A 144,179-nucleotide genomic window follows, 5' to 3' on the forward strand; every position below is an offset into this window, starting at 1 on the left:
TTTGTCACCTGCTCCCACGCGCCAACAAATCACTTCTCCCCAGGAAACCAAATGTCACTGGAACCTTTTAAAGTTACTAATTTTGTCACCTGAGGGGAGCTGAAGGTAATGCTAGCTTTCTTTTTCTTCCTCTCCCTATCTGCCTCCCTCACTCTCCCCTTTCTGCTTGTTCATCCTCTGTGTAAGCTGGACGCTGGCGCCATCGTGTGGTCACAAAAGCCCATAGCAGAAGTACTTATGTCTTTATTTAATAAATCCCTGCAGCGTGCAGACGCAGCTGTACAATAGTCATTTTCATTTTCTGACAATTAAACATTTTATTTTAACAGTTAATACAAATTGCAAATAATTATAAAATAAATATTCTCTTTATTTTGTAATGGTAAACTTTCCTCATTATAAACAGTCTTTTAGTGGAATTGTGTGTGTGTATGTGTGTAGGCAAAAAAAAAAAAAAAAAATATTCATTTAAAAATGTGTTTTCATTCAGACAGTGTGTGCATTAGTTTGTGTGTCCCTCCTCTGCCTCCTTGGTAATGGGAAATTCCAGCGAGGTCCTGAACCGAACAGGCACCTGGCGTTCTTCGTTGATTGGCTGCTTTGCCACGGGGGCGTGGATACGCAGCTGTCCGTCATCCATCAGGGAACAGGAAAGGCCGGCCAGATCCAGGTGGGGGGGCAGGTCGATCTTCCGGGCGAATCCAATCTGAGATGAGGCAGAGGAGCTGAAGGAGGCGCAGGACGAGGAGGAGGAGCAGGACTGGCTCTCTTCAGCTCCGGCCTGCTTCATGGCCACCACGGCCAGGCTCCGCCCCTCCAGTTTGACAGTGATGTCACTGGGGGCGTAGCCGCGAGCATCCAGGGTCACCAGGAGGTCGCCGTTGTTTTCCGTGGCTTGTTGGGCTTCTTTTTGCAGCTCTGTGCTGGGAGTCTCTCTTTGCTGCTCCTGACCATCACTCAGCCTGAAAGAGAATCAGGATCAGGATCAGAATCAGGATCAGGATCAGAATCAGGATCAGGATCAGAATCAGAATCAGCTCCATGACTCTATGGGTGTCTAAGGGTGATTTCAAATCTGCGTTGTTTAGTATATTTAGTGGAATCAGACTTCGGTTCATGTCCCCCCTTGGTAAGATTCATTTGGGCATATCTGAGCACAGCTATGGAACTTGTGTTCGGTGGTTCCGGTCCTGTCACAAACAAATTCTGGAGCGGTTTGATGTCGGCTGCGCTTTGCATACAGCGGAAAAGTTATATCAACAGTTGCTAGCAGCTAGCTGGAAAATGTATCGAGGTCTGATCTGGACTAATACCAAAGTACTTCTTGGTATTTGGAAAGATAGGACCTTCTTCTTGGGTTTTATTCTCACTCCCGCCATAGACACGTCTCATCATCCAACATCTAACCATCCAACATCTAATCATCCAACATCTAATGAGCCATGGACAGCTGCATTTTGGTTCACTTGAAGAAACTAAATGTTGGGTAAAACTTCACCGACTCATCCACTGATTCGGACCCGAGCAAACTAGGTTTGAAAGCGCCCTAAAACATAGCCAATTGGGTTCATCCAGTATCGTACATACCTTGCCAGAGTCGAGGAAATGAAGGGCAGCTGCCGCAGTTTGAGCAGGAGGGGTTCATCGTGGAGCTCCCTCAGGAGGCTGTCGGCCAGCTTGCCTCTCTGGTTGAAGAAGTCTTGTTGCAGTGAGGAAAGGGCCTCGTGACGCAGCGGCCACAGCAGCCGCTCCTGGCTGAAGAAAGAGTCATCGCCGAACAGGCTGGTCAAGGCTGCATGCTGGGACATCATGTCAGTGTGAGAAGACAGTTCTTGACAAAAACTTGACTGTTTATCAGGCGACCTGTGAGTGCTGTGTGTCGTAGCCTCTTTGTGTCTCGTTTGCAAGGCTCCGGTGCAAAGAACCGAGTTTCCAGAGTTTCTTCTTCGTGTTAGTGTTCTATCAGGTAGTTTGGGACGTTACACAGGAGACAGGACTCCCTTATATACCCCAGCTGTCCTTATCCGCCCCTCCCTCTGTGCTATTTACACCCCATGAGCTCACTGCAGTTTGTTAGCGTGTGCCAGCGAGGTCAGGAATGCCCTGCAACTCATCAAAAGGCTAAAGACAGCTCATGGTCATATCCTGTTTGGGTTTGCGTGCATGTGGCTGTGTTCACACCACAGTCCTGAATATGACTTTTACTTCTTAACATACAATGTAGGTAAAGATTTCTAAAGTGTGTGCACAGCAAAAAGATGAGCTCATTACCCATTTTCATGTATCAGTATGAGAATGTCTGGGATGATAGTGAAAAGAACTGATGGCGTGTGAAAAGACTACAAATGTATTTTCATTTCAGACTCAGACTTTGTTGTTGGCAGCAAAACCACAAAGTAAAAGCTGGACATAAGGGAGAGAAAAATGTATCTTAACCCCCTGAGGCTATCCACCATAATGGACATCAGCTATTCATTGACCCAATAACATTGTTTTAAATTTGATTTGTGCCTAGTTATTATAACCTTTGCGAAAATCATGAAATCAATCGAGAATCTGTCTCACCAGGCTTCAATCTATGTGATTGTGGCCGGTACAGTGGTTCTTTGAGGAAGTACTGTCAGAAATTAGAGGGAGAAGACACTGTTAGTCACACAATAGTGGCTGCTAAAGAGGTTAGTGTAGATGCTGCTAACATCAGTTATATCAGAACTGGAGAATATTTCTTCATTGAAAAAAGGGTTTTCTTGATAGACGAGATGTTTTCAGTCTTCTCCCAACTGGCTTCGGTAAGAGTTACATTATATGGTTCGTTGATCTGATTCGTTGAAGTTCACCCGCGATAGACATTGATAGACAGATGGTTCATCCAATCACCTGCCGAGTAGGTTATCAACAATAACTTCCCAGATGGTTCTGTGTAACAAACTGGCACAATCGGGTTAAATTAACTAGACTCTAACTGTTTAATGTTTAATGTGATGTTTTACTTACCTGCTTTTTACCAAATGAAAATACATCCCAATGAACATTAGGTTGTGGTGAAATGTTTAACAAAGTCATGACAACCATTTTTATCATGAAACATGTTTTTTCTAAGGTAAATAATTTTCTATCAATATTCAAGTTGTTAAACTTATTTTTGTATTTCATTGTTACAGGTTCCAAGTTAATTTCCTCATATTATACTTTAAGAGTGTAAAGGGTAGTTCTTGAAATGAAGAAAGTATTACTCATATTTGGATGATGAGGAGCAGAGTTAACATTTTCTCCAATTAAATAGATTTTAATTAAATGTCAAATGTAATATAGTACAAACACAAAGGGATTTGTTCAATGAAATCAGGGGAAAACGAGAAAGGCAGATGTAAGGACAAAACTGTTCTTCTCTAATTGTTTAATTTGTTAAAATAATCCAATTTCAGCTACTAGTGTACAGCTAGCACATGTAGGGTTAAAACACCCAGTAATTAATCCATCATAATACTTTCTACACTCTCAATTGTTGAGCCCAGCGTAGATGATATATAATCTTTGATTTCGCCTAATTTCTTCATAAGAAAAATATGGAAGCACATTTCTGCCAGGAAAAAAAATATGAATAAAAAATGTATGTTCTTTTATGTATGATAAAAAAGAATTATATAACCATTATCATTTTTATTTAAATATATAAATACTGTAAGCAAATGTGTTTAAATCAAGTAGCAGTCCCAGAAGGGTGGTCCTTTGTTACAGTTATGGCTCACACACATGCCTTCTCATGTGCCACGTGGTATATGTGCATTGTTTTCTTGAACAGATTTAAACTGACAAGCAAGAATCAGACTCCAGCAGCTGTTCTGAACTGATCATGTAGACCCGCAGTGAGAGCAAAGCCCGTCTTGTCTCAGGTTACAAGGCTTCATCACTGCTTCTTCGAGGGATGAGCTCAGAGCAAGAACATTTCCCAGAATCTGGCTGCACGTGTGTATTCGTGTGTGTGCCAGCATGCTTACATTACAAGGAGCCAGTGTCATATCTATTTGTGGCTGCAAGTGTTGTGCTGTAAACTTCCTCCATGTCATTGGCTCAAACAGTGAACTGGCTCACATGTGATTGGCTGAAAACAGCTGCTTTATTGTAAAGTTTCTCACTTCTGCTTTTTACTGTGTGCAAAAATAGACAAAACCACAGTCTATTATTCAGATTATTGTTTATATTGATGTTAGTATTGAAGAATTGAATGTAATTTAATACAAGCATTTACTACTACTGTTGTCAAGTGAGTTCTGTTTTTGTCACAGAAGTGTTGATTCAGCTGTGGTCTTTTTTTATATTGGATCACGTTAGGTGTTTTTGGTGAGTTGGATACACACATTTGGACTGAAGTTTGACAGATTAAGACATCATCATACTGAAGAAAAGACAGATAGTAAGCTTTGAGTCATCAGGAGGGCTACTGCAAAAATAAGTGTGTCAGTGAACCAGGGGATGCCAGGGACAGAAATAGAAAGGGAGATTCAAGATGGCTGCCAACTCCTAAGCTCTAAATTACTGGGTTATTATTACACCACCCAAACTAAGTGTGGTCATTATTTATGGTTGTATGAGAGCATCTAGATTAAGATCCCCCATGGCCATATCTGGGTTATGTGCATGTGCAAAAAGAATACTACACAAATATATTCTGTAAGAAATTTAATTTAATAAAATATATAGGTTTATTTTCAAAATAAAACACTTAAATGTAACATTTTGCCTCTAAAACAACATTCCAGAATAAATGTAGTTTATTTACACTAGATTTACTTTCCAAACAAAAACATGGATATTCCTCAATATTAATTTATTTTAACACACAAAATTATACAAATACCACCATTACTAATGCACTCCATTTATACATTTGAACCTGAAACCCTTAAAACCATGCTGTTGTGTTTTATTCTCATTGAAAATAAACTGGTCATTACATTAGAGTTTATCCTTTTAAACTGTAAAAGTTAGCCAGTAAGATACATTAATACAAAGAGAATGTTGTGATCAACCACAGTGACAAGGTCTTAATTCAAATACATTGAAATTGGGTTCACAAACCATGCTGGACTTGGATGATTCTCAAAAAAACAATTAAAATACTATTAAAGATACTGTACGACTTTTTCAGGGAAAGAAGGTTTTAGATTGGGGCTGTTTTATATCCACCATAGTTTCTCCCTCAAGCTTTGAAAGGCAGGGTGAAGTGAGTGAGTTGCAATCTTCAACTACGCTGCTGGATGCCACTAGATCCTACACAGTGGACCATTATGTGTACAATAAAAAATATACATGAAGTATTTTTTGCACATTCTGTACATATAGCTTAACCTCTTAAGGAAGCCAGAGGGCACTGATTTAGGCACCTATTGACCGCATACTGTATAATGAAGCTACCACTTCCCACATGGTAGCATCATTATATGCTCAGAAACCAACCAGTACTCCTTCGCTGAGGGTATACAAACTGGCTTCATGTTTCATAAAACATAAAAGTACTAAAACTTGATTATTACAGGGCTAATGAGCTAATGAGCAAATGAGCTCTGTGAGGCTGTGAGTTCAAGGAACTGCTATCCTATCATCTCACTCAAAACCATCAATGTCAACCTCATGCAGTTGACCCTTTTCAGCCAGTGGAGGCTTCACCCTCTGGGCACCATAAATATCTGAACACAATTTCATGGTAATCCAACCAACAGTCGTTGAGATGTTTGAGTTTGGACTAACTGACCAAGCCTCACCTCTAGTCTGGAATGGAATTTATATCAAAGGCCACCTTTACAAGAACTTGTCTAATGTCTCTCTGGCTTGTCCAGGTAATTAAAATATTAAAACCTTTATCTTCAACCATGCATTCAAGAGTTTTGGTAGTTTCTAGTCTGGTCTAGGTATATGCAATACTGATTATTGAATGACTAGCTGATTGTCCTGAGGGAAAAGACCCAGCTACAATTTATTCAGTAACATTTATATACTCCATCCATTTGAATGGCCAGTTGTCACTCTAAGATTTTAACATTTACTTGTGCGAAAGCGTTTGCAGTGGGTCAAAGGTTCAGTGCTTTATCCATGGTTACCAGCACGAGACTAATAACCAGAGGACCCTTCAAAATTTGTATAAATATCCTCATGTTCTCCACAAATCTTCCCCAAATGACTGGGTTACATTTTCATAGTCTTCATCGTCATCAGTTTCTTCATCATCATCATCATCATCATCATCATCATCGGTTTCTTCTTCCTCCTCTTCTTTTTCTTCTTCTCTGTGTTCCTCTACACTGAAACACACCTCGGTGGTCTTTATGAAATTTACATCAGGGCCTGCTTCTTCATAATCATGATCTTCCTCACTCTCTGGCTCCTCATAATCATTACTGTCTTCTTCTTCTACTCTCCCTTCTTCCTCTTTGAGTTTCTTCTTGCTGTCCATGGGATCAACATTCACATAGTCCTCCTCGTCGTCATCGTCCTCGCCACGTTCATAATCGTTCCCGACTCTGACAGATACTGAAACACAAGAATTGGAGACAAATAGAAGTAAATATAAAAGCACTTCATGAAAGTGTGTATTCAAAATGGAAAATTGTGCATCCTGGTGAGCACAGACATTGGGTTTGGACAAGGACTGCAGGCGGCTTAGCTCGTCGTTTTCTCCTGCAGACCAGACAGACTGCCAGAAAGACCAGCAGGAGCAGCAGCAGAATCCCGGCAGCTACTGAGGAGACCAGCAGCCACAAAGGAACTAAAAGAGAAAAACATCCGATCAGTTTATGCTTCTAAACATCTCTGATTATTATGTATGATGAAATGTAATACTACTTTAGAGTGAGTGTGCAGTTTTCACCCCAGTCTCAGACATGAACTTCAAACTAGTCCGGTTTTGGCTGTCTAATAGAAACCCTGAAGTCAGCAAGAACTGATGCACAGTCATCAGTTATCATATTGCTGGACCTGGCAGCCTCTGTGAACTAAATCCACACATCCGTCTGCATGGTAAGGAAAAGTGGCCAAGCTTCAAATTCTTTCTACTGGGGTACTGCAAGGTCCCCTGCTCTATATACACCACCTCCCTTGGTCTGACTATCTGCTCACATGCTTGCTTTTTCTTGTCAGTGCTATGCTGATAATACCCAACTCTATCTGTCCTTCCTGCCAGACAAACTTACTGTCTACTGCCTATCGCATATCTCATCCTGACTCACTTATATCTTAGAATGAATGATGTAATCCCACCTTCACCTCAAAGTCTCAAGACTGAACTCCTGGTGATCCTAGCCAGTTCTTCAATTCAGCACAACTAAATAAGCCTCCAGTTCAGTTCCATTCTCTCTAACGAGAATTCTGGCTGCTGTGATTGAGAATACTGCATCTGTCACTCCGTCATGTTGCTTGTCAAAGTCTTAACTGACTTAGTTACTCAGTAACAAAGGTCATCTCTCAACTTGACTACTGAAGCACCCTGCTGGCAAGGCTACCAGTATGCACAGTAAATCCTCGGCAAATGATCAAAAATCAAATCATCTGCATACATGTATATTTACATTTTAATTTCAAGAGGTTTCTGGAATTAAAATGTAAAATGTAATGAAAACTCTAAACTTGTGTAACAATTGGAAACCTCGTTGAAGAAAACAAATATTCTGAGTAGGGCACAGGAAGTGAGATCATATTCCAAGTGGGCACTTAAGACACATGTGAAGTATTCTAATGCAAGGTGTGAACTGAATTAACCACAAGGAAGTCCAGTTTCTGTTTGTGTTGAATTTTGTCCACTCTCTCTCTCTCTCTCTCTCTCTCTCTCTCTCTCTCTCTCTCTCTCAAAAACATTATGTGATTAGTGTTTACACTTTCACAATTACTGCACCATGTGTCATTCATAAAATATAAAAATGCTTAGCTTAAATCCTACAGTGAACTTACATGTAATGATGATACTAATCAGTGTTGTTTCGGTGGAAGTGAATTTCCTTGAGGACAGTGTGACTTCATACACACAGCTGTAGTTGCCCTGGTGTTCATACTCAGCTACAGGGAAGTTGAAGGAGGCTGAGTTGTTGACTGCTGGCTTGGTGTCGGTGATGTTGGAGCCAGAGAAGATGAGAGAGAACACACCTCCAGGATAGTGGGAGGAAATGGAGCAGGTGATGACAAAGCTGTAATCCCTGGTGACCTCTGCACCTTCAGGACGCCAGACCAACCCTCTGTTAGGAGATGTCAAGTCGATGCTGGGCTGCTGCAGTGGCACTGGGTACAAAAGGAACAGCAGGATTAAGAAAATATAAACCTCCAGGATGTATAAATCTGTAAAGATAAGCTCCAGATTCCTTGCAAACAGACAAGACAAATCACAGTGCAACATTTTGAAAATAAAATTGAGAACTAAAATGTCATTCCAAGGTTGCAGTTTAATTTCTACATTTCTAAACAACTCTTATCCATCTTCACTCTCTAAATTACACATTGTTTTAGTTTTTCAAAGAACAGCTACACCACAACTTTTAAAGATTTTTACTGTTTACTGAATTCATTTTAAACCATCTCATTTTTGAAAAGCTGCTGTTGCAAAAAGGACTCAAAAAATTATATTTGGAGTCCTTTTGTGTTGTTACATTGTAAATTGATATAAAACGGCTATAGATTGTATTGTTTTGTTTTATGATTAATTTTGTTGAAATATTTTCTAGTTTTCTTACCAGTAACAGAGAGTCTGACAGAGTTACTTAGCGGGGACTTAAACTCTCGACCTGAGTGCATTATCTGATACTGACACTGGTACGATCCCTCATTATCAAAGTTGACTTTGAAGATGCTGAAGGTAGCAGAGTTGGTACTTGACGTTTGGGTCTTTCTGAAAGAGCCTGAGGTCTTCTGCAGGATGAATGTTCCACCTAAATGCTGAGTTGAGATTGAACAAGTAATGCCAACATCCTGACCCCAGGTAACCTCACCAGCAGGATTCATGGAGATGCTGGGCTTGGGGAAGCGAACTGAAAAACAGCAGAACAGAGAGTTGCCTTTGAGCTGATCTATACTTATTTTTACTTCTTATTAGTTTGGTTCCTTTTGATTATTGACACAAATTAATTAAACATTGAGTTCAGGAAAATGCTTTTTTTTTTTTTTACTTAACCAGTAACTGAAAGTCTGACGGCGTCACTTAAGGGGGAGCTGAAGTCTCGACCTGAAACCTGTAACTGATACTGACACTGGTATGCTCCCTCATTATCAAAGTTCACTTTGAGGATAATGAAGGTAACAGAGTTGCTACTTGACGTTTTGGTCTTTCTGAATGAGCCTGAGGTCTTCTGCAGGATGAATGTTCCACCTAAATGCTGAACTGAAATTGAACAAGTGATGGCAACATCCTGACCCCAGGTAACCTCACCAGCAGGATTCATGGAGATGCTGGGCTTTTCAAGGCTCACTGAAAGAAATCAAACAATAATCAGTTTGAGACAGTAGTTAGTGTTGCATCTTTGATCTGAGTTAAGACAAACTAAATTTGAATGATAAAATCATATGTGGATGTTCATGACCCTCCATTTGGGACTTTTAATGTATTTCAGCTTGTAGTAGTCAGTGACAATACGATGTGTGTAAAAAGCAGCTGCTCACTGATGATAGCACTGACTTTAGCTCTGTTAGAACTGCTGACTTCCCAAGGTAATATGTCAGAGTCACCTTCATAGTTTACACGGGAGGGTAATTCTGATATACTGTCGATTATCAGTGGAGTATTCCTTTAACAATGCTTCTTGTTGGATGCTATTATTAAATTGAAACATCCTTTTTTGAGATTAAAAATAAACACATTTCCTTTATTGGTCAAATTCCGGGAACTGCTTGGTTTCCCCAACGTCAGCTAAAAATTGCTAAAAATTGTGCAGACTTCATGAATATCATGTCAGTGTAACTTTTTTTAAATTATAGATAATTTATAGATTATAGTTAATGTAAGTAATCAGTAAACATGACTCAACATTGTGTCCTTTGGCCCCACAGACTGTCACTCTGTTATTATGATTCTGATTATTACTAAAACATACTGTACATCAGTAAGTTATTATACATTTTTCTCACCTGAACAGACCACACCAGCGTCCTCATCGTGTCCACAGTTGTGTGTCCCAAATCCTCTGTGCTGACACTGAGTTAGAGACCTTTCACTTCCTGAACAGCCCACATTATCAAGCCAGATTTGTCCAGTTCCTTCACCAAAGTGGGCTGACTGAGGGGCACTCAGAGCCGTACCACAGCCCAACTGTCTGCACACCACATTAGCATCATTTAAGTCCCAGTCATCATCACAGACTGTTCCCCAGGTATCACTGTGATAGACTTCAACTCTTCCAGAGCACCGAGTAGACCCAGATAATCTGATACCTAGGCACAGAAAATAAAAACAGATGATTGCTGGATAGAATACATATGTATATACAGTATTTACTTAGTTCTAATTTGGTCAGACAGAAACTTTTGTAAATTCCACAAAAGTTCAGATTAACTGACATACTTTTCATCCCTCATACAGACAGAGTAAGATACGCTTTTAACGGTAGATTAAACATTTGATAAACACCTTTAAGTACATCACAGTTTAATTCACAATGTAATAAGCAACATTTCACACTTGTTATTCTGCTCTTCAATAAAGCATGCTGCAGGCTGAGGTTGCTCTTTTACAGTGCTGCATCTGAACAGCTCTGACATCTCAAACCACAATGACGAGGTGACAGAGCTGTTAAAATATACAGAAAATGATACATTTACTCAAAATACTTTATCAAATGTCTTCTCACCTGAACAGTCCACCCCAGCGTCCTCACCGTGGTTACAGTTGTTTACCCCAAATCCTCTGTGCTGACACTGAGTTAGAGAGCTTTCACTTCCTGAACAGGCCACATCATCAAGCCAGATTCGTCCGCTTCCTTGACCAAAGTGGGCTGAGTGAGGGGCACTCAGAGCCGGACCACAGCCCAACTCTCTGCACACCACCTTAGCATCATTTAAGTCCCACTCATCATCACAGACTGTTCCCCAGACACCGTTGTAATAGATTTCAACTCTTCCAGAGCACCGAGTAGACCCAGACCCAGTTAATCTGATCCTCACACCTGTCAAGTAAGTAAGCCATAGCATACAATATTTGAATATATATCACAGAATTTAAAGTGAAAACTAAAATTGTATTGAATTGTATGAATGACGAAGCCGAATGGACTGACCTGCAGCAGGTGAAGTTGAGGTCAAGAGGAAAGAGACTATAGGAGAGAAAAAAATGGAACGGCTGATTACATTCAGTAAGCTAAAAAGGGCAGAAATAAAAGTTTATCTTGTTTCTGTTAGAGATACCCCGCCGCAAATAAACTTTCCAGATAAAATTAAAATGTGGAACGTCTGTCTTACCCATGGCCAAATAGCGAAGGTTACTCAGTCGTATGCTTCCCATTGCTGACACAAAGTTTGCTCTGTATCATTTGTCAGTGACAGCACAGATGACAGAAAACTGAACTACTGGGTGCACAGAAGCTCTTCAGACCGCCTGTCCGTTCTTCCTGGAACACTTCCTCTTTCTCTTTCTGCTGTTTTTTTTTTTTTATCTGAAACTACACACTCAGTGTCTCTAAACCGTAGCCAGCAAACCATTTGTAACAGGAACTTTCAACGGCTCTCTCAGTTTTATGTTGTCCAGATACAGTATGTTTCCATTTTTGTAAAAAGGAAAAAAAAACCAGCGTGGCAGGGGCCAGGACAGAGGGGAGGGTGGGCAGAGGTGGGGTGATGGTAGAGCAGGGGGGAGTTGAGTCTCCGACAGCCGGGGAAGAAACGTCCAGAGCCTGCTGGATTTGGCCTGGACACTGCGCAGTCAAATAGCGAAGGTTACTCAGTCGTATGCTTCCCATTGCTGACACAAAGTCTGCTCCGTATCATTTATCAGTGACAGCACAGAAGACAGAAATCACAGAAGCTCGAGTCCTTTCTGGTGTTTTTTTTTTAGCTGACACTACACAGCACTCAGTATCTATAAACCATAAACAGCAACCTTTGTAGGAGAAACTGCTGTGGTTAATAGGGGAGCAGGAAATTAATATTAGTAGGAGCCACCTCATTGCTGAGGGAGAGAGGGCCAAATATATCCCACCCACTGACAGGAGCCCTGATAACCAGATAATCAGTATTATTCACTTCACCTGTCAGTGCTCATAATGTAGTGTGTAATAGTATTTCTGACGACAAACCAAAATCAAGGTGATCCAACAAACTTGCATGATTGCAATCTAGTCATGGGGTTAGTCTTGTATTAGCCATCAAGTGCACATCTGGGATCCCATGGTTCTTGCTTTAAAATGAGTCTGTTGGTAACATTTAAAAGTCTCCTGGAGACTATATTTCCAACCAACTACTGAAACTAATGTTATCTTAATAAGCTATCGAGCTATTCCAGTCAGTTTCTATTGGCAAAAGCAAGTTTTCAAAACCTGTAGCCGAGTATCTGAGCAGCAAATAATGCATGTAAAGCATGTATTGCTAATTAAATAACCACAATTCTCCACAAATTTAAAAACATGAAATAATATAATAGGTCAGATACAGAACGAATTTAGGGATCAATAAGGATTACTTTACAGAGAGGCTGTGCTGTTGTGTGGTTTGCTGCTCACTCACACTGACTCACATACTGTGGAGATGAAGACGGAATTGTAGGTTAGCGTTTCACAGCCCATCCCCCGTTTCTGCTTCTTTTGGTATTTTAACCTTTCTTGGACAGCAACAGTGAAAAAGCAGGCGGTATGACCTGCAGCAAAGGTAACCAGCTGTAACTGAACCACTGACAGTATTGAACCAGCAATGTTGCAGTTACATGGCTTGCACAGTAGCCACATGATTATCAAGGTGCAACATAATTTTGGCCTCTTTATGTGCTCAACAGTATCAGTTCCCCAACTTAACAGAACAAACAGACTTACTTTCACACGGCAGTACTACAGGTTGCTCCAGGTGAAACTGTGGTAAGTAAAAATAAACACAGGAAGCTGTTAGTAGCTTTGAGAATTCCTTTTACATATTCAGCTGATATAAAGCAACATTAGCAATTATATATCTGGCGCTTGAAAAGCTAAATGTTTCCACTTTGTTCACCAGCTAATCGGCAACTATGTCTTTTTGTTAGAAACAAGATTAACTTATCTCTAGATATCAATGGTAGCAGCCAGTTAGCCTTCTATGATAGACTCTCATGCTGTTTAACCTAATGAGCATTTAGAAGAGACAAAAATAGCCCCAAAACGCAACATACAGTACACACTGATGCACATTCTGTACGTACACCGATGTGGTTGTGGTAGATATTAGCTTCCTCTTTCCTGGCACCCTAACCATTTTCTGTCTGTGAATTTGTTTCCTTTTCTCTCTTATTTTCTTGTCTGGGTTGTTGAATTTAGTACGCTCAATATTTCTATAATATAATATAAATAGTATTATAATGATCATTATGTCCACCTGTATGTAATAAACAGAAACATTCACAGCATGTGTAGCATGTTGTGCAAAGTACTTTATAAATAACTAGTTTAGAATGAACAAAAGCTTTTCTTTCCAGGTTTCCAGGGCAACTGTGCTCAGTTTAGAGCCTTTTTATGTGCTCAACAGTATCAGTTCTCGAACTTAACAAGACAAACACACTTTTACACAGCAGTACTTTGGTTGCTTACAGGAACTCCATGTAAAACTGTGGTAGTTTTAAAGAATCTTCTATACTAAGAAAAATAAATGACTAGTTTAGAATAAACAAAAGCCTTTCTTTGCATTAAAATGTGGTTTGAGGAAATTATTTGTCCTGAGAACTGCACATTGTGTTACTGTAATATACGCATTAGTTTGTAATGTTTGATCAGGAACCAGTGTTGGTTTCAGTCATATATTTCTCAGCTGTACAACTAGTGGCACTGAGGCTTTAAAAAAAACTCTGAGATTGGTGTGTGAAATGCCAACAAGCTCCTCCTCATTCCACTTCCACAGTGTGTGTGCTTCTCTCTGTCTATGCTAAATCTCCACAGGAGGGTTATAACGTCACTGCAATAGACGTGCAGAACGTGAAATCATTCTTTTCTATGACACAAGTAAGTCTCAAGTTCTGGCTTTTGAGTTAAGTCCCAAGTCTCTGTTCAGGGTATTTTTAAGGAAGTCTTGCATTTCATGAAGCAAATTCAGGCCGTAGCCTACAGATCATTTTCATAGCTGGAAAGCAGAACTGACACTATACTCTGGTGTTGTGGTTTCACTCGAGACACCAGCTCAGTGCTCTTAGTGATTTAATGTGTTCAAAATGCTTCAGCTTGACATCAAAACTGGCTTCTTTGCATTTTTCTGTCCAGGGACATGTTGGACGGACGTTTCTCCTTTAATAAGACGTTACTGCTCTTCAGGAGGAATTTATTCTTTCAAATGTTCTGTAATGTTGCTGGTCTTATAAAGTTACTTGATGTCCTTTGAAAAACAGCGGTGGCTCCATGCAGCAGTCACTCTTTAGAGACACACAGCCAGTTCCAGGTCTAGCAGAGTTGGGCGTGGGCTGCTGCTGCTCTGGCCTTCAACACAACACACACACCGCTGTGAGAGTGAATAATGATGGTGGAGTGATCTGAGTGCTGAGCTCTGACACTGAGAAGAGTCACAGATTCTCATCTGACCTCTGAGCTTTGGTCTGGCTGCCTAGACGCACAAGTCAGTCTCTAAATGCTTCACTCAATAGAGACTGAGGACTGTCTCCTAGCTGTTGTTGCTAAAGGTGGGCAGTGAAACTTGCTGTGGCAACGGCTGCATTAGCTCCTTCAAACTTCCTATAGTTTTCGTTTTAATCAACTGTTTTTTTTGTGGCTTTTTTGCTGAAACACATATTACTCATGACAAATTGCCAGCTCAAAAATTAAATGTTGAACGCATCATTGTCTCTCCACTGAATACCTCCATGACAATTAAGTGAATTGAGTGCACAATTGTGATGTCGATCTAGAGGGACATAAAATGAAAAAAACACACAGGAATTCTGCTTTGATTGGTCACACTGAGGTCACATTGCAAAAAATCAGACCTATATCTGACCATATCACAACTGATAAGATCAGATTCCATGTGATTTGTGTTGTTGCTGTGTGTTTGCTGTCAGATCTGAGTGGATGTGACTGCATATTTGCATGTGTGGTAATGTGTTCTAATGCCAGGTGTGAACTGATGTTATGCTTAAATCCTACAGTGAACTTACATGTAATGATGACACTAATCAGTGTTGTTTCGGTGGAAGTGAATTTCCTTGAGGACAGTGTGACTTCATACACACAGCTGTAGTTGCCCTGGTGTTCATACTCAGCTACAGGGAAGTTGAAGGAGGCTGAGTTGTTGACTGCTGGCTTGGTGTCGGTGATGTTGGAGCCAGAGAAGATGAGAGAGAAAACACCTCCAGGATAGTGGGAGGAAATGGAGCAGGTGATGACAAAGCTGTAACCCCTGGTGACCTCTGCACCTTCAGAACCCCAGGCCAACCCACTGTTAGGAGATGTCAGGGAGATGCTGAGCCGCTGCAGTGGCACTGGGTACAAAAGGAAACAACAAAATATAAACCTCCTGGATTAACAAATCAGTAAAGATAAGCTCCAGATTCCTTGCAAACACCTATTCAAGCTGCAACTTTTTAACAACTCTTATCCATCTTCACTCTCTAAATGACACATCCTTTTAGTTTTTCAAAGAACAGCTACACCAAAACTTTTATTATATAAAGTTTATTGTTTACTAAATTCATTTAAATGATTTAAATTAATTTATTTTACATTTTTTAACCAAAAGCTGCTGTTGTGTTTTTACACTGTCAATCAATATAACATGATCCAAAACAGATTTTAGTTTAGTTTAGTTTTGTTTTATGACTTTTTGTTGATGTATTTGATATATTTTTCTTTACCATTAACAGATAGTCTGATAGAGTCACTTAAGGGGGAGCTGAAGTCTCGACTTGAAATCTGTGTCTGATACTGACACTGGTATGCTCCCTTGTTATCAAAGTTCACTTTGAGGATACTGAAGGTAGCAGAGTTATTACTTGACGTTTGGGTCTTTCTGAAAGAGCCTGAGGTCTTCTGCAGGATGAATGTTCCACCTAAATGCTGAGTTGAGATTGAACAAGTGATGGCGACATCCTGACCCCAGGTAACCTCACCAGCAGGATTCAAGGAGATGCTGGGCTTGAGGAGGCTCACTGAAAAAATCAAACAATAATCAGTTTGAGACAGTAGTTAGTGTTGCATCTTTGAGCTGAGTGTTATTTATCTTTGTTTTTCCAGAGCTCTGCATGTATTAAAAGTAAAGACAAACTACATAAGATGCGTGTAAAAAGCAGCTGCTCACTGATGATAACACTGACTTTAGCTTTGTTAGAGCTGCTGAAGGTAATATGTCAGAGTCACCTTCATAGCCTTCAGGGGGAGGGTAATTCATTTATCTGACATACTGTTGATTATCGGTGGAGTATTCCTTTAACAATGCTTCTTGTTGGGCAAGATTATTAAATTAAAACATCCTTGTTTAAGATTAAAAATTAACACATTTCCTTCATTTGTCAAATTCTGGGGACTGCTTGGTTTCCCCAACGTCAGCTAAAAATTGTTAAAAATTGTGCAGACTTCATGAATATCATGTCAGTGTAACTTTTTTATTATGGATCATTTATAGATTATAGTTAATGTAAGTAATCAGTATACATGTCTCAACATTGTGTCCTTTGGCCCCACAGACTGTCACTCTGTTATTATGATTCTGATTATTACTAAAACATACTGTACATCAGTAAGTTATTCCAAATTTTTCTCACCTGAACAGTTCACACCAGCGTCCTCACCGTGTCCACAGTTGTGTGTCCCAAATCCTCTGTGCTGACACTCAGTTAGAGACCTTTCACTTCCTGAACAGGCCACATTATCAAGCCAGATTTGTCCACCTTCACCAAACAGAGCCGAATGAGGTGCACTCAGAGCCGGACCACAGCCCAACTCTCTGCACACCACCTTAGCATCATTTAAGTCCCATCTGTCATTACAGACTGTTCCCCAGGTATCGTTGTAATAGATTTCAACTCTTCCAGAGCACAGAGTAGACCCAGATAATCTGATCCGCACACCTGTCAGGTAAGTAAGACATATCATACAATATTTTAACATTTTACACAGAATTTAAAGTGAAAACTTAAAGGATTATATGCATCACGAAGCAGAATGGACTGACCTGCAGCAGGTGAAGTTGAGGTCAAGAGGAAACAGACTATTAGTGATTTAATGTGTTGTAATGTGTTGTAATGTTTCAGCTTGACATCAAAACGGGCATCTTTACATTTTTCTGTCCAGGGACATGTTGGACGGACGTTTCTGCTTTAATAAGACGTTACTGCTCTTCAGGAGGAATTTATTCTTTCAAATGTTCTGTAATATTGCTGGTCTTATAAAGTTACTTGATGTCCTTTGAAAAACAGCGGTGGCTCCATGCAGCAGTCACTCTTTAGAGACACACAGCCAGTTCCAGGTCTAGCAGAGTTGGGCGTGGGCTGCTGCTGCTCTGGCCTTCAACACAACACACACACCGCTGTGAGAGTGAATAATGATGGCGGGGTGATCTGAGTGCTGAGCTCTGACACTGAGAAGAGTCACAGATTCTCATCTGACCTCTGAGCTTTGGTCTGGCTGCCTAGACGCACAAGTCAGTCTCTAAATGCTTCAGTCAATAGAGACTGAGGACTGTCTCCTAGCTGTTGTTGCTAAAGGTGGGCAGTGAAACTTGCTGTGGCAACGGCTGCATTAGCTCCTTCAAACTTCCTATAGTTTTCGTTTTAATCAACTGTTTTTTTGTGGCTTTTTTGCTGAAACACATATTACTCATGACAAATGAATAATATCCAAAATGAAATGTATTATTATTGGCCGTCGAGTGCACCACAGCGAGTGCTGGCACTCTAGGAGGAGAGGAAGACAGCTGGGATAGGAGCTCCAAGGATCCTGGCTAAAATCCAGTCGAGACAAAATGGGAAATCACAGCTTCCCACCTTTGTCCACTATATGCACTCTTACCTCTATTACTGTCCTGGATCCAACAACGAAAAAAAACCCCAACTAAACTGAAGTACCAGGACGGAGCTCACCACACACAGGAGCTGAGACCAGTGCTGGCGAGGGACCCCACAATGGTAACCTGTGGACTCAGAAAGCTTACTCACCTCCCGGCTGTCTCCCAAATCTTGAAAACCAGTTCACCTTACTTTTCTTTAATTCCCATCATTTATCCAATGTGTTTAAGTTAAAAACGGGGACATAGTAGGTTGATAAAAGGTTGGTTTGGATACCTGTGGCTGGTTCTTTGTTGACTGTAAACGGTGTATGGGGTTTGTGGTCTGTTTCACAAGCAGCCATTCCAACTTCCTATAGTTTTTTTTTTTAATCAACTGTTTTTTTGTGGTTTGTTTGCTGAAACACATACAGTATTACTGGAAAAGGAAGTGTGGGCTTTGGGTTAAAAGTGCAGCAGACTTTGAGATGCTCGACCTAAACCAGCACGGCCCACCCCGTCGGGTGCTGTCACAAGGATTAGAGAAGAAAGAAAAAAAACAACGGCATTGTGGAGTGGACTTTAGGACGGTAACATGCAGGTATATACTGTAACGTTGCTTGGGACATCCATGTATTAAAAAGCTCTTTCCATGTTACAAAGCGAGTCGCTGTATGTTTGTTTGTTTCATGAGGAGAAGAATAGGGGTAAAACATTGTTTCAGGTAAGGCAGGTCGTTGAAGAAAGAGGCTCCCTCCTCTCTGTCCTCACACTGGTTCATGCTGCTAAACTCACATCCACATCAGCTCACACACACTGAAGAGGAAGCACATCATTCATCCTTTCCATAATTTCTGCTGTAAAAATATTAGAAACTCCTCCAGTGATTTTCTGCGTCATCTGAAATGCAGTCAGTCAAGGAAGCCAGCCATCAGCAGCTGTAGTTCCACTATCAGTCCACTAGATAGAGTCATGAAACTGCATCCCAGCACACACAAGCTACATTGATGACCATTTACATTCACTGACACAATGATAGAATTTGACTGGCATTAATATTTTAGCAATTTCCACACCCAAGACGGGACAATTTAAAAACCATACAGACTTCACCTGAAAATCACACTCCTGTGACTATACCTATAACTCAGTTACACAGACATGAAACATGTTTAATAAATTCAGCTCAATAATCAGTTAAATAAAAGAGAAACATGGAGCCAGAGTGTGTGACACTATTTTCCTACTCATACTCAGCAAAGCCATACATCTTCTGAAGGTCTCTGGTTGGGAAGTTTCATGAGGCTGTTATTAGTGACTGACTACATTTCTTTTTACATTTTTCAATAGGTAACTGAAAATTGTATTGGAATCAATTTTTAAAGTAACCCTCCAATCTCTGTCTGATCAGTAGATCTGAATGATATACCTAGTTTTTATTTAAAACACTTTAAAACATATAAAGCCTATGTCAAAAAACATTTTGAGATAGAATACAGGAGAATAAAAAAGAAAAATTGAAAAAAGTCTACGCAGACATTCAATTTATACAAGCTGAGGGGGTTTTGCCAAATCCAACAAAGGCAGGACTTCTACAACATATATGGTAAAAAAAACTGTAAGAAAAGCCAGGGTGTTCTGATAGCTCACCTGGTAGAGCTGGCACCCCATGTACCAAGGCTGAGTCCTTGCTGCAGTGGCCATGGTTTGACTCCAGAGTCATAAATCTGTGACTCTTGTGACCTCAACATGGAGGATAAATTTCTTAATAAACAAAAGGAATGTCAGCTGAGGTACAGACACTATAAAGAACTATAAAACATCAAAGAGCTCACAGGATATATATTACTGCATAAACATGGTCATGAAAAGGTTACATTGTATGAAGCACACATTAAAAAAAGGCACTTTATGTAAGGTAATATAATAACTTTCCATTACAATGGTCTGTCACCTGTGTGGACAGTCAAGTGTTCATGTCAAACATAGCAAATGTTCTACCACAAACTCAACTTACAAACTGAGCATGCAAAAGGTTTTCTCTTGTATGAATGAAATTATTTTCAAGTTTCACAGGCCGTAAATAAAAATATTTTGTGTACGTGTCCTGTGTATGTCTGGGAAATGAAAGCTCTCAGTAGAAATGACAGTTGAAACTACTAGAATATTACTAGAACAACTTTTTGTGTAAAGACGTGCACACATCATCTTTTCCCCATTGTCTTTGAAGATTTCACCAATTGCAAAACAGTAACTCTGGATCAAAGTCTGTAGACAAACTGTAAAACACCTATAAAATATGATAAAAAACATGCAGATAGAGAATTATAAAAAAAAATATCTTTACAGGAAATAATCTGTTCAAAATTCATCCAAATCACTCCTTTTACACAAATTCTTGCAGTTACCGAGTTCACTATTTGGGTTCATGATACAGTTTTGAATATAATCTGAAATATTCATAAAATATGTCACCTAAGCAGGGGTCATCACTTTACTTAAAAGGGTTCTTCTTAAGGAAAAAGGTTGGGAACCAGTGTCCTATGGTAACGCACATGATAAATTATGGAAAAGTTACTACGTTAGCTTCCGCTTCTTCTGCTTCTGCTTCTTCTTCTTCTTCTTTGTGTTTATTTGCTGATCACAAAACAACTTTAAAGGTGCATACCACCACAATAAGTATTTTAATCACTTAAAAACACTTCATGTCACGGTATCTTCCTCTGAATCTATTAGTTTTGAAAAATGGCTGTAAAAAGGTTTAATTTGATGACTGTGATGGGAATCTGAAAATAACACTAAACACACGGAACCTTTGTCTTTATGCTCTTTTTTAATAAGTACCTTGCAAGGGATCAGTAATCTTCATTCAGCAAGAGTGCAGACTGAGAGGATGAGAGGCACGGGGTCCCGTTGGTTTATGATCTGATGATAAACAGTTTGTTGTATTACTGATAAGACATTCTTCATTCAAAGCAGTGAGCAGGAAAGCAAAGCAATAAAAAGGAAATACAGTTGAGTGCAACACACAGAAAACACAGTGCCCTTAAAATACAGAATAAAGTCTAACATATCATTTTCCAATTACATTTCCCTCATTACTTGATCATTACTTGATCACTGTAATAACAAAGATCGTTGCATCTACAAACCTGGAAGTAACCTTTTAGGCCAAGTTGGAGTATTTAAGACAAGTGTTTTGTGTTACAAACTTACTTTTGTTTTTCCCTGTGTCTCAGGATCATACCCTTCGCTGTTGGCCAAATTCTTATGGTCGGTCCAAACGATGAATGGGTGTTCTGCTCCCTCTAGCCAGTGTCTCCACTCCTCCAAGGCTAGTTTAACTGCCAACAATTCCCTGTTACCAACATCATAGTCGTGGCACCGTGAAGGGGTTCAAAAGCTGAACTTATAAGTAGCAGAGTGTACTTGTTTTTGACAGTTATGTTATTCAGACCCTGGTAATCAATGCATGGACGAAGGGTTTTGTCTTTCTTGGATACAAAGAAGAACCCGGCACCAACAGGAGAGGAAGAGGGGGATGATACCTGCAGCAACAGAGTTGTTGGTGTACTTTTTCATTGCCTCCCTTTCAGGACGAGACAGGTTGTATAACCGGCTGGTAGTCAATGCAATTCAATGGCGCAGTCATAGGGGCGATGTGGTGGCACACTTCAGGTTTGCCTGCCATCCTGGCATAGTCCCTACCCTGTCCCTCCTTAGGCAACACTTCTGGTGGCCTACCATGGAAACAGACACCAGAGCTTACATCTCTGCCTGTACTGTGTGTGCCCGCGGAAAAGCCTCCCATCAGGCTCCAGCTGGTTTGCTCCGTCCGTTGCCCATACCAGGACGTCCCTGGACCAATATAGCTCTGGACTTTGTCACAGGCCTTTCTTCCTCACAAGGTAACACAGTAATTTTAATTATTGTGGATCGATTCTCCAAAGCTGTCCATTTTGTGGTTGCTAACTCTCCATAGGTCGTGAGACTGCTGACCACCTAGTGCATCATGTGTTCCACCTGCATGGGATCCCTTCAGACACGGTTTCTGACCGTGGCCATCAATTCATCTCTCAAGTTTGGAAATCCTTCTGTTCAGCCCTCGGGGCCTTGTGAGTCTTTCCTCTGGTTTTCATCCCCAGACCAATGGACAAACGGAACGAGCAAATCAGGACCTGGAAGCTGCCCTCTGTTGCATCACTGCTTACAATCCATCTTCATGGAGCACACAACTCGCCTGGGTGGAATATTCCCACAACTCCCTCATCAGCACAGCCACCGGTATGTCCCCATTTCAGTGTTCATTGGGCTATCAGCCCCCTCTTCTCTCTGTTCAGGAGGAGGAGATTGCAGTTCCTTCTGTCCAGGCTCATGTTCGTTGCTGTCAGAAGATCTGGAGAGATGCCCACTCAGCCCTGCTTCGCTCTGGAGACCGCAACCCTCAAATCGCTAACCGTCGCTGGAATCCTGCTCCTGTCAACAAACCAGGTCAGAAGGTTTGGCTTTCCTCTCGAGACATTCCCTTAAAGACAGACTATAGAAAACTCTCTCCTCGTTACATTGGCCCCTTTCAGATTGAAAGAATTATGCTTATTATTAAGAACCCTTCACTGTCAGACTCAAGCTTCCCCAGTCAATGAGAATACATCCCACATTTCATGTATCTCAACAAAAACCTGTGTCAGTCAGTCCTCTGATATAATAATTATTTGCATTACAATTTTAAGGTTAGATTTGTTTTCCTGATCAGGAATGTTGTGATCATAGAACAGTGGAATCCAGTCAGAAACTGCTGCCGTGAACGTATGTACAAGAGGAGAAAACAAACATCACACAAACACCACCTCTCTCAGCCAACAACATATATAGCCATGCGATCTTCCCAGACCATTTGAGTGGGGTCATCTAGTTGCTCACCTAGTGCTGTGAGGGCATCATGTGTGTAATTTACTAAGTCTTGCTAATTGTAATAAATGTAATTTATCCATTCACTATTTTTAATGTCTCAACTTTTGGCCCCCCAATCTGATTTGGAGCTTTATCCTCATTAGGGACACCGCGTGGTATACCAATAGCATCAATGTAAGCTGGGGAGCCTTCAGAAAGAACGTCAAACTTAAGTGATAGTGTCAGTTTCAAAAACACCTGGATATAAAGTGATCTGTTGTATTAGTTTAACGTGGACACATCTAGCCTTCCAGCTCTTAGGCAGAGAGGGAAGAAGAGTTTTATTGCAGCAAAGCCACCAGAAATCTGCAGCCTTCATGTTCGTCACCAAGGTGAACATTTTGCTATCATATCAGAATGTCTACATTGCATGCAGTTTTTGGTTACTTTACCCATAAGAATTTTATCTAATTTTTTAAACTAATTTCAGCTCTTCTTGTTCAAAAAGAGGAGCGCTGACAAACATACTTGCAGGAAACGTCAGCCACCCCAACATCTTTGTCACCTGATCAGGACTCAAAGCAGTCAATAAAAGTTAAGGAGGGAGATAAGTGAAAGTTTTGAGGAGGTGTTATTATACGGGGTGGACGAGTAAAGTCAAATATGGGGAAGAAATGTGAACATAACTTTTATTCGGACAGATAGTTACTTAGTAAAATAGAGATCCCAGATAAATTTGTATGTGTAATAATTCTTTACAGTGTACTGAGGGTCGGCTGCACAGGTCTCTGAAGTGTGTGGAATTGGCATTACCATTAACTCAGGGCAGGCAGACTGAAAAGTAAACAGGAGCGATCAGTGGGTTGTCGTGTGGTGTAATTAGCCTACAATAGCCAGGTGTTATCTTGCCAGGCATTGGGTTCATGAAAGGGATTTTCAAACACAGAACGTCCATTGCGTGTAGGCTGTAGTGTGGTGGTGTCAGCTGAGTGGGGCTCTGTAATGATATTTACGCCTGCGTGTGTCTGCTGCTTGTCTACAATGGCGATTAGTACTACTACAAACACTGCACACTGAACCTCACAGGCCACACGCCAACGTGTGCTACGGCTGTCGTTCAGTTTCCATTGCTGGTTCCCCTGGCAGTAACACAGAGATTCACTCGGCATGCCACTTAGTAGGAGCGTGGCACGCTCTGTCGGGGGAGGGCACTCTTTCACCCCTCACTCTTACTTTTGTCCCAACGCAGCCTGTGGTTCTGGGACACGTTTGCAGTGGCTGCCGTGAATCCAGGTTGCTCTTTCAGCGACCTTAACTGCCGTATGTGTTGTTAACAGCACCTGGAATGAGCCCGTCCACTGCTTGGAGTACCAACTCTTTTCTTCTCAAGTCTTTTATCACCACCCAGTCACCAGGTAGCAGGTCATGGAGAGGTCCTGTAGCTGGAGTTGGTAGTGCTTCTTTCACCTGTTTACGTATGGCAGAGACGACAGAGGAAAGGTTTTTCCAATAGTGAAGCATCTCATCCTCACATGGTCAATGATGGGTAATTGTCTTTTGACAGGTCCAGTGCCTCTATTATATTTCTTCACACTTTGCCAATTTGTCTTTTAGAATGCCATTTTCTCTCAACAGCCCCCCCACTGGCTGGGTGATGAGCACAGTGCTGTTTCATGTCAATGCCAAAGTATTCACCAACTTTTTCAAGAGTTCAAGACTTCAAGAGCAGCACTAACAGCAGCATTAGTATCCTGCTTAGCTGTAGGGAAAACTTCAACCCACTTTGAAAACAACAAACAATTACCGAAACAGTATTTATTTCCCTCACTTCGTGTTAGTTTAATGAAACCCATCTGTAGGTGACAAACTTTGGCACACATGTTTTACCATCAGAGAACCATGAGAGAAAACAACAATGTTTCAAGTTTTCTCAGCGTGATCAGCTCTGTGCTGCAGCTCCTGTAAATCAGCTGTAGAAGTAAAGAGTGCTTCAGAGTTCTCATGCATAAAGAATTAAGAGGTACTCCTGTCATGCTGCGGCCTTAGCAGCTGCATCAGCTCCGGCGTTCCCTTGCGAAACTTGCTCAGGGTCAGGAGTATGAGCTTCACATTTACACACAGCAACCCGTTCTGGGAAGAGAAAAGCATCCAGCAACTGTGACACAATCGTGTGGTATGCAATAGGTTTACCAGATGATGTTAAAGTTTCTTTTTCCAACTAGTGCCAAAATCACACACAATTCAAAACCATATCTACTGTCTGTGTAGATATTCACTGTTTTGTCCTTTGTTAGTTTACATGGTAAACGCGCGTGCGGCTCTGCACATCAGTCTGATATGAGTGTTGACTTGTGATGATAATGACTATAATGTTGATTTAGATTCAAGGCAGCAAGATGAGTTTTGGTTGTGGACTGGACTGGATGTACTTTGTTGTTTGCTATAGTTTCATCTGTGCGTTTATGTGTAAATAGGCTTGGCCTGTTGTGTGTGAATGTTAGAGTGGGATCAGAGGGGTTAATCTGAGCAAGCATGTGTGCGTGTTCATCATGCGTGTACTGTAGATGTGACTATGTGGTGTCGGAATAAAAAAAAGTGCTCCGCAACATTATTTAATACATTAGTAATATTGTCTGTTTCAATGCATATGCCCCCCCACCCCGTGACTTGAAATTATGGCCCCCCCTTGTTCAGATGCGTTCCGCGGTCCATGGCAGTGAGTGTTTCATGTGCAGTTACCACAGAAAATCCAACTTGTTTTTTTCCTGTGTCAGGGTTGCATGATGCTGATTCATCCACGAACAGTTCAAGCTCTGGCTTTTGCAGAGATGTTTCTTGTAACTCTGGTCTAGGGTAGCAAACTTCAGTTATTGTGGCAACACAGCTCTGCAATAAGAACACATTCCTTGAAAATACACAACTTGAATTGCTTTTACTCTTTTTCGGGGGAGAGGGATTTGCCCTCAGGTGTGATCTAATTTCCAAAAAATCTCACTTGCTGTTGTACAAACTGCAATTTTGACAAGCCTTTAGCCTTGTGGCCTTTTTCAGCTAAATGTTTCAATAGTGCAACCCTCTTTTTCACACTGAGCTTGAGTTGGAGCACAAATCATCAACCTATTGCACACTGCACTTCCTGGTGACAGTTTTAGTGAGCTCAAACTTTCTTTTAGCGCATCATTTTAAATGGTAGGTGATTCACAAAAACCTTGAAACAAACGTGCGAATGTGTAGGTTTTGCTATTAAAGAAAAATGCAAACCAAAACTGGCTGTCTGGATGGATGGGACAATAGAAATGCATTTGCTAAATCAACCACTAAAAACCATTGCTTTCAGGCGGCAGCTGAGAAAGAATGGTATATGGGTTAGGAACATTTTTCCTGTATGGCATTATTCACGCTTTGCTAATCCTGCACGAAACACCATTTGTTTGATTGACCTTCCTCCCTAATTTTATCTACTGGGAAGATTGGGAATCGTCACAAGGAACGATTACACCTGCCTCTGATAAAGCATTAGAGACTGGTGTAATGCCTTTAACAGCTTCCTTATTAAGGGGGTATTGTGGTTGGTATGGTCTGAAGTCAGATTCTGGTGTTATCACAATTGGCTGCATCCCTTTAATTAAACCCACATGTCTGCCTTCAGAACAGATCTGAGTGTGTGAACAACAAAGGTGTATTTCTGTCGATAAACCTTCAAAACAGGCTTATACTGAACACAAGGGTCCAATATTGATTTCTCATTTTTCTTTTGGCAAGTGACACTTGTGGATATAATTCAGGAATGTCAAATAGAGAATCAGGAACCACTGACTGAGGAATATCGCAAAAAATCATAAATTCTTCTGGAACAGCACATCTGTGTCTGTCCCGAAACATTCAACTTAACATTTAAGCTTTTCTCTCTGACAACTTTCTCTGAACCGGCGTTTCTCAAACGCATCTTTCCCTTAGTGTATGTGTGCATTGTGCACGTCTTGTGATGTCATGTAGTCTGTGTGAGAAGTGAGTGTGTGTGTGTGTGTACTTTGTCTACATCAGCAGTATTTAATCAGATTCGTTAGGCAACAATTTGACAACAAAAAATGTTTTAATTTTGCCAAACATGATAACGGAGTTTTTCCTGACACCCCTACAGACTTTGATATCTTCCACTCATTTTTCGAGGTGTAGAAAAAAAACAAAGAATGTCAGGCAGTTGTGAATTTGCCGTATGTTTGTGTCAATTAAATTTTTCTATGCTATGGCATCACTAATCAGTGTGTGTGTGTGTGTGTGTGGGTGTGTGTGTGTGTGTGGTGCAATCACCCGTCTGATATGTAGGGTTGTCTCTCTTCCTGCCCCAGTGTGGTCAAAATCAAAAGTGCTGATTACTCCCTCTCCAGTCAGTCAGCCTTATAAGTTGGCCCAATGTCCCTTTTCACCACAGTAGAAACAAACATGTGGATCAGTCACACGTCGACTACCTCTGCCACTTCCGAATCCGCCTCTGCCACAGCCACGTCCGCATCCTCTGTCACGTCCTTGGAACATAGTTAACGTAGCCATATGCAGATCTTTCTCTTTTATTTCTCCTTTCTTCTTCTGGTCCTCTCTGAGAAGTATCATGTCGTGTGCCTCAACGAGACTCAACTTGCCCAAGTGATCTCTCAATGTGCCTGCAGAGGTCTGTAATGCATCCTCTGTAAGGTGCATTATCAGCATGAACCCAGTTTGCATTGTCCAGTCTCACATCCCCCACTAGATATCCCGCTGAGACTTTGGCCCAATTATTACCCATTTTTGGGTAATAAGAGGAACTGGAGATGGAGATGAGGTCAGAGTTATATGGAGGAGGTGAATCATCCATCTGACGGACTTTGATGAGAGCTTTGGGTTTATCATATCGTGTGCTGGGTGGTTGCATCTTCTTGGCAGAGCACAGTCGAGGTCGGAATCCTGCATTTTGATACACTGAGACTGAGAGATGAGATTTTATGTGTCCCTGCCTGTGTTTCTCTGTTCCTTTTTTGTGCTTCCTCCGTCCATTAGCTAAATGTACAATGTACCTACACTAATAGTAGTGACTGATGATGATGAACATGAAGAAGATGACGACGACAACGATGGGGGACAATGAGCAGTGACAATAGTAATGTGTGTCAGTGCACCCTCCAGGTTCAAACTAAACCAAAATCTCTTTCTTATTTCACCTCTAGTATTTTGACATCTTTACTTACCTTTCACCACATGGTCAACCAAAGTGGCTCGGATCTCATCAGAGAGTACGGTCCTTGGCCTTCCTCGTCCTCGTCCTTACGTCCTCCTCCTCTTACTCTCACTCCTCTGGCTCTGGCTCTGTTTCCAATGTTGGCATCCGTTGCTCCAAAACAGAAGAGCTCACCTGTTGCCCTTTTATGCTAAAGCTCTGATTGCTAATTGTAAAACTGTGTGACAGGTGTTTGCCCATGTGATGAGTCAGTGGGCACAGTAGGGCAATTAACTTTAGAATTTTGAATGACAGTGTGTTCCTTGTGAAAACAGATTTTCTTCATGATAATTGTGCCAAATGCAGAGAATTGTGTGTAGTGTTTTGAAAAAAGTGTGTTTTAGAACTGCAATTTGAGTGTAAAGCAGGAATTGTGCTTGTAGTTTAGCAGAATTGGTTCAGGGGATTGGTGCATGAGTTACATGTTGGTCATTGTGTCTCAAGTACCAGTATTTGTGTGTAAACAATTGAGAAAAACTGTAATAATTATAATAAATCATTCGCAGGAGATATTTCCTGTTGATATCCTATCCACAACTAAATCAGAGTAAGATCATGTTTTCTAATGCTATTCAACTTAAATGTATTATAATCAATTATTATCACTCTGTGTTCACACAGCAGGTATCGGCCCATATTTCCACTAAACACACAAACTGTCTTTTGATCCGGACTTTAATCTCATTCCTTTTGTATCTGTGATTAAAGATATATTATGAAATCTTATACTGACTATTGTGCAGGCTACAAGAACAAATAAATGATGTCATAAATGTCTCCTCCAATGAGTGAATAATACACACCCAACATATGTCTCTTGTTAAAAGCTCTTGTCTTTCACTTTCTATGATCCCGTGGCACAACTTCCTTTTCTCCATTTAAAGGTAATGTAACTGACATTTTTCACTTCTTATGTCTTACATGAACATCATTAAGGCAAATACGGATTTGATTAACAGCTACTAAACAATAGGGAGCGGGGGGGGGATTGCCATCGGGGATAGGAAGGGAGGACAAACAAAACTGAAACACAAAACAACACCAAACAATGATAATTAAGCCTATATGTATGATGTAAAGTAACTTGTGGGGTGCTTTTAGGTTAGTTACCTGCTGCATGACCTGCAATAGAGAGGTAGACGCTAACAGTCAGTAAAGCAGTGGTACTTTTTTCAATAAGCTACCCCCTTTTGAAATGCACTGTAGAGCCACCAGTCAGTATTAAACAACAACCTACCACCTGAAAAACACAAATGTCCATCATTGAATTGTGTGTCCAGATGGGGGTCCTGTGGTGGCACTGGCTACCCCCAAAATCAATTGCCACCACATTACCCTTACCTCTTCCACTCATCATAAGAAACTAGATGACCTAATGCATCGTTGATAGCAACCATGTCATGCCAGCATGTCGGGAAGTGGGCTAAATAACACTCAAATGTTAGGCTAAATTCTGTAGATTGAAAAACTGGTATGGCTGTTTTTAAAGGATTCCCTTGACCTCCTTTGATATCTGAATGAAAATAGAATCATATAAACTGGAAATTTCGGGAAACTTACTTCATGCCACTCCTGCATAAGTCAGTGCCCCACTCGTGCCACCACAGTCAAAAAAGTCTGCAAACGTCCCTGCATCGTAATGCAATAACACTTGCAATAGAACACATGGCATTCTAGTGGCACTGAACAGCGAGTGAGAGGGAGATTGTTTAACTTAAAAGTGTACCAAATGTATTAATTGACATAATGCAAGGTAAAAAACCCAACCCCAGAACCAAACTCAGTAAAAAATAAATAAATGATACCATCCTTAACAAACATCCCACTTTTTAAGGAAACATAAGTGAACCGATGCCTACCACCCACTTCTGCTTCAAACTTTTTTTTTACCTTGCTGTTGTTTGTCTCTGTTTAGCAGGTCTGTGGGTGGGGTAAAGTTTAGATCCGGCCACTGATACTATTGAACCACACACTTCTTCATTTCATGTTATTTTTTTTATTTATTATTATTTTTTTTAGTTGCAGTATGTTCATTCATACATTTTCAACCTTTAATGCAATATGTGGAAGACTTTATAGATTTAGAAGGATTTGGCAAACATTGATGTTGGGGTGTTAAATGCTATGGCTACAATTTGCTTTTCAAGAGATCTCTTAAAATTGATGCAATTATCATCCGCCATTTAGCATACTTTTACTCTGAGTTTTCTTTGCAAAGAAACTACAGTCATGTTTTAAAAGTAAATGTTACTGAAAGCAAGAAATTACAAATCTGAAATATTTTTGTGAGCACAGAGGTGACATAAGTGCACTTGACAAATAGAATATTTAATATTTGCTTTAAATGTTTCTTGTTCTGCTGCTTTCTACCAGAGCTTTCTATCCACTTCTCTGCCACTGAACACTCATACAGAGAATTATTTCTTCAGCCATGGGGAGCACACAACAGAGAAACTTATGCTATTTGATCATAGGTGAGAAGTATTTTCTTATATATATATATATATATATATATATATATATATATATATATATATACACCGATCAGCCATAACATTGTGACCATCTGAGCACCCTGGTTGTCAGAATGTTCTGCAGCCCCATACCAACAAACTGTGTATGCACTGTGTGTTCTGACCCCTTTCTATCAGAACCAGCATTAACTGTTTTAGCAGTTTGAGCTACAGTAGCTCGTCTGTTGGATCGGACCACACAGGCCAGCCTTCTCTTCTCTCTGAGCCTTGGCCACCCATGTCTCTGTCTCTGATTCAATGCTTTTCCTTCCTTGGACAGCTTTTGATACTGACCACTGCAGACCAGGAACACCCCACAAGAGCTGCAGGTTTGCAGATGTTCTGACCCAGTCGTCTGGGTCATCACAATGTGGCCCTTGTCAAGTCGCTCAAATCCTCACGCTGCCCATTTTTCTGCTTCTAAGACATAAACTTTGAGGACAAAATCTTCACTTGCTGCCTAATATATCCCACCCACTGACAGGTGCCATAAAACCAGATAATTAGTGTTATTCACTTCACCTGCTTAGAATGTTATGGCTGATCAGTATATGTATATTTGTATGTATATATGTGTGTATACATATATTTCATATGTACATATTCATTTATATAATGAGACATGGCATTTTTTCTCCCCTGTAGTCTCTCTTCTCTTGACCTTATCTCCACCTGCTGCAGGTTAGTGCATTCTCCTGGGTTAAATACTTGCAGTTCTTCATTTATACTGTAAATATTGAAACACTGTATGTTACTGCATTTCTTCATAGACAGGCAGATTCGATTAACTGGGCCTGGGTCTACTCGGTGCTCTGGAAGAGTTGAAATCTATTACAATGATACCTGGGGAACAATCTGTGATGACAGCTGGGACTTAATTGATGCTAAGGTGTTGTGCAAAGAGTTGGGTTGTGGTACGGCGCTGGATCCCAGTCACATTAGTGAAGGAACTGGACAAATCTGGCTCGATAATGTGCACTGTTCAGGAAATGAAGGGTCTCTAAGTGAGTGTCAGCATGGAGGATTTGGGATAAACAACTGTGGACACAATGAGGACGCTGGTGTGGTCTGTTCAGGTAAGACGACATTTGGATCATTTACAGACTATCAAATTCATGTAAACATTTGTTCTACTGTTTAACATTTCTATCATCCAGTCATTGTGGTTTATGCTATGTGTCAGTTGCCACTAGAAAACAATGGGTAAGCACACTCAATAAGGGAATATGTTGTTTGGTCTACCACAAATGCAACCACAGTCTAAAGAGAATCAAGTCTATTTCTTTTGTTGAGAGTACAGTCATTTGTTCCTTTCTGAATAACTTCTACACAATATTTCTGATGAAATTGCTGAAAATTTTAGAAACTTAATGTATGTTCTGTGTGTTCTGTCTGTAGGCATACCAATCAGATTATCTGGGTCTAATCTGTGCTCTGGAAGAGTTGAAATCTATTACAACAGTGCTTGGGGAACAGTCTGTGAGGACAACTGGGACTTAAATGATGCTAAGGTTGTGTGCAGAGAGTTGGGTTGTGGGGCAGCACAGCGTGCAGCTCAAAATATGTCCTCTGGCAAAGGATCCGGCCAAACTTGGCTTAATAAAGTCAATTGTTTTGGAAACGAAAGATCTTTAACTCAGTGTCGGCACGGAGGATTTCGGACACACGACTGTACCCACAGTGAGGGCGCTGGTGTCGTCTGTTTACGTGAGAAATATTTTTGATCACTTTTCTCTTCTACTTATAACTATTGCCATCTGTGTGGTTTTGTTCTGGTCTATTGTGAGGTTAGTGGAAAAGGTATTATTTTTCAAGCTGCTATCATCTCATCAGTGTGCATCTAAATCTCCCTTTTAATTTTAAATATCAGCAATTTGGTATCAAAATGTCGTGAGGCACTTAAAAAAAAAAAAAAAAAAAAAAAAAAAAGTAACTTAAGGGGCTTTTAAAAGTGTAAAAGTGTCAAAGAATTTCTCAGGTAGTCAAGGGTTCTGTTCCCTGATCGGTGCCGATACTGTCTGGAGGCTTTTGGTAAAATCTCAGAGATTAGTCAAACTTTTCATACAGCATATGCATAAAAAGCCTGAAAACAGATGATGATGATGAGAGTGGTGTCTATCTTGTGTCTGTTAAGAACAGAGTCTGGAAGCATTTGGCTAGCCTAGCTTAGCACAAAGACTGGAAAAGGGGGTCAAAGCTACCCAGGCTTCTACCAGCACCTCTCAAGCTCACATATTTAACACGTAAAAAAATAAGCCTAAGATGCATTTAACATTTATTATTGTGTTTCTTTTTCAGCAAACCTTCCAAAGCCCAGCATCTCCATGAATCCTGCTGGTAAGGTCACCTGGGGTCAGGATGTTGATATCAATTGCTTGATCTCACCTCCCACTCAACAACGTTTAAGTGGAACATTCATTCTAAACCAGCCCTCAGGTTCAGTAAGAGAGGAGCAAACGTCACATCACTCTGCTACCTTCAGAATCAATAAAGTGGACTTTGTTGACATGGGATCGTACCAGTGTCAGTATCAGACACAGGTTTCAAGTCAAGACTTCTTCTCGCCTCTGAGTGCCTCTGTCAGACTCTCTGTTGCTGGTAAGAAAATTTAATTATGAAATAAAATAAGACACAACACAGGAAACTGTCACATTTGAAAGAATTCACTGATAATCATTATGTAATGAATTCAGTCCTTCAAGAGCAACAGGTCTGTTGAGTTCAGATTATGTTTCACTGCAGTTGCATTCGAAGGCCTGGTTACGCACCCTGCCATTAGAGGGTGCTGTTGGTTAGTGAGGGTAGTAGTGTTGAGGAGGAGAGGAAGAAGGTGTGTGATGTGAGGTAAATAAGGATGGAGGTCCTTGTTGTGGTGGATAAATAAGTATGAAGCATCTGACTTTGCTAGGGTGCGTGTCCTGTCTCCTACCAATAGTGTATTAATGTCTGCCACAGTGTCTTTTGATACCACCAGAGCATCACACTTTAACCATAGCCACTGAAGACTAGAAAACCCTCAAATGGTTATTGTGCACCAACAAGTGACCTTTTTGATAATTTAGGAATGGGCTCTTGTTGTAAAAATGGTTTGCTGGAGATGCAGCTGTTCGTCTACAGGGAGAAGAGCCGAGGATAAAGAATGCCGCCCTGGGTGGATTCGGTGCTGATGGTCCGGGAGTCAGAGACATGTTTCCCCAACTTCGCGTGCTGCTTCCTGTCAGACAGGAAGTCTGTGATCCACCTGCAGGTGGAGTCAGGCAAAATGAGCTCGATAAGCTTGTCCTATAGCAGAGCTGGGATGATGGTGTTGAAAGTCCACAAACAGGATCCTGGCATATGAAGGATGAAGCGCAGCCCAAGTTTACCGCATTGTCTACAGACCTGTTGGCTCTGTAGGTGGACTGCATGGGGTCCAGGAGTGGGTCCGTTATGGCTTTTAGGTTTGACCGCACAATGTGCTCAAAAGACTTCATGACCACAGAGGTCAGGGCTACAGGTCTGTAGTCATTGAGTCCTGTGGTCCTTGGTCTTTTGGAGATGGGGATGATGGTTGAGGCTTTGAAGCAGGCTGGCACATGACATGTCTCCAGTGAGGTGTTGAAGATGTCAGTGAACACTGGAGACAGCTGATTAGCACAGTGCTTCAGGATGAATGGAGAGACCGAGTCTAGTCCAGCTGTCGTTTAGCTTCTCTCACCACCTTGCTAAACTTGTACTTTGACTCCTTAAACCTGTCCGTGTCCCCACTCCTGAACGCGTGTTCCTTCTGCAACCGTAACTGTCTGAGTTTGGCTGTAAACCAGGGTTTGTCATTGTTATAACTCACCCTGGTGCGTGATGGTACACAGCAGTCCTCACAGAAGCTGATGTATGATGTCACAGCCTCTGTGTACTCGTCCAGTCAGTATAGTCAAAACATGCCCAAAGATCCTCTGCAGCTTCACTGGTCCACTGCTTTGATGTCCTCACAAGAGGTTTACAGAGCTTTAATTTCTTACTGTATGTAGGAATCGGGTGGACCATGATGTGTCATGACAATAACTAAAGAGTCTGGGTTAAAAAACAAATAAAATTCCTTAGGTGTCGCTAATAATTGAGAGCGTCAGTAAATTACTCAGAAGCTAAGGGTGTAGATACAGGATTCATGAAAGCTCGCAAATCCTCACTGCCTGCCATACATGCATGAAACCCATACAGTCTTTTATTTCAGTTTGCCTAATGAATGACATCCCCAATATTGTGAATTCTGATGGTCATCAAATAAAATGCCTCTGGTAACATGCAGTATACATGGCCATTAACATATTATCTAGATATATCTTACAAAATGGGTCACAGCATTTGGACAGTACTTCTATTGGATGCTAGAACAATAACTGATACATCAGATGGCATTTGTGTATGTAACTAATGTAGGCTACAGAACTGATTCCACCTCCCCTGTACAAGCTGATTGTCCTCCATACCTGACACTTACCATCACATGGCCCTTAACACCCAACAGCAACAACATACTGTAGATAGTTAAAGGTCCAGTGGGAGGGATTTAGTGGTATTTGGTAATGTAGTATATTCCATTTCCCCTAATAGAACCTTCTAAATGTTACACTCTGGACTAAGGCTTGCTTAGTCCCTAAAGAAAACTTTAGCTTAAAAAAGAACAGAAAACTAGTGGCTTACTCCTTCCAAGCAACGCATTTCACGATATTTAACATTTACTGACATTGTTTATGGATGAAATCATTTACATTCTGCACCCTTTGCATGCCTCCCGCCCTTTACAGCTGAGCCAGAATTGTTTAGTGTATAGCAAGTGAGACACTTTTCCCTTTTACACTTACGCAGTCTTGGGCTCTGCCATTTTGATTCAGCTCTTGAGGTTCAGGACTTTCCATGATACAGCTCATTCATCTACTCCATGGCACTTCCTCTTTACACCAGCCAAAGCATGATGAAACTATGGATACTTTTAAGGCTAAACTGTTAAGTATTTCTCTTTCCTAGTTCCTTTGTGGCTGCTGGTCTCCTCAGTAGCTGCTGGGATCCTGCTGCTGCTCCTGCTGGTCTTGGTGGTGGTCTGTTTGGTCCTCAGGAGAAGGCGACGATCAAAGCAGCCTGGAGGCGTCGTCCAAACTCAATGTCTGTGCTCACCAGAACTCACATGACATTCCATTATAAGACTAGTTGTTGTTTGTTTTTAATATTTTAAAGACACACTTATTTAAATGTTGTTATTATTTTAGTGTGCAAAGAATTATGTGATTTCTAAAGATTTCAGTTAAGATTTAGGTCAAATTTCTTCTAATACTTGTGTTTCAGTGACAGTCAGGAAAAATTATGAAGAGGAGGATGAAGAGGAGGGGAATATATAAACACTGAGCCAGTGGACCCCAACAGGAAGCAGACAGAGCAAGCAGGAGCATTACTGTAAATTCACAATAATTTACAGTAATATTACAGTAATGCATTGTGTTATCGCAGTAACCCAGGCCCAACAGTATTGTAAAACTACACTATTTTATTGCTTAATTACAGAATTTGCTGTAACTTAATCACAGTAATTACTTGTTATTTCACATGTTTAACTGTATTATTACAGCAACTCAGTAGCTAATAAATTCCTGTAAATTTACAGCATGTGTTAATTAAAATACTGTAATTGTACATATAAACAGTATTTTTAAAGCAACCCATCGGCCCATATTTCTCTGTAGATTTAAACACATACACAAATATAATTTATCATCTTTATTGTAAATTTACAGTACATTAATGCTGTACATTTGAAGACAATATCTTCAAAGTTGTATTTAGACAATAAGATACAATGAAAAATACATAAATTGTATCACCAATATACCCTTGTTAATAAAGATTTATATCAAAACATGAACATAGGATCATGTACAGCTTTTTGTCAACACTCTTTGTACACCCATGGTATTTCTTTTGCCTAAAGGTCCAGTGTGTAGGATTTAGTGGCAATTTTGGCCATATTGGCCTTCCCAAAAAGCCCTCTGGATTGAGAAAGAGAGGTCTTCAAATCAGGGGATAAAAACAGAGGTACCAGGAAAAACACAACATTCATAGCAGATACTTTTTTCTGTAAAACTATTAGTTGACTCGGCACTTATTTTGTTATGGACAGCCCTCATGCACACCCCGCAAAACATTATTTAGGAAATACTGTAAATAACATAACCCAGCAAAATGTGAAGATTGTCTTCAAAACTGGATTCTGCCAAAGCCCACAAGCAAGGAGCACTTAGAGGTTATCATGGCCTTTGGATGAACTCTAGAGTGGATGAGGCCTCCTCAGGACAGTGCATGTTAAAGTTGTAATAACTTTTTTGCACACACACTTAAATATATAAAATGCATAAGCACAGAGATAAAAGCAGACTAATAGTAGGGGTGGCATAGAGGTGAAGTATTGTTCACCTTCAAGGTTAAAATTTTAGTCAAGGGGCACTCGGGGCTCTATGTACTAAGGCTCCTTACTGCAGCGGCCTGGGTTTGATTCCAGCCTGTGGTGCTTTGCTGCACGTCTTCCACCTCTCCGCCATTTCCTGTCTATCTTCAGCTGTCCCTATCAAATAAAGGTGTAAAAAGACCAGGAAATACATTTGGGCTGAAATCTTATCTAAATAAACATCTGAAATTATTGTATTACAGATTACACACCTCCCAGCTGGTAGACCGACACACTGACCCACACTGAGTCTCCCTCAGCCCAACCTTCACCACATCCTCCCAGACCAAGGGAGGGATCACAACTTCTTGCACCTTCTATTTTCCTCTTTTACATTCAATTCATTTATCCTTAACATCAAAACCTGTTCTTTTCCATTAAAACCTTTATATCTAATATTGTTGTGCCGTGGTCCTTGCTAGGGCAATCAGAGTAAGATCATGTTTTCTGATGCTATTAAATGTATTATAAAGTTATTATCACTCTGTGTTCACACAGCAGGTATCGGCCCATATTTCCACTAAACTTAATCTCATTCCTTTTGTATCTGTGATTAAACACATATTATGAAATCTTACACTGACTATTGTGCAGGCTACAAGAACAAATCAATGATGTAATAAATATTTCCTCCAATGAGTGAACAACACACACTCAACCTGTTTCCTGTTCTGACTTTCACTTTCTGGGATCCCGTGGCGCAGCTTCTTTTCTCCATTTGAAGGTAATATAACTGACATCTTTTACTGATTTACACCACTGACTGTTTGCTCATCCTATCAGCACTAACTGCTGTTATCTCGCTGCGGTAAAGACCATCTGCAGCTCTGTTGATAAGACTTCAGTAAGAGTCAACAGCTCACAGCTCCATGTTGTATTTGCGAGTGTAAACGGCTCGGTTAGAGCGGAAGCAGAGTTAGTTGATGCTCAGCAGTTGAACAGTTAGTCTTTGTTAATGTGCAGCACCACTTGTTGATGAGTGGAGGCAGCTTTCCTGGCTGAATGAGCCCGTGGAAGAGGAGGAGACGAGCCGCTGCTCTCTGTGTGCTCTCTGTGTGCCAAAGGCAAATGGTTTACATGGATCATGGGTCAGATAGGAAGGCCCCTAGGGCTGCACGGAGGTCAGGACTGGCTCTTTTCAGCACCATTGGTGGTGAAAGCAAACAAATCTGTCCACACACAATTTAATTCTCAGTTTTCCTCTGAGATCTTTGGGGGTTTTTTTTGCATTTGAAACCATAGCTAACCTAGTTAGGGAGACTCAAGACGAGTAGTAGCACATTTTAGTTGACAAAAAAAAAAGTATTTGGTGTGTAATGGCTACACATTTTTACAATCAGAGAATGTAAGAATCACTTTAACCCTACAACAATGAAAATGTTCAAAGAAATAATCACATGAATGTTTGTCAAAGCCACAAGGAGTCACAGGAGAGGGGCAAAAGAGCCGCATGTGCCACAGGTTGCCTACCCACGTACTAAAGGATAAATAGGCCTATATGTGTGATGTAAAGTAACTAGTGGGGCGCTTAGGTAGTTACCTGCTGAATGACCTGCAGTAAAGAAGTAGAAGCTAGCAGTCAGTAAAGCAGTGGTACTTTTTTCAATAATCTACCCCCTTTGACCTATGGTTTCAGCCAAGTACCCCCTGATCAGCAAAACATTTCTGGTACAAAGAAAAGTCTATATGAAGATGTACAGTGTTGAGCCACCAGCCTCTGATGTATTAAAAAACAACCTCAGACCTGAAAAACACTTAAATGCTTCATTTGAAATGTTTCGAGTCATTGAATTCATGACAGGGGCGAGTCCAGATGGGGGACCTGTGGTGGTCTGTCAGAGGCTATAGCAGGCTCTGCTTTAAAGCTAGAGTGAAGATACTGGTATTGTGAAACTGATGACCTGATGCTTCCATTGGTACCCATGCATTGGGCTAAATTTTGGTAAAGTTTTTAAGGGATCCCTTGACCTAAAGATATGTTAATGAAAATGGGCACTATGGCAATTGCAAAGAATTATTACATATTTGTTTATTTTATTTCATCATTTGCATTCTGTATTGAACTTATTATAGTATCATAATTTTGGTAATTATGCATGACTGATATTTTTTAAATTAATATCTCACATACCCCTGCAGTACTCCAAAGTACCCCTACGGCTACATGTACCCCCATTTGAGAAATCGATCTCAGTGTGCCATCTTGAAGGACATTCTGTTCAGGTCAGACAGAGACAGGTTGCTGCTATTGTGCACAAATGGAACCGAACCATAGTAGTATGGTTAGTATTGTGGCTCCTGTGAATAAGGTCTATTGAACACGGTCTCTATTTGAACCTGTAACTTATGGCAATAATTTACAGGAAACTTTGTAGGTAATTATTAGGAATTTTTAGACCAAGTTTTTAAACAAAACTTTTTTTATAAATTGAGTTTTTAATGTATTCTTCTTTTTCTGTGTCAGTGATAGGCATATAATTGAATGTTATTGTCCTAGTTATTGGTTTAAACATTTCTCCAGGGACACTGTAAAGGAGAGATTCTGTCAGATCAGTCAGATTAGTCCATATCGGTCCTCCAGTGTGTCACTGAATGTAAATGGTCCTCCATGTAGCTTGTGTGTGCTGGGATGCAGCTTCATGACTCCCTCTAGTGGAGTCTAGCAGCTGATGGCCGCTTCCTCGACTGTCTGACTGCATTCAGCTGACAGGAGGAGGAGCAGCTGATATGAAACAGGCGTTTCAGTTGATGTTCAGATGAATGACGTGTGTTTCCTCTCCAGATGAAAGTGTGTGTGACACGGATATGAGTTCTGCAGCATGAATCAGTCTGAGGACAGAGAGGAGGGAGTCTCTCCTTCTAAAACCACTCTGTGTGGGGAACATGGCAGCCAGACCAAAGCTCAGAGGTAAGACAGCGGGTTCTCAGGTTGAAATCAATGCGTTTTACCGTTATCGTGAACAAACTTTGTTGGCATTTTGGAAAATCATTTCCAAGCAAAGTTTATCGTCTTGTTCACAGTCCAAACAACTTTTCTCATATAAACACAAGTTTATTTACAATATTTCCATATAATACACACCATCTATAAATGGAGTCTTAGAGAATGGAGAAATATGTTAGATTAGATTAGTCCTGGAGTCCTTACAGTGTTCTCATTTTCCCACAAAGACAATTAATGATGGAGGAGGGTAAGAAGAGAGCAGAAATCAATCAGTGTGGAGAGTTTCAGCTCCTGCTGCTTCTTCAAAATATGCTCTGTTAATCCTTTTCTGCTTGGTAGCTGTTAGTTTCTTCAGAAGCTTCTGCAGCTGAAGATTAAAAAGTGAATTTCCCTCTTTGGGGGTTTTCCTTTCTGTCTACCAGGGCGGTCTTGGGCCTGGACTATAAATCGGACCCTGAACCCAGCTGTGTGTCCTGCAAGAGTGACTGGTCCATGGAGACTCCACTGTTTTTCAAAGGACAAGCTTCACCAATGAAGGAGTAAGTCAACATCAAGTCACTTTATAATACCAGCAACATTATAAAACATTTGAAAGATCAAATTCCTCCTGAAGAGCAGCAGAGCAATGTCCTCCAACAGAACAGATGCAAATACGAAACTCTGTGTTGATCAGCTGTGGGATTCTAAAGCTATCGATGCCATTTACTCTATGAATAATTTAATTGGTAAATGGACCTGTACAGCGCCTTTCTAGTCTTCTGACCACTTAAAGCACTTTTACACTACGTGCCACATTCACCCTTTCACAACATCGGGAGCAATTCGGCATTCAGAATTTTGCCCAAGGATATTTTGACACATGGCGGGAAGAGCCAGGTATCGAACCAACAACCCCCCGATTAGTGGGCGACTCGCTCTTCCTCTGAGCCACAGCCGCCTCATTCCAATGCAATTCAATTCAATTCAGTTCAATTAAATTCCCACTTGAGGCAGTTAGTGCTTCATACTTTTTTTTTTTTCAAGTTATTTTTTTGGCCTTTATGCCTTTATTTGATAGAGACAGCTGAAGATTGACAGGAAAGAGGGACAGAGAGAGAGGGGATGACACGCAGCAAAGGGCCAGAGGTCAGATTTGAACGGGGGCCGCTGCAGCAACTCTGTACATGGGTTGCCAGCTCTACCGACTGAGCTAACCGGGCGCGCATCATACTTTTTTAAATTGAACTTTGGTCTGTTGATCCTTTTTCTGCCTGATACCTACTAGTTTCGTCAACAGCATCTTTGCCTGAACATTAAAAAGTGAATTTCTTTCTATGGTGGTCTTTCTCTCTGTCCAACAGGACCAGTTTGGACCTGGACTTATATAAATCTGACCCTGACCCGGAACCAAGCTGTGTGTCCTTAAAGAGTGACTGGTCCATGGAGACGCCACTGTTTTTCAAAGGACAAGCTTCACCAATGACAGAGTAAGTCAACATCAAGTTACTTTCTGATACCAGCAACAAAACATTTGAGCCCCATAAGAGCAGTAACAGCTTATTAAAGGAGAAACTTAAACTAAACACTAAAACTAAAGTAGAAGTCCTCCAACAGAAATTATGTAAAAAGGACATTTTTTGTTGTCAAGCTTAAACATCTGTGTTGTTGATTCACAGTGGAATCAGTAGTACAAACAGCACTTTAATGTCAGGAGAAACCATCTGATTTAATGTATACTTTAGCTCAAAGGACTTTTACCTTGCGTTTATCTCCATGTGAAAGATATAATGTGAGCTAATTCTTTATGATTCCTCCACAGAGTCGACTGGGAGAACTCAGAGGTTCCCAGTGGTCAGTCTGCCCAGAACCATCAAACACACTTGGACTCTGTATTCATGGTCTGTACATGTACAACAACTACTTTTACATCTATTCTATTCACACTCATCTCCATGATGTAGTTTTTAGACCAGTGGATTGTCAGTCTGTTCAACATGGAGCTCGTGTTTGGTTCTGTGATTTTAGTTTTTAGTCATTTATATAATATTCTGTTCCAGCTGCTGGAGGAGAACATTGTGACTTTTGTGAAGAACGAACTGAAGAAGATCCAGAAGGTTCTGAGTTCAGATCACCCAGAAGACTCAGAAAGTCAGAGGGAGGATGAGGAGGTGTTGGATGGTGATGAGGAAGAGCAGAGGAGGAGAAGCAGAGAGGCATTTCTGAAGATCACAATGCACTTCCTTAGGAAAATGAAGCAGGAGGAGCTAGCTGACTATCTGCAGAGGAGTAAGACTGATTTTTAAGGAATTTCTAAATATTTAGTTTAGCCTGAATAATAAGAGATCTTTCTCTCAACCCCACTTGGCTGGGCTGCAGTGAAACAGCATTTGATTGAAATTTTGGGCAGAAATAAGACAAATTGCTTGCTGTTAACAAGGCCATTGTTAATGATGAATGTTAGACACTAAAAACTAACACAGCTTACAGCATAGCTGATTAACAACAACACAGTTTTAAATAAAATGACAATTTTGTGTTGAGAATCATGAATGTAAGATGGGGAAATTAAGAAACAAAGGTCTGTTTTCATCATATACGGGTTTAGTCAAATTGGCTTCAAATAAATCAAATCAGTTGATAATTTATCACTCCATTCAGTGCTAGGGACAAAAATAGCACCTGGGACACAAAGACACAGTGTTTGGGACATTTCTGGGGTGCAGAAGATAAATGTATTATTACAAATGAAAGGATTCCATTTATTTGTCATGGAATATATATTATCATAATTGTTAGGCATTCAAATTCTATAAATGTGAGGTTGCTCTGAGTTCTATGCTATGCCACACATACACTTAGACTCACAAAAATCAATCATAGATTGTTTCCAACTTACAAGTTATTAAACTATAATCATTATGTAGAATAAAGCAGAGAGCTTCAATGTGGGACAAAGGCTGTTAAATCTAGGACAGTTGAAAGTAGAAATTAGGACACTGAGGAAAAAAGTAAAATTTGAACCCTGACTGCATTTTAAATTTCACATCCATTTTAACCTCTCTATTTTTCAATTCACGTACATTTTCATGACCTCCATTTTTAGCAGTTAATTTTTGTTACTTCCACCCCTAATATGTTTCCTGTGAAACAGTCATTTTTTACAGTCAGGTAGCATCCTGTAATGTGGGATATGGGCCTCATAAAAGTGGTCCTGACAAATTCCGCATTAGGTTCATCATTGGTTGGCAGTGAACATTTCTTTTGTCTTCCTTTGTGAGTCCTTAAGGACTGTTTCTTGACAAAGATGTCTTGTTGACAAGAAGATTATATTTACTCAGGTCGTTATGGAGTGAATTTAATCCTGTTCATGCTGGATTACTTCATATCTCACTCACTGATCTTCTTTGTTGTGTATTCATCCAGGAAGTCCTGCTGCAGTGTGGAAGCGTAAACTCAAATCTAACCTCAAGAAGAAGTTCCAGTGTGTGTTTGAGGGGATTGCAAAAGCAGGAGACCCAGCCCATCTCAATCAGATCTACACAGAGCTGTACATCTCAGAGGGTGGAACAGGAGAGGTCAATGATGAACATGAGGTCAGACGGATTCAAAGAGCATCCAGGAAATCAGTCAGACCAGAAACAACAATGAGACATGAATACATTTTTAACCCTTCTCCTGGAAGAGATGAACCAATCAGAACAGTGATGACAAAGGGAGTGGCTGGCATTGGGAAAACAGTCTTAACACAGAAGTTCACTCTTGACTGGGCTGAAGACAAAGCCAACAAGGACATACAATTCACATTTCCATTCTCTTTCAGAGAATTGAATTTGCTGAAAGAGAAGAAGTTCAGTTTGGTGGAACTTGTTCATTACTTCTTTACAGAAACCAAAGAAGCAGGAATCTGTAGGTTTGAAGAGTTCCAGGTTGTGTTCATCTTTGACGGTCTGGATGAGTGTCGACTTCCTCTGGACTTCCACAACACGAAAATCCTGACTGATGCTACAAAGTCCACCTCAGTGGATGTGCTGCTGACAAACCTCATCAGAGGAAATCTACTTCCCTCTGCTCGTCTCTGGATTACCACACGACCTGCAGCAGCCAGTCAGATCCCACCTGGGTTTGTTGACATGGTGACAGAGGTCAGAGGGTTCACTGACCCACAGAAGGAAGAGTACTTCAGGAAAAGATTCAGAGAGGAGGAGCAAGCCAGCAGAATCATCTCCCACATCAAGTCATCACAAAGCATCCACATCATGTGCCACATCCCGGTCTTCTGCTGGATCACTGCGTCCGTACTGGAGGATGTGTTGAAGACCAGTGAGGGAGGAGAGCTGCCCACGACCCTGACTGAGATGTACATCCACTTCCTGGTGGTTCAGTCCAAACTGAAGATCATTAAGTATGACGGAAGAGCTGAGACGGATCAACACTGGAATTCAGAGAACAAGAAGATGATTGAGTCTCTGGGAAAACTGGCTTTTGAGCAGCTGCAGAAAGGCCACCTGATCTTCTATGAATCAGACCTGACAGAGTGTGGCATTGATATCACCACAGCCTCAGTGTGCTCAGGAGTGTTCACACAGTTTTTTAAAGAGGAGAGAGGGCTGTACCAGGACAAGGTGTTCTGCTTTGTCCATTTGACTGTTCAGGAGTTTCTGGCTGCTCTTAATGTCCACCAGACATTCATCAACTCTGGTGTAAATCTGCTGTCAGAAAAAAAGCCTGCTGTCAGAAAAAAGTCAAAAACAAGAAAAGATGAATCTGCAGAGACACAGTTCTACCAGAGTGCCGTGGACAAGGCCTTACAGAGTGAAAATGGACACCTGGACTTGTTCCTTCGATTCCTTCTGGGGCTTTCGCTGCAGACCAATCAGACTCTCCTACGAGGTCTTCTGACACTGACAGGAAGTGACTCAAATACAAATCGGGTAATAGTTCAATACATCAAGAACAAAATTGAAGAGACTTTCTCTGTAGAGAAAATCATCAATCTGTTTCACTGTCTTAATGAACTGGTTGATTGCTCTCTGGTGGAGCAGATCCAACAGTCCATGAGTTCAGGACATCTTTTGGCAGAAAGTCTGTCTCCTGCTCAGTGGTCAGCACTGGTCTTCATCTTACTGTCATCAGGAAAAGATCTGGACATGTTTGTCCTGAATAAATATTCTGCTTCAGAAGAGGCTCTTCTAAGGCTGCTGCCAGTGGTCAAAGCTGCCAAAAAAGCTCTGTAAGTGGGATAATCAATAAATACATTACTATCTTTCAACAGGAGGAAAAAAATGTATAACATGTAAATTGTTTCCTCACTTTTGTGTCTTCAGACTGAGTGGCTGTCATCTCTTTAAGAGAAGCTGTGAAGCTCTGTCCTCAGTTCTCAGCTCCCAGTCCTCCAATCTGAGAGAGCTCGACCTGAGTAACAACGATCTGCAGGATTTAGGAGTGAAGCTGCTCTCTTCTGGACTGGAGAGTCCACACTGTACACTGGAGACTCTCAGGTCAGATCAGGTTACTTGAAGATTTAAATCATTTTTCTACATGTAAAACTTAATTTAAATGAAACAGTCCCTCTCGTCAGGATTTTAAATTTCAAAGTTTGGAAAATCTTTGAATTTTTGTTTTGTCTGATTTACATATTGTACAGCCCAACTACAAGATTAAGAACTTAATTTATTTGATATCATGTAAGCCTGATTACTAACTGTCTGTTTAATCTTGGTTACTTGTTTCCTTTCTGTGGTCTCAACAGGCTGAGTATGTGTGACCTCTCAGAGAAAAGCTGTGAATCTATGTCCTCAGTTCTCAGCTCCAAGTCCACTAGGCTGAAAGAGTTGGACCTGAGTAACAACCCCCTACAGGATTCAGGAGTGAATCTGTTGGCTCCTGGACTGGAAAGTCCACACTGTAAATTGGAAACTCTCAGGTCAGATTAAGTCAGTTTGTCTCAATTTAATAAAACAGCCTCTCCCTTCGGTCAGGATTTGAAAGACAGCCAAGAAATTAATTGGATTTTCCAGTGTTGTTTTTCTAGTTCAGATTTACATTGTGCACCAATAAATATGAATTCTGGCTGAGACTGAGAACTTTATCTCTGGTCAACTTATCATTTCATGTGGTTTTTTTTTACTGATTCAGCCATTTCACCAACATATGTAGAGTAAAACAGCAAGGATGTTAACATGCACTGAGGATAGATTATATATATTGTATCACCAAGTCCAGACACAACATTTTAAGAGAAAATGCTATTTATCATATTTCCTTTCCAGACTGAGTTTGTGTGGCCTCTCAGAGAGAAGTCTTGAGGCTCTGTCCTCAGTTCTCAGCTCCCAGTCCTCTAGTCTGAGAGAGCTGGACCTAAGTAACAACAGCCTACAGGATTCAGGAGCCAAGCTGCTGTCTGCTGAACTGAAAAGTCCACAATGTACACTGGAAACTCTCAGGTTAGGATTAATTTACCCATTAAACCATCGGCCATGCCAATGTGATTTGTCATTCTAGACTCAATTACTTTTCGACTTTTCATAATTTTCTACTTTTTGCTCTTGTGGTTTAATTGTGAAATACCACAATGATTTAAAATATATAAAATATATTTCTTAACTTTTATATTTCTGTCATGATTTGGGTCTTTACAAATAAAATGTAATTTAATAATAATTAAAAAGACTAGATTAATCTGTTTGGTCTCCCTTTTTTAACAAAAGCTTCTTTTCTCATTTTAATGTTTTATTGTGTCTTATTTATTTATTTGGAGACAGTTTCTTCTTGTATTTGACAGACAGAGCATTGCCCACAGATATGATAAGCCTGTGTGTTGTGTGTTTTCAGGCTGTCCGGCTGTCTGATCACAGAGGAAGGCTGTGCTTTTCTGGCCTCTGCTCTGAGTGCCAACCCCTCCCATCTACGAGAGCTGGATCTGAGTTACAATCATCCAGGAGACTCTGGAGTGAAACTGTTGTCTGCTCTACTGGAGGATCCGCACTGGAGACTGGACACTCTCAGGTATGAAGAAGTCTGCTGCAGCCATCTGACTGATAGAGGAGGAAGACCTGGAAACATTTTTCATTTGTTTAATGTTGGATACGGAAGTTACATGAACAATCACACATGTAGGAAGCCTTTGCTCAGAACACTGTTGAACTTTAAAAAGTAATCTTTGTGTAGGGGGTCTCCAAGGAAAACATCTCCAGGAACAAGGATAGTAATTGCCTGTTATAATAATGTATGTAGTTTGGACAGATATCTGCATGTTGAAGGAACTTTCAGTTTGAGAAATATACTTTTTTGCCCGCCTACCATTTTCATCTCTGTACAGTGATAGCTCCAGGACATATAAGGGAAACTGCTAGCCTAGCTCCATCAAAAGAAAATAAATAAACCTATTTACATAACGTCATCATTCATCAGTGTGGTTGCTTACATAAGTTTTTTATTATAGTTATTCTTCTTGGTGTGGACGGCCCATTAATTAATTAATTAATTAATAACCCCTGCTTCTTTCAGGTTGGAGCCTGGTGGAGTCCGATATTTGAGACCTGGTCTGAGGAAGTGTAAGTGTGTTCTCAATTTGATTCGTGAAAACGAATTAGCACACATGCAACCATCTTCAAACTGTGACATCACTCATTATTTATGACGATGATCTATGATGTCATCATTAAAAAATGAAGGATAGATTAATAACTGCAGCTGTATTGTGCCTGGTTCTCTCCATCAGATTCCTGTGAACTCACATTCGGCACAAACACAGTCAACAACCTCACGCTGTCTGACAACAACAGGAAGGTGACATGTGTGCAGGACGAAATGGTATATTTTGATCCAGACGATTTGGGGCATACATGTTTTCAGATACTGTGTACAAATGTTTTGACTGGTCACTGTTACTGGGAGGTCGAGTGGACAGGAGAAGTCAATGTATCAGTGACTTCCACAGGAGTGGAAATGAGAGACAGTGAAGACTTTGAGTTTGGAGAGAATGATCAGTACTGGAGTCTCAGCTGCTCTGATGAATGTAGTTACCGTGTCTGTGACTATAACAGAGTGGAATTCTTATCTTCCTCCTCTGACTCTAAGAGAGTAGCAGTGTATGTAGACTGTCCTGCTGGCACGGTGTCCTTCTACAGCGTCAACTCTGACACACTGACCCACCTCTACACCTTCAACACCACATTCACTGAACCTCTTTATCCCGGGTTTGGGCTCATGTTAACTGGTTCCTCGGTGTCTCTGTGTTCTCTGGAGAACAGTGTAGGACCACAGTGAATCAGTGAACTTCTTTCAAAATGATTGAAAATATTTCTCATTTACACTGTAAACGTCTTCCATTTCCAGCTCTTTAAAGATAGAAGCTATGATCATTAAATTGTGCTGTTGACTCGTGCCTTCCGTCATGTGTTCTGATTTGTGGTTTTGTTACAATAAAGGCATAATGTTACTGTGAGTGTCTTTGTTGTATTTCTCTTTTCGGGACTGCTGCTGATTGATAGAGTGTGTGACTAAAGGTTTGTGGACGCCGTTGTCCATAAAGAAAGGTTTTTTTCCAAGTTTGGTTTGGAAGAACTTGAGTGGTCTGCACAGAGCCCTGACCTGAACCCCATGCAAGACCTTTGGGATGAACTGCAACACCAACTGTGAACCAGACTTGATCAGCCAGCATCACTGTCAAGCCCTAATAATTCTCTTGCGGCTGAATGAGAGCAGGTTCAACATCTGCTGGAAAGACTGTCACACCTCCGGCCATACATACACAAAAGGGCCATCTCTGATAGTTGATCTAGATCCCAATGAAGAGAGGCTGGCCTGGTTTGTTACATCATTTAAACATGCTATTTATTACAACTTGTTGCTCTATCAGTTGATCCAATAATCATTTGGACATTTTTAAACATTTCTAACCAAGGATCTTTGAGGACAGGTACATTTTCTGTTAAAAAGAGTTCTACTACACCATTGGTTCTGAGGAATTGTTTTATTTGAATCGTCAAATCCACAAAACCTCCAAACAGTTCCTTAACAACCTGAGTTGCTGAACATCAGAATGTTAGCATAATCACACAATATGATAACTTATGAGTTTCTTCATCCATCCATTTATTATGTCACTATAGATACAATTAGATGTGCTTATTAACAAGATCTTCATGGTAGACTACGACTGTTTTTCTCATAATTAGAAACACTTAAAACAAGCCAGAACCTGCTTCCTTTAGACTCAGTGTGGAGTACATTTAAAGTATTTGTCTTTACTTTATGCACAATGATCATTTACAGTTCAATCATTTACATTTAATGCTGCAGATCATCATCATCAACTTTTTTCTTAGTAAAATCAAATGGTTTACATAAAGTTAAGGAGATCAATAATGTATCAAGAGAACCATGAATCATTAAAACATTGTATTTACCCATGTATGCCTAAAAAGACCTATTTAAAAAATGTTCTTAAAACAAATGAAGCCTTGCTTAAGCTAGAGAATATTAAAAAAAAAAAAAAAAAAGTCAATATCCTGGCAATATATTGAATGGGGTAGCTGTGCTACAATCAAGAAAAATAACACCTGAGTAAAGAAACATTAAAAAACAACCTGAAACTAATCAATATATTCACTATTCACTGGAAGGTTTCTGATGCAAGATTCAACACTTATTCCCACTATCTACTAATAGCACCTTTTGTACAGGCTATAAATACAAATGAGATGCCCGCTTTGATTCCATAAGAACTTCTTTTAACTCAGACTGTGTGCATGCAGTGGTGTGATTACAGCTGTGTGACACACTATACAGCAGTCCTGAAAGATTTAAAAATTTCAATAAGGTTGAAGGAATATATGGCAATCTATCGAATGGTAACCTTTTGTATTGTATTGTATCTGCAGAGCTTAGATTCAAAATCCCACTCTCACACCTTTTATGTATGTTTTGTCACAGATAAATCTTAGTTAAACTTTAAGGGGGCTTTTGCTGAGCCGGGGTGAAGGGGTTGCAGTCACCAAAACAACGGCAGTAAACACACATAAGCCCCAGCACGAAGAGACCTAGTTAAGGAATGATTACAGCAACCAACAACTCTCTCAAATGACATCTGAGTACTGTAGGGAAACAGGATTGAAAGGTCTGAACCTATGCTTTAGAGGCAAATGGGTAAATTAACACATCAACTGTAGGACTGTGTGAAATCAAAGTTTCTAGACATGTTATTCGATCCAAATGACACAAATACAGTATGAGCAGGTTCAGAATCAGTTGTTCATGTTTTACACATGATGCAAGATTAATTCAAAACCAGAGGAGCCCATTACATTTAAAATAAACTTATTGGGAGGTATGTCAATACATATTTTATAAAATAAAATAAAATATGGATCATAGGGCTGTATAGGTGACATACAATACTTTACAATACAATACTTTAGACAATTTTAAATCAGTGAACACACGTAGTACCAAAAAGACAGTTCCCAGAAAATGAAAACAACATTTAAATGATCATGTAAATGAAACAAAGGAGTTTTTGAGTGTGTAACACTGAACTGATCAGTGTTGAGCCAAGTGTTGCCCTCAGCATTCAGTCCTGCTGGAAGAAACTGGCTTAATAAGCATCTCTTCATTTACTCCCGCTGCTCTCACCAACACACTTCTCCCTGTTGTGGATTTTCAAATGTCGTGTCAGATTTCTTTTATCTGCAAACCCTTTGCTACAAACCGAACAATTAAATGGTTTCTCCCCCGTGTGGACAGGCAAGTGTCGTTTCAGAGTTCCCCCGTCTCGAAATCCTTTACCGCAAACTGAGCAACTAAATGGTTTCTCCTCCATGTGGACAGTCAAGTGTTGTGTCAGGTATTCCTTTCGTGAAAATGTCTTCTCACAAACCGTACATCCAAATGGTTTATCTGCAGTATGCATTCTCATGTGTGCGGACAAATTGCTGCTGAAACTGAAACTAGCTTTACAAACTGAGCATGTGAAAGGTTTTTCTCCCGTGTGAACTCTTATGTGTGAAGTCAAACCCGAGCTGTGAGCGAATCTTCTGTCGCAGAACGGACAACTGAAGGGTTTCTCTCCCGTGTGGACTCTCATGTGCTCCACCAGATTTCCGCTCTGTTGAAAGGTTTTCTTACACACTGAGCAGCTGAAACGTTTCCCTTCTGAGTGAAGTCTCATATGAGCCGTTAAGGAGTACTTTCTGGAGTATTTGCTACTGCAGATTGAGCAACTAAATGGTTTCACTCCTGTCTGTTGCTGCGCACATTCAGAGGAGTTATCAGGTACTTCATCGTTTTGCAGACGGTTTAACTTCGAATCAGATTTCCTGATCTCCTCCCAATCGAAACTACTGTCACTGTCGTCGGTCTCAGGTTCAGAGGAGTTTGACGTTTTATCATGAGTCGCTGCTAGTAAATGAGCATCTGGATTAAAGTCCCTGGCTAGTACGGATCCTCCACAGTCCTCTCCATCAGCTTCTGTTTTTAAATGCAAATGCTCTGCATCTCCGTTCTCATCACTTTGGATTGGATGAAGCTGTGAGGACAGAGGGTTCTCTTCATCATCTTCTTCACTCTTTACAGGGACAGGAGTGAATGTGAACTTGGTTACATCAGCCTCCTCCAGCCCTCGAAGCTGCTCTCCCTCCTGAATGGTCCAGAGTTCCTCCTGTTCCTGTTTAATATGTAGCAGCCCTGGTAGATTCTCCTGGTCCAGACTGGGGTTCTCCTCCTGCTCAGAGAGAGGTTCTTCTTTAATCACCAACAGCAGCTGGCCGTCTGTGGAGAGTAATGAAATGCATACATGCAAGTTAGAAACCTGTAATTTGCACATAAACATATCATGCATGTATAAAAACCTCTTTCTGTTTGGACTTGAACTATTCCTCATTCACCCCTTGCAGCACAGTGATGGACTTCCACCTGGTTTCTATGGACATTAGGGCTGTGCAAGTAATATTACTGAAATCACAATATAGTCAAGTGCAATATCCAAAGCACAGAAGCTGCAGTTTTTTGATAAAAGGTCAAATGTGTGGAGAGATGCCCTGGCCAACAAATCTTGTTCTCCAGATTTAAGAGAATGGTTGTTTGGTACAGATCCTGAAAAAAAAAAAAAAAAACATTCACAGCATCATGCTTTCAATTGTTTGTTTTCTTTCATCATTCCCACACTAACTAACAATCACATTGCAGTATCTGTCAAAATAATTACAATAAGATGCTTTTACAATATTGTGCAGCCCCAGTGGACATGTGTGCATGAAACTACAAGCTGGCACATACTGTTCTTACTGGTTAAATAGCTGTTACTGCTAGACCATAAAGCCATGCATTAGCACTGGAGACCATAAGGCACGGTGCACTGCTGAGCCTGTGGTCACTTTGCTTCGCTATTCTACTCCCATGTGTGTTTTACATTGTATTTTTCATACATTATTTGATCAAATTCACCATTTGCATTACATTGTGATTATTGCATGAGCATTTTTCCACATTTATGTTTAGAGAGCATAAGCCAGCTAATGGTACATCTATTCCCCACCCTACGCCTTGCACAGTATGTTGATGTGGAGAGGCTAGAACCTTGAATTTCATTTTCTGTATCTTTATTACATATTTTTGTTTATTACATTTGTTATTTGTATTGTATCCCCAGATACAATTACAATTAAAGCTGCAGTAGATAACTTTTATAAAAAAAATTACTTTTTGTCATATCTGCTGAAACTTTCACCAGCTCCTAATGGGATTTGCAAGAATCCAGTTATTTTTAGAAAAGTTACCGAGTGCAGCTTCAGGTCAAGAGTCCTGTACTACAAAACAAGTTCAACATAAAGCAGGATATCTTTTGTTATCTGGTTTATGGGCATATTTCCCAGAGAAAGAGCTACATACATAGACGTTAAAGTCCCCCTCCAGTCATAACAGTGTGCTGTTTGATCTTCACTGTGCAGAGCTTGACATTAGAAGGATGTTTTCACATTCATCTGCTGAAAGTGGGAATCTGATTTTTAAGGGGCGGGGCACACAAGCATCATTTGTGACATCACAAACTGTTAGGAAGTCAATCCCGTTCCAGTTTGCACCATCCACTGAGAACGGACTTTACAGGGAAATCTTGATTTTGATCTGATGGAAGAAGCTGTCTGTAAGTCCGGTGGTAATGGGACACACAGCTACCTACGTGTCCAGTGTTAATGACTTTAGTTGCCAAATCAGACATGCAAAGCGTTAAGCTCGAGGGTGATTATGAGCTAACGGTTTCGGTTCGGTCTTGACTCGCGTTAGCCATGACAGAGCGAATGCTGTCTGGAGTTTCTTCAGCGACAAGGTGATACTCCAAAGGCTGCTCTTTGGTTGTGTCCGTCATCAAAAGCTGTACGTTAAGTCAAATAAAGGACCAGTGAGTAGAGCTAGTGGCATCGAGATTGTATTATTACAGAGTGCAGACTGCAGCTCCTTCGCTTCAACCTCCCCTTCCGAGAGCAAAAGAGAAACTATGGGCGGCCGCAAAACGAACAAAAAACTGAATGTTGTATTGCTACGTGTCAAAAAGTTACGTCACACTGCAGAAACTCATTTTCTGGGCAATATTGTGTAACTCTGATTAGTCCCCAGCAGCCACCAGGTAAATGTTTCTTAATAAAAGGAGTGTATGTTAAAGTATATGGGATTTATTGTTTGGTTCTTGACTCATCCACTACTAAACTTCTGGTATTCACACGCCTAGGTACAATTGTACTCTTTGGTGGAAGTGGGCCTCATCTGAAACACCCATCATGGGCTTAAAGGCCACGATGGGAACCCAATAGGCTCGTGCCAGACATGCCTGTTACATTTTGATCATTTATTTTCATTTCAAATGAAGTGTTCTAACTAAAATTGGGGAAATGTACATTTAAGAAAGTCCCTATAACGAATACATATACCATTAAATACATTATGTTGATAATACTTGCACACTTTAACTTAAGCACAGTTACTTTTAGAGGTGTACTTTCAGTGGGGCATTAGTACCTTCATTTAACGAAAGGATCTGAATAAGGTTAGCGACCGTTACCTCTCTCAGTGGGAATAACAATGGAAGTGTTCTCACCTGTTTCTAACTGGACTTCAGTCTTGATATCAGCGTCCAGTAGTTTGCGGTGGTCCTCCTCGTACTCGTCTTGATACATTGTACCGTTCCGTCCGGACACACTCCGTTAACCGGTGTGCTCACTCTGCTGTGGTACTCAATTTGATTACGTTTGCGTCCGTCTATTTGCTGCTGGCAAGCTAAGTTCACTTCGTTAGCTTCGTAGGACACCATGAGATAATTCAGATGTTAGACGTGTTCCAGTAAAGCGGAGAGCACAGGTTCTATTCAGACTGGTCTCTGAGGGCATTTGGACTCCTGGGTCCGTGAAGAATACACTTTGGTCTCTATCTAACGTTAGCTACTCAGACTAGCACTGTGTGACCGTGCGCCGGCCCCGTCTATTTCCTGCTAACGAGTTACGCTAACTTTCTCTAACATTCTTGGCTAACAGGAGATGAGTCTGGGGTGAAACCATTGGGTGAAACATCCCGAAAGTTTACACAACAAGTGTATCCGAATATAAAGACTCTAGTGGTTCATTCCGACTGTATCTTATGTCAACGTACGTGATACGGAATGGAAAAGTTAGCATGTTAGCCACGGTTACTATAGTTCCTTGCTTCCTGCTGCTTCTTCTTCTTCTTTAGTTTCGGCGGACTAGACGCTACAACGACGCATTGCCGCCCTCTCATGGCTGATATTGATAACATAACCAATGATTTCACATTTTTATACATTTAAATTATATATTCAAAGTTCTTACACACCCGAGGCTAAGAAAGGCTTCAAGATACCAATTTGTCACATTCAGTAGTAATGTTTTTCTCCCACGTCCCTCAGTTTGTGACATGCAGTCAATTATTGGCTATGTTTGCTGTATGTCCCTCTCCTAATAGGATCTTTTTCATGTTTTGTGACCACAGACTCTGCACCAGAGAGCGTCTATCTCTGTGTTTCTCTGCAGATGTGTCACTGACATTCACTAGACTGTACAGGAAGTGTACTGCATATCATATAGTGGGGCAAGGGTGCTGCATAGGAGCTGCAGAGAGCCTGTTTTTTGTGGTCAACCCGATAACATTTGTAAAGTGGCCAAAGGGGAATCAAATATGATAATGCCACCTCCTTGCACACAGGGGAGTGTCCAGACTTTTTTGACTGAGGTGGCAGAACACTGACTTTTGCAAGGGTGGCATCAAGTACATGTCTCAGCTTTGCAGTCATTTCCAATTTATCCGATGCCAACACTGTTAGGTGAACTCAGTATGCAGAAATATTCAGAAGATCAAGGGGTCCCTTTGAAAATAGCCATGACGGTTTTTCCATCGGCAAAATTTTGCCTATAACTTGAACTTCTTCTTAACCTTTATTTAACCAGAAAAAGTCCCATTGAGTTACAGTAACTCTTCTCCCAGGGAGTCCTGGCCAAGACTGGCGGTAAAAAGTTTCAAAAAAATATACATAAAAGACAGGACAAAGGTTACATACTACACCCCAAATCTCTGTACATACACTATACGTACTAGAACACAAACAAGACATTACACTTAACTCAAGCTAACACAGACATACAACTTAAAGGGCACCTAGTTCAAAACAATTACACTGTTCTGTCAGAGTTGACTTTAAAAGGTTTTCAAAAGTATTGAAAGGTGGAAGTGATTCTAGATTTAGGGTGTTTTGAAATTCATTCCAGACATTTGGTGCATATGATGAGAAAGCTGTTTTACCCTACTTTTACTACAACTTGAAACTGGACGTAGTCACATGTGTATCCTTCCTATCCATCCTTTGATCACTCTCCCCCTCAGCTCAATCTGGGCCATTTGAAAGCATGTACCTGACCTGTATTTGAACCTCAGTATATGGATATGGGTGCACTACAGTTGTAGCATAGGCTGATTTGACCATGGAGACATGAGTGACGGCTGGCTTGACTGTAGTCCATTTACGCACACTGGCATGATCTCTGATAAGCATGAAAAGTGATATGAGGAAACAAACTTTTGTTTTCTCATGATAACAGGTTGATTATATCTAACAAATTTTCCGTGATAACTACATAATAAATGTGTGATCTCAAGATAACTGCAGAAATAATTGGAAGCACGGCCATTCTTGGCTTCTTTACATATGTGTTAATTTTTATCAATGCACTTTTTTTGCATGTTTACAGACACCGCCCATTCAATTTATGAGCATAAAGATCAGAGGTCTGTAAGCTTGCGCTGTGATATTTAATTGGCAGCCAACAGCACTAAGGCCACTGAAGACCAGCCAACTCACTGATCCTTTTCCATTTGTTATTTCAAGTCGGTATATGTCCTCTAAGCACTCTTATATGTAGTAGTGATGTTGTTACATTCAAATGATATACAGTGCATCTTATTCATATTTTCAAATTTAGCTTGATCACACTGTTTACATTCCTTCAGGCCACTACCTGAACCCACAGCTCAATGACTGAATATAGCTTGTGTTCTTCACAGGTCTTCACTTTGCCCTCATCCTGTAAGACTTTTTAAGATTATGTCCTATATAATAATTTAAACTTTAAAAATAACAATCTCATTTAGTTTCTTTACAGAAAGGAATGTAATGCATTTAAAAAAAACACACCCTTTAAATTAAGAAGGCTTCATGACCCCCTGCAACGCTTTGGCTTTGTCATGAGGGGGGTTCACATACCAACTAAGTGTAGAGCAGGGACCCAGCGGAGATCAGCCATGGATTTGCCACTACTATTAGTGTAGTTGTTGCTACTGTTGTTGCTGTGCACCTCTCTCTCTCTCTCTCTCTCTCTCTCTCTCTCTCTCTCTTGGGGTCTGTCCGAGCTTTCTGCCTCTTAAAAGGAAGCCTGTCCTTGCCACCGTCACCAAGTGCTTGCTAATGGTGGGAACTGTTGGGTCTCTGTAAATAATTTTATAAGGAGTACGGTTTAGACCTGCTCTATTTTGAAAAGTGTCCTGAGATAACTTCTTTTATGTTTTTATGCTATACAAATAAAATTGAATTGAATTGAATTAGCTTGGGCCATGTCACATTTTTGTTCACCATTTTAAACATGATCCGTTTTTTATGAAAACTAGACACACATTTAGACTGCATCATTTTATTTTGTCAACCAATGAAAAAACATTCAGACAGATTTTATGGTGTTGCTACACTCCTGTCTTATTTTGTTTATTTACTTATTTTATTGTTGTTGGGTTTTTTCCCACCAGTAATTGAGAGTTTGACAGAGTTACTTAAAGGGGACCTGAATTCTCGACCCAAGACCCCTTTTTTATACTGACACTGATACAATCCCTCATTATGAAGGCCCACTTTGAGGATACTGAAGGTAGCAGAGTTGGCACTAGATGTCTGAGTCTTTCTGAAAGAGCCTGAAGTCTTCCTCAGGATGAATGTTCCATCTAACTGCTGAGTTGAGACTGAACAAGTGATGGCAACATCCTGACCCCAGGTAACCTCACCAGCATGATTCATGGAGATGCTGGGCTTTGGGAGGCTCACTGAAAAATCAGAACAATATTAGAGCATTACATTTTCTAGACCCAGACCCAGTTAATCTGATCTCAATACCTAGTCTCAGAAGACAGAAGACAACATTGTTGGATAGAACACATTTTGTGACAGAAACAGCTTTTCTAAGTGTTCTAAATTCAGGTCATTTGACATAGGAAGATATTAAGGTATGGCGCTTCTCTTTTTCTAGATCAAATATTTGATAAACTTCTTCACTTGCAGATTGCAACCAATGGAAGTGGTGCTTAAACTCTAGGGCAAGTCCTTGATTTGTCCATTCTGGGCTACTGTAGAAACATGGTCATTCCTAAATATTACACACTGGACCTTTAATCAACAGTTCAAACCTGTTATTCTGCTCTTAAAGGTCAAGTGTGTAATATTTAGGAGGATCTATTGGTGGAAATGGAATATAAAATGCATTTATGTTTTTGGTCTATAATCACTTGAATATAGGACTCACTGGGTTTTCGTTACTTTAAAATGAGATTTTGTTTTGTCTACAGATGCTCCAGGTCACCTTCCATGGAGTCTGACATGTTGAACCGCCATGCAATAGTAGCCCAGAATGGACAAACCAATCACTGGCTGTTGATAGGTTCTTACATGCTTTTTTGCAATCAATGTAGTTTCTACAACACAATTGACAGCCTGTTCTCATTTCCAGGTCATCAAATACAGACTCCAGTGGTGTTTAGTTAGTTGCAATCTGAAACTTCACCACTAGATGTCACTAAATCCTACACACTGGTCCTATAAATAAAGCATGCTGCAGGCTGTGGTTGCTCTAAACAGCTCTGACATTACAAGCCACAATGACGAGGAGACAGAGCTGTTAAAATAAACAGAAAAGGATTCATTCGAAATACCAAATACCAAATGTCTTCTCACCTGAACAGACCACACCAGCGTCCCTACTATGTCCACAGTCGTGTATCCCAAATCCTCCATGATGACACTCAGTTAGAGACCTTTCACTTCCTGAACAGGCCACATTATGAAGCCATATTTGTCCAGTTCCTTGACCAAAGTGTGCTGACTGAGGGGCACTCAGAGCCGTACCACAGCCCAACTGTCTGCACACCACGTTAGCAATAAGTCCCAGCTGTCATCACAGACTGTTCCCCAGGTATCATTGTAATAGATTTCAACTCTTCCAGAGCACCGAGTAGACCCAGATAATCTGATCTCAACACCTAGATAAAACATTGCTGAATAAAATAAAACACATGTTTTTGTTTGTTTGTTTTGTTTTGTTTATTTTCTGTTTCTGTCATTTGCCCATTGCAGAAAGAAAAAGTTCAGATGAATTTACTTACTTTACAACACTCACACATACTGAGAGAAAGATATAATGCTTTTCACAGAAGATCAACCATTTGATAAACTTCCCTTACGTCACAGTTTAATTCACAATGTAATAAGCAACATTTCACACTTATTCTGCACTTCAATAGTGGTTGCTCTTTTACACCGATCTGAACACCTCTGATATCACAAGCCACAATGACGAGGTGACAGAGCTAAAATTAAAATGTACAGAAAAGGATACATTTATTCATACTACTTTACCAAAAGGTTTCTTACCTGAACAGTCCACACCAGCATCCTCACCGTGTTTACAGTTGTGTGTCCCAAATCCTCTGTGCTGACAAACACAGTAATAGAACTTTCACCTCCTGAACAGCCAACATCATCAAGCCAGATTTGTCCAGTTCCTTCACCAAAGTTAATATTTTGCTTAAACTAAGAAGACTTTATGAATGACACAGGAGAATAGACTGGAGCAGAGCAAACCTTTTATCTTTTAAGAGCTCAATGAGCATGTAGTAGTGAGACAACCACCTGAAGCAACTATCATAGACAGAATTTGGTATCCACCAACAATCAATAGTCACATGTATCCAACCCTCTGTTTATCTGGATGTATTTAAGGAAAGTCAAACTCATTTATTCACAACGCTTCTTGTTGGACAAGTTTATTAAATTGAAACATCCTTTTTAAAAATTAAAATGAACACACTTCCTTTATTGGTCAAATTCTGGGAACTGCTTGGTTTCCCCAACGTCAGCTAAAATTTGCTGAAATTGACTTCATGAATATCATGTCAGTGTAACTTTTTTGAGACATTACAGATTATGTAAGGATGAAAACTCTCCTTCACCCCACAGACTGTCAGTCAGTCTGTTTTTATGATTATAATATTATTAAGTGATTCAAAATGTCTTCTCACCTGAACAGACCACACCAGCGTCCTCACTGTGTCCACAGTTGTGTGTCCCAAATCCTCTGTGCCAACACTCAGTTAGAGACCTTTCACTTCCTGAACAGTCCACATCATCTATGCTATTTTATATCTTTTTAGGGATGCATTGATCCAATCTTTTCTTTCCCAATTCTGATAACCCAACTCAAGGTATCAGCAGGTACAGAGTACTAATCTGATACCAGTGTCTATTTTTCCTAAATTTTATTCACACATGTAGTTTGGTTCATTTGGTCCAGACCAAAGGAAATAATTCTACATTGTTGCACATACAGTTATACGGACTGGACCTTTTTGGCGATTCTCATCCTGCATCATCAGGACCAAGTGTGAACCTGTTATGATGTCACCCATTGGTGTGTGGAGTACCATTCTGAAGCCTTGAGTTTGGCATTATAGTCGTCGCAAGGTAGACATGCCCTGAAGCATACCCTGGTTTATTGTCTATTTAACTCTAAATGAAACCATCATTTACTAAATGAACATTATGCTGTATGGAAGAAGACTGAAACTAGAGATTGAGACCATAAACTCATTAGAAAAGTGTTTACTGAGCTCATAAATCAAGTCAGAAGTCTGTTCATTTCTCCAAAAGACTGCATGGTATTGGTCTTTTATTGCATCCAATAGAGCTGACCCCCTGCTGGCCATTTCATTGAGTTCAGGTTCAAGACACTTCCTTATTGGCATTACTTCACAGACCCAGAAGTTCTCTTTAGTATATATACTGTCAATGGTCCAGGACCCAAATGGGGAAATCAAATTCTGGTGACTGACAGAAGTTCATGCAGCACTTTAATAATTGTCATATGCATATAGGAAATAACTGATTAGCACTATTAACATTATTAAAATGCAAATTGGCTGCATATCACGGATAATGACTAACAGATAAAGACAAGACAATCAAAGGAGACATCAGCTTTATGACACTGAAATTGATCTGCTTAGTGAGGTTAATATCAGCACTAATACTGATGAGATGTGTCAGACTGATGTGTCGATAGACCTTCTCCCAGTATGCTAAACTACAGAAACATTTTATGCTTGTTGTAGTGTATGGTTACCATACACAGGTTTTCTCACCTGAACGCACCACACCAGCATGTCCGCAGTTGTGTGTCCCAGATCCTCTGTGCTGACACTCAGTTAGAGACCTTTCACTTCCTGAACAGTCCACATCATCAAGCCAGATTTGTCCTGACTGACGGGCACTCAGAGCCGTACCACATCCCAACTCTCTGCACACCACGCTAGAATCATTTAAGTCCCAGCTGTCATCACAGACTGTTCCCCAGGTATCGTTGAGATAGATTTCAACTCTTCCAGAGCACTGAGTAGACCCAGACCCAGTTAATCTGATCTCAACACCTGCCAGGCACAAGACATAACAAACAATATTTTAATATTTTGCTTAAACTAAGACGACTTTATGAATGACACAGGAGAATAGACTGGAGCAGAGCAAACCTTTTATCTTTTAAGAGCTCAATGAGCATGTAGTAAATTAATTACTGGAGGAAATGTGGGTTGTTTTTGCTGTTTTTTCTTTGTTATGTCATTATATCAGGACAGAAACCACTTTTGTACGACATTTTGGCAAAAGTTCTGATTAATTTACAAACTTTTTATCACTAACATACTGAGAGTAAGATACGCTTTTCACAGAAGATCAACCATTTGATAAACTTCTTTACTTACATCACAGTTTAATTCACAATGTAATAATCAACATTTTACACTTGTTATTCTGCTCTTCAATAAAGCATGCTGCAGGCTGTGGTAGCTTTTTTACAGTGCTGCATCTGAACAGCTCTGACATCTCAAACCACAATGACCACACCAGCGTCCTCACTATGTGAGCCCTTGTGTTTGCCAAATCGTCTGTATTGTCACTCAGTTAGAGAACTTTCACCTCCTGAACAGCCCACATTATTAAGCCAGATTGGTCCAGTTCCTTCACCAAAGTGTGCTGACTGAGGGGCACTCAGTGCTGTATCAAAGCCCAACTCTCTGCACACCACCTTAGCATCATTTAAGTCCCAGTAGTCATTACAGACTGTTCCCCAGGTATCACTGTAATAGATTTCAACTCTTCCAGAGCACCGAGTAGACCCAGACCCAGCCTACATAATCTGACCGCCTATTCCCAGAACACAGAAGAGAAATCATTGCTGGATAGTAGTTTGTTTTGTTTTAATTGGTAATGACAGAAACGTTTGTAAGACACATATGGCAACAGTTCTGATTAATTTACTCACCTCGAAGTACTTACATTCTAATTTAATCTACATCATAATAAGCAACATTTCACACTTGGTATTTTGCTCTAAGCATGCTGCAGGCTGTGGTTGCCAGCTCATCTGAACAGCTCTAGCATCACAAGCCACAATGACAAGGCTGTTAAAATATACAGAAAAGGATACATTTATTCATACTACTTTACCACAAGTTTTCTCACCTGAACAGATCACGCCAGCATCCTCACTGTGTGAACATTCATGTTGGCCAAAACGTCCATGCTGACACACAGTAATAAAACTTTCAACTCCTGAACAGTCCACATCATCAAGCCAGATTTGTCCAGTTCCTTCACCAAAGTGGGCATATGGAGGGGCACTCAGAGCCATACCACAGCCCAACTCTCTGCACACCACCTTAACATCATTTAAGTCCCAGTCATCATCACAGACTGTTCCCCAGGTATCATTGTAATAGACTTCAACTCTTCCAGAGCACCGAGCTGAGCCAGACCCAGCCAGTCTGATCTGACCACCTATCAAGTACAAGGAGACGTAACAAATAATATTTTGCTTCAAACTAAAAAAGATTGTATACATGACACAGCAGAATGGACTGACCTGCAGCTGGTGAATAAGAGATCAAGAGCAGAGACACTACAAGAGAGAGAAAAAAAGTCTCATTACATTTAGTAAGCTGAATAATGCAGAAATAAAAGATTTTGATTCCTATTGTAATAAAATTAACTGACAGCTCTTTACAGTGAAAACCGAGTTTCAAACACCTCTGTCTTGTAAAAAAAACAAGAAAACATTTGAAAACAATGTGTCTTACCCAGGGTCAGACAGCCGAGGATTCTCTGTTTTATGCTCCCCATGGCTGACTCAAAGGATGCAAGGACGCTCTGTATCATTTATCAGTGATAGCACATATGTATGATGCATACGTATGACAAACTGAACTAAAAGCCATTGTGCACAGAAACACTTCACATTGCTAGTCCTTCCTGGAACACTTCCTCTTTCTCCTTCTGGTGTTTTATTTTCAACTGAAACTACAGGGGGTTAAAACTCAGAATCTATAAACCATAGAGTACAGAACTGCAGCACCAAAGCAACACATGTATCATATAGTCCTATTCCAGATCATTTGCTCTCAACCAGCTTTATTTGTTACAGATATGTTTCCATTTTTGTCAATTAAGGAAGCACAATACTCTTTTAAATGCCTGCATAGCTTACTTTTTATTGTTATATATTATGCCATCAAATTATTTACAGAAGCTATACATTAATATTTTTTTATAAATAGTGGCCTTAATTTGATAAAAATCGAATTAAGGCCACATATTCCTGGTTTACAATGTTTTTCTATGGTGAGGTCATTTTCAAACCTCTCCCGTAAAACAATGGCTGGCTAATCAAAGCATAGCAGCACTAACTAGCCACAGCTGCTTGTCAAGCTTTGTTTTTTTCTTTCTAGCAGCTGTGTTTTGTACTAACAGAGTTAAAACTGAGTTTTTTGGCTTAACCCTGAATACAATAAATCACAATAATAAAGATGTGATGATATACAGTAAATGTACAGTACACAATTTGTGCATGACCTTGTATAATAAAAAAACATTGGACATAGGTCAACTTCATAAGGCATACGCTTCAAAGGTCAACAAGTTATACTTCTTAACTATATAACAATAATGATGCCAGTTAGGTTTGGAAGTGGTTGCATTAATATACTATTTGTCTGAGAACAGGTTGTAATACAGTATGCAATATGACAATATCACTGTGTGCATGTACAGTTTTGTTGCATCTCTACATTTGATTTCTTATCAATATAAAATGAGAAAGGCTATACCTTGTTTTTGAGATGTTATTGTGTTTTGAAGGTTAGACTGTTATCAACAATCACACCTAAATATTTGACAGGCTGAACATCCTGTACACTTGTACCCTTTCCATTTGCAATAATTTCAGGAGGAAGGGAATTGCTTTCTCTAATGAAAAAAAATATATATTTACCATTTTGGACAAATTCAGTCTCAAGCATGAATATTCATTCTGCTATTTTGTCCATAGCCCGTGATAGTAAAGATGCAACTTGCTGTTTTGAAATAGCATGAACAGAAATGACTGTGTTATCTGCATAGATTTGAATTTTAAATATATTTAACCTTAAAACATTCTAAAAATGGTGAGGTTTTTCTTTTAATTGTTGTATAGTGTCGATGTCCAAGTGATTTCAATTTATCTACTCCCAAATGCCTTGGCTAAATCTTGTACTAAATTTTAAAAGACTTCACAATTATATTTATATTTATAATTAATTTTCACCCTATGTCACTATATTATTGATATTATAATTAGATTATAGTTATTCTAGTTGGTCCATTTATACTAAAATAGATAAGTAACCCTACTCCTTTTCCTTTATTCATTTATTTTCTACATATTCTGTTACCTGGGAAAACAATTTTTTTATTTTTTTTTGTGGTTTTAGACAGGCAATGAAAGACCATGTTTGAGTTCACAGTTTATCTTAAATGATGAGATGCAGCCTCTGAGTTCTGTCCCCAGGTTGAAATTCTTCAAATGGATCCGTTGCAAACGGACTAATTGTTAATACCATTCATTTAAAATGCTGGCATTGGGTCAATAGCTGAGTAAGGGTTTTATCCATGATAATCAATGTGACACTTGGAAACCTAAAGGTTTTGATAAATATCCTCGTTTCCTCCATAAATGTCCACTTTTTGTTCTATAAATGGCTGGGTTACATTCACATAGTCATTTTCATCATCACTTTCTTCTTCATCTACTTGTTCCTCTCTGTTGTGTTCCATATTAACAGAAAACTCTTCTTCATATTCCTTCCTGTTGTCGTCTTCCTCTCCTCCTGCTTGCCTTCTCTGTGTTCTGTTGGTGTCCACTGGCTCAACATTCGCATAGTCCCCCTCCTCACCCTCCTCATTGTTGTCTTCATGATTGTTCCTGACCATTACTGAAACACAAGCATCAGAAAAAAAAAAACTTAAATCTAAAAATCACATCATTCTTTGCACACTCAAAAAACAAACATTAAGATAAGTGTGTGTGTGAAAATATAAAAAACAAACAGCAATAATTAGTCTTATAATGTCATGTGTGTCCTGGTGAGCACAGACATTGAGTTTGGATGAGGCCTCGAGGCTGCTTTGATCGTCGCCTTCTCCTGAGGACCAGACAGACCACCACCAAGACCAGCAGGAGCAGCAGCAGGATCCCAGCAGCTACTGAGGAGACCAATGGTAACAAAGGAACTGGAATAGAGAAAAAAGACTTTAGAACATGTGGCGTATGCATGTAGGCGTGGAAAGAAATATAAGGGAGGAAAGATGACGTGATTAGGCTTAGACCAGTGGAGCTGATGCTAATGTCAGTGGAAATGATGACTAGAAACTGTATCCATAAGTTTGGTAAAAAAGTTTTTTCCGTTTGTTATTTTACTATTCCATGTTCACTGAATTCACTGAAAAAGATACTGTGGCAGACATTAATACACTATTGGTAGGAAACAGGACACACCCAAGCAAAGTCCTCCATCCTTATTTACCTCACGACGCACACCTTCTTCCTCTCCTCCTCAACACTACTTCCCTCCCTAACGAACAGCACCCCCTAAAGGCCAGGTGCGTAACCAGCCCTCAGAATGCAACTGCAGTGAAACATAATCTGAACTCAACAGACCTGTTGCTTTTGAGGGACTAAAGTAATTACATAATGATTATCAGTGAATTCTTTCAAATGTGACATTTTCTAATAATCTTTAAGCAATACTACTGCGAACTAAGGTAAACAACAGTTAAACTCCTGCTACTGCATGGTGTCCCTTAGCAGACATAAAACCTTACAGGCGAGAAGTTGTGGTGCTTTTATGTTTCCTATGTTGTGTCTTATTTTATTTCTTAATTCAATTTTCTTACCAGTAACAGAGAGTCTGACAGAGTCACTCAGAGGCGAGAAGAAGTCTTGACTTGAAACCTGCGTTTGATACCGACACTGGTACGATCCCTCGTCAACAAAGTCCACTTTACTGATTCTGAAGGTAGCAGTGTTATTTGACGTTTGCTTCTCTCTTACTGAACCTGAGGTCTGGTTTAGAATGAATGTTCCACTTATACGTTGTTGAGTGGGAGGTGAGATCAAGCAATTGATGACAGCATCCTGACCCCAGGTAACCTCACCAACATGATCCACTGAGATGCTGGGCTTTGGGAGGCTTGCTAAAAGAGAAGCACAATGATAAAATGTTAAATGCATCTTAGGCTTGCTTTGTAAATATGTGAGCTTAAGAGGTGCTGGTGGGAGTGTTTTCAACGAGAGCCAGGCTAACTTTGTCCCCCTTTTCCAGTCTTTGAGCTAAGCTAGGCTAGGCACATGCTCACAGACTCTGTTCTTAACACACAGACACGAGATAGACACCACTCTCATCATCATGTCTGTTTTCAGGCTTTTTATGCATATGCTGTATGAAAAGTTATGCTGTCTGACTAATCTATGACTTTCTACCAAATGCCTCCAGACAGTATCGGCACTGATCAGGGAACCAAACCCTTTAAATAACCCTTTTCATGCTTTTATGGCCATTTAAGTTACTTTTTATTTTAAAAAAGCACCTCAGGACATTTAGATACCAAGTTGCTGATATGTCTCAGGGAACTCGTGGCTTAGAGGCGAAGAACTGCCACATATTTGGTAATACACACAGTTTACAAAAGTGAAAATATTCCAGTGTCTGGATCCTCTTTACATGACACTCATTGAAAAGATTTTGAAATTAAAAGGGAGATTTAGATGCACACTGATGAGACGATAGCAGCTTGAAAAATAATACCTTTTCCACTAACCTCACAATAGACCAGAACAAAACCACACAGATGGCAATGGTTGTATGTAGAAGAGAAAAATGATTGAAAATATTTCTCACGTAAACAGACGACACCAGCGCCCTCACTGTGGGTACAGTCGTGTGTCTGAAATCCTTCGTGCCGACACTGAGTTAGAGATCTTTCGTTTCCAAAACAATTCACTTTATTAAGCCAAGTTTGGCCGGATCCTTTGCCAGAGGACACATTTTGAGCTGCACGCTGTGCTGCCCCACAACCCAACTCTCTGCACACAACCTTAGCATCATTTAAGTCCCAGTTGTCCTCACAGACTGTTCCCCAGGTATCATTGTAATAGATTTCAACTCTTCCAGAGCACAGAGTAGACCCAGATAATCTGATCGGTATGCCTACAGACAGAACACACAAAACATACATTTAGTTTGTCAGAAATATTGTGTAGAAGTTATTCAGAAAGGAATGGTAAATGGTATATGGTAAATGGACCTGTACTTGTATAGCGCCTTTCTAGTCTTCCGACCACTCAAAGCGCTTTTATGTTTTTACTACGTGCCACATTCACCCTTTCACACACATTCACTCAGTGATGGGAAAGTCCATCGAACAGAAACATTCATACAGAGAGAGAGAGAGATCCATAGTAATCCATAATAGACTTGATTCTCTTTAGACTGTGGTTACATTTGTGGTAGACCAAACAACATTTTCCCTTTTAGACATTCTGCTGCAGAATGTGGTTACCCGTTGTTTCCTGGTCACACTAACACTTAACTGCAGTGCCAACTGACACATATCATAAGCCACAATGACTGGATGATAGAAATGTAAAACAGGAGATCAAATGTTTACATGAATTTGATATTCTGTAAATGATCCAAATGTCGTCTTACCCGAACAGACCACACCAGCGTCCTCATTGTGTCCACAGTTGTTTATCCCAAATCCTCCATGCTGACACTCACTTAGAGACCTTTCATTTCCTGAACAGTCCAGATTATCAAGCCAGATTTGACCAGTTCCTTCACTAATGTGACTGGTATCCAGCGACGTACCACAGCCCAACTCTCTGCACACCACCTGAGCATCAATTAAGTCCCAGCTGTCATCACAGACTGTTCCCCAGGTATCATTGTAATAGATTTCAACTCTTCCAGAGCACCGAGTAGACCCAGACCCAGCCAATCTGATCTGCCTGCCTACAGTAACATACAGTATATAATATTAAATATTGATATAGAGCATAAATGAAGAACAGCAACCCAGGAGAATGCACTGACCTGCAGCAGGTGGAGATACGGTCAAGAGAAGAGAGACTATAGGGGAGAAAAAATACCATGTCTCATTATATAAACTGAAACAGGCTGAAATATAAGACACCCTCTTTGTGATTTAGCTTCCTAATTGAATTCAATGAAATGAGAACTGTGAGGATTTTTAAACTGAGCACTGATTCTGAAAGTCCTCCTTCCTGTACTATCTGTATATAAAAACAATGAAGACATTTCAATTCCAGAAAATGCTTCTCACCTGTGATCAAACAGAAGTTTCTGTGTTGTGTGCTCCCCATGGCTGAGACAGAAAGGATGCTCTGTATGAGTGTTCAGTGGCAGAGCAGAGGATAAAACTCAACTAAAAGCTGTGGTGTACAGAGACACTTCACACTGCTGTTCTTGCTGAAACACTTCCTCCTTTCTGCTGGTTTTTCTACTAACTCCAAGTACTCAGTAGTTTAATTATAGAGTGCAGCAGCACAAGCAACATTCAAAGCAACTAGGAAATATTCTATTTGTTGTAGATTAACAAGTTCACTATGTCACCTCTATGCTCACAAAGATATTCCATAGTTGGCATTTTGTGCTTTCAGAGAATTTTACTTTAAACATATGACTGCAGTTTGTTTGGCAAAGAAAATTCAGAGTGAAAATATGCTAGTTGGTGGATGATAACTTTTAAGAGCCCCAATGGCAGATATTCAACTGAAAACTGTTGTTGCAGATATCTTACAAATACCTGTCTAAAGGGGACACCTGACAGTTCATGTGCTGAAAAATACGAACCAAAAATTCTCACTACTTGTGTGAAGGATTTAGTTGCATTTTGTGGTGCGGTTGGAGATTGCTTCACCCTTTCCTTCCAAGCATGAGAGAGGACCTACAATGGCACAAGTCACGCGAAAACGCAAACGGCTAGGGCCATCTAGAGCCAGGGTTTGTCCGTTCTGGGCTACTGTAGAAATATGGAGGTTCAGCATGGCAGGACTCCATGGAAGGGGACTTGCAGCATTTGTAGATAAAAATGACTAATTCCAATGTATTAAAAATCTAACAATTCTTATATTCAACTTTTTAAAACATAGTTATGAATATGATATTCCATTTCTACCAATAGATCCTCCTAAATGTTACACACTGTACCTTTAACCCCCTGAATACTGCTTCAGTTAATACACAATTAAAAACAGGAACACTTTATTACTAAATTAATACAGCAGCAGAGGTTGATGATGATGGTGGAGGAGAGAGGCTGGCTGGTCATTGATGATCCTCAAAGTGAATTGTGTTAAATTTATGAAAAGGTGTGAAGAGGAGCAAAGCTCGGAGCCAGGATGGACAACCAGGCCCACAACACACAGACACAGAGACAGATGGGAGAACATAAGACAGGAAGCAGAAACACAAGGGAAAATGTCGGAGTATAGCCGTGACCATGACATAAATATACCAAAAAAAAAAATCATTGCCTAAATAGTTACATCATACATTTGTGGCATATTGAACATACAATAAGTAATTTCTGCCACTCTGATGTCTCTCACATCAGTACAAAAACAAAAGACGAAGTTTGACGTTGCAAAGTAGCATGGGATCATGGGAGTCTTCACCACCATTGCCGTCATTGCAGTCAGCTTCTCCCGGCAGTGTTCATGGTTCAGGAGGTTTTTACCGTAAGCCCATTTATCCACAGAGGTCTCCTCCTCTTCAAAACAAACTGACCCAGTGACTGAAACTAATAAAGATAATGAATAAAGCAGTTCCACCTTAAAAATCACAGTTTGATGCTGATTGGCAGACAAAAGACGTCCTGGACTAAAATCTTTCATCCAGTTAAAATATGTAATTAAAAACAATCAAGAGGAAAATGTTGCCATGAACTGGAAAAGAAGTCAATTTATGAGACAACCAGACAACCACAACGCTGACACATGTGCAAAGGGAATGTGATAACATTGAGAGGCGACCGGTGAAACGCAGTTGCCTGAAGAAAATGAGTTGGAACATTGTTGGAAATGTGAGATAATGTAAGTACACAACTCAACAACATATATAACATAGGTCTAGTGTTTATAGACATTTTACTGTGGAAATGTTACATATTCTATTTTTAAAAGGTCTGGTGTGTAACATTTAAGAGAATCTATTGGCTGCATACTGCATAGTAAAAATGCACAATAAAGTCCCCAGAAAATACGGCATACTGTACATGCACATATGTACACACAAGAAATATACGAAGCTCCTTTGAAAAGATACATTGAGATGTCAGGAAAGTACCTAGAGTTATATCACACAGATAAAGACATTACATAGAGTTCCAGTGAATACAGTCATACACAACATAGTCAGTGAGGCAGTTTGTTCAATACTGCAATGACAGAGGAGACAAAACTTCTGCCGAGGTGAGCTCTTGAAAAGGAAATTGTAGTCTATAGCATTTAACACCCGACATCAATGTTTGCGACACTCTCGCACTTAAAAAACCACAGGGCCACTTGTTGCTTCAAACTCACATTCTGAAAAAACAATTATTCTAAATCTATAAAATCTCTCTTAAATCTCTATAGCGATTTATTATATACTTTGGATTTTTTATACGTACTGCAAAGAAGATGGAGCTTATTAAAGACAGTCAACCTGGAAAAATGAATAATAAATTCACATAAGAAAGTAAGAGACAGATGATGGGCATTTTTCTTGAAAAGAGGAAGCGATATATTCAGTGGGTATATTTAGCATGGTTAATTGTTAAACAGGAACTGTTCATGTGATCTTTTTTCATTGTATTTGTTTAGCATAAGAGTCTGCAGGAGGGAAGTAACTGCTACACTGAAATTTTCATCATACATGGTCAGTCAGGCACCATTATGAGCATAAAAAACATAAAATAAATAAATAAATAAAAACACTGGTTCAGTCAGTCTATGAGTCTCTGTAGCCTGTTCCTCGGCTTGGGGGGGGTGGGGGGGTGGGGGGGTTGCCTGGCCTCTCACTCTGTCTGGCACTAACCTACCCTCTGTTTTCTCTCCATCTCAGGGTCCAGCCGCTATGGGTGCTACTCTTGACCCACCCAATTAATATACAGTACATATATGGAGGATCGGTGGGAAAGCCCAGAAGAAGAGGACTCAGAGATTTAGTGAGTTTCTCATTCGTCTTCAAACATGTCGCTGTCTGAAGTGTTGAGGATGAGCTCGTTCTCCGTTGTTCGAGGTATTTGTGTTCCATGTCTGACGCCAATCATGTGGAAACTGAGTCAAGACGGGCGTCAACGGATGAGGTGTGCTTAAGTACGTTTTGAGCAGAAATGAGATCAGTGCAAGGCGTGGTCTTTGTTTCTGAACCTAGCTGTAAAACTTAATTTATGTTCAAGTTGACCATTTTCAACTAGCACTATTACAATTTAGCTTAATACAATGTCACCCAGCAACATTTTATGAAGCTGAAGTTGTTTAGGGTCTTATGTGAGTGCTTGTTAAACAGTTAAATAGTTAAATAGCATAGGGCTGATATCTACTTGTAACTTCGAACTACTGTGGCTTGACAGTGTCGGACAGAACAGCCAGTCAAAAAGTCACACATTGGCCAATGTGAATGTGACTGGGTTGCTGGAATAATGTTTAAGTGGAAAAGGTCTTTTGTGGTTTTGGAACAATATTACATGCGCATTGTGTGTGGCAGATCCATAACATTTGACCCAATAAATATAACCATAGTTTAGTCATTTTCACTGATATGCATGAAATTAAAATTAAATATTTAAGATTCATATTTTAAACGTATTTTGTACACTCCTCCTGATTTTGCAACAACATACTGTATCTGCATCAAAACATCAAAACTCGGCTATATACGCTGGAGGAGTCAGTCAGTTTCTCTCTCTCTTCCTTGGCATATAGTTTGTTGTTTGGGTTAGTGTTTTCTTGGTGTTCATTTTCTTTGTTCATAACACTTCTCTGTGACTAACACAAACACGCCTGACACTACTGATGTACTGATTGACAAACTTTATATTATCATTATTTCACTTATATGGTGTTAAATAAATATTTAGTGAAAAAGTCCTCTCCCCCTCTTTGTGCTAATCTCAAGCCAGGCTGTGACAGTATCAAAGTGAAAATGTTGGTATTGTGACAACACTATTGTAAGCACCCCTGATTACACAGGTATGTGCTGCTTCACAAACTCTGGTATGCAGATGTAACACACAGTGTAACACACAGTGTAACACAAATATGTGTCAGTCCTCTTAAGATAACCATGTGCCCTGCATAAACATAAATACAGAAAGTCAGAGACATCCTGAAGAATAATTTGTACTTTACAGTGACTTGGCTTTAGAGTTTTGACTTAAACACAACGAGTTTATAGACTGAACACAGTTACTGTCACAAGAAAAAATGTGTGAAAGATTCATTATGCATTCTGTTTTATTAAGCAGAGTATAAGCAAAATAAAATCTTTAAAATGCTTCCCGCGAACTAAGTGAAAACACAAAATATTAATAATAATATTGTTAAAAAGGAACAAAACTGCAACACTTAATTTGGATAGTCAGCCTTCAGATTTTGTAACATTTAAACAGCTCATTAGCATAGATACAACTGTTTTCTGATATTACACCACTGTGGGAGGTTTGGTTAAGGTTAGGGACAACAACATCTTGGTTATGGCATTTTCATGGACTGTCATATATACAGGTACTACTCGGAAAATTAGAATATCCTGAAAAAGTGCATGTATTTCTGTAACTCAACTTTAAAGGTGAAATTTACATATTATATAGACAAATAATATGCAAATCAATATATTTCAAGCTTTTATTTGTTTTGATTTTGCTGATTAGGACTTGCAGCTTCAGAAAACCTAAAATTCGAAAACTCAGAAAATTAGAATACTGCTTGAAATCAATAAAAAAAAAGGATTTTAAATATAAAAATGTCAGGCCTCTGAATGTAAAATCTTACATCTGTACTTAGTACTTGGTTTGGGCCCCTTTTGCACGAATGACTGCCTTAATCTGGCGTGGCATGGATGCTACCATCTTGTGGCATATCTCAGGTGTTATGGAAGACCAACATGCTTCAATCGCGGCCTTGAGCTTTTCTTTATTGTTTGGTCTCTTCCCGTTCAGCTTTCTCTTGGCAATGCCCCACAGATTTTCTATGGGGTTCAGGTCAGGTGAGTTTGAGGGCCAGTCAAGCACCGTAATCCCATGGTTGTTGAACCAGGATTTTGTACTTTTGGCAGTGTGGGCAGGTGCCAAGACCATAAAGCTGGTCCACTGAAGCAAGCATGAAGTGCTCTAAAATGTAGACAGCTGCGTTTATGCTGGACTTGTTAAAGCACAGAGGACCAACACCAGCAGCTGATATGGATCCCCAAGTCATCACAGACTGGGGACACTTAACACTGGACTTCATGCATCTTCCATTTTCCGCCTCTCCGGTCTTCCTCCAGACTCTGGGACCTTTGTTGCCAAATGAGATGCAAAACTTGCTCTCATCAGAAAAGAGGACTTTGGACAGCTGGCCAACAGTGTCTTCTCTCTAGCCCAGCTAAGGCGCCTCTGGCCTTGCTGCTCGTGAGGAGCGGCTTGACAACAGGAATTCGACATTTGAAGCCCATGTCCAGCATCCGCCTGCGTGTCGTTTCTCTTGAAGCAGCAACTCCAGAGTCCACTCCTTATGAAGTTCCCCCACACTTTTGAATGGCCCTTTCCTGACCATCTTCTCCAGGCTGCGGTCATCCCTCTGGCTTGTACACCGTTTTCTTCCACACTTCTGCCTTCCACTTAACTGTCCATTAATGTGCTTTGAGACAGCACTCTGAGAACACCCAGATTCTTTTGCTATCACTTTTTGTGTCTTACCCACCTTGTGCAGGGAGTCAATGATGGTTTTCTGCACAACTGTGAGATCAGCAGTCTTCCCCATGATTGTGAATTCTTCTAAACCAAACAAGACACACCAAACAGACTTTTTAAAGGCTCAGGACCCTTTTGCAGGTGTTTTGGATTACTTACCTGATTAGTGTGTGACACTTTGAGCCTACAATACTGAAGCTTTTCACAGTATTCTAATTTTCTGAGTTTTTGGTTTTGAGGTTTTAATAAGCTGTAAATCATAATCAGCAAAATTACAACAAAGAAATGCTTGAGATATCTCACTTTGCATGTAATGAGTCTATAGAATGTATTGGTTTCACCTTTTATGTTGAATTGCCTGAATAAAACAACTTTTACACGATATTCTAATTTTCCGAGTAGTACCTGTACTCTGTACATTTCAGCAAGGACACACATAAACAATAACCTACATCAGTACATATAAGCAGCAGTGTGCTCAGCATGTCTGCATTATTCTTAAACCGACTTATGGTTTTATTCAGCCAATGATTTTAGAGTTGGTAGTAGTTATCTTTTTATATTTTAATCTCTGATACAAGCACTCTTCTCTTCTGCAATATGAAAATATACAATTCCTGACTGAACTGATAAATGGTGTGGCAGCAAAGAAATCTGTCTGGGTGTGGCATCATTGGGGTCCTACTGCTGGGCTCCTTCCTCCTCAGCAGGGCCCCCTCCAGCTGTTACAACATGACACTCCACCTCAGTCATGTCCTGTTTGCTCAACTTCTGCCCTCTGGTGGCCTGCAGAGACATGACAGCATGCACATTTAATTGGTTGTATCTTTCCTCTGTTCCAGTTAAATATGCACAGACTGCATTCTGGATTTTAGCCAAACCTCTCAGGAACAACTATGTACACAGTACCTTGCAACAGAAATAAAGGAAAATGGTCACCGACACCAGAATCAAAGACAGGATAACATTTCTGAAGATATAAATTGCTGGATCTGTTGAAAGAGATTTACATCACAAGTACACAGACAGTAAAGAGATAATATACAGTGATATACTAAGCTATATCAGTTGCTTGTTTCTTTCTCACTGACAGAAATCCACATTTCTTCTAACTGTTCATTTTAAGACTGTTGATGCAGATGGAAAGAAATAGGCCTGTGTAGGTTACCTTTGAAATGTGTGTTTTATTAGTGTTTCACTGTATTTTATTACAGTGTTACGCTGCAGCAAGGACTCAGCCGTGGTACATGATTAACATTTGCCACATTTAGCCCAAACTTAGGTTAAGCACTGTCTATTAACTTCTGATAAATTGATATATGTATTAATAACAGATGCTATGTCTCCTTTCAGCAACCATTCTTTTTAGCAGTTTTAAACATGTAAGCCTTAGTACAATAAACCTTTAAATCTTTGGGAAAGAAATTGGACCAAAGAAAATAATTTAGATACAGAAGTTGGAATGGGAGTGGTACAGTTTTACGCCATTCAGACTGCCCTCTTTACACATAAGATAAAACCAGGAGTGACCCCAGGACCTCTCTCATTTTTGGCTGCCGTCATTTAACACCAGCTCCTCTCTGCAACTCTCTGCCTCACCTCTTGGCCTGCACAAAAACCAGCTGAGATGCCAAAGCTGCATCACAAGCTCAGAACATGCTGAGGGATTCTTATGAACTTATTATGAGCTCACAGAGTATTATCATATGGTCTGTGAATGCAGCCCCAGCAGTTTCCTCGTAGTTGAGTAATATTAGACACAGAGCATTCTTTTGTATGAAGAGTAGAAATTATAGACTGTGCTAGGTATCATGAGTGTGTTAGCAATAGTCAAACAATGTTTCTCTTTAGACTGTGGTTGCATTTGTGGTCAACGTTTTCCGTTTTAGACATTCTGCTGCAGAGTGTGGTTACCCATTGTTTTCTGGTGAAACTGACACACATGACCACAATGACTGGATGATACAAATGTAAAACAGTAGATCAAATGTTTACTGACTGGCTGACTGAGGGGCGCTCAGAGCCGTACCACAGCCCAACTCACTGCACACCACCTTAGCATCATTTAAGTCCTAGTAGTCATCACAGACTGTTCCCCAGGTATCACTGTAATAGATTTCAACTCTTCCAGAGCACTGAGTAGACCCAGATATTCTGATCTGACTGTCTATGAAAAGAAAAGGCAGTAACATACAGTGTTTCAATATTTACAGTATAAATGAAGAACAGCAAGTATTTAACCCAGGAGAATGCACTGACCTGCAGCAGGTGGAGATACGGTCAAGAGAAGAGAGACTACAGGGGAGAAAAAATACCATGTCTCATTATATAAGCTGAAACAGGCTGAAATATAAGACATCCTCTTTGTGATTTAGCTTCCTAATTGAATTCAATGAAATGAGAACTGTGAGGATTTTTAAACTGAGCACTGATTCTGAAAGTCCTCCTTCCTGTACTATCTGTATATAAAAACAATGAAGACATTTCAATTCCAGAAAATGCTTGTCGCCTGTGATCAAACAGAAGTTTCTGTGTTGTGTGCTCCCCATGGCTGAGACAGAAAGGATGCTCTGTATGAGTGTTCAGTGGCAGAGCAGAGGATAAAACTCAACTAAAAGCTGTGGTGTACAGAGACACTTCACACTGCTGTTCTTCCTGAAACACTTCCTCCTTTCTGCTGGTTTTTCTACTAACTCCAAGTACTCAGTAGTTTAATTATAGAGTGCAGCAGCACAAGCAACATTCAAAGCAACTAGGAAATATTCTATTTGTTGTAGATTAACAAGTTCACTATGTCACCTCTATGCTCACAAAGATATTCCATAGTTGGCATTTTGTGCTTTCAGAGAATTTTACTTTAAACATATGACTGCAGTTTGTTTGGCACTAGTATAGAACTTCAGTTCAAGTGAATTCAGCATCAGAGTGGTGGATGGTGGATGAAAATAGCTTCAACTTCAATGATGATATTAAACTTGGTGTTCAAACAAAAAAATGTCTGTATTGTGACAACACAATTGTAAACACTGATTACACAGGTATGTGCTGCTCCATGAACTCTGGTATGGCAGATGTAACACACAATCAAACACAAATGGTCACTTATGCAAAAAATAGTCAGAAGACCCACCTTTACACAATAACATTCATTTAACAATGTTTGACCTTTCCATTATTGTATGGTGTTTTATGTAATCACAAACTGTATTTTTATTGAGCTTGTTTTAGTATCATCAGTTTATTTTTCTCTTCTATATGCATATCTTTGCACTTTTATTGTGTTCTTAAGTTTTCGTTCATGGGGTGCAAATTTTCGTTCTTTATTTCTTTGAATCTGGAAAGCATTTGGTGCTTAAGCCTGAAAAGTGCTTTAACAAATTGTTTTAAAAATATATTATTACAACCTCTGATGGTCTGTGTCTTTTTCCCTTTTTGCTCTTCACAGGAGACAGAGTGGAGGGGTGGTCATTAGATGGGTTACACCTGGTTCCTTCCTGATTACTAGGCTTTATAAGAAGTTGATCAGTTTTTTGTCTCTCTCCCCTTCCATCCAGCAGTTCCTGGGTTTGTTGCTGTCTTTGTTTGAGTAATCCTTTACCTTTTCACCCATATCCACACACACACTCACTACACCACTGATAACAATGATGTACACATATATCTTGTATACTTTGTTAGTGTGAATATTGGACAATAACATTTATTTCTGGTTTAAACACTTTAATTGTCTGTGTGGTCTCGGTTATTTTGCATGAACTGTGAGCCAGACGCTCATAAACCTGTAATCACTGTTTTTCTTTGTGGGTCAGCGGTGTTTAATGATGTGAAATCTCCACCCTAGGCTGTAGCAATTCACATCAATCAGTGTTTTTGTCAAACATTAGTGTTTTTTAAAAGCCACAGAGTCAGTTCACCTGGGAAAATGATCATTCATTGACATGGCATCTCTTTCCATGAAGGTCCAGGTTAAGCAAAAAAAATGTGGAGAGCAGGTAAAGGGACAATAGAGGTTCCATTCACCCAAAGTATTTGCAAAATTTAAGATGGTTAACAAAACCAAGCATAATTGACAAATAGAATAAAAACTCAACAGAACTGTTCTAGAGTATAAGCATAGTTCAACTGAACAGAACAGAACTTAGAAAAAGCAACCGAGTGAATGCTCCTCTGACGAAGAGACAAGCGGCTCCGACCAGGACTCTGCAGGGGAAGACCAAGGTACAGCAAATGTTCAGTCTCCATGCTGGTTGTTCCAACACATTCAGAATCATTACTGTGTTTAATGTTAGCATTTAATAGCTAACCTTTTTCCTTAGCTTAGTTATTTTTTAGCTAGAGTACAAATTGTGTGTTTTAATCTGTTTTGCCTTTATTATCTCTTTAATAAATGCTTGGGTTTATATATGCTGGCCTATTTAATTTCGCCCAAGAGTGGGTGATACCAGCCTCTTCTAGGCAAAATTCTTCACACTTCCATTCACTTGCTATTAATAGTGATTTTGGTTATACTATACTACAAAATATATATATCACCTTATAAACCTGATCCAGTTCATAGCTTACCCACTTTCTCCAACCTGCAGACCTGATTACACAGTGTAATCAGTAACACAGCTATACCATGTATACTACATGAATATGTAGCTAATGTCAGTTGTGTCTGTATTTGTAATTGTTACTCTTTTGGAATGGCGGCCAGTGGTGGAACTAAGTACATTTACTCAAGTATACTGTACTCAGTGTTTTGGCTACCCTGTAGCTAACAGAGTAAGATTCCAATAATAAAATAATCACACAGTCAGGAGTTGCCAAACAATAAATACATTTATTTTTAAACAATGAAAAAAGACCACAAAAAAACTAAACAAAATGTCAAAAACTACTTAAAGCAACCAAAATAACAAAGGGTTGATGGACTGGCTAAAATGAATGAAAAGAAGAGAAGCTGCCAAAACTAGCCCGGATAAGGCCGGAGAATCACTGTCTCTTATCTCTAGCATAAACCTTAACCTTAAAGAAACTAAACCAGAAGCCCTGAAAGCTCCCGGTACCATCACAAAACAAAGAAACCGAGGCGCCTTGGTAGCTTACCTGGAAGAGCTGACACCCCATGTACCAAGGCTGAGTCCTTGCTGCAGCAAACCGTGACTGTGTGCCATCCACACTGTCTCTCTCCCTTTCCTGTCAATCTTCAGCTATCTTATGTAATAAAGGCAAAAAGCCCATATATATACATATATATATGGTCAGGCTGGAAATAGAACAGAGAGACAAAGCAAAATAGATAGATAAAATATATTACACCAAGAATAAGTCATCCTGAAATTAACAACAGAAAAACAACACTAAATTCCCACTAGGGAGCACATTATCAGCAATCCCAACACAGAGAACACAGAGACATGAATAATCAGAACAAGAATTTACCAACCAAAGATGCAGTACGAATGCTGGCCACAGTGTCTCACTCAGTCACTACAGACCTGATTGTCCTTCATCTATGCTTCACACTACATTGAATTTTTTGAAAAGTACTAGACACAGTGCTACTTAAGAATTCTATCCCGGCTGTCTAACTTAGAAGCAGAGTTGTTTTTAACAAAATTTAACGTAACAGCCCCCTCTACAGGAAGCTCTTTTTAACTTTCATCTTTTTAATGAGCCAGGTCTACATGGTGTTACAAACTGATGGTGCTGTTTTTTTATCCATGATTTTCAAAGCTTGCTTATTCAGACTCTGAAGTGCTTAATAATAATGTACTATTTGTCTAAGATTAGGTTGCACTACATTATGCAAAATGTACCATAACATTTGCATGGGTGTACAGTTTGCTGCATCTGTACTCATTTTATTTCTTATATTGATTAATGGATTGGTTTTATTTATTTTTTAGTGTCCTACACCATTCTATGGTGATCAACCCATATGGGCTTACAAGACACAAAAGCAACATCAGCCAAGATCAGCCACATGACAAATCATAACGTACACTTCTACAAATTATAAAAAGAAAGAAAGATTACATTTTTATGACCAAAATGTCTAATTGTGTTGGGTACGGTGCTTATAAATCTAAAATGAGCAAGGTTATACCTTGTTTTTGAGATGTTACTGTGTATTGAAAGTTAGACTGCTATCAACAATCACACCCAAATATTTGACATGCGGACTATCCTGTAACCCTGTACCCTGTCCGTTTACAATGATTTCAGGAGGAGGGGAATTGCCTCGTCTAATGGACAAAAATCATACCAACTGTTTTGAAGAAATTCAATGTCAAGCATGAATAAGTCATTCATTCTGCTATGTTGTCCATAGCCTGTGTTAGTAACGATGAAGCTTACTGTTTTAATATAGCATGAACATAAATGAGATGACTGTATTGTCTACATAGATTTGAATATTGAATATATTGAACCTTTAAAAGACTACAATTTAATATTTACACTGTGTCAGTATATTATTAATCTTAATTTTATAACACTTCTGACATTTATTTTCCTTTCAAGAGAGGTTTTTAATGTGCTTCCACAGTTAGATAAAAAAGTTGGCTTTAGCCTTCCTAAGTTAATTTACTACACTGTTGCAGTGGTCTTTGAATAGACTAACATTGGTATTAAGGTCAGATTTCAATGCCTTTTTAAGCAGAGTCTCTTTTAAGTCTCTTTTCTTCATCAAGGTCGAGATATGTTCTGTCTTCCAAATAGGATTGCCTTTTTGTGTCATTATTTCTTGATTAATTTGTCCATAGCAATATTAACACAATACAAGTCCTACAAAACACATCAATTTCTTCGATGCTAGCTGAACTATCCCAAGCTGAATCCTTCAGTCCAGTATCCAATTTGGCTAAACCTTTCTTTGGTATTCTTTCTTCAATAACTCTTGTGTCTGTCTTGTCTAAAAGTGAACCTTTTCTTAATTAGGATGTAAAATCCCTGTAATATAATTAGAAGAATTAATGATCCTCTCTCGTTGATTGAAAAATACAAGATCAATTTGGTTTGGTCAATTTATCATCTGAGAAAACCACATAGGCCATTAATTTGTTTTTCTTCTGTTTTTCTTATCTCCCCAATTCACATTAAAATCCCCTAAAGCTATCACTGCCTTCCTATAACCCTTTAATTCCTTTAAAATTATATTAATAGGTATGAAAAGTAACATCCGCAGACAGAGGTTGATAAATGTCAATACATTATATTTGAGGTGATACAGTTACAGTGCTAAACATTCTATTTTTGACTCCAATCATTTATATCTCTATGTTGACACTTTATGTAGTCTTTTACAGAAATAAGTAACCCTCCTCCTTTTCCTTCATTTATTCATTTTCTACATATTCTGTAACCTGGGAAAAACAAAGATGTTTGTGGTTTCAGACAGAAAATGAAAGTCTAGGTTTGAGTTCCCACACACTAATTGATAATATTGTTAATTTAAAATGTTGGCAGTGGGTCAATAGTTGAGTAATAGTTTTATCCACGATAATCAGTGTGACACTGTGACAAGTGGAAACCTAAAGGTTTTGATAAATATCCTCATTTCCTCCATAAATGTCCACTTCTTGTTCAGTAAATGGCTGGGTTACATTCTCATAGTCATTGTCATCATCACTGGTTTCTTCTTCATCTACTTGTTCCTCTCCGTTGTGTTCCATATTAACAGAAACCTCTACAGCCACTAAATAATCATCTTCAATCTGTGCTTCCTCATAATCATGATCATCACCATCTTCGTCTTCGTCTCCTTCTGCTTGTCCAGTCTGTATCTGGTTGGTGTCCACTGGCTCAACATTAACATAGTCCCCCTCCTCCTCCTCACTCTCCTCATTGTCCTCTTCATAATTGTTCCTGACCGCCACTGAAACACAAGCATCAGAAGAAATTTGACATGAAAAATGTGTCTGAAAACAATCACATAATTCTTTGCACACTAAAATAACAACAACATTTAGATAAGTGTGTCTTTAAAATATTAAAAACAAACAACAACTAGTCTTATAATGTCATGTCATGTGAGTCCTGGTGAGCACAGACATTGAGTTTGGACGGCGCCTCCAGGCTGCTTTGATCGTCGCCTTCTCCTGAGGACCAAACAGACCACCACCAAGACCAGCAGGAGCAGCAGCAGGATCCCAGCAGCTACTGAGGAGACCAGCGGCCAAAAAGGAACTAGGAAAGAGAAATACTTAACAGTTTATCCTTAAAAGTATCCATAGTTTCATCATGCTTTGGCTGGTGTAAAGAGGAAGTGCCATGGAGTAGATGAATGAGCTGTATCATGGAAAGTCCTGAACCTAAAGAGCTGAACCAAAATGGCAGAGCCCAAGACTGCGTAAGTATAAAAGGGAAAATGGCAAGTTATGTAAACGGGTGGGGCACTGAAGACCGTGTCTATGCATGTAGGTGTGAAAAGAGAAATAAGGGAGGAAAAACAATGGGATTAGTGTGTGTGTGATTAGTTGAAGCCCTTATTCGTAGTGCGACAGCTCAGAAAAATCTCTATAGATCTAAAAAATATTTTGCAGTTTGAAACACCACCAGTGTACAAAGGCCTTTAGACTGAAGGAACTGTTCTCATATGACGACGACATATGAGAGTTCCCTGGTCACAGTTAAAATAAAACCACTGAATTACCCAATGTCTAGCTCACTTGCTATACACAGTTTGACCTGTCGATGGCACTCTGCACTCATCAACTAATTCTGGCTCAGCTGTAAGGGGAGGGAGGGATGAAAATGCCACAACAAGCTTTCATGTTGGTAAACTGATAAATGTACAGTAAAATGGTTCAGAATGAAAATGGGTTCATTCATGGATAATGTCAGTAATGCTTCAAGTGGCTGAGTGAATGTGAAATATGGTGAAATTTACTGGTAAGTTTTGATTAGCTGCAACATAAGGAGAGACAAAGTAACTGGCTTGCTGTTCGTAACAGTCTTATAGTTATTAAAGGTCCAGAGTATAACATTTAGCAGGTTCTATTAGTGGAAATGGAATATACTACACTGCTAGATACCACTAAATCCCTCCCACTGGACCTTTAACTATCTACAGTATGTTGTTGCTGTTGGGTGTTAAGGGCCATGTGATGTAAGTGTCAGGTATGGAGGACAATCAGCTTGTACAGAAGAGGTGGAATCAGTTCTGTAGCCTACATTAGTTACATACACAAATGCCATCTGATGTATCAGTTATTGTTCTAGCGTCCAATAGAAGTACTGTCCAAATGCTATGACCCATTTTGTAAGATATATCTAGATAATATGTTAATGGCCATGTGATACTGCATTTTATTTGATGACCATCAGAATTCACAATATTGGGGATGTCAATTGAGACAATGTACTGTGAACTACACAGAGTCACAAATAGAGTAAATGGAGAGAGCCCTCTACTGCCCCGCCTGCTCACACACACTTTGCATCATTCATTAGGCAAACTGAAATAAAAGACTGTAAGGGTTTCATGCATGTATGGCAGGCAGTGAGGATCTGCGAGCTTTCATGAATCCTGTATCTACACCCTTAGCTTCTGAGTAATTTACAGACGCTCTCAATTGTTGGCGACACCTAAGCCTTCTTTTTATTGTGGTGTTGTCATAATTAAGAATTATCGATATTATTATAAAACTTAAATTATAAATCGTTTTTCATTTTTCAGTTTGTAGTTTGTGTTCCTATCACATATTTCACAATGCATATGACTGACTGTCTTTTCCTTTGCCACTTGGCTAACCTTCAACTGCAGCCTTTTAGCGAGAAGTTGTGGTGCTCATATGCGTTTCCTGTGTTGTGTCTTATTTTATTTATTATAAATTAATTTTCTTACCAGTAACAGCGAGTCTGACAGAGGCACTCACAGGCGAGATTAAATCTTGACTTGAAACCTGTGTCTGATACTGACACTGGTACGATCCCTCGTCAACAAAGTCCACTTTATTGATTCTGAAGGAAGCAGAGTTATTTGACATTTGCTCCTTTCTTAATGAACCCGAGGTCTGGTTTAGAATAAATGTTCCATGTATACGTTGTTGAGTGGGAGGTGAGATCAAACAAGTGATGACAGCATTCTGACCCCAGGTGACCTCACCAACATGATCCATTGAGATGCTGGGCTTTGGGAGGCTCGCTAAAAAAAAGCACAATAATAAAATGTTAGTTACGTCTTGGAATTGTTTTGTACGTGTTAAATATGTGAGCTTGAGAGGTGCTGGTAGAAGTGTTTCAACTTTGGACAAAGCCTGGGTAGCATTGCCCCCCTTTTCCAGTCTTTGTGCTAAGCTAGGCTGGCCACATGCTTCCAGGCTCTGTTCTTAACAGACGCAAGCTGGACACCACTCTCATCATCATGTCTGTTTTCAGGCTTTTTATGCATATGCTGTATGAAAAGTTATGCTGTTTGACTAATCTATGACTTTCTACCAAATGCCTCCAGACAGTATCGGCACTGATCAGGGAACTGAAATGAGCAATCTCTTGACCCTATTTATGCTTTTAAGGCCCCTTAAGAGAATTTTTATTTTTTTAAAAGCACCTAGCAACATTTAGATACCAAGTTGCTGACACACACGCAGTTTACAAGAGTGAAAATATTCCAGTGTCTGGATCCCCTATTCATGACACTTAAAGATTTTATTTTTTATGAAAATGCAACGTGAAAAATAAAACCTTTTCCACTAACCTCACAATAGACCAGAACAAAACCACACAAATGGCAATAGTTATAAGTAGAAGAGAAAAGTGATCAAAAATATTTCTCACGTAAACAGACGACACCAGCGCCCTCACTGTGGGTACAGTCGTGTGTCCGAAATCCTCCGTGCCGACACTGAGTTAGAGATCTTTCGTTTCCAAAACAATTCACTTTATTAAGCCAAGTTTGGCCGGATCCTTTGCCAGAGGACACATTTTGAGCTGCACGCTGTGCTGCCCCACAACCCAACTCTCTGCACACAACCTTAGCATCATTTAAGTCCCAGTTGTCCTCACAGACTGTTCCCCAGGTATCATTGTAATAGATTTCAACTCTTCCAGAGCACAGAGTAGACCCAGATAATCTGATCGGTATGCCTACAGACAGAACACACAGAACATACATTTAGTTTGTAAAATTTTCAACAGTTTTGTCAGAAATATTGTGTAGAAGTTATTCAGAAAGGAACAAATGACTGTACTCCCAACAAAAGAAATAGACTTGATTCTCTTTAGACTGTGGTTGCATTTGTGGTAGACCAAACAACATTTTCCCTTATTGAGTGTCCTTACCCATTGTTTCCTGGTTCTAACCATTAACGGGAGTGCCAACTGACACACATCATAAACCACAATGTCTGAATAATAGAAATGTACACAGTAGATCAAATGTTTACATTCATTTGATATTCTGTAAATGATCCAAATGTCTTCTCACCTGAACAGTTCACACCAGCATCCTCACTGTGTCTACAGTTGTGTGTCCCAAATCCTCTGTGCTGACACTGAGTTAGAGACCTTTCACTTCCTGAACAGGCCACATTATCAAGCCAGATTTGTCCAGTTCCTGAACCAAAGTGTGCTGACTGAGGGGCACTCAGTGCCGTACCACAGCTCAACTCTCTGCACACCACGTTAGCATCATTTAAGTCCCAGCTGTCATCACAGACTGTTCCCCAGGTATCATTGTAATAGATTTCAACTCTTCCAGAACACCGAGTAGACCCAGACCCAGATAATCTGATCAGTACGTCTATGGAGAAAAAACATATAATATATAATATGCAATATTTAAACAGAGCATACATGAAAAACTACAAGGAGAATGCACTGACCTGCAGCAGATGAAGATAAGGTCAAGAGAAGAGAGACTACAGGGGAGACAAAATGCCATGCTTTATTATACAAGGTGAAAGACATTATACATGCTGAAATATAAGACATCGTTTTTGTGATTTGGTAAATTCCTAATTGAATTCACTGAACTGTAAGATTTTTAAACTGATCACAAATTATAAAAGTCCTCCTTCTGTACTATCTGCATATAAAAACAAAAATGCTTCTCACCTGTGATCAAACAGAAGTTTCTGTGTTGTGTGCCCCCCATGGCTGAGACAGAAAGGATGCTCTGTATGAGTGTTCAGTGGCAGAGAAGTGGATAGAAAGCTGTGGTGTACAGAGACACTTCACACTGCTGTTCTTCCTGAAGCACTTCCTCTTTTGTGGTCTTTGCTCAATAGAGTGCAGCAGCACAAGCAACATTTAAAGCAACTATTAAATATTATATTTGTTGCATTAACAAGGTCACCAAATGTCACCTGACCTGCTCACAAAGATATTTCATATGTGTCATTTTGTGCTTTCAGTAAAATTTACGTTTAACACATGACTGCAGTTTCTGTGGCAAAGAAAACTCAGAGTGGAAATATGTTAATTGGTGGATGATAATTGCATCAATTTTAAGAGCCCTGATGGCAGATATTCAACTGGAAACTGTTGTTGGCACTTCTGTTGGTTTAAATGTCATGGAATAAACAAAAATGATACGTTTAAACCTGTAATACATTAAACAAATGCAGATACATTACAAATACGTCAAAAGAGTTCATCTGACATGTCATGTGCTGACAAAATGGCAAACAAAATTCATGGAGGTAATGTAGAGAGGAGATGATGAGCTTCTGGCGGGGAAGGACGATCCGATAGTAGAGGTTGATGATGACGGTGGAGGAGAGTGTCTGGCAGGTGATTGATGATCCTTGAGCACAAAGAGAATTGCGTTAGAAAGTGTGCAGAGGAGCAGAGCTCGGAGCCAGGATGAATGGATGGAAGACATTGTGTCAACTTTTTTTTCTTCTTCTCTCTCTTTAATTGTTTGGGTAGAGGTGTATAGGAGTCTGTAGGTATTCTAAGTGCAGAATTTTTGGGCGGATTGTTTGAGGTTTGTTGGGATATTTGGTGGACTAATGAGTTGGCCTTTCGGTCATGAAGTTGATTTCGTGCTTTGCCATGATGTGTGGCCCCCAGGGGTATTTGTATTCTTTAGTATATTATGGTGTGGCCTGTGTTGTATGTATTAAAATAAAAATAAAGAACAACAACAACTTAACAACATATATAAGGTATTTTTTCATTAGTGAAATCACCTGAAAATTAAAAAAATGAACCTTTACCTAACCTACCAAACTTATTTTATATGAATAAAAGCCTAAGTTGTATCTGTGTTTTTACGAGCCAAACAATACTAGTCACCACACACCTTCACGCACTCTCACCAACAGCTGCTGCTGTGTGTGTGTGTGTGTGTGTGTGTGTGTGTGTGCGGCTCTGCACATCAGTCTGATATGAGTGTTGACTTGTGATGATAATGACTATGATGTTGATTTAGATTCAAGGCAGCAAGATGAGTTTTGGTTGTGGTTGTACGGATGTACTTTTCATCTGGGCGTTTATGTGAAATAGGCTTGGCCTGTTGTGTGGAATGTTATCATCAGTCTGATATGAGTGTTGACTTGTGATGATAATGACTATGATGTTGATTTAGATTCAAGGCAGCAAGATGAGTTTTGGTTGTGGTTGTACGGATGTACTTTTCATCTGGGCGTTTATGTGTAAATAGGCTTGGCCTGTTGTGTGTGAATGTTAGAGTGGGATCAGAGGGGTTAATCTGAGCAAGCATGTGTACGTGTTCATCATGCGTGTATTGTAGATGTGACTATGTGGTGTCGGAATAAAAAAAAGTGCTCCGATACGTTATTTAATACATTAGTAATATTGTCTGTTTCAATGCAGATGCCCCCCCCACCCCCCCGCGTGACTTGAAATTATGGCCCCCCCTTGTTAAGATGCGTTCCCCGGTCCACGGTTCAAAGCATTTAACACCCGACATCAATGTTTGCGACACTCTCACACTTAAAAAAACCACAGGGCCACTTGTTGCTTCAAACTCACATTCTGAAAAAACAATTTTTCTAATTCTATAAAATCTCTCTTAAATCTCTATAGCGATTTATTATATACTTTGGATTTTTTATACGTACTGCGAAGAAGATGGAGCTTATTAAAGACAGTCACCCTGGAAAAATGAATGAATAATTAAGTCAGAAGAAAATTAAGAGACAGATTTGTCTTGAAAAGAGGAAGCGGTATATTCAATGAATATATTCATCATGGTTTATTGTTAAAAACAGGAAATATTTATGTGATCTTTTTTTATTTTCAAGTGTTTGCTGGAGGGAAGTAACTGCTACACTGACATTTTCATCAAACATGCTCAGCCAGGCATCTTATGCCTAATAAGTGATGGCATATTGTGAGAATTGCCAGTATAATAGATACAGATCCCAGCTATTACCCCCCCCAAGAATTGAGCCTTGCAAGCTTGTTTATAGACCTCCCCTATGGTGTCCTTTGTCCAATAGTTCCAACAAGAACAGGTGCAGCTTCAGTGCTGTTCCTGTAAGGAATGATGCCACCAGCATTAGCATTACAATTAGCAGCTTAAGTTTTATTCTCAGGGATGCGTCACTCACTCTCTGAACCTTCTTCTCTGGACCTAGCTGGTGGTGGCATTTTTTTTTTCACAAAGAAACAGCATATATCTATTACTTGATCATATTAAAAAGCGGAAGCTTCTTCTTTGCCTGCCATGGGTGCGTGTGAAATGGTGGGCTACCATACAACGGAATTAGACCAAAACAGAAAATAATAACATTCACATAATTAATTTACCCTTTGAATTTATTATTATAGAGCATAGCATCAGGTTACTACGGAGTCCCTAAAGGGACATGGGGGAAAAAAAAAAAAAATGAAACGTTTCTAGTGTGCACTAGCTACTATCTTGTGAGCACTAGATACTATCTAGTGAGCACTAGATACTATCTTGTGCGCACTAGATACTATCTAATACTATCTAGTGAGCACTAGATACTATCTTGTGCGCACTAGATACTATCTAATACTATCTAGTGAGCACTAGATAGTATCTAGTGAGCACTAGATTCTATCTTGTGGCTCCGTAGGTTACAGTAAATGATTAGCTCTATGTATGTAAGAAATATAGATAATATTCATGAGGGTGTTCAGTGAAGAGAGAAGAATCTTCTTTGTCGAAAACGAGAAGTGGGAAGAGACACCCAAAGTAAGGGTGGTCCCAGAAGAATCCGTGGTGGAGGTGGTGCAGGCCGTACATGAAGCGCTAGGCCATGCAGGCACCAAGCCCACCAGGATGGAATTGGACAAGCAGCAGTTTTGGGTTCCAATAAGCCAAATTCAAGAGTCCTGAAAGACTGCAAAGTGTGTGGTCAATACAACGCAGGGCGCAGGGGACAGAGAGTGGACGGCTTCACCATTAAAAGCACCGTACCATGGGTGGTGACAGGGAAGAAAGGTGAGAAATACCTTTTGGTGCTAGTGAAGTCTATGTCAGGATATGTGATCATCAAAGCTAAGTACGAAGTATGTGACATTGTATTGAAAGTTCTAGACAGTAACATAGTGTTACTAAAGAAGAAGGAAACCCAGCGAGTGGAGCAGCTTAAGCCAATTCCAAGCTAGAAGAAAACTAGGAACCAAGAATGGCCAGTAACACACAAAACCTACTACCCTACGGCAGGCTGGCCACTGTTTATGGGGGGGGGGTTGCCTTAAGGAGAACAGCCTCAGGACTCTGGGCAGGCAGGGGACTAAAGAAAATTAGATTGTGCAAAAAAAGGATTCCTGACGGAGGAGAAGGAGGTGATGGAGTGGAAAGAAGTTAAGAATTCTGGTGTGGGTTGCTCAGAGCCATCGACTCTGTCGGTCCAAAGGAGTCGTGAGAGAGAAACCACTTAAGCCAGACAAAGCCTATAAGAACTGGGCGCCGGCACTCCCTAGTCATTTGCAGTTCCTCATCTTCAAGGGAGAGCAAGAAATGCAATATTAAATAAATTAACTAGAAAAGAAGAACCAAGAAAAAATAGAACAAACAACCTTAAAATAACATGGCCATCATCATATGCGAAGCCAAATGATCATTGGCCTATTAGGCTACGTAATCACCCGGACCAAGGCGCTGCAAGAAAGAGGAAGAAGGCGTTGGCTGATCAAACTCAGCGTCATTATTCTCTGGGGTCTAGGGTGGGGTGTGATCGCAGTCCTGTACTGGACACAGCAGATAGACCAAGTGATTGTGGTGATTTGGTTCATGACCTACGCTGCCTGTTTCCCCAAAGCTGAAACTGCAACCAGCTCAGGACACCTACCGTCCTACAATCCCCATGGCTGGCATCATTGGCTCAGAGACGTGCCACAGAAGATAACTAAAAGGGCCCGAATAGCACGGCCCTAGCTCGCTTGCTTTTGCCGAAACGCTGCTAAAAGTAGGACTTTGTGTTATTTTATCATGCATGGATGAGTTGCTGGTCATTGATCATTGGGAGGCATCTCCTGGACCACCACACCTGTCCCCAGTGACACCTGCACCAACAGAACAAGATGTGTTGACCATTCAGGAAAACTACGAGGAGGATGATCCCCTGTTCACAGGGAATTAGGGCAGAGGCGTCAAGAGGTAGCGGGTGATCTCAAGGAGGGGGTGTCAAGTAAGTTGAGATCCCTGATATGCTAAAACCACAACGGAGCATTAGGGACTCTCCATCTGAATAATGCAATGCACAGAGATTATAATAACCAAAAGCTGTATAATGATTGAAGTTGATTCTACATTACAAAATGAAATATGTAACAATGAAAGAGAACATGATTATATGATTGTAACTGATTATTTGATAATTAATGAGTATAAATGTATAGTAGTAAGATATGGCAAGTAAGGTCAAGAGAGCAAATCATGTTGAAGTGTCGAGTAACTAGGTGAAAAGGCACATATTGCAACCAGACATGTCTGGTGCGCAGAGAAAGGGGAAGTTGAGCGCACACAGCGGACACACATCTTGAAGTTGACAGGACTGTCTTGTGAGGGGCAAAAGAGGAAGTGGCACGGCTCTGAACCGAACACCCTAGGGGGATAAAAGGGGCTACACAAGGAGGATCGTGGTTAGTCCTCGGTCGGCTCTCGGGTTCAAGACTTATTGATCGATCGACCACATCAGAGCAACTCATCTTTGAGCTTAGAATTTCGACTCAAGAGATGGAGCAATGAACATGGCATCATCACAGAAAGAGAAGTCCAACAACCTACAGCCGAGACTGGAGCGGCAGGCAGAGGAGGATTAACCATCTCCACCCGGCTACAGGTTCCAATTGATCACCAAGGATCACTCTTTCGTTCACCCTGCCATCAGAGACTGCACTGGTCAGAGACTTTGCGGACTTTGGACAAAGTCGGGAGTTTCAACATCGGCCAGTACACCTCTTTCCTCTCTCTCTACAAGCTGAGAGAGGGACCATTCAGCCACAAGCCTTTTCATCAGGGGTTTGAATTTTAAACAGTTATTTACTTAATATTAGAAACATAGTTAATCATTATTTACTGAATGTGAACAATCAGTTTTTTGACTCAGTACATGCTGTATGCTGGCCCTTGCTAAATCTTGCAATAAAAATAACCATTGAAGTTAAAGAATAGATTGTGGACATTGGATTTATGATATCTCATCAGGCAGTAATTACAGTTTTTTTCAATTGTTTACACGCAATTTTGAAAACCGGGTTCCTTTTTTCAAAATATAATCACAGTTATCCAAACACCACACTCAATTTGCATAATTCCTAGATTGTTTGCAAAATTACACACTTCAGTCAAAACATACACACTTCAGTCAAAACACATACACATATTTGTGAAAATGCTATTAGTTTTCATTTAACCAACACAGTCCTCAATGATCAGACACTATTGCAGCCATTTTCACACTGCTGTGATAAATAAAAAACACATTTGTAAAAAAACTAATTTTAGGAAATAGCATGTGCTAGATTTTTGGCCAGACATTATTATGTAAGGGATAATTTAGATGTCAAAAAAATAGTGACAAACCCACAAAATTCTTCATGATTAGTTTGAGATATAGGGAGAATGTACACAAATAGGCCTACTATAAACTTACCAAGCACTGCACAACACTGATGCTGCAGACTGAATATTTCAAGTATTTATTTCAATACTTACAGTATGTCTTACCATAATCAGTTACAGTAATCAACCAACAATGAAATCAATGAAACAAATAAAATCTGTAGACAAATAAAAAGTACTGCATGAAGTACATACACTTTGACTCTGAAGAAAAACTACTGTAAAAGCAACAAGAATACTGTAACTATTCATCATCTCTCCGTCTGGCTGAGTGCTGCGTTTTTAAATTAGCACATGTGTGCTTCCACACCTGGTGGATGTGATTATCCAATTTGTTCATTAGTGTGGTCATTGGCAATCCGGGGCTTTGTAATGACAAGGAAGTAACCTCACAAATCCTTATCTGTGTCTAAGGTGTGAAAATGTGTATAGAGTTTTACAAATCACTGTGTGTAATGTTTTGGAGTAGAATTTCGCAAATTATGTGGACATTTTTATTTTAGTGTGTAAACAATCGTGAAAAACTGTATTAGGTAGTGTGTTCATCAACTTAATGGTTCTAACAGGTTACTCTAGCCAAAGAAATTAAACAGACCTTTGGGGCTTACTGTACAAGCCACTAAAATAATCCTAGCAACTTACAAGTGCACAGATCAATAAGAGGAGAGCTGCCGTTAACGAACGTGACTAGTGTGGTATTTGACTCTGGGGCTATTCCGTCAGGTGCTGCACTAGGGTGAGCAGGGTAGGTGTTCGGATGAAGGCAGTAAGAAGCTAGGCGTGTCTCCTCGCCACCAGCTTAAATAGTCCTCTTTTTAACCTAGTAGGGTAATACTCATAGGCAAGAGGCTCAGACCCTTTAAACAGAGAGCTGGTCCAGTACCACCTATACGGGGGTAACTTGGGATCTAACACGTGTGTGTGTGTGTGTGTGTGTGTGTGTTTCTTGTTGCTGTGTGCATTTTAATATAAAGCATATTAAGAATAGAAAGCATACTCACTTACTACTTGTAAATGGGCTATAGTATACTGTTTAAAATGTCTTTGCACTGTCTTCAACAGCATTCACCATTCTTACTGAATACTATGTTTACTTACTTATATTGTCTAATTTATGTGTAATCCAATACACTAATGTAAATAGATTGTGTGACAGGATGGAGCCTTTGGCTGGTCACCAGGCTGACAATTATGTATTTAGTTATGAACTAAAACAAGTTATGAACTAAAACTAATTACTAATATCACAGTTTATAATAAACAATGGCATTGGGTCAATAGTTGTGTGCTTATCCACAATAATCAATGCGACACTACTGACAAGTGGAAACCTAAAGGGTGGGATAAATATCCTCATACTCTCCATAAATGTCCACTGCGTGTTCAGTATATGGCTAGGTTACGTTAGAATAGTCATTTTCCTCATCCTCTACAGCCTCTATATAACTGTTTCCAATCTGTTTTTCTCATAATCATAATTAACATCACTATGTCATCATCACCATGTCCACCACCAGTCCTCCTGCTTGCCCTCTAGGTTCTGTTGGTGTTTACTTGCCCAACATTCACATAGTCCCCCTCCTCCTCACCCCCCTCCTTACCCTCCGCATCTCCATGATTGTTCCCTCACTGAAAAAAGAAACCTTCTTTGCACCCTCTAAAAACTCACACATTTAAGTATAAGAGTGTCTTGAAAACATACAGCAACAAGTAGCCTTTTAATGTCATATCATGTGTGTCCTATTGAGCACAAACATTGAGTTTGGATGACGCCTACAGGCTGCTTGGCTTTTCAGCTTCTCCTGAAGACCAGACAGACCACAACCAAGACCATAGGAGCAGCAACAGGATCCCAGCAGCTACTGAGGAGACCAGCAGCCACAAAGGAACTGGGAGAGACATTTTTTTACATTGTCCACATCCTCCACCAAAGCAGGCTGAATGAGCGCCGTACCACAGTGCAACTACTTCAGTTGTCATTGAGATTGTTCTGGTTATATTACACTATCATCAGTCTCTTGGCCAGGGCTTAGATCAGATACACATACTGTGTAGGTACAGTGAAGTTAAGTGACACTGACATACTCGTCTTTTAAAACCACATGGCCACTTGTTGCTGAAACACACAAGAAAAAGTGTTACTGGAACTAACACTGGTTCATCAAATGTTACAGACTCATCGACACAGTTGGTAAATTAAAACAAACCCAAGTTCTTTAAAACATTTTTATAAATTCTTATTTGTCACAGAAAATCTCCAAACCAACTACTTCCTATAAACTGTGGATTCTTTTTAAACGTACTGCTAAGAACATAGATGGTGCATGACTCTCTTCTACATAATGCAAACAGGTTGAAATTGTGTTTCTAAATATTGAGTATACTAAATACAGTCACCCTGTAAAAATCAATAAGTAATTCAAATAAGAAAATAAGAGAGAAAAGAAAACTGGCTCACAGACTATGCGCATCTTTTCTAGAAAAGAGGAAACTGATGGATGTATAAATATATATACACCACATGCAACCACATGTATACAGGGAGCCTTCAGGAAGTGACATAGGCAAACATATTCATTATTCTCCATATTGACAGACTCTCTGAGGTGGTGTGGTCTGACCCATGATAGGTTTACGCCCCCATCTTAAATCCTCAAGGTTTCAGGGTAGAACTGAAGAGCTAAAGAGCAATACACCACCATTGGATGACTTCCTGTCTGCTCATTCCCTTTGTCTCTAGAATTTACCCCACTGCTGGCCAGGGCCAAGGTTGTACTAAGATGTGTTTCTTGGTGTACCCAGGCGCTGTGGCAATCAACACCATGGTTTGATTTAGTGTGGTTTGGCAGTCATGATGTCAGATAAACCCTGTTTACATCTCATCATCAAGTCTCATATAAAGGTATACCTTTATTATATTTCTAGGGGTGTTGCTACTGCCTTGGGAAAAGTCATGGCTCTACCCACAGTCGATATCTGGCAAGCTGGATGAGCTGGATTCATTCCAAGATAAATTGAGTGAGCAAGTTTGCTGCCATTGGGCAGACCACAAACTTTTCACCTCATATTTAACCTCAGATAGAAAGCTACTCCATTGATGGATCCACCTGGTATGCTACTGTTTGTGTGAAACTGCTTGACCTCAAAGGTCCAGGTTTAACATGATGGATACTTTTCCCTTGGATGGCCAAAACTAAAACTTAAAGGTGGGCAATGATAAATTAAACACTGAATTTAGAATAATTGTGAACTTTTGGTTAAATCTAAAAATAAATTAAATTAGTTGTGTCAGCAATTCATTTATTATTGATTCATTCACAGCCTTTAATTGTGCAAACAGACTAATGTTGTTTGCTTCTGTTGGTTTAAATGGCAGACCTATGTGACCTTTTCAACATAAACTGTGAAAACAGGGAATATCAAATATTCAATAAAAAAATGCTCAATAAATCTTCTTCTGTATTTATTGCAATAAAAACCATAATGTAAATCAGATACATGGGTATATCATGTTATTATTTGTGATGTTTCAGGTTATATAATCATAATAAATAAAATATGATATGATGAAATATGATCATAATAATCTAAATATGGAGTGAGGCATTGTTTATCATAAAAACCTTTTTTAAAAGTCCTTTAACTTCAATATGTGGTGTGTAAGACTCCTTTGGTTGCTCACAGTGAAGGTTTCCTGTACTGCAATAATACTAATATTTGATGTCTGGTAAAGTACATTGTGACAGTAAACACGACACTGACACTTGCGCCACACACAACCACATGTGTGCACTTGTGTGCCTAGGTATGTATGTTCACATGCAAGATAACTGGGTGAATTCATTATGGTTAACTGCTGAACAGGAAGGTCATGAAGGAACACGATCAACAATCTTTTCTCATTTCTGAAAAAGTTTATTACATTTATGGAACACGAGAGTTTCTTGCAGGAGCCAACTAGCTGCTACACTGACATTTACCTCATACATACTCAGCCAGCCAATCAATATGAGCTATAAAAAGTGGCCATTCTCAAACAGCTGAATCCACTTTCAGTCAGCTGTCATGAGCAGACCCCAGAATATGACAATTACAGAGTCAAGCAAAAACATATAGCATAATACCATGTTTATGCAATCTGTTTCATTAAGTATAATCAAAATAAAATCTCAAACAAGCTTCACTAAAAATAGGTGGAAACACAAAATAATAATAATCATATGGTGAAAAAGGAGCAAAACTACAAAGAATAATGATAATGTCTGCAACACTTAATTTGGATAGTCAGCCTTCAGATTTGTAACATTTAAACAGCTACTTAGCATAGATACCACTGTTTTCTGATAGTTCACCACAGTGGGAGGTTGGTTAAGGTTAAGGACAAATACATATTAAATTATATTTTTATTAACTGTCACATATATCCTGTAGATAAATCTGTTAAACATCTAAAGAAAACAGTTGAAATGTTACAAATATTCTATAAACTGCATGTAGGTGAACTATCCAAAGAAATGAATAAAACTTGATGAATTTAGTTATTATTTATATTTGACTCTCTGATTCAAGCACACTTCTCTTCTGCAATATGAAAATATACAATTTGTGACTGAACTCCTTCCTCCTCAGCAGGGCCCTCTCCGACTGTGACAACATCCATGTAATGATACTCCACCTCAGTCATCTCCTGTGTGCTTGACTTCTGCCCTCTGGTGGCCTGCAGAGACATGACAGCATGCACATTTCATTGGTTGTATCTTTCCTCTGTTCCAGTTAAATATGCACAGACTGCATTCTGAATTTTAGTCAAACCTCTCAGGAACAAATATGTACACAGTACCTTGCAACAGAAATAAATGAAAATGGTCACCAACACCAGAATCAAAGACAGGATAACCTTTTTGATTTCATTAACTGCTGCATCTGTTGAAGGAGATTTACATCATGAGTACACAGACAGTAAAGAGAACAGGGATATACTACAATATATTGGTTGCTCGTTTCTTTCTCACAGACAGAAATCCACAATTCTTCTAACTGTTAATTTAAGTGTGATTTGTGTTTTATAACGTTGTTACACCATGTTTTATTAAAGTGTTACACTGTCTTTTATTACAATGTTACACTGTGTTTTATTACAGCGTTATACCGTGTTTTACTACAGTGTTTCACCGTGTTTTATTACAGTGTTAGGAAGCGTTATTTCTGTATTTATATTAGTGTTCAGCATTAAGGAGACATTGTATCTGCGCCTGTTAGGTTCTGTACCTTCTGAAAGATTTGTATCTTTTGTAGAGGTGCCACTGCAGTGTTGTCGGCATATCTTCATATTGCATAAATATTTTCATATCTTCATATTCATATTTTTACTGCATTGGTGTATTCACACATAGTTTGAAAGTATGTTGACTGTAATTCTACCTTATTTTAGATTTATGTCAATTTCATTTTAGCACAAATGTCCTCAAAGACATAATCATAAAGACATAAAATACCTTTTTGAGGGTGTTGTCTGTTTGAAACGTGGCAGAAATTACTTGTGAACAACTAAGAAAGCAATCCCCACCAACCACTATGTTTCATCAATAAAGATGGTTATGATCTGTGCAGAAGAACTGACAGAGTTGTAACAAGTGGTGCAGTTTTCGGGCTGTTGAAACTGCACACAATCAGCCCCTTTTTCAGATAAAACTATTAGTTAGTTCATTATTGACCCCCAGGATCGCTCTCATTTTTAGCTGCTGTTATTTAACGTCAGCTCCTCTGCAATTCTACGCCTCACCCTTTGGCCTGCACGGAAACCAGTTGTGATGCCCAAGCTGCATCACAAGCTCAGAACATGCTGAGGGACAGCTCCTTTGAAAGCAAGAATCTATCTGTGCTCTAGCACAACAAAAGTGAGATTTGAAGAACTCCTCACTTTTCCAGCTGAGGGAGGAGTGTGGACTAATCTTCATGCTAAACTTTTTATTTATTGAGGAAAACGACAGAAAAAAGAAGGTACATATGTGATGATACTTTAAAACTGAGTTGGTGCACTCGAGCATGTTATAGTTGGTGTTATTAATAAATTAATTGGAACATTTCAAAATTAATTCATAACGTGACTATATATATATATATATATATATATATATATATTATTGGATGCCTTTTAGAAAATTATTGGATATAAGATGAAACTTGAATATATGGAATGAAAATCTGAATATATATATACAGTATACACACATGCATATATACATATATACACATTAAGTAGACACACCCTTACTTTTTCTCTCTCAAAGACAACTAACCTACATAAAACTATCACAACATGAGCAATTCCTCCTTTGCCTCTCACATACTCCATTACTGTCACATCTACTAGCATCAAAAAAAGGAAGAGAGTGGCGAAGTATAGCCCACTTTTTACTTGATTTTATTGGGTGCTATTTCAACTTTTATGAGCGTATAAAAACGGTAGAAAAACTTGACGACTTGCACAAGAGGATCGTATGCCAGGTGCACCGTGCCATAAGAAAACAATGGTACGACATGGGGGACTCCTCCTCTGACTTTGAGATTTTCCAAGGTAGGGAGGCCCCATGATTTTTCATGACCCGGCTGGTGCCCTATGCCATGAAGGGCAAGGTTGAGGAGGAGCTGGAACATTTACAGAGGCTGTGCATCATCAGCACGTTCAGTTTTCAAAGCATGGATATGAGGAGACTATAGGCTTACAGTGAATCAGGTCTTATACCGATTGCCATGGGTGGATGATATGTGTGAGACCCTGTCATGGGATAAGCTATTCACAAAGCTGGACATGATGAGGATTCAAAACAGTATATCAAAATCAACACTCACAATTAAACCACTCTTTAAATACTAATTGTAATCAAGCTCTAATTCTAGCTCCACCATTTTCCAAAAGATAATGGACACTTTGTTTCAGGGGATTCCACATGTAGTGGTGTATCTGGATCATAGCAATCAAGGAGGCATCAAGCGAGTCCATGAGCTCAGATCCTTTCTGGGCAAAATGAAAACTGTCTGTGCATAGTCTGTTTATAGTAGTTTGTCGCAATCTGGCTAATTGTAGTAGCTGCTGCATCTTCATATATCAGAATCTTAACAGACAGGAAATGTACAGGAAAAGAGGTAAAGATATATTTATGTGTTCAGGGAAAATATTTTCAGTGATACCTCATTTATCTATAATTAATTCATTGATAATGAGAAATACTTCTCCAGCTCTGGACATGAAACCTTTCAGGTTACAGTTTGTGGTGTTTCTACACTACTGCTGTGTACTTATTGTGTTGTTTGGTGTCTTATTGTATTTATTAATTTCATTTTCTTACCAGTAACAGAGAGTCTGACGGAGTCACTCAGAGGCGAGAAGAAGTCTTGACTTGAAACCTGCGTTTGATACCGACACTGGTACGATCCCTCGTCAACAAAGTCCACTTTACTGATTCTGAAGGTAGCAGTGTTATTTGACGTTTGCTTCTCTCTTACTGAACCTGAGGTCTGGTTTAGAATGAATGTTCCATTTAAAAGTTGTTGAGTGTGAAGTGAGATCAAACAAGTGATGTCAACATCCTGACCCCAGGTAACCTCACCAGCAGGAATCATGGAGATGCTGGGCTTTGGGAGGCTTGCTAAAAAAGAAGCACGATAATAAATGTTAAATGCATCTTGGGCTGAATTATGTTTGCAACCCTTTAATAAAGTTGACAGGAGAATAGAACATATCTGATCTGAATCAGTGTCTGAATCAGATTTGTCCATTCTGGGCTACTGTAGAAAGATGGCAGTTTAACATGGCAGACTCCACAGAAGAGAATCGCTCCCTCTGTAGATAAACAGCTCATTCTAAGGTAACGAAAAGACGATTCTTATTTCCAGGTGACTGTAGACTGATGAGACTAATAATCTCTGCCAAAGATCCTTCTGAATGTGACACACTGGACCTTTAATACAAAAACACTGAACTGTACTGACTGCTCATTGAGAGGGGAAGAACTGCCACACATTCAGTTGAGCAATACACACAGTTTACAAGAGTGAGAATATTCCAGTGTCTGGATCCTCTATACATGACACTTCATGAAAAGATTTTGAATTTAAGATATTTGCAGATGCATGATAACAACTGGAATTATAGTAAAAACTAATGATAAAGTTAAATAGTCACTGAAATTAATCTTATTTTAAGTTTCATTTTGAAAAAGATTGTGTATTTATCATGTAAATTTTCACAAATATTCAATTTAGCACATGACTTTTCAAACAGCTACTTTCAATTTAAAACGTTGTCAACACTGAAGCCAGGGCTGTTGTACTGTTGTATTACAGCAGAGCAGAGTGACACAGACCCTGTGTGTATGAACTATTACAGTATTGTATAATCAGGTAAACAATACCTTCAACATGTAACCATGGTAACTGTACACATAAAAGATGATGACAATAGTAAGTAGAAGAGAAAAGTGATCAAAAATATTTCTCACCCGAACAGACCACACCAGCGTCCTCACCGTGTCCACAGTCGTGTGTCCCAAATCCTCTGTGCTGACACTGAGTTAGAGACCTTTCACTTCCTGAACAGGACACATCATCAAGCCAGATTGGTCCGGTTCCTGAACCAAAGTGTGCTGACTGAGGGGCACTCAGTGCTGTACCACAGCCCAACTCTCTGCACACCACGTTAGTATCATTTAAGTCCCAGCTGTCATCACAGACTGTTCCCCAGGTATCATTGTAATAGATTTCAACTCTTCCAGAGCACCTAGTAGACCCAGATAATCTGATCGGTATGCCTACAGACAGAACACAGAGAAAATAACTTTTTTTATAAAGAGGGTTTTTTGTATATAGCAACCAATGATATACCCACAAGCAAAGAAATAGACTTGTGCTAGGTATCATGAGTATGTTAGCCAAAGTCAAACACAAATTGATTCCCTTTTAGACATTCTGCTGCAGAGTGTGATTACCCATTGTTTTCCAGTGTTTAACACTGAGGAAGATCTACTGGAAAAATGGTCCCTGTACAGCCTCTTAAACTGGAGATAAACTTGCTGCTGAAAGCGAATGCGTCAGTGACGTGAACGTGTCGCGTTAGTTTCTGAGGACGTGCGCAACCAACGGTCCAATCAGACGCAGGATTCACAGGGCAGCCATCATGCATACATGAACACAGTGAAAAGGATATCTCTGGTATTAGTGCTGTGTCTCATGTTCGTGCTGTGCTTTGTGCCTTACTGCGTTGCTGAACTGATAGTATGTAAGCAACTGTTGGATTAGCAACAAAGTGTCTAAAAGCAGAAGAGAGCGATGAGTGATTGAGCAGAACTAGTGGACATTTAAATGTACAGTGGTACTGTCATAAAGAATATAACAAAATGATCTGGGTTGAGCTACAGCAGCATATATACACCGTCACTGAAAACAAAAAAACTTTAAATATACAGAAAAACATTTTAGTCATTTATTGAAAAAATTAATATATATTAAAACATATATAGAAATTAGTAAACAAATAAATATGAAAATTAATTAAAATACTTTAATTTGTTCTTTGGATTATTTCATGCAATTCTCTTTATATTTCCATATTTATCTCTTTATACATTTATATATTAGATTTATTTTTTGCTATTTTAAGTTTAATTAACTTTAAATAAATAATTTTATATTTACATTAAGTTAGTGATCAGCTATATTTTTACGGTAACAACCAACACACAACATAAACCACAATGACTGGATGATAGTGAAAACAGTAGATCATATGTTTATATTTATTTGATATTCTGTAAATGATCCAAATGTCTTCTCACCTGAACAGACCACACCAGCGTCCTCACCGTGGTTACAGTTGTGTGCCCCAAATCCTCCATGCTGACACTGAGTTAGAGACCTTTCACTTCCTGAACAGGCCACATCATCAAGCCAGATCTGTCCAGTTCCTGAACCAAAGTGTGCTGACTGAGGGGCACTCAGTGCCGCACCACAGCCCAACTCTCTGCACACCACCTTAGCATCATTTAAGTCCCAGCTGTCATCACAGACTGTTCCCCAGTTATCATTGTAATAGATTTCAACTCTTCCAGAGCACCGAGTAGACCCAGACCCAGTTAATCTGATCGGTATGCCTAGAGACAAAAAATATATTTAGTAATTTTAGTATTTATACAGAGAAGAACTGCAAGTATTTAACCCAGGAGAATGCACTGACCTGCAGCAGGTGGAGATACGGTCAAGAGAAGAGAGACTACAGGGGAGAAAAAATACCATGTCTCATTATATAAGCTGAAACAGGCTGAAATATAAGACACCCTCTTTGTGATTTAGCTTCCTAATTGAATTCAATGAAATGAGAACTGTGAGGATTTTTAAACTGAGCACTGATTCTGAAAGTCCTCCTTCCTGTACTATCTGTATATAAAAACAATGAAGACATTTCAATTCCAGAAAATGCTTCTCACCTGTGATCAAACAGAAGTTTCTGTGTTGTGTGCTCCCCATGGCTGAGACAGAAAGGATGCTCTGTATGAGTGTTCAGTGGCAGAGCAGAGGATAAAACTCAACTAAAAGCTGTGGTGTACAGAGACACTTCACACTGCTGTTCTTCCTGAAACACTTCCTCCTTTCTGCTGGTTTTTCTACTAACTCCAAGTACTCAGTAGTTTAATTATAGAGTGCAGCAGCACAAGCAACATTCAAAGCAACTAGGAAATATTCTATTTGTTGTAGATTAACAAGTTCACTATGTCACCTCTATGCTCACAAAGATATTCCATAGTTGGCATTTTGTGCTTTCAGAGAATTTTACTTTAAACATATGACTGCAGTTTGTTTGGCACTAGTATAGAACTTCAGTTCAAGTGAATTCATCATCAAAGTGCTGGATGGTGGATGAAATTAGCTTCAACTTGAAGATCCCTAAAGGCAGAGATTCAACAGGAAACTGTTGTTTGTCTTCTTCTTCTTCCAATTTTGCAAACAGACTAATGTTTCAACACTGCTGCGTCTTCATGAAAACCAACACAAGTTGTTTGCCTCTGTTGGTTTAAATGGCAGACCTATGTGGACATTTCAACATGAAGCATGACAACAGGGAATATTAAATAAAGAAAATGCTGAATAAAGGTTCTTCTGTACTTATTGTAATGAAAAACAAGTAGATGTCAGAAAAGACAACATTACGATCCTTGAAAATACCAACAATTATTATTTGTGGTGTGTCAGGTTACATAATCCAGAAATATAAATATGCAGTGAGGCATTGTTTATCATAAAATGTGATATATTAGACTCTCTCCTTTGGCTGATCCCAGTGAAGGTTTCCTTTCTTGCTATCATATTAATGTCTGCTATTTGGTATAGTACACACTCATGGTACAACATTGATTTATTTTGAGATCCATTAATTACTTTGGAAATTTTAGTTTGAAAAGATTGTTAGAACAAGGCTCAGGAAGTGGGAAGGTTTCTGTTGGTTGTAGCAACATCTCATGGCCTCCATAATGGGATGAAATTAGTTCAGTTGTCATTGAGATTGTTCTGGTTTTATTACACTACCCGACCATTGAATCATCAGTCTCTCTGCCAGGGCTTAGATGAGATACACATACTGTGTAGGTACAGTGAAGTAAGTGACATTGACACACTTGAGTTTGAAAACCACGTGGACACTTGTTGCTGAGTCATACAACTAAGAAAAAGTCTAACTGGAACTAACACTGGTTCCTCAAATGTTACAAACTCACCTATGCATTCAGTAAATTAAAACAAACCCAAGTTCTTGAAAACATTTTTATAAATTCTTGTTTGTCACAAAAGATCTCCAAACCAACTACTTCCTATAAACTGTGGATTCTTTTTAAACGTACTGCTAAGAACATAGATGGTGTATGACTCTTTTCTACATAATGCAAACAGGTTGAAATTATGATTTCAAATATTGAGTAAACTAAATACAGTCACCCTGTAAAAATCAATAAATAATTCAGATAAGAAAATAAGAGAGAAAAGGAAACTGGCTCACAGTCTATGTGCATCTTTTCTAGAAAAGAGGAAGCTGATGGATGTATATAGACACAACCACATGCAACCACATGTGCACACTTGTGTGCATGGGTATGTATGTTCACATACAAGATAACTGGGTGTATTCATTATGGTTAACTGCTGAACAGGAAGGTCATGAAGGAACACGATCAACAATCTTTTCTCATTTCTGAAAAAGTGTATTACATTTATGGAGCACGAGAGTTTCTTGCAGGAGCCAACTAGCTGCTACACTGACATTTACCTCATACATACTCAGCCAGCCAATCAATATGAGCTATAAAAAGTGGCCATTCTCAAACAGCTGAATCCACTTTCAGTCAGCTGTCACGAGCAAATATCCTTCCACAGTTTTTCAGAAATGGAGCAGTTCGTTCAGGCAGTCTGTAGGTTACGGCTAGGGGTTAAGGTATTTGCTCATCACTCCCCAATATCTCTATGTAAACATATCTGCAGGGAATGATGAGGTCGGAGCCTAGACGCCAAAATCTAAATATGCTATACTGCTGTAATAAACATTTCAAACGCGAGTTGGCTGACTGAACTACTAATAGCTTTCGTCTTGACCATGCAACATGATTCCTAGCGGTGACCCCAATGCCCTGATCCTCCTGGTTAGGTTGGACTAAGAACCTTAACAATCATCATTTAGGGCCAACTTCCCCAAAGTCTTCAGAGCAGCTGCTTAGACAATCAACTTTTCCCTTTTTCCAGTTCTCCACCCCATACCAACTATCTGCAGCAGGGAGCCTTCAGGAAGTGACATAGGCAAACATATTCATTATTCTCCATATTGACAGACTCACTGAGGTGGTGTGGTCTGACCCATGATAGGTTTACACCCCCATCTTAAATCCTCAAGGTTTCATGGTAGAACTGAAGAGCTAAAGAGCAATACACCACCATTGGATGACTTCCTGTCTGCTCATTCCCTTTGTCTCTAGAATTTACCCCACTGCTGGCCAGGGCCAAGGTTGTACTATCGGTATAAGATGTGTTTCTTGGTGTACCCAGGCGCTGTGGCAATCAACACCATGGTTTGATTTAGTGTGGTTTGGCAGTCATGATGTCACATAAACCCTGTTTACATTTCATCATCAAGTCTCATAAAAAGGTATTCCTTTACCAGTCAATATCTGGCAAGCTGGATGAGCCTGACCACCCTCCACTGTATGTGTAGGTGTGGACCCCTTTACTTCACAGTTTAGCTCTCAGGGGGGAATCCTTTTCACAGGAATATCTTATTCTCTATCTACACCCTGGAGACACATCCAACTTTACATCCAGCTTAAAGGGTTTGGGTTTAGGGCAGAGACTGACAGTTTGTCCCCTCATTCCCTGGTCCTCATACAGCAGGGAGACAATTCTGATTTCTTTTTTCTCAATACTTTGTCAAAATTGGTTGGGTGATTACAATTTCCCAAAATCACGTTACTAGTTGTTATTTAGGCAAAGAATAAAACTAAGAGGAAAACTCAGAATGTGAAATCGGTGAGATCAGCGGTGTGAGAGCATGAGTGGAGAAGTGTGTGAGTGCTGTGTTGTAAGGTACAGCAACACAATCAAACCACCAAACCAAAACCCAATAGTTGTAGTAGTTGAAGAGAGAACCAGTACTCAGCTCCAAGAGGGTTTTTGAAGGCGCACTGACACAGCTGCTATTGAGCCTCTGCTACACCCACCTCTAGTACCTACACAGAAAGCAGCCACACAAACAGAAACAGGAAGAAAGAGTGGACAGTCGTCACAGTGTTCACACAGAAAGAAAGCTTTTGCTTCACATACTCATGCAAAGTTAACCGTGTACCTCTGCTCCAGCACGGCCTTCTTCCCCGTACAACACACTGCAAAGCCCCACGATAGATTTTATGCTCAAGTTGACCATTGTCAACTAGCACTATTACAATTTAGCTTAATACAATGTCACCCAGCAACATTTTATTAAGCTGAAGTTGTTTAGGGTCTTATGTGAGTGCTTGTTAAACAGTTAAATAGCATAGGGCTGATATCTACACGTAACTTGGAAACTACTGTGACTTGACAGTGTCGGACAGAACAGCCAGTAAACAAGGCACAGTCCCACAGTAGCCAACATAACATCGCCCAATGTGAACACAATAAAACGTGACTGGGTTGCTGGAATAATGTTTAAGTGGAAAAGGTCTGTTGTGGTTTGTGGTTTTGGAACAATAATACATGGGCATTGTGTGTGGCAGATCCATAACATTTGACCCAAACAAAAAAGAGTCTATAGTCTGAAGACAGTTACAGACACAAGAAAAAATGAATGAATTTAATTGTCATCCTTTATGTTTGACTCACTGATACAAGCACTCTTCTCTTCTGCAATATGAAAATATACAATTCCTGACTGAACTGATAAATGGTGTGGCAGCAAATAAACCTGTCTGGATGTGGCATAGGATCATTGGGGTCCTACTGCTGGGCTCCTTCCTCCTCAGCAGGGCCCCCTCAGGCTCTGACAACATCAAGGTAATGATACTCCACCTCAGTCGTCTCCTGTGTGGTTGATTTCTGCCCTCTGGTGGCCTGCAGAGACATGACAGCATGCACATTTAACTGGTTGCATCTTTCCTCTGTTCCAGTTAAATATGCACAGACTGCATTCTGGATTTTAGCCAAACCTCTCAGGAACAAATATGTACACAGTACCTTGCAACAGAAATAAAGGAAAATGGTCACCGACACCAGAATCAAAGACAGGAGGGCTTTTCTGAATATATTAACTGGATCTGTTGAAAGAGATTTACATCACGAGTACACAGACAGTAAAGAGATAATATACAGTGATATACTACGATATACTGACTGCTTGTTTCTTTCTCACTGACAGAAATCCACATTTCCTCTCACTTAATTTTAAGACTGCTGACGCTGATGGAAAGATTTGTCCGGTTCCATCACCAAAGTAGGCCGTCCAAGGAGTCCTCTGTTCCATACCACAGCCCAGCTGTAGCAGAACTGTAGTTTCTTTGCACAGACTGATCCAGTGAGATGGAGGGTGGTCTGTGTCTGGTCTCATAATTCATGACCAGGCTGCATATAGGAAATGAAATGTATAACGTGACTTACAACAGAGGATTCGTTTACACGAAAATGAATAATCAGGATACTAGCAGGTGCATTTTTAAATCCTTATGTGGCCGGGCCCAAACCTCTAATTCCAGGGCCTGTTTAAAATCTGTAAAATTATCTAAATTAAAAGCCGACAACGCCACCTAGGATTAATACGCAGCCTACAACTCCTAAAAAAACAGGTTCTTCTAAATTGGGGTTGGCAGAGTCAAAAGTCCATCAAGAGAAAAAAATTCATTTAAAAGGATTTACTACAGATAAAAAGATGGTACCACTTAAAACAACACTAAAAGATAAAAAAGCAACACCACTGTTGTGGTGAAGCCTGAACAGTCTGTAATTGTCCATAAAATACTGCGTCCCTCATGCACAGTCCACGGTCGCCCAGCAACTTTTGGTCTTCTCACTCAGCACCAGCGTCTAGGCCCTCCGCCGTGGCTGTGGGAGATAGAAACGCAGGGCGAGTAGTGTGTCCCCTTAAACGTATGCCAACTCACCTCTCCCCCACCCAACTCTTTCTATCTGCCACTTAAATGTATCTTTTTACTCACGGTCTTCCCGGTGGCAGATGTCCGTCTGCCAACCCAGGCCAGAGTAAAACTGGCGCTCCAATGCTCGTCGTCGGGGGGCTGCTCTGCAGTTTGGCCGTTGCTGTCACCGAGGAGGTGTCGAACCGTTCTGTCCACACGTTCTGTCCGTTTCCTTCCTATAACATAGTGGATCGGCATTTGACAAAGGAGTACCCAGGGCTTCAATAGTAGGTTTCTTGTGGCTTTAATCAAACATTTCAGGCAGCACAGACATAACACACACATGCCACCAGGGGGCCTCTACCTATACCTTTCCTGGCAGGTAACTTCCTGCCAGGTAACACACACTTGGATTCCCAAGAGCTCCCTCTAGGGTAATACCAAATATTAGCAATCTCAGGATATTACATCCCTCCCCTCTCAGGTCTGCAGCCATCACTTAACTGAAAGTAAAATTAAATTACATTATACATGTTCCTCACTTAAATTTTAGTTCCTCAAAATTATAATAACATACAGTGTATATTTTTTCTTCACTTTTAAAACTTAGCCTTTAATTCCCTCTAAGAATTTTAGTAACTGAAATTAATTAACCAATACATTCTCCGTCTGTTAGCCATACATTTATGGTCTATAATAGTCTGGAGGACGCCTCTCTCTAGTAGAGCGTCTCAAGCTTGGTGTTTGTGGTTCCTGCACTACAGGATTAGGCGCACTCTCCAGCTTAGGTAGACCACTCTCAGGGTTCTTCACAGGGGTTGTTGGACAGACAGATACAGAGGACGGTACTTGTTCTGGCACCACAGTTGGTGGGTTAGTCACAACCTGGGGTGTACTGGGATCTAGTTCAGGAAGTCTGCTTGGCTCCCTCCTCCTGATCTGATCAACATGTCTCTTCAAAACCTGTCCATTCTCGGTGAGAACTGTATATGACAGTGGACCTGTGCAGCTCTCAATGGTTCCAGGGATCCATTTGGGACCGTATCCATAGTTCTTTGTAAAAACTAGATTTCCTGGATTAAAACATCTGAGTTTGATAGTCTTATCATGATGAGCTTTTTGTTTCCATTGTTTCTTTTCCATCTTGGTTTTCAAGTCTGGGAGTAACAAATCAAACATGGACCGGGGCCTCCTGGACATGAGCATCTCTGCCGGGGACAAACCTGTGGTGGAGTGTGGAGTGATTCTGTAACTAAACAGGAATCTCGACACTTTAGTTTCCAAGCTCTCCTTTCCTCCTTGCATCCTCTTCATCCCCTCCTTAAAGGTCTGAACTGCTCTTTCGGCCAACCCATTAGACGAAGGATGAAAAGGGGCAGAAGTCACATGTTTTATACCATTTTTGGACATGAAATCTGCAAACTTAGCACTTGTAAAGCAGGTAGCATTATCACTCACCAACATTTTTGGTAATCCATGGATACTGAAGCTTTGTCTGAGTTTCTCAAGGGTAACATGAGTGGTTGCTGTTTTTACTGAATATACATCCATCCACTTAGAATGTGAATCAACCAGCACCAAAAACATTTTGCCTAAAAAGGTACCCGCATAATCCATGTGAAGTCGAGTCCCTGGCTTCTCCGGCCATTCCCATGGATGTAATGGTGCTGTAGTAGGGGACTTGCTGTGCCTTTGACAGGCTTCACACCGGTGTACTTCACTTTCTACATCCCGATCCATCCGAGGCCACCAAACATATGACTTTGCCAAACCTTTCATCCTAGACATTCCTGGATGGGACTGATGCAGCAACTTCAGCAACATTTTTCTTCCTTGCTGAGGAATAATGACCCGAGCACCCCACAGCACACATCCATCTCGAACACTTAATTCTAAGCGTTGGGTAAAATAAGGCATGAATTGAGGCTCTTAACACAAACTCATGTACATGCCACAGTGTTACATCTTTGGCTGTCCATTGTCTTACTTGTTCTGTGGATACAGGTGCATCATCCATCACATCCAGCATCAGCACTAGCTCCTCCTCCCCTCCTACAGCAGGGCGTGCCTCTGGCAAGGGAAGCCTACTGAGGGCATCTGCATTCGCATTTTGTTTTCCTGGCCTGTACACTATATGATACTCATAAGCTCTGAGCCAGACAGCCCACCGCTGAACCCGTGGTGAAACCATCTGAGGTACAGGTTTAGTTTCATTGAACAGTGAAATCAGGGGCTTGTGATCTGTTACAATTGTAAAGTTCCTGCCATAGAGGTATTTGTGGAACCTTTTTATACCAAAAATCACAGCCAAACCTTCTTTATCCAGCTGCGAATACTTTCCCTCCGCTGGTGTCAAGGTTCGGGAGACAAATCCGATTGGTTTTTCTGTTCCATTGTCCAACCTGTGAGACAGCACAGCTCCCACACCGTATGGTGAGGCATCACATGCTAATATTAAATCTTTGTCTCCTGAATAGTGCACTAATACGTTTGCTGATTTTAAGAAGTCTTTAGACTTTAGGAAAGCTTCATTTTGACTCTCACTCCATTCCCAGCTTACATTCTTCTTCAACAGATAGTATAAAGGGGCAAGCAATGTGGAAAGATTGGGAAGGAAGCGATTATAATAGTTAAATAAGCCTAAGTAAGCTTTAAGCTCTGTCACACTAGTTGGTGTGGGGGCATCAACAACAGCTTTTACCTTGTTTTCCACAGTGTGAATCCTTTTAGCATCCACTTTGTATCCAAGGTACTGAACTTCATCAGCCAGCAAGGTGCATTTGGTTCTTTTTAGCCTGAGACCAGCATCTTCCAACCTGGTTAACACCTCATCCAGGTTCCTGAGGTGCATCTCTCTAGTTGCCTCGGTAACCAAAATATCATCCAAATAAACAGCAACTTGGGGTATTCCCTGAAGGACCCCCTCCATGGTTCTTTGGAAGATCGCGGGAGCAGAGGACACACCAAATGGTAGTCTGTTATATGTAAACATGCCACGGTGAGTGTTCACAGTTAGATACTTCTTAGACTGGTCATCCATTTGGATTTGTTGATATGCATGACTCATGTCAAGTTTAGTGAACTGCTGTCCTCCGGCTAACACAGACAGCAAATCCTCCACTTTGGGTATGGGGTACTGTTCTAGGGTGGAGACTCTATTAACAGTTCATTTATAATCTCCACAAAGTCTACAGTCTCCGTCTGGCTTGAGTAAGGGAACAACAGGAGCAGCCCAGTCCGAATATTTAACTGGAGTGATGATATCCTCTTTGATCAACCTTTCAATCTCAGCATCAACTTTAGGCTTCATAGCATAGGGAACAGACCTGGGTCTATAAAAGCGGGGAGTAGCATCAGCAGACACTTGAATAGTGGCTTTAAACCCTTTTAAGGTCCCCAGTTCCTTTTTAAACACTTCCTCATGCTTTGTGAGCACTTGCTGTAGGGTCAGGGATTGTGGGTGGTTTGTAATGTGCTGCACGTGGCTTTTGATTTCGGCCCAGTCTAGTTTAACATGCTTCAACCACCATCTTCCCAATAAATTTGGACCTCTGCCTTTAACTACTATAATGGGCATTATCTTTTCCGAGCACCTTTATCCTTTGTTTATTATATGTTCTCAAATCTAGGCGGATTCTTTCTAATGGAGGAGCATGCTTTACTTTTTCTCTGAATGTTATTTGATTCACTATTGTGAAACCACATCCAGTATCTACTTCAAATGTCACTGGTTCCCCATTTAGGTCCATGCAAACCTTATAGGGTGGCTCCCTCTCTTCTCCATCCTTGCCCTGGACATAGTACAGAGAAAGTGGTTGATCCTCATCACTCTCCTCTGCCACTCTGGATGAACAATAGTGTACCTTGCGCTCTTGCTTGAAGCGCCTTCCTCTTCCTTCTCTTGGCCTTCTGTCAGTCCACTTTTCTGCATTGTCCTTTTTCCTATTGCGACATGCTTGTGCTATGTGTCCAATCATTCTACACGCATGACATTTTTCCTTTTTGAAACGGCAGTCTGTGGGTGCATGTTTCCCCTTGCAGCGGTAACACTCATTGTCAATTTGTACCTTTCCATAGCTCTTTGATTCACCACTTTTCATTGCATTACATGACATAGCTCCCACTTTCATTTGCAAATCCTGCACATTTTTATTTGCAGATTCCATAGCTTGGGCTAGAGACAAGGCACTTTCAAATGTGAGAGCAGTCTCTGATAGTAATCTTCTCTGGATTCTGTCATCATTTATCCCACACACCAGCCTGTCCCATAACATTTGTGATAATGTCTCTCCATAATTACAGTCCTGGGACAGTTTCCTTAATTCAGCCACATATTCAGCAACAGATTCTGTGGGTTTTCTCATACGTGAATCAAATTTAAATCTCTGGACGATTTCACTTGGCTTGGGATTAAAGTGGTTTTTCAGTAATGCTTCCAACTGTGCAAAAGTCTTTTCTCCAGGTTTTGCAGGACTTTCTCATCAAACTGTAGGTTTGTGCCCCCACCACACTGAGCAATATGGATTTCTTTTTATCTTCATCATCAACATAATTTGTAATAAAAAAGTGTTCCATAATTTCACAGTATTCCTCCCAAGTTTGCATATTGCGATCAAATGGTGGCAGTGTCCCTATTGTTGCCATCTCACCCACATGTGTCCTCCTCCCTTCACTAAGTCCTTTGTTCTCAGGGAGTCTTCAAACAATCAGCCAAATCCACTCTCTGTGCTCTTGCCTCGGTGCAGCATATCTCCAAAGTATCCTCGTCGCCAATATAACATAGTGGATCAGCATTTGACAAAGGAGGACCCAGGGCTTCAATAGTAGGTTTCTTGTGGCTTTAATCAAACATTTCAGGCAGCACAGACATAACACACACATGCCACCAGGGGGCCTCTACCTATACCTTTCCTGGCAGGTAACTTCCTGCCGGGTAACACACACTTGGATTCCCAAGAGCGCCCTCTAGGTTAATACCAAATATTAGCAATCTCAGGATATTACACTTCCCATGCCGTCTATCACCAGTCCCTTTATGCGCCGCTCCCGCACACCTGCCGTTCATCTTGTAAACTGCGCTGTGTTGGGGCGTAACTTCCGAGGTCACAGTTCACAGTTCAGTTCACAATACGTAAAACAATTATAACTCATGCTAAGTAATAAAAGAAACAGCACGTATAAAAGCATACAAATTACACACAATACTAAAACATCATGCATATAAACAGTATCTCAAATAATCCAATAAAAACATTCAAATGAACATGCACCGGAGTATTTCTGACCCTGTCACACTTACTTTGTGCCCAAAAAGTGAAAAAATCTTGTGAGAATTACCAAAGAAACTGAACTCGCAAAACTTAACAGTATAATAGATACAGAACCCAGGATGAATCATTTCCCCAGAGATGAGCCTTGCAAGCTTGTTTATAGACCTACCCTATGGTGTCCTTTGTCCAATAGTTCCAACAGGAACAGGTTCAGCTTCAGTGCTGTTGCTGTAAGCAATGATGCCACCAGCATTATCAGTTAGTTATCTATCTATAAAGCAAGGAATCTCTGTCTGTCTGTGTGTGTGTGTGTGTGTGTCTCAAATAACTCTGCAGATCAGGATCAGACTGACCTGAGAGTTTCAACATGGCTGCTGTGTGGTTTAAGGGTGTGCAACGTCAGCTTTGTTTGGACTACAAAGATACAGTTAATAAATGATTTCATAAATTATTTAGAATTCCGCTAGCATTACCATAGCCACCATAGGCACGTGTGCACCAGAGCCAATCACTGCAGAGCCCTAATGTGTAGTGATTGAGATCCTGACCCACCAAACATCCTGGAAAGTGACGAAGTTACGTTTTTCACTCTAAATTACATAATTATACATAATCACCAGCAGTAAACTGGACGCAGTCTGACTCCCTCACTCGCAAGACGGAGAATGCTTTCCAGTCGAAAGTAAACTGATGTCTCGGCCTGGAGGGCTGGCAGTCGCGGTGATTTTTGATCGCATTGAGTTTTTCGCCGGTGACAGACGCTGTTTTTCAGGCAGAAACGTAACGGAACAGTCGGTGGGACAGGCGGGAGGGCAGACAGGAGGACAGACGCTTCTCCACGTACAGCTGTGGTATTTTTTTTCCTCATGTAAGTTGCCAAAGATAGTTACAGTTACTACGTTACTGTTGTTTGGTCCTGTAACGTTGCTTTGTGGGACATTTCTCTTTATTAAGTTGAGTGAGAGACCTGTGCAGTTATAAGACTGTCTGACCGACACACCCTTGCTCCGCGCCATTGGCTTATCCGTTCACACTATTTTGGTAGTTTCAAAACAATTTTTTGATGTGGAAACCCTTACTGCCATTGCGCGCGCTCTCTCTCTCTCTCTCTCTCTCTCTCTCTCTCTCTCTCTCTCTCTCTCTCTCTCTCTCTCTCTCTCTCTCTCTCTCTCTCTCTCTCTCTCTCTCTCTCTCTCTCTCTCTCTCTCTCTCTCTCTAGCCTATATTACAGGGCTAAATAATATGTCCTGCCCAGTTCATTTACTAGGCTATGCTACAAGTTAGTCTGTTTATGCTGCCAGGTTTCATCCCATTTCAGATGTAGTTCACTTTCTTCTTTCAGAGTTTATATGCACTGACCACGAGGTGTGGTACTTTCACATTAGTGGAATGGGGTTCAACTCCCTACAGTGTCCTTGCTGAAAGCCAAATTATATGAAAACACAATAGTTATCAATCTACACATTTCACAACAAACCTAAATGTCCCTGACGTCCCCCCTTCAAACACAATCTCATTTGGCCATCCATGAAAAAGCTACTTAACCTTCCAATTTCTATAGCAATACATACTTCGTACGGGCACTGCACTAGTTCTATGAAATATAGATACTGTTTGGCTATGGCCACAAGGGGGTTCAGTAATCCCCCTGAACCAAGGCAAACTGCACTTGTGCAAAACAATGTGTTATGTGTGTGTGTGTGTGTATATATATATATATATATATATATATATATATATATATATATATATATATATATATATATATATATATATATATATAAATAAAGCATATTGAGAATATAAAGCATATTAAGAATAGAAGCATATTAAGTTTACTTGTAAATGTGCTATACTATACAGTTTTAAATGTCTTTTCTCGACTTTGTCTTTGATATAATTCATTCTTACTGAATACTATATGTTTATTTGCTCATATTGTCTAATTTATATGTGATCCAATATCCTCATGTAAATAGATCGTTGGGTGATAGGACTGATTTCAGTCTCCAGTTCTTCCAAATTCTGAACTAAAACTAATTGCTAATATCACAGTTTATGAAAAAATCAATAGTTGAGTTTTATCCACGATAATCAGTGTGACACTGTGACAAGTGGAAACCTAAAGGTTTTGATAAATATCCTCATTTCCTCCATAAATGTCCACTTCTTGTTCAGTAAATGGCTGGGTTACGTTCACATAGTCATTGTCATCATCACTGGTTTCTTCTTCATCTACTTGTTCCTCTCTGTTGTGTTCCATATTAACAGAAACCTCTACAGCCACTAAATAATCATCTTCAATCTGCACTTCCTCATAATCATCACCATCTTCGTCTTCGTCTCCTTCTGCTTGTCCAGTCTGTATCTGGTTGGTGTCCACTGGCTCGACGTTCACATAGTCCCCCTCCTCCTCCCTCTCCTTATTGTCCTCTTCATACTTGTTCCTGACCGCCACTGAAACACAAGCATCAGAAGAAATTTGACATGAAAAATGTGTCTGAAAACAATCACATAATTCTTTGCACACTAAAATAACAACATTTAGATAAGTGTGTCTTTAAAATATTAAAAACAAACAACTAGTCTTATAATGTCATGTCATGTGAGTCCTGGTGAGCACAGACATTGAGTTCGGACGACGCCTTCAGGCTGCTTTGATCGTCGCCTTCTCCTGAGGACCAAACAGACCACCACCAAGACCAGCAGGAGCAGCAGCAGGATCCCAGCAGCTACTGAGGAGACCAGCAGCCACAAAGGAACTAGGAAAGAGAAATACTTAACAGTTTATCCTTAAAAATATAGAGAACAGGCCATAGACTAGGTCAATGAGCAGCACCATAGAAAGTATTTCTGCATAAGCTGTTAGCACTTCCTTTTGCACTGTTACCATGGAAATAGAGAATATAATCATCAGATGAATAAATATGATGATTAGGTACAGTAGCAAGAGGTGAAGTTATAAGAAACGATGTTTTTATGTTATCCCTAAGCAGACACCAGGCCAGTACCCATAACAGTTTCATCTATGTCGATTCAGTGGATGGATGGATGGATGGACGAATGAGCAGTCCTTTCAGCCTTGGTTGGCTCAGGTGACCCAGCACAAAGGTACAGTATTTGGAGGCCAGAAGGAGGGCAGCCTCTGTGCTGGTGTGCATGGTGAGGGAGGTGTTTGGAGAGGCCATGGTGAAGGACTAAAACCTTTACAACTGGAGTGAGAGCTGTCAGGAAGGAATTGTTGTTTGCACCAGCAACCACCAGGTGGCATCTGTGAGCATGGTGGAGCCCATGAGAACATCTCTAGGACCTTTGCATCCTGTACATTGATGGGCTAATGATTACATGTAATGCTGAATTCACAAGAAGGCCTTAAAACTAAAGAATGTGTCAAAAATAGCATTTCACAAAGGTTTTAAAGGCCCCTAAGGGCTTCTTCTTCTCTAGCCAGCGCTAGCGGGGTGCTAGGATGAAGTGATTGTGCAGTGAGATAAAGGACACTATGTTAACAAAGAGTTGCCTACACAGCTAACAACACCTAGGGGTGATAAAAGCACATGTCATGATCATTTCTGTCTGACATAGCATAAAGCTCAGGATAACCAGAACAAGCTTCTCCTCCATATCTCTGGTTACCAGGGTGACGAGTCCCACCACATAATATATGACTGGTTGCCTAAAAATGAATGACAGTGACAACACCAGTGCCTTTGTTAAAAGTTCAGTTTTTCAACTAGAAGAACTGAACGGAAGGTGCTGGGTGAACAAAAATAAAAATGCTATATGGACACAACCACACAACCCCTAACTCACCAAATAATGCATGGAGTATGAGGACCTGTGCACTGGGAGCCCTGGTTTCCAAAACAGTGCTCCTTTTCAGTAGATTTACTTTTTACCATGAACACATTCTTTCCCCACTTTAACCAAGTGACTTTTGGTTCCTTAATTTCACCACATTGTATGAATTACAAAGACTGTATAGGTAAAGGAATGCCAGAGATGGTAAGAAAATGAAGGCAGAGTATGAGATTGACACACACACACACACACACACACACACACACACCTCAGAAAATTAGAATATCCTGAAAAAGTGCATGTATTTCTGTAACTCAACTTTAAAGGTGAAATTTACATATTATATAGACAAATAGTATGCAAATTAATATATTTCAAGCTTTTATTTGTTTTGATTTTGCTGATTAGAACTTGCAGCTTCAGAAAACCTCAAATTCAAAAACTCAGAAAATTAGAATACTGCTTGAAATCAATAACCAAAAAAAAGGATTTTAAATACAAAAATGTCAGGCCTCTGAATGTAAAATCTTGCATCTGTACTTAGTACTTGGTTGGGGCCACTTTTGCATGAATGACTGCCTTCAATCGCGGCCTTGAGCTCTTCTTTATTGTTTGGTCTCTTCCCGTTCAGCTTTCTCTTGGCAATGCCCCACAGATTTTCTATGGGGTTCAGGTCAGGCGAGTTTGCGGGCCAGTCAAGCACCATAATCCCATGGTTGTTGAACCAGGGTTTTGTACTTTTGGCAGTGTGGGCAGGTGCCAAGTCCTGCTGGAAGATGAAGTCCGCATCCCCATAAAGCTGGTCCACTGAAGCAAGCATGAAGTGCTCTAAAATGTCCTGGTAGACAGCTGCGTTTATGCTGGACTTGATAAAGCATAGAGGACCAACACCAGCAGCTGACATGGATCCCCAAGTCATCACAGACTGGGGAAACTTAACACTGGATTCATGCATTTTCCATTTTGCGCCTCTCCGGTCTTCCTCCAGACTCTGGGACCTTTGTTGCCAAATGAGATGCAAAACTTGCTCTCATCAGAAAAGAGGACTTTGGACCACTGGCCAACAGTCAAGTCTTTCTTCTCTCTAGCCCAGCTAAGGCCCCTCTGGCGTTGCTTGCTCGTGAGGAGCGGCTTGACAACAGGAATTCGACATTTCTCTTGAAGCAGCCTGAGTCCACTCCTTATGAAGTTCCCCAACACTTTTGAATGGCCCTTTCCTGACCATCTTCTCCAGGCTGCGGTCATCCCTCCGGCTTGTACACCGTTTTCTTCCACACTTCTGCCTTCCACTTAACTGTCCATTAATGTGCTTTGAGACAGCACTCTGAGAACACCCAGATTCTTTTGCTATCACTTTTTGTGTCTTACCCACCTTGTGCAGGGAGTCAATGATGGTTTTCTGCACAACTGTGAGATCAGCAGTCTTCCCCATGATTGTGAATTCTTCAAAACCAAACAAGACACACCAAACAGACTTTTTAAAGGCTCAGGACCCTTTTGCAGGTGTTTTGGATTACTTACCTGATTAGTGTGTGACACTTTGAGCCTACAATACTGAAGCTTTTCACAGTATTCTATTTTTCTGAGTTTTTGGTTTTGAGGTTTTAATAAGCTGTAAATCATAATCAGCAAAATTACAACAAAGAAATGCTTGAGATATCTCACTTTGCATGTAATGAGTCTATAGAATGTATTGGTTTCACCTTTTATGTTGAATTGCCTGAATAAAACAACTTTTACACAATATTCTAATTTTCCGAGTAGTACCTGTACATATCTTGCTTTGGTTTGTGTAACTAGAAGTAAAAGCAAGTAAAAAAAGAGAATTGTGTATTATTTTTAGATCGGAGCTTCTGATTGTTTGGTTTTGTTTATGTCCAAGACAGATACTTTAGTTAGAGCAGCTTCTCCTTACAGCACAAGTCAGAACAAGAGGATCTCTCTATTAGGCTATCGCCATGTCTAATACTAAATTCAACTAAGAGAAATAAAAATATCACACTCACCACTTAGTGAGATGTTCAGGCCTGTTTCTACATTTGTCAGGCCAGGGGAAGAAGCTCAAACCCTCCTCCTCACAGTCACAGAAGTAATTACTCAAGAGAACTATGTCTGTCACTTTTCATGTCTAAAACAATATGACTGCCTTTCAGGAGACACTGTGGCTGTTTTGCCACTATATGACCTACATAAGCACAGAAAAACATCAGGATTGGTTATTTTTATATAGTTATTTTTAATGCCTGCCATTGGTTTGGATTCTTCTGATTCTACAAAATACACATGAACATATCCATACAGTATATTATAAGAACCCACACTTTTCATATTCATTTAATTCAGTATTCTTTTTCACTCTTTATCTCCTCATAAACTTATTTTCCTTTCAACTTCTTAATTTTCTTTCTCAATGCTTAAATCCTACATTAAACTTACATGTAATGATGACACTAATCAGTGTTGTTTCGGTGGAAGTGAATTTCCTTGAGGACAGCGTGACTTCATACACACAGCTGTAGTTGCCCTGGTGTTCATACTCAGCTACAGGGAAGTTGAAGGAGGCTGAGTTGTTGACTGCTGGCTTGGTGTCGGCAATGTTGGAGCCAGAGAAGATGAGAGAGAAAACACCTCCAGGATAGTGGGAGGAAATGGAGCAGGTGATGACAAAGTTGTTACCCTTGGTGACCTCTGCACCTTCAGGACCCCAGACCAACCCTCTGTTAGGAGATGTCAGGTTGATGCTGGGCTGCAGCAGTGGCACTGGGTACAAAAGATAAAAACACATAAATACATCCTGGATTTATAAATCAGCAAAGGTGACAAAAAAAACACATTCAATTCAAAACAGTATATCAAAAATAAACACTCACAATTAAACCACTCTTTAAATACTAATTGTAATCAAGCTCTAATTCTAGCCCCACCATTTTCCAAAAGATAATGGACACTTTGTTTCAGGGGATTCCACATGTAGTGGTGTATCTGGATCATAGCAATCAAGGAGGCATCAAGCGAGTCCATGAGCTCAGATCCTTTCTGGGCAAAATGAAAACTGTCTGTGCATAGTCTGTTTATTGTAGTTTGCCACAATTCTTTAAATCTGGCTAATTGTAGTAGCTGCTGCATCTTCATATATCAGAATCTTAACAGACAGGAAATGTACAGGAAAAGAGGTAAAGATATATTTATGTGTTCAGGGAAAATATTTTCAGTGATATCTCATTTATCTATAATTAATTCATTAATAATGAGAAATACTTCTCCAGTTCTGGACATGAAACCTTTCAGGTTACAGTTTGTAGTGTTTCTACACTACTGCTGTGTACTTATTGTGTTGTTTGGTGTCTTATTGTATTTATTAATTTCATTTTCTTACCAGTAACAGAGAGTCTGACAGAGTCACTCAGAGGCGAGAAGAAGTCTTGACTTGAAACCTGCGTTTGATACCGACACTGGTACGATCCCTCGTCAACAAAGTCCACTTTACTGATTCTGAAGGTAGCAGAGTTATTTGACGTTTGCTTCTCTCTTAATGAACCCCAGGTCTGGTTTAGAATGAATGTTCCATTTAAAAGTTGTTGAGTGTGAAGTGAGATCAAACAAGTGATGTCAACATCCTGACCCCAGGTAACCTCACCAGCAGGAATCATGGAGATGCTGGGCTTTGGGAGGCTTGCTAAAAAAGAAGCACGATAATAAATGTTAAATGCATCTTGGGCTGAATTATGTTTGCAACCCTTTAATAAAGTTGACAGGAGAATAGAACATATCTGATCTGAATCAGTGTCTGAATCAGATTTGTCCATTCTGGGCTACTGTAGAAAGATGGCAGTTTAACATGGCAGACTCCACAGAAGAGAATCGCTCCCTCTGTAGATAAACAGCTCATTCTAAGGTAACGAAAAGACGATTCTTATTTCCAGGTGACTGTAGACTGATGAGACTAATAATCTCTGCCAAAGATCCTTCTGAATGTGACACACTGGACCTTTAATACAAAAACACTGAACTGTACTGACTGCTCATTGAGAGGGGAAGAACTGCCACACATTCAGTTGAGCAATACACACAGTACACTCAAGAGTGAGAATATTCCAGTGTCTGGATCCTCTATACATGACACTTCATGAAAAGATTTTGAATTTAAAAGATATTTGCAGATGCATGATAACAACTGGAATTATAGTAAAAACTAATGATAAAGTTAAATAGAGTCACTGAAATTAATCTTATTTTAAGTTTTATTTTGAAAAAGATTGTGTATTTATAATGTAAATACATATGTTATGATTTCACTAATATTCAATTTAGCACATGACTTTTCAAACAGCTACTTTCCATTTAAAACGTTGTCAACACTGAAGCCAGGGCTGTTGTACTGTTGTATTACAGCAGAGCAGAGTGACACAGACCCTGTGTGTATGAACTAATACAGTATTGTATAATCAGGTAAACAATACCTTCAACATGTAACCATGGTAACTGTACACATTAAAGATGATGACAATAGTAAGTAGAAGAGAAAAGTGATCAAAAATATTTCTCACCTGAACAGACCACACCAGCGTCCTCACCGTGTCCACAGTTGTGTGTCCCAAATCCTCCATGTTCACACTCACTTAGAGACCTTTCACTTCCTGAACAGGCCACATCATCAAGCCAGATTGGTCCGGTTCCTGAACCAAAGTAGTGCTGACTGAGGGGCACTCAGTGCCGTACCACAGCCCAACTCACTGCACACCACCTTAGCATCATTTAAGTCCCAGTCATCATCACAGACTGTTCCCCAGGTATCATTGTAATAGATTTCAACTCTTCCAGAGCACTGAGTAGACCCAGATAATCTGATCGGTATGCCTAGAGACAAAAAGCAGTATCATTTAGTGATTTTAGTATTTACAGTACAAATGAAGAACAGCAAGTATTTAACCCAGGAGAATGCACTGACCTGCAGCAGGTGGAGATACGGTCAAGAGAAGAGAGACTACAGGGGAGAAAAAATACCATGTCTCATTATATAAGCTGAAACAGGCTGAAATATAAGACATCCTCTTTGTGATTTAGCTTCCTAATTGAATTCAATGAAATGAGAACTGTGAGGATTTTTAAACTGAGCACTGATTCTGAAAGTCCTCCTTCCTGTACTATCTGTATATAAAAACAATGAAGACATTTCAATTCCAGAAAATGCTTCTCACCTGTGATCAAACAGAAGTTTCTGTGTTGTGTGCTCCCCATGGCTGAGACAGAAAGGATGCTCTGTATGAGTGTTCAGTGGCAGAGCAGAGGATAAAACTCAACTAAAAGCTGTGGTGTACAGAGACACTTCACACTGCAGTTCTTCCTGAAACACTTCCTCCTTTCTGCTGGTTTTTCTACTAACTCCAAGTACTCAGTAGTTTAATTATAGAGTGCAGCAGCACAAGCAACATTCAAAGCAACTAGGAAATATTCTATTTGTTGTAGATTAACAAGTTCACTATGTCACCTCTATGCTCACAAAGATATTCCATAGTTGGCATTTTGTGCTTTCAGAGAATTTTACTTTAAACATATGACTGCAGTTTGTTTGGCACTAGTATAGAACTTCAGTTCAAGTGAATTCATCATCAAAGTGGTGGATGGTGGATGAAAATAGCTTCAACTTGAAGATCCCTAAAGGCAGAGATTCAACAGGAAACTGTTGTTTGCTTCTTCCAGAGAACACAATTGGAGCACACTGATTAATTTGCAGCCTTTAATTTTGCAAACAGACTAATGTTTCAACACTGCTGCGTCTTCATGAAAACCAACAGAAGTTGTTTGCCTCTGTTGGTTTAAATGGCAGACCTATGTGGACTTTTCAACATGAAGCATGACAACAGGGAATATCAAATAAAGAAAATGCTAAATAAAGGTTCTTCTGTACTTATTGTAATGAAAAACAAGTAGATGTCAGAAAAGACAACATTACGATCCTTGAAAATACCAACAATTATTATTTGTGGTGTGTCAGGTTACATAATCCAGAAATATAAATATGCAGTGAGGCATTGTTTATCATAAAATGTGATATATTAGACTTTCTCCTTTGGCTGATCCCAGTGAAGGTTTCCTTTCTTGCTATCATATTAATGTCTGCTATTTGGTATAGTACACACTCATGGTAAAACATTGATTTATTTTGAGATCCATTAATTACTTTGGAAATATTAGTTTGAAAAGATTGTTAGAACAAGGCTCAGGAAGTGGGAAGGTTTCTGTTGGTTGTAGCAACATCTCATGGCCTCCATAATGGGATGAAATTAGTTCAGTTGTCATTGAGATTGTTCTGGTTTTATTACACTACCCGACCATTGAATCATCAGTCTCTCTGCCAGGGTTTAGATGAGATACACATACTGTGTAGGTACAGTAAAGTAAGTGACATTGACACACTTGAGTTTGAAAACCACATGGACACTTGTTGCTGAGTCATACAACTAAGAAAAAGTCTAACTGGAACTAACACTGGTTCCTCAAATGTTACAAAATCACCTATGCATTCAGTAAATTAAAACAAACCCAAGTTCTTGAAAACATTTTTATAAATTCTTGTTTGTAACAAAAAATCTCCAAACCAACTACTTCCTATAAACTGTGGATTCTTTTTAAACGTACTGCTAAGAACATAGATGGTGTATGACTCTCTTCTACATAATGCAAACAGGTTGAAATTATGATTTCAAATATTGAGTAAACTAAATACAGTCACCCTGTAAAAATGAATAAATAATTCAGATAAGAAAATAAGAGAGAAAAGGAAACTGGCTCACAGTCTATGTGCATCTTTTCTAAAAAGAGGAAGCTGATGGATGTATATACATACAACCACATGCAACCACATGTGCACACTGTCCCTGGGTATGTATGTTCACATGCAAGATAACTGGGTGTATTCATTATGGTTAACTGCTGAACAGGAAGGTCATGAAGGAACACGATCAACAATCTTTTCTCATTTCTGAAAAAGTGTATTACATTTATGGAGCACGAGAGTTTCTTGCAGGAGCCAACTAGCTGCTACACTGACATTTACCTCATACATACTCAGCCAGCCAATCAATATGAGCTATAAAAAGTGGCCATTCTCAAACAGCTGAATCCACTTTCAGTCAGCTGTCACGAGCAAATATCCTTCCACAGTTTTTCAGAACTACTAATAGCTTTCGTCTTGACCATGCAACATGATTCCTAGCGGTGACCCCAATGCCCTGATCCTCCTGGTTAGGTTGGACTAAGAACCTTAACAATCATCATTTAGGGCCAACTTCCCCAAAGTCTTCAGAGCAGCTGCTTAGACAATCAACTTTTCCCTTTTTCCAGTTCTCCACCTCATACCAACTATCTGCAGCAGGGAGCCTTCAGGAAGTGACATAGGCAAACATATTCATTATTCTCCATAGTCGAGCACTCGAGCATGTTATCTGGATGAATGATGAATGAATTAATTGGAACATTTCAAAATTAATTCATAACTTGACTATATATATTATGGAATGCCTTTTATAAAATTATTGTATATAAGATGAAACTTGAATATATGGAATGAAAGTCTGAATATATATATATATAGTTTACACACATTCATATACACATCAAGCAGACATTGACCTTTTGCCCTTACTTTTTCTCTCTCATAGACAACTAACCTACATAAAAGTATCACAACATGAACTATTCCTCCTTTGCCTCTGACATACTCCATTACTGTCACCAGCATCAAAAAAAGGAAGATGCTGGTTGGTGGGTGATAATAGCTTCAACTTCAATGATAAAATTAAACTTTGTATTTAAACATAAAAATGTTGGATCTGTATATCTTTGAATCTGGAAAACACTTTGTGCTCAAGATTGACAACATGCCATTTTGGTGGATGCGACCACCAAATTGAAAAAAACTTAACCTAACTAAACTTATAACCCAAGTGATTATTTTTACACTCTAAACGCATAAAAAGGCACAGATCTATACTATAGTCTTTAAAATGTGTGAGGCTCAGACTTTTGATCTCACTATTTCTAAAATTTCTAAAAATGAATGTGAGAAAACTGTCACTGATACCTGTTACATCAACAGCTAAGGTTAGCTTCCAAAATGAGCGGTTTGTCAACAACTCAAAATTTAAAACCATAGAGTACAAACTATAAAAGCTGCTGTACCCAAGCAACACATCTATGAAATATTCAAAACTGTTGATAATCTATTATTATTATTCTATTATATTCTATATGGTAAGTTCATCAGCTCTGTCAGCTCCATCTAAATGTACAACGCCAAAAATAGATTACACTCCCTTGCATGCAGAGGTGAAAACAGATCTCTACAAAATTATTTCAATTCATGAAATCAAATATAAAATACAAAATAATTGTTTGTATCATGATTGACCTCTTTTAAAAGGTTCCATATGTGACATATTATCTTTATTTATTAATCACTTTGCCAATGGATCATCGTGTAACTTTAAATATGAGACCTTTGACTACTTTCCTAGACCTAGAGATCCATTACAAGCTTCTGTGCATACCAGTGGTCCTTCACCAGTCACAGCCTAATGGGAGGGTAGCAAAAAATAGACACTCACAGCCGTGGGGGAAGAAGCTCATCTCCTCCACGTTAGGTATGGTGGTGGTGGCATCAGATGTGGGGATGGTTCACGGAGTCAAAAAACACAAATAATACATGGGGAGTTAATTGTATACTGGGAGGAGCAGATACTGATTAAGACATGTATACGATTATGTCAAACACTGGAAAAAATGGGGGGGATATAGGAAATATTGGAGCTCTTAGGGTTCAAGTGTTGAATACGACAAATATTACTAGCTACTGTAAGGGAAAAAAAACAGATTTTGAATAAAGTGGTAATATTCAAAAAAAAATATTGTAGTTAAAATAAAATAGCTATGTAACCTCTGTACCCCTCAGCATTGGATCACTGGAGTGAATGGGGCACATCATTCATCGACATGGCATCTCTTTCCATTTGGTCTGGGTTAAGCAACAACTGGGAGAGCAGGTAGAGAGGAAAAAATGGGGTTTCCATTACCCAAAGTATTTACAAAATTTAAGATGGGTAACTCAACAGAAGTGCTCTAGAGTCTAAGCAAATCTCCTAACTGCAGGATTATATAGTTGAATATTCTATACTTCCCTCTTCCTAAAAAAGGTGTGGTTGTAGATGAAGTGGCTGTAGCAGAGTCCACAGATAATTATGTAGTTCCCTTAGGAGGATGCCGGCTACAGGACACTGATGGGGAAGTTCTTAGCACTTTAATGTCTGAATTCAAATCAATCGTGTGCACTCAATCTTGGAAAATAAAGCGGGCTTAAAGTATCTGTGTTTCTTGTACTCTGATCTCAAACAAAATAACATAAAAACATCACCCTTAATATATCCCACTAGAATAAGAGCTTGCATAGGAGAATGAGCACCAGAAACAGCCAGTGAGCACACAATGGAACCAGGTTCACAGACTCTTACTCTGGGTATGACGAAGACACAGTGAATTCAGGTGGGGGCAAAGGAGACATGAATTGGTGGAGGAGCGAGTTTGTAATGAGTTAATTTGTAACTTTTGTCCATTTGTCCTTCGTGTTCATAAGACTGCAAATATTTAGTTTTAGTGAAGTTATTTATTCCATGTTTCGATCAGCGTGACTTTGTGTCTCAGTGTGATATTGAAATAAATGAACATTAACAATGATTACTGTGTTTGATGCTGGCATTCAACAGGCAGCTGTTAAAATATAGATATACGTATTTAAATGAATAAATTACTATCATAAATGTGCAACAACTAATAGTAGACTATTGTCTTTAACTAACTACTAGCCGACTAGGAAAGTCTTTAGTTAGGGGCAGCCTTGTATTAAGCTTATTGAACAAAATACTTGTGTTGATAGATTTAGTTTTTTATTTCACTTTTGAGCAGCATGTTTTTGTTTGTTGTTTGTTTTACTGCTGTAGGACTATAGAACTATTATATATTTACTTTTAATTCAGTTCACAACATGGCATAATGTAACAAGAATGTATAGATGTCATACTTCCCCCCCAATGTCAATCACGACCTGCTTGTTCACTGTAAGCTCCTAAAAGTTCACTGTAAGCTCCTAACAGTTTTTCATCTTAGGAGCTCTCTTAAGGTCTAAAGATGCTTTGTGAATCACTTTTATCTTTACCGGGATCTACTCTTAACTATAAGGGGAAATTAGAAAATATCATAATTCTAAGAATTTTCTTAGTATTTCATCACTAGGAACTCTTTGTACACATGAGCCCGAGGAAATATAGCTATGTCAGTATCATCCTTTAAATCTCTTCTTCAAACTTACTTTTTATCAGAGAGCATATCACGCTAGGTTTTATTTTTATATTTTTATTAGGAGGTAAGGCACATTAGAACAGGAACCAATGTTATAATTACATTGGGTATCACATCACATCTGCATCACAATTGAAAATGTAAAGATATCAATACAATAGAAATACTGTGCATCATGGTGAATGAAGAGCAAGACATACGGTCTGCCTCCTAGGATGTTTTCTTAGTTTATATTTGTGGCCCAATAGGAACATGATCGGGCGAAATTTAATTTGCTACCTTGTGTGAAGCACAGTGTAATATGATACTGAAAAGTATAAATAAATATTGTTATAATACATGTATAATGTTGACTTATTTTATCTTATAAACCTGATCCAGTTCATAGCTTACCCCCTCTCTCCAGTCTGTGGGCCAGTTGCAGTGTGCAGTACCAGCCACTAGAGGCCATCACAGTACAGGTGTTGAATAAAAGAGCAAGTCCACTCTCCCCTACCTACAGTCGTCCAATAACAGGATGTTTTTAATGTACAGTGGCTGCATGAACCACATCTTTTGTTCATTGTAGTTATTTTGGTAACACTTTTAGTCCTGAGTGCACAGAGTGGTGAGTTTAGCTTCCAGTAAAACACTATGTGTACTATATGTACAGTGTGTTTGTATAATGTTGTGTATTCTGGGTTATCCAGTTGATTTGCTGCCGGTTCCAAATGAGCTGGAAATGTAAAATATTTATTCTCGGCAAGAACCTGCCTGAAAAGATAAGATAATGTAAAAGCTTTCCTGAAATGATGATAATTGAAGGTTTCATAAGGATATGGTGCACACTCACATGTGCATGCTGAGCGATACTGACAGCTCAGTGAGTCTCATAGCGTGAGAAGGCTGAGGAAGTGACTGGTGTGAGAATGCTGCCACCGCAGCCCTGTGGCAGCTCAGCCTGACGTCTGCGGTAGTCTCGATTCGCCCTCCCATTCTCTGAACCCAACTTCAACCTGCTTTCAACTTCCACTGTACTGTCATCGTACTCAGACTTTTAGAGCTTTTAGCTTCTCCTTTTCAACAGAAATGATGCAAACCGTGCACAGATTATGAAAGACATTTCTCTCTGGAAGCTCCTTCACCAAATTCTCAAATTAAAGTACAAATGCGTACAAATTTACACAAATTCCACAGTAATACAGTTATACCATAAATACTACATGAATATGTAGCTAATGTCAGTTGTGTCTGTATTCATGTTTGTTACTCTTTTGGAATGGTGGCCAGTTGTGGTACTAAGTACATTTACTCAAGTACAGTATGTACAATTCTGAGGCACTTGAACTTTGGCCTACTTGTACCTATTTTCAGTTTCTGCTACCCTATATTTCTACTCCAATTCAATTCAGGGCAAATATTGTACTTTTTATATGTTTTAAACCTTTAAACCGTGTCACTGTGTCACACCTAGTGCCCACCCATGTAGCTGCCAGTACTCCCTTAAAGGACACTGATTGGCCACTGTAGTTTGGCTACGTATAGACTGAAGCCTGGCAAGATTGATTCTCACTTGATCTCGCGTCGAGTCCAGCTGCCTCGCAACGTTAGTACTTTTTACTCTTTATTTGCTAACTTTAGTTACTACACTGTGTTCCAAATTATTATGCACATACTGTTTTCGTTCTTTTTCTTACTAAATAGTCGATATAATTGGCAGTCAGTAGGATTTTTTATTCCTCAACAATTATATAGTAATCTGGATTTTATTAAACACAATTACCAATGATGACAATGGCATTTTTTTGCAAAATAACTCAAAATGCAGTGTTCCAAATTATTATGCAAAACAGAGTTTCAAAACACTCACTAGTTTCTAAAGGACTGAAAACAGAAATCTGTTGTATTTTTTGCATTAGGGGGTAGTTTTTCTCAAATCAGAGCTATTTCAATTAAAAACATCTTTAAAGATCCAGTTACATATTAACATAAGAGCCTTTCTTTGATATCACATTAACAACTCTCTCATCCATTGAACTTGTAAGTCCATGTACAGTTTCTGCCTGTATTTCCTTTGAGGATGCCAGAATTGCCTCCCAGAGCTGCTGTTTTGAGGTAAACTACCACCCACCCTCATAGAACTTCCTTTTAAGGATGCTCCACAGGTTCTCAATAGGGTTGAGGTCACGAGATGATGGTGGCCACACCGTGATTTTTTTCTCCCTTTATGCCCATAGCAGCCTAGGCCTCAACGGTATTTGTTGCAACATGGGATAGTGCGTTGTCTTACATGAAAATGATTTTACTCCGGAAGGCATGGTTCTTCTTTTAATACCATGGAAGGAAATGGGCAGTTAGGAACTCCACATATTTTGCAGAGGTCATTTTGACACCTTCAGGCACCTTAAAGGGGCCTACCAACTCACTTCCCATGATTCCAGTCCAAAACATCCCTCCACCACCTCCTTGCTGACGTTGCAGCCTTGTTGGGACATGGTGGCCATCCAGAACTCCTTCCATCTGGACCATCCAGTGTAGCACAGCATACATCAGTGAATACAACTGTTAAATAATTAGTCTTCACGTATTTCTGAGCCCACTGCAGTCATGTCTCCTTGTTGGCATTGTTTAAGGGTGGCCGAAATACAGCTTTATGCAAATCAGCAAGCCTCTGGAGGATCCTGCGTCGAGAGGTTTTTGGGACTCCAGAGGCACCAGCAGCTTCAAATACCTGTTTGCTCTTCATCAGTGGCTTTTTCACAGCTTCTCACTTAATACGATGAATTAGCCTTACAGAAACTTTCCTTAACACGCTTTTATCTGAACGAACCCGTCTGCGCTCTGAATCAGACACAAATCTTTTCATAGGACGATGAGCTCTCTTAATATTTCGTAAAATATCCAGTGGTTTCACACCTATTACACACACCTAAGATAGTGCACTATTTCACACTTTTCATTAGCAGAAAGATATTTATTTAAATTTACTAGCTATCCAGTTGTACATAAATTAACATACATAAAATTAGCTGCACCTTCAGCAGAGCAAAGCGATAGAATCATTAATGCATCAATAATTATAATACATAAAATATATATTATTCTGAAATTAGTCATTTTATTTTTGGTACTTTCATTCTGATGCTAATATTTTTGTACTCTTAAAGATTTTAAATGCAGGGCTTTTACTTGTACCACAGCATTTGTGCACTGTGGTATTATTACTTCCAAGTATGTGAGTGCTTCTTCTGCCACTGATGGCGGCCGTCTGTTTTGGTACTGTGAGATTCACAGTAATTCATCCTGGAGAGCATCATGCCTGAACTGTAAATGCACTTGTGGTGTGTGAGGGAGCATAATGCTCACTGACCGATATCTTCATCTGCTGCTGGAGCTCTGAAACACACAGACACGCAAACACACACAAACACAATCATATGTCCAAGGATTTGAGGTAAAATTGTGGACGTTTTGGTAACATGCTGCTGCATTTAAGCGAAACGTTTTTTGTCCCCCCCTCATGCTTTCTTGATCTCTTACTCACTCTGTACGCACATACACACCCACAGGCTGACCATAAAGGTTACCAGAGGTCATGTCTGAGCAGCGGAACTGAAAAACAGGAAGAGATTTCAGGTGTAAGGATGGCAGCGAAGTGTGTCTGGTGTATGTTGAGTAGAAAGCAGTTGGTTTAAACATGCGGCTTGTGCAATGCAACGAACCCATGAGACAGAGATGGAGTATGTGTGTGTGTGTGTGTGTGTGTGTGTGTGTGTGTGTGTGTGTGTGTGTGTTTTGGAGGTGATTAAGAGGCAGCGATGGCAGAGTAAGGAAAGATAGAGATTCCTTCATTTTGTTTTACAGCACTGGGCCTGTGTTCCTGCACACACACACACACACACACACACACACACACACAGAGTGCCCAACAACTGAATGTAATTCGGACCGACAGCTAGCCTTCACGCTTTGACGCACCTCGCCTCCCAAAATGGACGCAGAAGGCCCGTTTTACACACACACACACACACACACACACACACACACACACACACACACACACACACACACACAAGCTCTAAATGGGCTTTCTGTCCACAGCAGCTGAAAACCCAAAACATTAAGAGGAGGAGGTGGAGGTGGGGATGAATAGTTGAGGGTGGGGTGGGGGATTAGGGTGAGTTTGTGCCAACAGAGAGACAGAGAGACACATGCAGACAGACAGGCACAAACGCGATAAGGTCTGTAAGGTAAATATATTCGCCTCAGGTACTGACACTTTTATCCAGAGCAACAGAATCACACATGGACAGGTTCAGCACAGCGGTTCATATGACTTTTGAAAGTTTGTGTAAAACAAGTGACTTGGATGAATTTTGAGCATATTTCTTACGCCCAATTACAATCAAGAAGGCCTCGTGACGCCCCTGTGAAGCTTTAACGACCCCTACGTTGGGAACCACTAAAACAGCTACACGACTGCTCGACACAAAGCGGCGTCAGTCGTTTTGGTTTCACACAGCAATTTAGTCAAAGGGGACAAAAGTGCACACATTCTTTACCGAGACGGTTTTGAAAAATGTAAGTAGAAAGTACAGATATTTGTGTAAAAATGTAAGGTCTAAAAGTAAATGTATTATATTTCTAAAAATGTCTAGTCACATTTAGTGCAAATTTGAACCGTATTTCCAAAACAAACGGCAAAAGAAATGTGAGTTAATGCATGTTTTCATACTGTTATGTGAATTTAGTTAGAAGTTGCCATTAAACCATTGCACTTGAAGAGAGCCTAATGACCTTATGTAATTAAAAGTGCACCAGTCAAACCTCAAATGAACAAAAACCAAGAGACGGAAGAAACAGAAATGTTTTTGTCTGCCATTACCTTTCATCTCTTCAGTGGAAGCCATAATCTTTCAATCATATGTATGTATGTCATCATTTATCCATTTATTTTAATTGATACACCAACTTTTCCACCAGAGCTAAAACATTATTACCATATTTAGATTTTTTGGTTCCACTTATATGTACACTTCATGTGTAAAATTAGTGCCATGCACCTTTAACACAAAGTTCATGCAATAATGACAGGATGCATTTTATTTTCACATAGCACAGACCTTTATTGCAAGTTAGTTTTAATATGATTGCATGGATTTTAGTTGAAGCTGATCAAAGTCCTCCTCTGACACATTGCATTTTAAGATGGGTTTTAATGCTCTCTGCAATCAGCTGTCTGTTCAAGTTTAATTTCATTTTTAGACAGTTTGCACATGTTGGCAGAAACAGAATAACGCCTTTTGATTCAATCATGATGAACCATGTGAAAGTCATGCGTTAACAGGTCTCCCAGAGAGATTAAATTTAATAAAATTAAATAAAGCTTACTAACCAGAGAGAACACAAAGTGCACCACATTAGCCTTCTAATATATCTGAGTCCGGAATAAGTTCTGCATCAAAATGCAGTTATAGACAGGTATGCAGTTTGGCTGAAGGCAGCCATGAGTTTTGGAGAATAGTTAAAATCCTCTCCTGGAATATTAGGAACAAGGCTTCATTTCACTCCCAATTTCAAGTGAGTCAGACTCATGACTGCTGAGTTAGGACCATTAAATCTGATCATGCTGCTGCAGAATGCCATCAGCGTTTGCTCAGTGTTTAAATGCACGTCTACCTAGCTAGCTGCCAAGCACTGGGGGAATGTGTAGTACATTTACTCAAGTACAAATTCCAGGTACTTTTACTTTACTTGAGTATTTTCCCTTTATTCAATTCTACAAATAAATGGATTAAGAAAACACTACCTCTTAAATTAACTATTGGGATTGGCATTGTCACAAAGCTAAACACAAAGCTGTGTTTCTGAGCTCATAAAAAGTTACATTTTTACGCTACAAACACACGATGATCTTATAGAATATGATACATTGCTGTAGATTAATTTACCTAACAGGATATTGTATAAAATAGTTAAAATTAGCACATTAAACATATGTAAAATGAAACACCAGTGCCCCAGTAATATTACTCCAAAAATATCATATGTAGTGGAAAAACAGACCATTTTACTGCTGAATGAGTACTTTTACTTTTCATACTTTAAGTATATTTTGCTGATTATACTTCCATACTTTCATTTATAGGACCATTGGGTAGGATTTGGTGGCATCTAGCTGTGCAGTTGCAGATTCCAACTCCCTTGCTAAACTAACGTACATAAGGTACAGCATCAACTGTTTAATCCAGTAGCCTGACATGGCCGACATTGGTACATTCAAGTGACAAACTATTTGCAAATTCAGTTCAACATGGCAGACTCCATAAAAGGCGACCTGTGGTGGGTGTCCGTAGGTAAAACCGGCTCATTCTAAGGCAGGGGTATCAAACTGCCGGTCCGCAGGCCATTTCCGAAATTGGCTGATATTCGCAAAAAAAAACATTATAAAATTTAATGCTGACCAACAAAGCAATGGAGCACACCAAAGAAATAGAAATATGCCCTCCACAGTTCATTTTGTGGGTCACAATAAAGCTCAAGCTACTCCCAAAGACAATTCTATTTTTTTTTTTTTTAATGTTAATTTGGTACAAAATGATGACAAAGCTCTTCGGAGGTCTGCGGAGGTCTGCAAATGCGTGCAAAGGGTTTATAAGAGAGCAGGTTTCAGGCCTTCCTTTGTTGTTTGACTGAAAGATGATATAAAAATGTATGTGGTAGTAGAATATTGCGCTTTCTTGTGGTACTTGGATGTTAAAGTGGCCCTCCTACGAGATGACAATTCGAGATTGACACCCCTGTTCTAAAGTAACAAAAACAAAACAATTCTTATTTTTAGGTGATTACAATGTCATAATCATAACCATGAATATTATATTCCATTTCTGCCAATAGATCCTCCTAAATGTTACACACTAGACCTTTAAGTAAAGATAATGGCGATGGCAAAACAATGAACCAATCTGTAAAAGTAAGAAAATGTTCAAGGATTATAAAAATGAATACATATTCTCAATATTGCTTTCCACATTTGGTGGGTGTATGCGTTTGTGTTCCTCAAGTCACTTGAAAGATGCTGTCATTTAAACGCCTGCAATCTGAGCTCTTACAACCGCACAATGAAGTGTTCCTAACGGTGTTATGTTGTCGCCATTGTCAAACACATGGCCAATTTCAACCTGCAATAGAGAGAAAAAGTTAGAAAAGTGTTTATGATTCACAAGAGAAAAGTGGGATCCGGAGAAGTAGAGGAGAAAAGGAGCGTAGAGGGGAAAGTGATTTAGAGAGCGGTTGAGGTATGTAATAGAGACAGTGAGGTGTGATTTAGAGCCGAGAGGAAAATGGAGGAGTGGGGGAGCGTTCTTGGCAAAGATTGAGTGTCATTTAATGCGGGAGTGAGTGGAGAAATTATTGCATGGCTGCTACACTAGCTGACTATAGATGTGACACATCGCTCATACGGCTGCTATCCCAGCTGAATGGGAATTACCCCATTAACGCAAGCTGAATGCTAACTGCTACAGCATATATTGGGCTGGCAGCAAAGAGCTGAGCTGGCTAATGACTGTATGTCACTGTAATGGTGTGTCTCTATCAAGTGGCTCTGCCTCTGTGGGACGCTTAGCTCTTCATCGCTTCGCCTGGCCTCGACTCTTCTTCATCCTGCCGCTGGATGACCTTCCAACAGCAGCTTAAGATGGAAAAGTCATCCCTGGGAGCGGTTCCTCGTGTCACACATTCCTCACTGCATCACATGTACCTTTTATACAGCTTCTGATTTTAAACTACCTCACTTTTGGACAGATGGGTTTTTTTTTTTTTACTTTAATAACAGCCTCTTCTAAGTGAAGAAAGATCCCGATTACCCCTTTCACAAGACTTTAGAACAATTTGCTCTAATGATCCAGGTGCTTCCCATATAGAAAGCAATTCTCACGGACATCCTTCACTGGAATGTCCTCAGAGCTGTCACCGTATGGAATCATAGATGGGTTTATATTTTGGTGGGTTTATATTCCACATCCTTACAATACTCCAGACAGGAATTTTCACACTATGCATAGCAGAATCTGATCCAGCCTTCATTCCTGATCTTGATTGGGGTCATTTTTGTGGGCTCAACATACCAAGGAGGAAGCTTTTACACTGGCAATCTACCACAGACCCAGTCCTGGATCACTTGCTATGTGTGAAAGGGGATATTAAATTCAGAATATAAAAATAAAATGCCTTTAACATTAGTTGTCAGAGAGGCAGAAGGGCCACAATATGTAAGGGTCAGCGTTGGTTTCCAAAGCTATCACCAGACAGAATTTAAACATGACCATCGAGCATAACCCAGGATTACATCCACTGACAACGCTTTTGAAGAAACATATGTGCGTGGCAACTAGGATAAAGGGATGGTTCGGGTTAGGGGAAGATTATAGTAATGGTAAAATTATAATTAAAGCAAACATTATCTGCTGCATAAAGACCAGATGTACTACACGCTCATCCACCATGCCGTGTGGTGCAGTGCCAACATCTATATCGGGCGGCTGTGGCTCAGAGGCAGAGTGGGTCATTCCTTAATCGGAAGGTTGTGGGTTTGATCCCTGGCTCCTGGTCCATGTCAAAGTCAAAGTCCACGTCAAAGTATCCGTGAGCAAGATACTGAACCCTAAATTGCTACCGATGCACAGCATCGGTGTGCGAATGTGTATGAATGAGTTAGTTTCTGTTTGATGGACTTTCTGTGTGAATGTGTGTGAAAAGGTGAATGTGGCACGTAGTGTAAAAGCGCTCTGAGTGGTCGGAAGACTAGAAAGGCGCTATACAAGTACTGGACCATTTACCATAAGCAGTGGGGCAAAGCGTTGGTGAAAGCTACTCTTTGCACTGCAATTAAAGTTTGAGAAGAGATTATAAAGTGTTTCTGAAAAAAAAAAAAACTTTACAGTGACCAATGATGATCATATTGAGCCCACACTGAAAACGTTTGCTTTGAAAGATATTAGAGCCTGAGCGATATACACCGATCAGCCATAACATTGTGAGCACTGACAGGTGAAGTGAATAACACTAATTATCTGGTTATCATGGCTCCTGTCAGTGGGAGTGGGTGGGATATATCAGGCAGCAAGTGAACACTTTGTCCTCAAAGGATTTGAGCGACTTTGACAAGGGCCACACTGCGATGGCTAAACAAATGGGTCAGAGCATCTCCAAACCTGCAGCTCTTGTGGGGTGTTCCCGGTCTGCAGAGGTCAGTACCTATCAAAAGTGCTCCAAGGAAGGAAAAGAGGTGAACTGGTGTCATTGATGCCTGTGGGGAGCGAAGGCTGGCCCATATGGTCTGAAAAAGTGAATGCTGGTTCTCATAGAAAGATGTCAGTACATATAATGCAGAGAAAGAATTGGTAATATATTGGTGTCACTGCAAAGTTTAGTGTGCATTGTAATTTTCAGTACTGTGGCAAGCAGTACAGAGTAAGAGAGAAGAAGCAGCTCTCAGCTATGTCAACTGGATTTGGTTGACAATGTACAGTATATGTAATGTAATTATTTTGCTTATTTAGCGCAAGACCTTTGTCTTTCTGCCATGCCGTGACTGGAATGGGTAGAAATATCTGTGCCTTTAGACATGGTCGGACAACAAATTGCATGAAATATATCATTTTCAAGCAACATCCTTTACTTTCCACTGTGCACGGTGTAATACTGGGTTGTGTTAGCAGTTCATTTTGAAAGAACAAAGAGTAAAAGAGCTAAAGACTACAAGCTTGCTAGAGATTGGTAATCCATCGTATTGAACATTTGTCACATTATTGTCGCATCATGATGCAAATCTAACCAGGGATTGTTTTGCTTGGGGGAATGTCTGTCAAGCTTGAGATATGAGTTTCATTGAATGCATGAAGCAAGAAGCTTGCAAATGCAGTACAATGCAATGATAACTATAAAACAAATGATATTAAAGGTGAACACAGGTTCCTTGTGCAAGCCTTCCAACTGTGCCTCAAACCACTTTCAATTTTCTGCAGGCTAATTTTCATCATATACTGAAATGAAGTGAAAGTACTGGCTGCCTGGTAGGGTATAGGGGAGAAATCAACCAAGGCACGGTAAAAGGTAAAGCTTTGATTACTGGGAAAACTTCCTCTATGCCGTGGCTGGTTGGTTGCTGTGCACTGATTTTTTTTTTCTGACACTTGGCTGTACATTTTACCCACTTACATCACCTTGATCTTTATATCTAATCACAATAAAGATGGCTCCTCTGGGTATTACTGCTATATTCAGGGGGACTGAACTTCCTATAGTTGTTCCCCTGAGACTATCTATCTATTCTTGATACAGAGCGTGAGTCTGAAAGCAGTAGGCTATCTGTCATTCATGCTATTAGTTCATGGTTATCATCAGCGGTGGCCAAGGCCATTAGCCCAAAGACATTAGCAGCAGCCATCAGCAAAGCCATTAACTCCTCTCCCTGCTAAAAGGCTACTGTCCCTCACAAAGACTCATTAAGAAGAGGTAGGGAGAGATGGGCATGGAAGGAGACAAAGAGATGGAGAGATGGAGGGAAAAGGAAGAAGAGGGCAGAGGTGGGTGAGAAAGAAATACAGAAAGACTGCAGGAGAGAGGGTGCAATAAGGCAGGCAAGGAAGGCTTAGATCATTTTAATTGTTCTCTGTGTCATTTCCCCCCACTCCCGATCTGCAGCTGATGTAGAATCTGCACATATACTGTGGTGTTTTTACATTGTCCTGGACTGTGATTGCCACGGTTGGAAAGGGTATAATTGCCAACTTTTAACTGAGGGCAGGAGTTTATTTATTTTCCTTATGGATCTACATTATAGCTGAAATGTTTCTTTAAAATTACATATCTTCAACCTAAAACTCTATAAATAAAGATGGTAAGAGACCTGTAACTGTTAAATTGTCTGATTACCACTTGGACATTTGTGTTGTATATAACTTTCAAAAAGTTGGTGATGTATAATTTGAAATGTTTTTTTAAATACAGAAATTCTATGGGGCATTCTACAGTGTGTCAAAAAAAGAATAAAACAAGCTCATCTTCTACATGGCCTACTCTGCTCTACACCCAATATATGGTTAAGCAGCAGAAGTATAATAATAATATAGAATTATAAGTTATTGGCATTAAGCCAGACAGAAACATGGATATTGGACCATTCTGCAAAACAATAGTAGGATTGCCCCTTAATAGTCGACTTAACTGTTAGTCACTGAAAAAAGTCTTAGTCGACCCATTTTTCATTAGTCAGATAGTCGCAGAAAATGTGCGGCAGAACCAAAGTAGGACGGACCGACAGAGGTCAGCTGATTTACAGTGGCTCCGACCAGGACTATGAGTCAGATGATCAAAAAGAGGAACAAAACAGAGGAAGGGCAGCGAGCTTGTAGAAGTTATTTATTCCGTGTATTGAACAATGAGACTAGTGTGATGTTACATGGTGTTGAAATAAATGAATTAAATGTTCAGTCTCCTAATTAAGGTTAGGGAAAGATCATAGTTACGGATAAGGTATGGTTAAGATAAGGCAACTTAACAACTACATAAAGGCCACACTATTTCCTGCATCGACAGTGTTTGGCCTTGGGGTTAGGGTCTTGAGCATGAATTGTGAAAAGAATTATCTAATATGGACGTAATTCCTAGGAACACTAGGCTATCTAATGTTAATACCATAAAAACATCGATTAAAAGCAGGGTCCCATTTAGACGCAGGTTTCCTTTACTAGCCTGGTGTGGCTAAACGTTTGGTCTGGATTTTATAGAAGTTCTTTGGATGTATAAAACCTCTTAAAGCCCGCTAGGTCGCCTGCTTGAGCGAGTTTCAAGATGCTTAGGTCACTTACACAAATATGAATGTTTAAACTTCTGTCAATATGAACATGCTATACATCATTAGACCAGTTAGATTCTCCACAATTCAACCCTTCACTTAATTTTACGGGAACCATGACCAGTGTCAAAGTATCAAATAAACAAATGAAGGATTTGTAATTGATATTGTTATTAAATAGCCTATTTTTGATAGAAGTTACGGAAGCGTATTGCATTCACTTGAAAAAAAAAAAAAAATCCGTTTTTTCTGAGTAATTTCTTTTTTGGTTTGTTTTTTGAATAATTTTTTCTGTTTTTCTGACTAATTTCTTTTTTTCCTGTTTTTCTGAGTAATTTTTCAACTTACCCCGCTCCTATGCTCAACTTACCCCATACACAGGGTATGGGGTAAGATAATATAGCATGTCCACTTTTTTTGGACATGCTATATTATCACAACAGTTATGTTAACACTCATTCTGTTTGTTTGAAGGGATGCACAACATCCTGAAATATATGCAGATATATTAGTTAGCGACAAAACTATGATTGCCTTGATGTAGTGATCCTAAATATGAAAAATGGCTCATCTTACCCCACTCTCCCCTACCAGGGCTATGTATGTCTAGCAGATTTGAATGGGCTCTCCTTCTGAACAACCGCAAAGTCCTCAGGTGCCTGCGTAGAGTCGACAAACTACTGATAATACCATCTATATGACTTGAAGACAGGACTATCTCCCAGTGTCTTAAACCCAGATCAAAGTAAAACTTGATTAAACTTAACAAGCTGATCATGTTTGTTTCCGTTAAATCGAGCTCTCAATAAAGGAATGAATGCATCTATTGTTTCAAATGCTCTCTAAACTCAGAAAAAAATGTAGTCTGAAAAACAGAAGAAAAAAAATTATTCAGAAAATCAGAAAGAAATTACTCTGAAAAACCAACCATAAAAATAAATTACTCTGAAAAACAGAAATAATTACTCAGAAAAACAAACCAAAAAATAAAATTTCAAGTGAATGCATTACGCTTCCGTAAGAAGTAACATTCATACTGGTTTAAATAAACAATTTGATAGTATTTCCCATCTTTGCTGAGCTAGAGTTTTGTGCAAAAGGAATTAAAGACCTGTCCCAAATAAAGGCAGGTTGAGTTCAGTGATTGAAGCAAATACAATCCCAAGCTATTTATTGCAATTTTACTGTAATAAGACATTTGTATTTCCATGTGATTAAGTCATCGACCCCTGCTGGAAACATTACTGTTGGACACGGCACTACAGGAACATTACCACTACCTGCTGGCATGACTGGACTGTGACAGGGAGCTCTGGAACTGAAACACAGGCAGGGGAATAAGCCCGGATCAAATCTGCAATCCATTTTCAGGCAATCCAACACTGATACCTAAATTTAGTTGTGACAAATGACAGAACTACTCAATCAGCAAAAAGCAGAGCATCTTGATAACAATCAAGATAACAACAGAATTGGCAACAGGTACATCTTCAGCAACATCAGCTGGCAATTAAGTTGACTTACTTCCCTCTGGTTACACAAGGACCGAATGGCTCATGGACACAGCCACAGGATCCCCTTTTTCACATTTTTACACCCTCCTCGGGATATCCGAATGGCCCTAAATGCTTATTTCTAGTGGTACATTTCTAGTGGTTCCCCCCAGCAGAGTATTGTATGCAGTCCCCAGGGCTAACATTAAGCTAACTGTTGTTGGTCATTAAATACCTCCAAACTGTGGGCTGGCTGCTTGTTAAACTATAACGTCTTGTTTCTACGCTTGTTAAATTACAGGAGCTGTGACTTGTTGGTGTGATGCTTTGGAGTTATTCAAAGGCACCAATGATGCTGCTTTCTTTTCCAATTAGTAACACTGAATGAGTATTTGAATACTTGTATAAGTAACTTCCAAAAGCTGAAGCGGAACACTCTATTAAATAAAAAAATCTATTAAAGCGAGTAAACCTAAAAACAGATGGCTACAAGAGAACTTGAGCGTGAATGAGAGCGAGATGTAAGAGAGGGATGCATAGACGTGATGGAAGAAGAAAAAGGGAGGGCAGTGAAAAATAAGGGAGGTGAGTTTACCCTTTGACCCAACGTTCCATTCTAGCCACGAATACTTTGGGGCCCCCTGACAGACGCTTAATGGCTCACATGGATGCACATGAATGTACATTAGCCTGTGCACACACACACACACTCCTGCGGCTGATCTCTGATGCGCTTATGGGGGGGCGGTTGATTTCATTAGCAGAGAGATCAGGGCGCTAAACCATTAACTCTCATCTCTGCCTCTCTGTACTTTTTCATCATCTTCTTCCTTACCCTTTCCCTCCTTGTGTGCAGCTTGACTCGAAGATGTGAAATGACATGAATGCAGCCATACACTTGCACACACACACACACACACACACACACACACACACACACACACACACACACACACACACACACACACACACACACACACACACACACACACACACACAAAAGCAGACAGGCAGTGAGCCTGATGTCAATAGGTTTGTTTTGGAGCCAGGATCAGGTGGTTCACTATGTAGGTCAGAGGGAGAATAAAAGGAGAGAGGAGCCAAGTGTCGGTATATCCTCAATAATTAATCAATCCCTTTGCTTTCTCTGCCTCTCTCGCTGACTGGCACGGATGTGAGAATAAATGGATAAGCTTGGAGGTAGTCAGGCATACAAACATAGGCAAAAGAAGAGACAGTCAACCGCAAGCCGTGGACTTTATTTGTCCTCAGGGAGCCTTTAGCTTGGATAATCACCTTAAGGAGCTTTTAGCAAGCTGCTGTCATCACCACTGTGTCAAAATTCAGTATCTGTGAAGAAGGTTGCACGTGCAGAAACCCACACGGTTGTTTTTGAGGAACGACATCATGTCCTGGTGCTTTGAGCTTCAGTATCCTCATGTGATCTCAGAGAGAAAAGGGGGAAGCAACAAGGTTGGTGGATTTTAGAGAAGGGTGGTGCTGCCGAATGATTGACATCTACACCCACAGTGCACGCTTAGATGACCTAATACACACATGCAGGCTGGTGACACAGGATATCCTGCTGTAGGCGTCAGCCTGAGGAAGAGGAAGTGCAATCTGCAGAGGCTCATGGGAGAGAAGCTTCAGTTATATGAGTGAAACTCCACAAGCATATGGCACCTAATTAATAAGATAAAAATAAATATACAGATATACCTATTAATGTTTGTGCTCTATGCATTTAGCTGATACTCTTATACAGTGGCTTTCAAACTTTTTTAATGAATGTAATTGCTTTTAAAGTACCCCCTGACCAGCGCAAAAAAAAAAAGAATCCTGTACAAAGAGCTATACCACCGCTGAAAACTGACCAACACGTCAGTGCTACATTTAATATGTTTAGAATCCATCACAAAATTCATGGAAAACAAATGTTTTGTCATAATGCAATAACACTAAGATGGCATTGATGTTGCATTGAACTGCGTCTTTTTGATAAGTTGCACTTTTGGGAATTTGTTGCACAATTGAATGAGAAACATGGGCTTGTGTACATCGTAGTCATTCATTCTCAGTGGCAGGGAGGGTGCTACAGTGATCAAACTGAAGCTAGAGCCAGCAGCTGCTTAGCTTAGCTTGGTATAAAGCCTGGAAACAGTTAGCCTGTCTATAGCCACCCATCAGAAACTTAAAGGCTCACTTTAAAAACTTAATATGACATATGTCTAACCCATAAAAAACGTAAGTCGCCCCTCCTAGCAGAGAAATAGAAAATGTCAATAACAGCTTTAAAAAGGTGCTTGCAGGCTGATTTTAGATTAGCTTTGGACCGAGCCAGACTATCAAACATGAGAGTTGTATCAAGCTCTTCAGATAACTGTCAGCAAGAAAGTGAGCAGGCAAATTTCCCCAAATCTTGAGTAATTCCTCCTGCAGTTATTAATTATACCTGTGCTGTGCGCCAAACTGTCTGCCAGGTCTAAAGTGGTTCATGTGTAATACCTTACAATATGAGACAAACAACATTTTTGAAAAAGTATTTAATGCTGAAATAACTGACATATTATCACCTTATAAAGTTGATATGGCTAATTAGTTACAAAATAACTGTCTATTGGATGAAGACCTGATCTATGGCCGATAGAGCAAGCGCAATAGAGACTTCCATTGGCCGAGCCAGGTAACTTCTGGTTTAGCCCTCTGTTTACTTGAATGGGGATAAATAATTTAACTACCCAGTGTCAAATCAGAGCAAAGGCTGTGAGCAAAAAGGTAGTCAAACATAAACTCACAAGTCCACGAAGTAGAAGTCCAAAACATTAAAATGAAAATCAGCTGGCAAAACATAATCCAGAGTCCAATAATAATTAACTTAAAGTAGTCCAAAAACTGACTAGTGCAGCTTTAAGTTCAGTTTAAGTCTGAATAAACATTTTAGAAATTACCACAAATTTAAAAACCGATAAGAGCTTTACTTCATATAGCTCTCACAGACGACAGTAATAACGTTTTCCACCACTATCACACACATTAATGATAAATATATAATACTTAAATAGGAAATAACATTCTTGACGGATAAGTACGTCTTCACTGTGTCAATTGAATTACCCAGAATTGGATGTGGGTGATGGTATGAGAAGAAAAAAAAGCCTTCAAAAAGTCCTCCAAAGTAATGACATAATATTGCAAATAACAGTTACAAAAGTCATAGTTTTCGGAACTGCCTCACCCCGACCATAATGGTGGGCTGGTTAGAGAAAGATTAAGGTCACGGTTAACAGAAACCAACGTTGACTGTTGGTAGGATATTGGATGCAAACCGCAGTCTCCTGTGTCAGAGTCACACACTTTTCTCACCTGTCCTTCTATCCAGACCACCTTATGTCCTGGACAAAATACCCACCAGTATCTGGCTTTTGTCTTTAGAAGGTATAGGTACAATCTACATTTGTGACTCTGCAGTAGTCACAGGTATTATTGATTCCAGCTCCCATCGGCGGT

The 144,179-nt window shown here is 39.8% G+C and overlaps 5 protein-coding genes across 7 annotated transcripts; 2 read left to right on the plus strand and 3 right to left on the minus strand.

Moving 5' to 3' along the window:
* Positions 1-227: 227 nt before the first annotated feature.
* On the minus strand, positions 228-1,982 carry hspb9 (heat shock protein, alpha-crystallin-related, 9). The gene is made up of 2 exons (XM_051389207.1): positions 1,588-1,982; positions 228-962 (listed from the first exon to the last, which is right to left on the minus strand). Exons 1-2 carry the CDS (start codon positions 1,809-1,811, stop codon positions 503-505), a joined length of 684 nt encoding a protein of 227 aa, XP_051245167.1. The 5' UTR covers positions 1,812-1,982; the 3' UTR covers positions 228-502.
* Positions 1,983-4,667: 2,685 nt separating this feature from the next.
* On the minus strand, positions 4,668-110,863 carry LOC127356981 (deleted in malignant brain tumors 1 protein). Of its 2 annotated transcripts, XM_051389095.1 has the most exons (14): positions 110,621-110,863; positions 108,001-108,155; positions 106,758-106,903; positions 102,769-102,810; positions 102,519-102,554; positions 102,121-102,435; positions 85,305-85,365; positions 10,821-11,068; positions 10,102-10,404; positions 9,152-9,445; positions 8,715-9,008; positions 7,942-8,265; positions 6,629-6,763; positions 4,668-6,528 (listed from the first exon to the last, which is right to left on the minus strand). In XM_051389095.1, exons 1-14 carry the CDS (start codon positions 110,846-110,848, stop codon positions 6,149-6,151), a joined length of 2,961 nt encoding a protein of 986 aa, XP_051245055.1. In that variant the 5' UTR covers positions 110,849-110,863; the 3' UTR covers positions 4,668-6,148. The 2 variants fall into 2 exon arrangements, with proteins under 2 accessions (XP_051245055.1, XP_051245056.1); XM_051389096.1 differs by lacking the exons at positions 102,121-102,435; positions 102,519-102,554; positions 102,769-102,810; ... (1 more) ...; positions 108,001-108,155; positions 110,621-110,863 and adding exons at positions 85,706-86,020; positions 86,103-86,138; positions 86,335-86,417.
* Positions 22,472-36,652, plus strand: LOC127357015 (putative DMBT1-like protein). The gene is made up of 8 exons (XM_051389163.1): positions 22,472-22,596; positions 30,620-30,720; positions 31,405-31,440; positions 31,530-31,835; positions 32,158-32,466; positions 33,058-33,357; positions 35,764-35,898; positions 36,079-36,652. The coding sequence occupies exons 2-8, from the start codon at positions 30,678-30,680 to the stop codon at positions 36,129-36,131; spliced, it is 1,182 nt and encodes a 393-aa protein (XP_051245123.1). The 5' UTR covers positions 22,472-22,596; positions 30,620-30,677; the 3' UTR covers positions 36,132-36,652.
* LOC127356973 (NACHT, LRR and PYD domains-containing protein 3) lies at positions 37,854-48,600 on the plus strand. 2 transcript variants are annotated; one of them, XM_051389076.1, is made up of 14 exons: positions 37,854-37,955; positions 40,014-40,139; positions 40,598-40,714; positions 41,516-41,641; positions 41,974-42,052; positions 42,212-42,440; positions 43,578-45,085; positions 45,197-45,384; positions 45,479-45,652; positions 45,904-46,077; positions 46,424-46,597; positions 46,986-47,159; positions 47,661-47,707; positions 47,875-48,600. In XM_051389076.1, the coding sequence occupies exons 2-14, from the start codon at positions 40,051-40,053 to the stop codon at positions 48,420-48,422; spliced, it is 3,627 nt and encodes a 1,208-aa protein (XP_051245036.1). In that variant the 5' UTR covers positions 37,854-37,955; positions 40,014-40,050; the 3' UTR covers positions 48,423-48,600. The 2 variants fall into 2 exon arrangements, with proteins under 2 accessions (XP_051245036.1, XP_051245035.1); XM_051389075.1 differs by having other exon boundaries at positions 43,578-45,384.
* LOC127357010 (zinc finger protein OZF-like) lies at positions 50,119-54,880 on the minus strand. The gene is made up of 2 exons (XM_051389158.1): positions 54,244-54,880; positions 50,119-51,923 (listed from the first exon to the last, which is right to left on the minus strand). The coding sequence occupies exons 1-2, from the start codon at positions 54,320-54,322 to the stop codon at positions 50,767-50,769; spliced, it is 1,236 nt and encodes a 411-aa protein (XP_051245118.1). The 5' UTR covers positions 54,323-54,880; the 3' UTR covers positions 50,119-50,766.
* Positions 110,864-144,179: the final 33,316 nt, after the last annotated feature.

This window comes from Dicentrarchus labrax, unplaced genomic scaffold, assembly GCF_905237075.1.
Source record: "Dicentrarchus labrax unplaced genomic scaffold, dlabrax2021, whole genome shotgun sequence".
Taxonomy (NCBI): domain Eukaryota; kingdom Metazoa; phylum Chordata; class Actinopteri; family Moronidae; genus Dicentrarchus; species Dicentrarchus labrax.

What these genes read in the sequence shown, in the direction of transcription:
- hspb9 (XM_051389207.1), bottom strand. Translation starts at nt 1,811, where the DNA reads ATGATGTCCCAGCATGCAGCCTTGACCAGCCTGTTCGGCGATGACTCT. An exon ending in ATTTCCTCGACTCTGGCAAG is followed by an intron (nt 963 to 1,587) that starts GTATGTACGATA and finishes ATTCTCTTTCAG; the next exon opens with GCTGAGTGATGGTCAGGAGC.
- LOC127357015 (XM_051389163.1), top strand. Translation starts at nt 30,678, where the DNA reads ATGGGGAGCACACAACAGAGAAACTTATGCTATTTGATCATAG. An exon ending in CTTATCTCCACCTGCTGCAG is followed by an intron (nt 31,441 to 31,529) that starts GTTAGTGCATTC and finishes ATTTCTTCATAG; the next exon opens with ACAGGCAGATTCGATTAACT. An exon ending in CGCTGGTGTCGTCTGTTTAC is followed by an intron (nt 32,467 to 33,057) that starts GTGAGAAATATT and finishes TTTCTTTTTCAG; the next exon opens with CAAACCTTCCAAAGCCCAGC.
- LOC127356973 (XM_051389075.1), top strand. Translation starts at nt 40,051, where the DNA reads ATGAATCAGTCTGAGGACAGAGAGGAGGGAGTCTCTCCTTCTAAAACC. An exon ending in AGCCAGACCAAAGCTCAGAG is followed by an intron (nt 40,140 to 40,597) that starts GTAAGACAGCGG and finishes TCTGTCTACCAG; the next exon opens with GGCGGTCTTGGGCCTGGACT. An exon ending in CAAGCTTCACCAATGACAGA is followed by an intron (nt 41,642 to 41,973) that starts GTAAGTCAACAT and finishes ATTCCTCCACAG; the next exon opens with AGTCGACTGGGAGAACTCAG.
- LOC127357010 (XM_051389158.1), bottom strand. Translation starts at nt 54,322, where the DNA reads ATGTATCAAGACGAGTACGAGGAGGACCACCGCAAACTACTGGACGCT. An exon ending in TGAAGTCCAGTTAGAAACAG is followed by an intron (nt 51,924 to 54,243) that starts GTGAGAACACTT and finishes TACTCTCCACAG; the next exon opens with ACGGCCAGCTGCTGTTGGTG.
- LOC127356981 (XM_051389095.1), bottom strand. Translation starts at nt 110,848, where the DNA reads ATGGAGGGGGTCCTTCAGGGAATACCCCAAGTTGCTGTTTATTTGGAT. An exon ending in AGAGTTGAAATCTATTACAA is followed by an intron (nt 11,069 to 85,304) that starts TGATACCTGGGG and finishes AATCTATTACAA; the next exon opens with CGGTGTCTGGGGAACAGTCT. An exon ending in AGTCCTTGTCCAAACCCAAT is followed by an intron (nt 6,529 to 6,628) that starts GTCTGTGCTCAC and finishes CTTGTGTTTCAG; the next exon opens with TATCTGTCAGAGTCGGGAAC.